The sequence below is a fragment of the Hemiscyllium ocellatum genome, unplaced genomic scaffold (assembly GCF_020745735.1).
Source record: "Hemiscyllium ocellatum isolate sHemOce1 unplaced genomic scaffold, sHemOce1.pat.X.cur. scaffold_262_pat_ctg1, whole genome shotgun sequence".
In the NCBI taxonomy this organism is placed as follows: domain Eukaryota; kingdom Metazoa; phylum Chordata; class Chondrichthyes; order Orectolobiformes; family Hemiscylliidae; genus Hemiscyllium; species Hemiscyllium ocellatum.
In genome coordinates this window covers 73,219-217,397 of record NW_026868150.1, presented here as the reverse complement: position 1 = coordinate 217,397, position 144,179 = coordinate 73,219, and the positions used below count along the sequence as shown (strand labels likewise).

Below are 144,179 nucleotides of genomic sequence, written 5' to 3'. Positions count from 1 at the left end.
AACAAGGAAGAACATTGATCTTAATGAGAGATATTCGGCCCAGCCATGAAATTGGAAGAGCCTCAAATCTCTGAAGATCTCGCCTGATATTGTCGAGCAAGTGAACCAAGTTAGTCCGGAATAACAGATCAAACTTGGGGGTAATAAAAATGCCTAGGTACCGGAAATCTGCCCGTGACGACTTAAAAGGGAACTTAGGGCCACCTTCAACTTCTGGCACATCCTTAAGGTTCCCCAAAGGCATATCCTCCGATTTTGCAAAGTTAGTCTTATATTCTGAAATAGCCCCAAATGAATTGATACATTGTATCGAATGAGGTACTGAGGTCATCGGGTTCGATAGAAACCGAAGGACATCATCCACATACAGTGTAATCTTGTGTGCCCTCGATCCCACTTCCGAAGCAGTTATGTGGACGTTCTGACGAATGGCCTCTGCCAGCGGCTCTATCACCACCGTAAACAACAACGGTGAGCGGGGGCAGCCGTGCCAACTACCCCGACCAATCCTAAAATTCCCAGACTTCTCCCCATTGGTGATGACCGCGGCCAGAGGGTGGCAATATAAAAACTCCACCCATCTCGCGAAGACTGCACCGAACCCAAACTGTTCTAAGACGTAAAACAATGCGTCCATTCCACCCAGTCGAATGCTTTCTCTCCACCTAGGGAAATCACCAACCTCTGAATTGATCGTTGCTGACAAACTTGGACCACATTCAGCAACCTTCTAATGTTATGAGAGGACCTACAGCCCTTTATAAAGCCTGTCTGGTCGTTTTTATTAATATGAGGCAACACCATTTCCAATCTCAGCGCCAGGATCATGGACAGAATCTACCAATCTGAATTTAATAGGGAGATGGGCCTGTATGAGGCACAATCCTCAGGAACCTTCCCCTTCTTAAGAATTAAGGAAATATTAGCTTCTCTCAAAAATGGTGATAGGCATTCATGCATATAGGAGTGATTGGACATCTCTAAACATCAGCCCTCACAGAATCCCTTAAACTCCTTATAAAATTCACCCGGAAGACCATCAAGGCCTGGCGCTTTCACACTCTGAAGTTGCCTTGCGGCCTTCTGCATTTCCCGAACTGTCAAGGGGCTATTAAGGAAAGCGGCCTGTTCCAAGGTTACCCCTGGGAGGACAAGGTTCTTAAAAAGGTCTCCATTTTAGCCATCCTGTCCTCGCAACCTTCAGACCGATACAATTCAAAGTAAAAGCACTAAAAAGCCCCATTAATCTTTTTAGCATCGGATGTGAGGACCTCAGTGCTGCCTCTGATTGTAGGAATGGATTGGGGAGCACGCTTTTTCCGAGTCAGATATGTTAAATACTTCCCTGGCTTTTCCCCATATTCGAACAGTCTTTGTTTGGGAAAAGCAAGTTCTTTCTTTCCGTTTTGTGACGGTATTGAATTCAAGGCAGCCCAAAGGGCGGTGATCTGCTGTAGGTTAGTGACCAAAGGCAGCGCAAAATGTGCTGCCTCCGCAGCTTTCAACTGCATCTCAAGTAGACGCTGCTGTTCCGCCTTCTGTCATTTCTGGCTAGCCAAATAGGAAATACCTAATCCCCTAGCAAAGGCCTTAGCAGTCTTCCGTAGCATGGACGGACTACTAGCCATGCCTGAGTGGATAGTCAAGAATTCCTGAAACTCCTTCAAAAAGCATTGCTCGAATTTGTAATCCTTAAGGAGAAAAGGGCCCAAATGCCGGTGCTGCAAACCTAGCCCTTCACCCTGGGTCTTTATCTCCAAATCTACTGCCGTGTGATGAGAGATAGCTATATTCCCAATTTTACAACCCATAATCGAATCCAGAAGAGCCGAGGGAGCCAGAAAGCGGTCAATCCTCATGTGACATTTATGTGGATTTGCGAAAAAGGTGAAGTCCCTGCTGGTAGGGTGAAGACATCGCCAAATATTCACCAGCCCCAACTTCTCGCATAAGTCAACCACCTGCTTGTCTTCCGAAGAAATAGTTGGGGGACCACAAAGCATCCTGTCCACTGTCGATCCAAAAGACAATTAAAATCCCCCATAATAATGCGTCGTGTTCCAAAAGCACTCAAATTAGAGAAAGCACGAATCAAAAATTTGAGGGGATGCACTGGAGGGCAGTAGACTTCTAAAATGTCATATTCCTTCCCATGTATCAGGGCTTTAAGTATCACAAACCATCCCTGCTCATCTTTCACTGGCTCTAATAATGTGAATGGAAGAGTTTTCTGGATAAGTACCGTCACTCCCCTACTTTTATTAGTAAAGGATGAAAAGAATATCTGGTCATAACATTCATATTGTAATTTAAGGTGTTCCCTAACATCAAGATGGTTTTCCTGCAACAAAGCGATATCAACCCTTTCACTTTTAAGGCTAGAAAGCACCTTTTTTACTCCTTTTAACAGGCAAATGTCTTCCCTTAATGTTCCAGGTGCACCATGTAATAAGACACTTAGCCATATCCCCTTTCAGACAATCTTGAACCCCTCAGAGGGAGAACCCTGCTTACAAAGAGCCGAGAATAAGTAAATAAAGACTCATAGAGTTGAAGAACTATATATACAAAAACTACTCTATCATAACTATGAACAACTATTCCTACCAAACAAACTAGAAAGAAAACCTACTATAAAACCTTGAATGGAAGACTCTTCCCCCTGCCCATAGGGGCACTCACCCTACCCACCCCCTCCTTCTCAGCTCCTTCAAACCCGACTGTGCCCCAGCGTTAGGCCAGAAATTAAAAAAAACAAGAAGATGATCCTTAAATCAACAGAAAAAAAGACAAAGTCAGGATGTCAGCACTCCACCCATCCCTGGCTTCATGTCACCCCTAGTTGTGATTAAAAGAGAAGCAGAACAAACAAAAAAGGGGAGAGACAACAAAGAACATCCACAAGATTTCCCATCAGAAAACCTAGTTATTAAAATAAAGTAACAACTTATTCCAAAGTCTTTTGCCCCCTTTCCAAAAAGGAAATTAATAGGGGGAAAGAAAGGAATAGAAAAAGGGGAGAAAAAACATGGGGAAAGATAGAAAAGAGAACAAACATTAACCGTATTTTTCAGGCCAATCGTCCATTTTAAAGTGTTCACAAAGTTTTTAGCCTTATCCACTGAATCAAATGTATAGACTGAGTCCTCGTGGCTGAAACGAAGCACGTGGGGTATCTCATGGAGTATTGGATGCACAGGTTCCTCAGCATCTTTTTACCTTCATCAAAGGATTTCCTCTTTCGAATAACAGCTGCAAAGAAATCCTGGAAAAACCATGATTTTTGGCCCTTTGTTCAGCAGCACCTTCGGATGTTATCCCACGGATCTGGAAACGTCTATGACTTATTGCTTGTTTTTATATGAATAGACGTACACTAGGACTGAGCGGGGGCACTGCACGGGCCCTGCCCTGTGCACTGTAACCCAATAAGCCCTTTCAGTCTGAAGCCTGCTGGACTCGACGTGAAGGCCCAAAAACTTTGACACCCAGCTTTCAATGAAACTGATTGGCTGCTCACCTTCCTCACCTTCAGGGTGCCTGGCAATTCGGAGATTTATCCTCCGACCACGATTTTCGACGTCATTGATATGGTCTTGCAAGGTCCAAACTTCTTGCTCCGGCACCTGGAACCGACTGATGAGGACTCCCTCTCAGCTTTCGAGGCCTTAGTTCGACTCTCTACCTCCTCCAGTCTCTCCCCGAGGCTCTGGATCTCCAGCTCATGCTTCTGCAGCATGGATGCGATCGGTTGGACCTGGGCAAGAATCTCCCCAAGGATTTATTCAATCGCAGCCCTAACTTTCAAGTTAACTCTCTCCATCGACGCAGCCAATTCATGTGAGTCTGTTAAGTTACCAAGGGGTTTAGGAGAGGTTGCTGCTGCTGTAGCAGCCTCTGGAATGCCTGTTTCTGCAGGGGAGGGTCCTCCCTGCTGCTGATTGCTTGCTCCTTTTCCCTTTGTTATCCTTCCGACTCCCAAATAGTACAACATATGTGTTCTGTAAGGTTTTAAACTAATAATTCCACCACATGGATTGGCCAGGGATGGCAAAAAATACCACTTTGCCTTGGCTGTTAGGCAGAGCTGTCCACAGCAGTTCAAGAGAATCACCCGCCATCTTGCCGAGTCCTATTAACTCCTCTTTAATGCCCCAATATTCACGCCCCTCGGCTCTCTGACAGGTCAAAAATCTTATCTAACTCCTGGTTAAATGTTTTCAGTGGTGCAGCTCCCCTAACTCTCTAGCACAGATAATTCCTGACATTGATGTCCCTCTGTGAGAGGTAATCACTCCCTATGCATACACCATCACTGATTGATTGAAACAAGAGACAAACACAGGGGCTCAGGGCAGAGTGAGTGGCCTTGATATCAAGGCAGTATTTGACTGAGGATGTCATCGGGACCACCTAATTATTTGAGCTTAATGGGGATCTGGTGTAACCTCCCCTCTGGTTGGGGTCTTTCAGAGCACAACGGGAGATGTTTGTGGTTGGTGGCCAGATACTGCACATTTCCAAAATTAGAAGAGGAGCTCATTCAGCACCTCAAGCTTGTTGCACACGGATATCTAGAATCCGTTCATCACATCGAAACTACTGAACAAGAAGAGGGACAGCCCATTCAATCCTTTTGCTTGTTCCACAGTAAGAGGAAGGGTCTGGTCAGCACATTAAGCTGTTAATCAGGAATAGTCAGTGCTCAGTCAAACACATGAACCTGTTCCATGGGACCACGTGGAGACCGTCCAACCCCTTGAAACACTTATCCAGGAATAGAAGGTTGTCATTGATGCTCCAATATGACAAACCAATGGAGCAGAGACTGCACTCAGAGACGGCTTCACGATGTACCTTGTGGCTCCTTTGCCTGTGGTGCACATGATACTTTATCGTGGTTTGCTGGCATTGAGGAAGGAAGCGAAACATTTTGTGTCTATTCTCAAGAAGGCATCTTTCATCTCCGAGAAGACATGTCCATGTTTTCCGTGGACATCAGAAGTTGGTGGGAATAGTTAACTGTTTTCGAATGAAGGTATTGTGGCTGCTGTCGGGATTATGGCTAGCGTGACGTTCAGTGCAGGATCACATATCAACTGTACTGTATTAACGTGGGGAGAGTTTATTCGAAGGCTGGATTAGCTGAGTAAAAAAAAACATGGAATTTATCGCCGTATCAGTGTCTGTTTAGTACATCGTGAGTGACTGTCCCTTCCCCTCCAGTTTCAATGCAAACACCTCTCATTCTCTCACAGCACTAGAGATTAATCTTCCCTCACTCCTCACGGTACTACCGTCCCAGGGATTAGTCTGGTGAAACTCCATTGCATTCTCTCTGTGGCAAGGTGATCATTCCTTATAAAGGAGAAAAAAAAATCATCCACAATATCCCAAAGACTGCCTCAACAACACTCTCAAGGTTGATCACAATAACTATTTTTTCCACACTTACACATCTCCGTTTCTTTCCTGTGTCATAAAAATGCATTCCTTCTAGATGCACCGCGAATGATGTGGAATTAAGAAATTCCTTCCATCTGTGTGTCAGCATCAATACAGCAGCACCAGAGATGCAGATGGAGATGAACATCATGCTCGAGGAGAGACGAAGAAAGAATGCACTTAATATGGGGAACGGTCATTTGCCTGAATGAGAATGAGCAGAAGGCATACAGGAAAGAGTCAGAGGAAGGGATCTACCTTTCCTTTTGTTCTTCCTTTACAAGATGTGTGCAAGACCTGGTCAGGCCAACATGTTTTGCCGATCTTGTACTGAGTGGCTGGTTCACATGTTCCACAGGACGGTAAATAGTAAAACACATTGCTGTGGGTTTGCAGTCACATAGAGGTCTGACCAGGGAAGGATGACCCATTGCCTTCGCGAAAGGACAGGAGGCAAGCAGATGGGATTTTCATAATTCATGATGATGGCTTCATTTCAATGTCACCAATTTCCTTCATGCGATGTATCAACAGATTATTATTCTGTGTCTCCTGCCATTACATAGAACATAGAACAGTACAACACAGAACAGGCCCTTCAGCCCATGATGTTGTGCCGATAATTATTCTGAATTAAACAGATATACACAGAAACGCACACACACCACCCTCCACCACCACCCTGTCTCCTGCCATTAAGCAGATGTACACACACACACACACACACACACACATACACACACCTCCTCACACACACACGCACACCTACACACTCACTCACACACACACACACATACATACACCCCACACACACCACACACACACACACACACACTCACATCCACACCACTCACACACACACTCACACACATTCTACACACCACTCACTCACACACACACATACACACACCCCACACACACACACACACACACACACTCACACACACACACATACACACGCACACACACACTCACTCACACACACTCTACACACACACACACACACAACACACACACACACACACACTCTTGGTATGAGTGGGGTAATTTCTGTACTAAAACTGAGGTTTAATGAATAAGGGCTAAATTATGAGACTAATGTTCGGCTAGGCCATAGAGAAGCATGAACTAGAAGTCACCTCTGTTATGCCAGGAACATGGTAACCTTGGGCAAGATACCATGGAATGGTTCAGTTAGACACAGAGGGCAGAATACAATGAAAGCTCTTTTTATGACATACAAAAAATCAATAAATGCTTTAACCAGCAAGAACATGGAGATAACAAAGGAATGTTCTAACTAGCAAAAATTGTTAAAATAATATAACATTTTAATTAAGAAATTGGCAGAGAAAAGCGTGAAATGTTTTAACCAATGGAATTGTCATTAATGATTTTTAATGTAAGAAAATCCATAGCGTGAGATGTTTTTAACCAATGGAATTATGACTAATGTTTTTGAATGTAAAAATAATGTATAAATATTGGTGCTGTAAAATCTTCCGGCGCGACTTCCGAAGTCCTTTTTGGAACTCGCCCAATCTTCGAAGATTGAATAAACATCTGTTGCTCCGTTTGTGTGTCTCGCAGCATTTTGATTTGCCACGGGAAAAGCGGTAGCCGGTGGGGATAAGGGCTGGTGCTGACAGCTTGGAGTTCGCCTCCTAGGACGGAACCTTGTGGACAGTCTCCCTTGAAATCAAGGGTTAAAGGACAGTCCGCGGTTGGCAGAGTGTGGAGGCAGAACTCGGTTGATCTGAACCATAGCCCTAGTGTAGAATAGTTAGCTGAGTGTCAGGGACTATTCTCCGGAGATTTAGAATACCTAGACAGAATTCACTTATAACAAGAAACATGTCAGGCAGCACCGACCAGCAAAGTAGAGTTAATGGGTGAAATGGCCATATTTCCATTTCCAATGCTGTATGGTCTTAAGATGCCAGGAATATTTTCCCAATCGTGCAATGGAGGCTCACATTGATATATATTTTACTGGACAGTCAATGAGACTGTGGGATAGGTTTGAGGGGCTGAATGGACTATGATTCCTCCCATTTGTTTTGCCCTTATTTCTGAAAAGCGGAGGTAACTTGCTGTGAGGTTAACACACTTTCAAATTAAAGGGTTTCCCACTAACATTTGAGATAACGTTGTTCCATTCTAATTCAGACTGTGTGATCCATAGCGCTATCATCCCCAGGGAACGGTGAAGATAGGTCATTGAAGATATTCAAGCCTGACCTTAAGTGATCTTTGATGGACAGAAGAGTCAATATTTAGTTGGAACAGACAGGAAGGTGGTGGTCAGCTACAGTCAGACCAGCCATGATGCTTCTAAATTGTGCAGCAGGCTGGAGGGGCCGAATGGCCTACTGCTGCTCCTATCCCACGTGTGGTCCTCCCAGTTCACATGTCAAAGTTGTTACAGAGAGAGACAGAGGAAGACCCCTTTCAGCCAGTCAGAATCGTTATAATGAGTCAGGAGGAGGCAACTCTGTCCCTCTATGGAGTTACACAGGAATAGAATATAATCATTCAACTCATTGACTAAATTACACCGCTCAGCAGAAAGCCATACAACCGTTCTGGGCAGTTACACAGGAACAGGGGAGCCCTGATTAGCTAACCTGAAATACAGATTTGAGATAATTACTTGTTTTCAGGTTGGAAAGCTGTAACCAGCAGAATTCTTCGAGGATCAGTGTGAGTTTATCAACAGTATACACTCTAGTTTAATGCCTTGAATGAAGAGGTTGAATATATTGGAGCTCAGTTTGCTCATACACCAGGATAAACATTCAATAAGATGTCAAGTGGAGGCAGAGCGTCTGCAATGGGATACTGATAGGGGAGGGCAGTCAGGAAACTTGCGACAAAATAAATATCAGTACGATGTGGGTGACTGGAATTTTGTGTTTTGGGAAAATGGCAAAACAGCTGCAAATAATTTAAATGGAGAGAAAATGCAGAACTTGGTGGTACAGAGGGATTTGTGTGTATTACCACATGAAGCACATCAAGCTACTGTGAAGATGCAGCAACTGATTTGGAATGGAAACGGAACGATGCTGTTTCATGCAAGGTTTGATCTTAGCGATGTTTTCCTGCATCAGTACAGGGCATTGCTGAGACCACGTCTGATGTATTGTTTGAAGTTATGATCCTCAAAACTGAAAAAAAGCAAAACGGTTTTCAAATTTTTCAAAGATGTTTCTCTTTACTCGGTCTAGTGATGTATGCATTATGTCATGAAGGATTAACAGTTTAGACCTGAGAATGAGAGATGTTCTTATTGACCATATACGATCATGTGGAGAGAGTATGGTGAATAGCTGATGGATATTTCCTCTTGTATTGGAGAAAAGAATTGGGTATGTAATTTGAGAATAAGCTAGGTTCTGAGGCAAGGTCGCTGGACCAGAAACGTTAACTCTCATTTCTCTTCATACATGCTGATAGACCTGCTGAGCTTTTACAGAAATTTCTGTATTGGTTAAGATAAGACATTCATCTTAATGCAGATATTGTGAATACATTAAACATTTTATTTTTATATTACGCGGGTACATATAAACACATCTTCAAATTAATAAGAGGGTAATTATTTGTTAATGAAATGATTCTGTGTGCGACAGCAGCAATGATGCACCTGCATGGATCAGGGAATGTGATGGAGCCATAATGTTCAGACAATGTTCAAGGAGAGCACACATAGTCCAGTCTGAGTTCTGATAACATTATTGATTCAACTTAGGATGGAAAAATGTAACCTACCTGAGAAGGGACAGTTTGTTCCTCCCTTTCTCTTTCCCTGTCCCTCATCACAGCGATATGTGTGAGCTAATACAAAAACCCCAATCGGTTTTCTCACTCATGGAGGATTCATGATTTGGATTCTTTGGAACTTCCCTACCTGCTTTAATCAAAGGGGGTTTAGCCATATCCAACTGTTTCAGGAAGAAATCCCATTATCAGCAGGTTGTGCGAGCAGAATAACTTCAGAAGTAATTATTCAGACTCGATAGTGAGGGGAACAGACAGGAAATTCCGTGACTGCAAATGGGAATACAGGATGATGTGTTGCCTCCCACGTTCCAGGGTCCAGGATGTCTCAGAGCGGCTGCAGAAGGTTCTCACCGGGGTGGGGGAACAGCCAGAAGTCATTGTGCATGTTGTACAAAATGACAGAGGTAGAAATAGTGAAGAGGTCCAGCAGAGTGATTGCAGAGAGCTAGGAAAAAGGATAAAAGCCAGGATGATGAAAGTGGTAATCTTCGGTTTACGTCCAGTGCTATGTGAAGGTAAGAACAGGTCGTTATGGCAGATGAATGCGTGGCTAAAGAATTTGGGCAGGGTAGGGATATATATCTTTAGATTATTAAGAAGTTTTGTCTTGCAGCAGTGACCTGTTCAAGGGGGACGGGTTATACCTGAACTGGAGGGATGGGGCAATATCCTTGCAGGGAGGATTGCTAGTGCTACAAGGGAGGGTTTAAACTAGATTGGCTGGGTTTGGGGGTGGTATGGGATCAACAACAGCAGGGTGACAGATGTGAGGCTGGAAGGAGATGCAGTAATTAGAAACAGTAAAGTGAAGAGACAGGTCAGGCTGGAACATGACAGAGAGCAAGGAATGCCTGTTGGATTAAATTGCATCTGTTACAATGTAAGACGGCTGCCTGATAAGGCTGATGAACTCAGGGCATGGATAAGTATGTGGGACTGGGATGTTATAGCCATTACAGAAACATGCCTAAGGGAGAGATAGGACTGACAGCATAATGCACCAAGGTACAGCTGCTTTAGGCGGGATAGTGCTGGTGGAAGGAGCGGCGGTTGAGTTGCATTTTTGATTAAGACGAGTATCACAGCAGTGTTCAGAGATAAAATACCTGGACGATCATCCAGTATGGCTTTGTGTGTGGAGCTAAGAAATATGAAGCGGGTGATGACATTATTAGGCTTATACTATAGACCCCCAAATATTCAATGGGAGTTAGAGGAATAAAAATATGTAGAGAGATTGGGACACTTGCAGGGGCAATAGAATTCTCATAGTAGGAGATTTTAATTTTATGAATATAGACTGGGACTGACATGGAACTTATGGCTTAGATGGGGTGAATGTTTTAATTGTGATGAGAAAACTTTCCTCATGAAGTATGGAGAAGATGCTGTTCAGGAATTGGCAAACTCAACCGACTCTTGAGAAATAGAGCGGGAGAGGTGATGGAGGTGACAGTGGAGGGGCACTTTGAGACCAGTGACCAGAGTTCTATTAATCTTTAAATAGTTATGGAGAAAGACACACCGGTACACAGTGCAAGTTCTAACTTGGGGCAAGGTCAATGTTGATGGAATTAGACAGGAACTTGCAGGGGTTGTTCGGAGCAATTTGATTGCAGGCGAAAGGGTCTCCATCAACTGGGAGGCCTTGAAAAGTGAGATGACTGGAGTTCAAGGTTAATATGTTCCTATGGGGGTTAAGGGCAAGGTTGGCATGAGGATGGAGACCTGGAAGACAAGAGATATTGAAGAGGTGTGGCTCAGGTCCAGGCAGATGAGATCAAAGGAATCCCTGGAGATATACAAGGGATACGGGAGTTTACTGAAGAAAGATCTCAGGAGGTCGAAAAGAGGGCACAAGATAGTCTTGGCTGAGAAGAGCAGGATGAATTCGAACAGGTTGTTTACATATATTTAAGACAAGAAAACAACCGCAGTGAGAATACGACCCCTCAAGGACCAAAGTGGATATGTATATGCGGAACCACAGGACATTCTCAAGGTTCTCAATGAATATTTCTCCTCTGTGTTTAACTTGGAGAAATACTTGAAGACTTGGTGTGGGAGCTTAGGGAAGTTAGTGGTGATATTTTGTTGACAGTCCATACCACAGTAGAGGAGGTGTTGGATGTTTTCGAATGTAGGAAGCTGAATAAAAATCTTGGTTCTGATCAGATGTAACAAAGAACAAAGCAGGAGGCTAGAGAAGACACTACAGGACCCTGGCTGCTATTTTGGCATCATCATTAGCTACAGGTGAGGTCCCGGAAGACTGGATGGTAGCGATTGCTGTGCCCTTATTCAAGAAGGGAAGGAAAGAAATACCTGGGAAATATAGACCAGTAAGCCTAACATAATTTGCTGATGACAGTGAGGGAAGTTTTCAGAAATTGCGGCAGGACCTTGATTAGCCGGGGAAGTGGGCTGAGAAATAGGGAAACATAGTTTAATATAGATAAGTGTGAGTTTTACATTTTGGAAAGTCAAATCAAGGCAGGAATTTCATTGTGAATGGTGTGACGTTAAATGGTGTAGTGGTTTAGAGGGACCTTGGAGTATAGGTGCACGGTTCTCTAAAAGTAAAGTCACAGGGAGACAGGGAAGTGAAGAAGTCTTTTGGCACACTGGCCTTCATCAGTCAGGGCATTGAGTATAGAAGTTGGGAAGTTATGTTGCAAGTTTCAGGACGAGGCCACACCTGCAGTGTTGTGTTCAGGTTTGGTCACTTTGCTGTTGGAAGGATTTTATTAAACTGGAAATATTGCAGACGAAATTTACAAGGATGTTCATATGACCCAACAGCCTGAGTTACAGAGAGAGCTTGGACAAGGAAGGACATTTTTCTTTAGAGTAAAGGAGATTGAAAGGGTGGGAGGGGTGGGGTGGGTTCTTAAAAAAAACTGTACCAGATCATGAGAGGCATATACTGAATGAACTCAGTCTTTCTTTTTCCCAGAGTTTTGGAATCGAGGACTGGAGTGCATCAGTTTACGTTTAGTGGGGAAAAAATAAAAGAGACCAAGAGAGGCAAACGTTACACAGAAGGTGGTATGTATATGAAATGAGCTGTCAGTGGAAATAGTCCAGGCATTTGCATTAACAACACTTAAAAGGCATTTGGAATAATGCATAGATAGGAAAGGTTCAGAAGCATATGGGCCAAATGCAGAGAAATAGGTTTTGCGTGGATGGACATTTATGTCAGCTAGGGCCAGTATGGATCAAAGGGCCTGTCTTCATGCTGTAGGACTCTCTGACTCTTCAAGTAGGATAACATTTGGGCCAAACTCTCAGTTTTCCCTTCATCATGAGTTCCAGTAATATTTGGACAAAGTTCTTTCAAGTTAACATTGCAGAGATTTTCATTTCCAGTTTGTTATCAAACGAGTGTGTATGTGTGTTTGTGCCTCAGTATTTTTAAAAGGGAAATACCAATGTACATATTTGCAATATTCACTCATCATTCTTCTTTCCATCATAGTTTGAGTAACTTTGTTTTAGTCGCAAACGTGTTGTTGGAGCAGATTAAAGAAATCTGATTGACTTGTTCCTTACACTGACCCTGTCACTCTCTGAGAACTATATCATTGGCCATATCACCAACATAATTATAATTGAATTGTTTTGTGACCAGTGGAGGAGTGGGACTAGAAAAGGGAACCATGACCGACTCAGTGACCCTAACGTCAGTGTAGTGTAGGTTGTTGGAGGGGAATCTGAGGGATAGGATTTACGTGCATTTAGAAAAACAAGGACTGGTTTGGAGTAGTCAACATGGCTTTATGCGATGGAGATCATGTCTCATTAATGTGACTGAGTATTTTGAGAACGTGACACAGAAGAGTGAAGAAGGCACTGTGGTATAATTTGTTTACAATGGCTTCAGCAAGGCGTTTAATATGGTTTCTCATCGCAAACATGTTAGGTCACATGGAATCCAGGAAAAGTTAACCAATTGGATACGAAAACGTGTCTTGAAGATAACGAATTGTTTTCCAGACTGAGGCCGGTGGAGGGTGCTGAAAGAATCAGTGCTGAGCTCACTGCTTTTCATCATGGATGTAAATGACTAGGATGTGAATACCAGAGGCATGATTAGTAAGTTTCCAGATAATATCAACAAAGTGGTGCAGCAGATTAAGATTAACTCAGAGTACAGTGGCACCTTTGACCCCATCAAAGTCCCAAGGACTGGCAGATGGAGTTTAATTTAGATATTTGTGAGGTTTTGCATTTTCAGTACGTTCAGTCATGTTGTGCACTGGAGAATGTTGCCGAATAAAGAGACCTACGGGTACAGGCTCACAGTTCCTTGAAAGTGGATAGACAGGGTGGTGAAGAACATGTTTGGCACGCTTGTCTTAATTGGTTCGAAAATTGAGTACAGGAGTTAATGTGACCTGTTAGCCCTGGACAGAACACTGGTGAGGCTACTTTAAGAATACTGAGCACAATTTGGTTGGCTCTCCTGATGGGAGAATGTTGAGAGGACGCAGAAAATGTTTACAAGGATTTTCCAGTACTGGAGGGTTTGAGCTTCATGGAGAGGATGAATAAGTTAAGGCCTCTTCCACTGAACTGGCGGAGGGTGAATGGAGATATGAAATTGATTTTTCAAATCCTGAGGGGCATGGATAATCTGAATGACCAATGTATTTTTCCCAGGGTAGCGAGTCCAGAACTATACGGCATAGGTTGAAGGTTTGGGGGAAAGACTTAGAGTGGACCTTAGCAGTTACATTTTCACGCAGAAGATGGTGCGTGTATAGAAAGTGCTGTCAGAGAAAATGTTGACAGCGGGTCCAATTACACATTTAAAATACATATGGATAGTACATAAATAGGGATGGTTCAGAGGGATATGGAGAAAATGATGGAAAATGGGACTAGATAAGTTTGGGATAACTGGTTGGCATGGGTAAGCTGGAATAAAGGATCTCTTTCCATGCCACATGACTCTCTGATTCTATCAGAGAGATGGGGAAAATTCTAAAAAGGATCTTTCAAGTGGAAATTCTCTTCCCCAGAAGTTTGACATTCCTCATTGTTTACATTTATACAAAGCTGAGTTAGTAGAGACTTAATAATGGGATACAGACAGGAAGGTGGAGCTGAGACCACAACCTGATCAGCCACAATCTTAGTGTCTGGTGGAGAAGCCTCAAAGTGTCTAATGACCCACTCCTGCTCCTCAGTCCCATATCTCTGCATTCCATTCAGCTCCTCAAAACTGCCAGACAGGAACAGTTGATGTCCATTTACTGCTACAACCTAGTACACAGGAAAACGTAAGACCATTCAGTCTGTGAAGACTGCCCCATACGGTTTGGGTGATTTGGAAAATACAATTGTAAAACTCAGGCTGGATATGAAAGACGCCCCTCATCTCTCTTTCCAGAGCTTCCCCTCTCTGCAACGTGTGCTCCATTTGTTGTTCATGTTGTAGACCCAGATTCACGGTGAATACAGCCCCCAGACCTCACCTAGAGATGGCTCACAGAATCCTCTGGTCTCCCTGACTGCAATATTCAATAACAGACCTTCCAGGAAAATAACACCCATTAACCTTCCAATAACAGAATGGGAGTACATCAGAAACAGGAGCACATCGTTCAAATCCCAACCCTGCCCTTCAGTAAGATCATGGCTGATCTGCTCTAGGTCACAAATCCTCTTTAATGTCCGATTCCTCATAGCCCTCACCTCTCTGACAGGTCAAAATAAATCTACCCCACTCGCTAAATACTTTCATAGAAGATAGAACATAGAACATTACAGCACAGTACAGGCTCCTCTGCCCTCGATGTTGCATCTACCTTTTATCCTACTCTCAGATCAGACTAGCCTATATGCACTACACTGTACTATCCTCCCATGTGCCCATGTAAGAGTCGTTTACATGTCCCTAATATACCTGACTAAATACCACTGCAGGCAGTGCATTTCACGCACCCACCCCTCTCTGTGTAAGGAACCGATCTCTGAGATCTCCTTGAAACTTAGCTCCAAATGATGCCCCCTCCTGACAGCCATTTCTGCCTTGGGAATAAAGTCTCTGGCTTGATATATCTATCAAGTCACCTCTCATCCTTCTTCATGCCAATGATAAAAACCCTATCTCTCTCAACCTTTCTCCATAAGACCTGCCCTCCAGTCCAGGCAGCATTCTGGTAAATTTCCTCTGCACCCTTTCTAAATTTTCCATATCCTTCCTCTAATTGGGTGACTAGAACTGGAGAAAATATGTCAAGTGTGGTCTAATCAGACTCTATAGAGCTGCAGCATAACTTCGTGGCTCTTAAATACAATTCCCCTGTTCATGAAAGCTAACACACTATTTGCCTTCTTAACAACCCAGTCAATTTAGGTCACAACTGTGAAGGACCTAATGATATGGAACCAAAGGTCACTCTATTCCTCCACACTGCCAAGTATCCTACCTATAACCCTGTATTCTGCATTCAAATTCACTTTTCCAATTTGTACTCCACACTTTTCAAATTTGAACTCCATCTGTAGAATCGTTAACTCTTTCAGAATGAAGGTATTGTGACTACTGACAGGATTGTGTACAAAGTGACATTCAATACAGTGTCACACAGTGACTGTGCATTCAAGTGTCTAGAGTTCATTCAGAGCCTGTACCTTTCTGTCAATCGAAATGTGGGCTCTGCAGAGGCCCATAAACTTTTGGGAATCAAACATCCAATGAATAGTGTGGAATTTTGACCCTATTCAGATGTTTGGGATGTAATGAGTGTCCGTCCATAACCATCAAGTTTCTTCTTCTTTTTCTCTCACAGCACAAAAAATTAAACACATAGATCATGCACTCTCTCCACATGGTACCATCATGCCAAGATTTAGTCTGGTGAAACTTCTTTGCACTCTCTCTGTGACAAAGAGATCATTATTTATAGAACAGACCAAGTCTGTACACAATGCACCAAATATTATCTCAACAAAACACTACCATTGGGAAAGATATACCAACTCTGGTGTTTCAATAATTTTTCATGAAGAGCTACATATCACTTATTTCCTGCAACGTTGGTGACTTATGACCAAGGTCATCCAGGTCCTTTTCAACAATAGCACATCCCAATCTCTCACCATTGAAAAACAAACATAAATGTGAATGAAGATATTTGTTTACTTCTGAATCATTTTTATACCTTGTGAACAGCTATTGCCAAAACACTGATCCACCTGATACCCAACAAACCTCCAGTCGAGAGAAAAATACTACTCCCTTCATTATCTCCAATAGCCAATTTTTAATCCATATGGTATATATTTCACACCTACATACCCAAGGAATTTAACATTCCCCACTCAACTGTATTCAACTGTGTCAAATGTCTGCTGAAAATTTAGATACTCCATTCCCATTGGTTCTCAATTGTTGATGTCACAGCGGACAATCTCCACAAATTCCAATAAGTTTATCAAAGATCATTTCCCTTTCCTGAATCTAGGCCGACTCTACAAAATCAGATCACTATTCTCCAAGTGTTAGTTGTCACATTCCTTATAAAAGGTTACAATATTTTTCTCAATCTGACATCAAACTATTTAGCTTTCTGTTTGGCCTGTCCATCCTGTTTCAAATATTTCAGTTTACAATAGCTGCTTTCCAGTCTGCAGGATCGTTTCCAGAATCTAACCAGCTTTGAAAAATATTCAGTAATTATTTCATTAGCTCTATCGCCACCTCCTCAATACTCTGGGATACAGCTCAGCAGATTCAGTAACTCATGAAACTTCGATTCAATTAGATTTTCAAAAAGCATACTCTTCATTAATTCTAATTTCCTGCAGTTTCTCATTTTCACTAATCCTCCGTTCCCTAATATTTCTGGAAGTTAGTTTCTGTACCTTCCCCTGTGGAGATGGAACCAATGAATTCCTCTCAGCAGGCAGATGGCTTCTGTCAGCTCATGAATACATCAGAGGACTGCATTTCAGAGATGGCGGATGTATTACTCACTCCTGGCTGGAAAGTTCCAGAATCAATCCAGTTCACTTCACGGTAAGAGTCAGTACAGTCCTGTCCCTGATGTGAGGCTACAGGTTATACTGAAGGAGAGGACACAGTTCAGTGACCACCTCATTTTTGAAACAAACTGGTTTGTCACTTTACACTTGGAATGGATCCAGCTTAGACAAATGTTCCTCGAAATCCCAGGGAGGAAGTGCAGCTCCCAGCCCCACCCTGTTTACACAGCTTCCCTTCTCTGTAGTCTCAGCTCCATTTGTTTTAGGTGGACACAGATACACTGAAAATGCAGTGTCTGGAGTGGGGTCAACAGGCCCTCGGGTCTCCCTGATTGAACGCAGCAACTGACAATACAAACGTGAGAACACCATCCACCGAAACTCCACTGACTTTCCAATGACAGCAGCAAGTCAGTTCCCGACACCCATGGTGCAACCATTCAGTGTTGAAAATGCCTCTGTCTCCTCAGTTTCTCTTCCTAGCTGAGAAAGTCGTTACATCTCTGCACAGTTCCACAGTAACAGTTCCACTTTCCAAAGAAGCAGTTGACAATATAATATTGTGTTTCTCTGTATCTCAGCACTAGTATTGCCGATGGAGTTGATCACCACACTCAGAGAGACACTGGGAACATTACTCAATTCAAGCAGTGACATCCCGAAATGGATGTGATATTCAGGAATATGGGGAAAAGGGAAATGTTCGAATAACCTCCTATCCTATTTTCCTTCCAGTCCATCATCAGCAATCCTTTTGTTTGCTTTTCCTTTCTCTTCCTCTCCATCTCTCTCTCTCTCTCTCTTTCTCTCTCCCTCTTGCTGGACATTCCTCCACTCATTCAACACAAACCTCCCATTCATCCTTCAAACCAACCCTGATATAAATAATGTTCTTAATTAGTTGCATTTAGTTTTGATATGTTCAATGAACTCTAAACGTTATCTGTTTTTCTCCAGTCCGACAGACTGCCATACCTGCTGTGAATCTCCAACACTTTTTCAGATGATGGAGAATGTTATTTCAGATCTCCAGCATCCACATTTCCTTGGTAATGTCACCTTTAATGTTGTTGTTTCCCGGGATGCCAGCATCACTGGCAACGGCAGCATTTGTTGGCCATCAGTAACTGCCCTTGACCACACGGACATTCGTGAAGGCAATATGGAGCCAACTACATTGTTGTGGGTCTGAAATCACACTTAGTCCGAACAGGGCAAAACTTTTCAGTATCTTTAACAAAGATCATCATTAAAATAAGGGAAAAAATCCTGATGGTTTATGGTTGCCATGAGGGAAATTAGGTTTCATTCCAACTTTTGTCATTCGAATTTAAATTTAGACATCGGCTGTGGGAGGGTTTCGAACAATGTTTTTAGAGTCACAACCTATGCCTCTGAATTACATGGTCAGTGAAACTACTACTCTGATACAGAGTCCCTGTTGTGAAGTAACTGTAGAAACAAGAAGTAGCTTGTGGTCAAAATACTTGTTGCTGCAAGAGTGGTCAGAAGAGAACTTGAGCCGTAAAATCGGTCATGAACAAAGTGGTAGATGATAGCTAATTCAGCAACGGCACTGATGCATAACTGGAGACTGGGGTGTGGGCAGATTTGATGACAGAGAGAATATAGAGACATAAAAAAGTTCAGGGCAAAAAGGAGATTCAAGTTTCTGAACAGTCTTGTTCTTTCTTAGATGTTTGTGAGTAAGCTGTTTGGAAATGCATGCACAGGAAGTGGAATTTCTGACTGAAAGTTCATATATTTGTTAAATATAATTAACTGGAATATCAGTAACCTTCACCATCGTTTATAGAATTGATAGAGATAGGCTTACCAGGAACACCAATAATAGCGAGGATGGGATAATACCCAGCTTGAATAATCATGAGTACGGCTTCTATCCGCAACTCTAACCATGCCCAATCCCGAGAAAGCCAGTAAAGACCATCGGATAAACTCTTGTCCATTGTTGGGACATTCCAGTCTAATGTTCTCAGATTCTGATCCATTGTTGGAACATTCTAATGTTCTCAGATTCTGACCTCTTCCTCTCTCTCTAGCTGCTGATCCCAATCGTGTTGAGGATTACACTGCCCCAAATACTATGGCATAACAAATTGAAAGAAGCCCCTAATTATGGAAGAGGGAAAGCCTCTAGTGACCCAGTTAGATCCAGGAAGACTGATATTAATCACAGTCACTGAATAAACAGCTCCAGTTAACTCCTTTCACGATAACCGTGATATAACACAATAATACTTGGTGTGAGTGGGATGTTGACATCGCTGACTATTGGGTTAATGGCACATCTCCAGTTGTAAAAATAGAGCTGAGAGAGAGAAATGATGCTTTCTCTTCACAAGCTTGATGATTCTACTGTGTTTTGGCAAGTTACAAATTGCTGGGGTCCCGAGACCGTCTGTGTATGATTGCCAGGCCAGCTGCATCCTTTCATTTGATTTATTTACGTTTAATTTGACATTTATCATACCATAATTTAACGGCTTAGGTGGAGTTAGGCATTTTTGAGAGGCTCCTACAGTGCCATAGACAGTGTAGATACGGTCCATTCCTTGTGGCCTTGCAAACAGTGTTTGAATAAGTTGTGCTTTGCTTAATTTGAATATTTTGACCAAGTGAATTGTGTCTGAAATGCAGCACCTCACATTTAGCTTTAAAATATTTTTAAAAACATGTTCAGTCCAAGGTCACCTTCTTCATGTACATAACAAGAGTTACAGATATTCACGTTTTACTTGGGAAATTAATTAATGGACAACTTGTCGCAGAAATATGGGGTTAAATAGCGGAATGGGCCGAGCTGGAGGAGTGATAGTTATATCAGGAATTATATCGGACTCTCAATCCACCTCACAGATCAAGCCCACACGTGTATAAGCCCAGATGAGGTATCTGTTCATCATTTAGCGTAAACCAGACCAGTGTTTGCTTAGTAATACGTCCAGGATTGAACAATGTTCAGAGCTCACCAGTCCACTTCGTATCCGTCCAAAAGTGCATTCATATATAAACCTGCAGAGCATGCAAGTGCATTGTTCTATAAACATGAACTGGGTATATTTCCAGTATGGGGAGTTGTGCAGTGAATAGCAATGAAGTTAACTGTTAATATAGATCAGTTACCTTCCCAGCCTGTACAGCTGTCTACACCAATCACTGCATTGCTGAGTAACACTGTGGGGAAACTTGCAGTCCATGCTGGAAATGACAGGATGTGCAGCTCCCATCCATTTCCAGTTCCATCTCTCCATTGTACCATCAGAAGGGGGTGCTGTGGGTGTGAAACTCACCGCCAGAAAGCGGCCATGAATCAACTGAAATGCCACCAAATGGGAGGAGCTTGGTAAAAGAAGGGGGAGATTGGGAGAGAATTTGAGAGAAGTATCTGATGGTAGGTTTAAAAACGGTGAAATTGAACATTTCTACAACGTCTTGCAATATGGGTCACTGTTTCCATGAACTATGGGTGAACAGGATATTAGTGTAAGTTAAGATGGTGGAGAGGTTTGGATGAGTATTTGCTCTGCAGCTTTAGAACTGGGAGCAGGGTCAGCACAGTCTTCGACTCATTGGGCTGAATTTAACAAAAAACTGTCTCAGTGCCATTTTCATTGAGTGTGACAGAGGGAGTGTCTGCACGAGGCTGAGCTAGTTTCCTGGTGCGATCTTATCGAACTCACCTCATTAACTGCCCAGCCCATCTCATGGTGTCCTTCTCATTCAATACCAGCCCGATTCTCCTACCCATCACGGATGGAAATACTCACCATCGCCCAGATGTCCCTGGATATTCCATAATCCCTAACACTGGTTCCAACTTTAAAAGGCCAAGGGGCACACAGTTGAGCTTTCTCAGTTTGGAGCTGCTCTGTACAGTTTCTCCCGAGCATGGCAGAAAAGGGGCAATTACACCACGGTTTGTCGACATGGGCACAGAGGGCCTGATGGATAGGCTAGTACAGAGGAGGACCATTCTTTTCCCAGAGGGGGCCACACCACCAGATCCACTGAGCGCGGTCTGAGCTCACCACCCTGCTCAGTGCAATATCTGCGATCTGAAGAAATGTTCATCAATACAGGACAAACAACAATAACCTTCCCCGCTCTGGCAGGAATAGGGTCACCGTATTCTCTCTGCTCCCTCACACTCACTGCATATCTAGTATAGCACCTTTCCCCAAATAAGGCTCTCACTACTGCATGCAGCACCTTCTCTCTCTCTCTTACCTACGCAATACCCCTACATGTTTAGATAATGTTCTGGAGAATGCTGTTTCTACTATTCTCTGGATGATGTCGTTTGTACAATGTTCCAGATAATTTTCAAAATAATTACCAACTTAAGCAAAATGTTCGTCCCCCCGTGTGTAACACATCGGAGGAAGGAGCAGACTTGTTGTTTTTTTAAATACTCAGGATGAAAGTGCATCATGAGGCCATTAAGCCTCTCAACTATGCTCCATTATTCAGATAAAGGTAGCACCTAAACATTTGAAAACACTCTCTCTTCTTGAAGACAGACACCGCTTTGGAGATTCTCCAGCTTTGCTGGAACAGTCCAGTAATCCAGAGAGTAATGGACTATTTCACAAAGTGCCACCAGTCACTCTGGAACCACTTCTATTAAAACCAGCTATGAATTGCTGATGGTCTGTTTACCCTTGGTTTTACCTGTTTGAGAAAATCCGACTACAATTTTGTTTATAATATTAAAATTCATTTTGACTTCCCCTGTAATGAACGAAGTAAAATACTGTTTTAAATTCTCTGCCTGTTCCCTGCAACCAATTCTGCAGTCACATCCTACAGGTGTCCCACCTATAATTTCCTGCCTTTCTCCCAAGGGTCACACACACACATCATGAACGTTTTATTGATCGATTTAGAAAAAGAAACTATTGAGGCTAGTTTTTAAAAAAGTATTTCTTGCCAGTTGGAATGTTTTCCTTTATATTTTGCTTTATACTAACTGCTTCTGGTTCCAAAACTAAACAATCAAAATGTGGTTGATGCTCGCGCTCACCAAGCTGAATTGTTTATTTTGTGATTGATTAGTTATCCTTCATAACCTAAAAGCATCATGGGTGGTTCATCCTCACATCCTCATATCATCTTCTTTTTGACCAGAGTCCATCATTGCTGAGCGTTATGAAGTATCTGCTTACATGTCTCCCCCACACATCCACTGACCTTCAACTGGGTCTATTTTCAAATTCTGTTTTTGACCAGATATAAGACATAAAACTGCAATTGAAATGCCTTGCTCTTTTCAATCATTTGGGGGGACCTCCGTGTGTGGCTGAACACAGGATCAGCTGAGAATGACGTCATTCTCACTGTTTCTCTGGCTCGAACATTTCTGTTCGATCATGCAACATTCAAGTGGGAAGCTTCATACATTATCACCTTTTCTCTCAAACGAGAAATCCTCTAACTCTGATGGACCGATCCTTCAGCTGTGACTGTCCCATCTCCCTCGCTTCTCCCCTTACTCCGTCCCCTCCTTCCTAGAATAAAGATTGACCTCCCTTTGTCCTCACTTCCTACTGCACTAGAATCCACATTCACAGAATCATCCTACGCCAGTTCCACCACCTCCGGCAGGACAGCACCATCAACACATCTTCCCCTCCCATCCACTTTCAATATTTCACAGGGACCATTCCCTCTGTGACACCCTCCATCATCCCGAACACTTCCCCACTCCTCCCATGGCACCTTCCCATGCAATTACAGAAGCTGCAACATTTGGCCATTCACCTCTTCCTTCTCACAGTCCAAGACCCCAATCACACCTTCCAGGTGAAGCAGCATTTCACTTGTACTTTTCCAAACAGTCTCTTATCATTCCTGCTTGAATGCAGTCTACTTTACACTGGGGGGAACCAAGGAAGAGATTGCTCTGAGGAATACTCCCACTCTGTTTGTAGGAATGACCCTGACCCTCTAACTGCCTCCCATTTCAATTACCTACCTTGCTCTCATGCTACCATTTCAGTCCTGGGCTGCTGCAGTGTTCCAATGCAGCACAACCCAAGCTCACTTTACAGAACCCTCACTTTACACTTTGGTATATTACAGCCTTTAGGGGTGAATATACAATTCCATAACTTCAGAGCCTGACCTTATTATGGCTGTTCTCCATTTTTCATACATTCTCCCTCCTAGCCTCCCTATGATCTTGTGTGGTTGTGTCTTCTTTATCTTGCACTCAATGGAGAGAAGCCGTTTCCCCCATTCACATCTTAATTTAAAGCCATTTCACCTCACCTTCTCGTTCATAACTTCTCAAAGCTCGTTAATATTTTGCAACACTCTCATTTCCCCGTCACCTACTCCCCAACTCCGTCAAAGGATTTAAAAGCTCAGTTTACAATCCATTTCAGTTCTGAAGAAGTGTCACACTGGACGTGAAACGCTAACTCTGTTTCTTTGTCTCTGCAGATGCTGCCACACCTGCTGACTTTCTCCAGAAATGAATGGGCACGGAACAAATTTTCAATTAAACGAATTAATCTGGAGACTGGAAATAAAAATACAAATATTGCTGGATAAATTAGGAGCATTCTGGAAGGGTCACTGCACCCAAAAGATTAACTCTGCTTTCGCTCCACAAGATGCTGCCAGACCTGCTTAGTTTTTTTCAGCAATTTCTGTTTTTGAACAAGTTCCACAGGCGTGTGTCAAAGCTGGTCAAACGCCTCGTCCAATACAGAGCACCTGACACAGGGAAGTCAACAATAACACAAGGTGCACACATACATTGGTTCTGAAAATACATAAGGGTGGCACCACTGAGACTACAAAGCTCTTAATCATGATCAGGGAGACAAACAGAGGGGAAGACATTCACTTCAAACTCAGATGATGGCATTACAAGAATGTGGGCAAAGTCTTAGAATTTTAAGGGATAGGATTTATGAACATCTGGATAGGAATAATGTGATCAAGGATAGTCAGCATGGTTTTGTGAAGGGCAGATCGTGCCTCACAAACCTTATTGAGTTCTTTGAGAAGGTGACTAAGGAAGTGGACAAGGGTAAAGCAGTAGATGTGGTGTATAGGGATTTTAGCAAGGCTTTCGATAAGGTACCCCATGGCAGGCTAAAGCAAAAACTACGGAGGTATGGCATTGAGAGTGCATTAGAGGTTTGGATTACGAATTGGTTGGCTGGAAGGAGACAGAGGGTAGTAGTTGATGGTGTAGGTTCATCTTGGAGTGCAGTTAATAGCGGTGTTCCACAAGGATCTGTTTTGGGACCATCGCTGTTTGTCATTTTTATAAAAGACATAGAGGAGGGGCTTGAAGGCTGGGTGAGCAAGTTTGCGGATGACACGAAAGTCGGTGGAGTTGTGGACAGCGAAGAAGGATGTGGCAGGTTACAGCGGGATATAGATAAGTTGCAGAGCTGGGCAGAAAGGTGGCAAATGGAGTTCAATGTAGCTAAGTGTGAAGTCATTCACTTTGGTAGTAGTAACAAGAAGATGGATTACTGGGCTAATGGTAGGCTACTTGGTAGTGTGGAGAGCAGAGGGATCTTGGTGTCCATGTACACAGATCTCTGAAAGTTGCCACCCAGGTAAATAGTGCTGTGAAGAAGGCATATGGTGTACTGGGCTTTATTGGTAGAGGAATTGAGTTCCAGAGACCTGAGGTCATGTTGCAGTTGTATAATACTCTGGTGCGGCCTCATCTGGAGTATTGTGTGCAGTTTTGGTCGCCATACTATAGGAAGGATGTGGAGGCATTGGAACGAGTGCAGAGGAGGTTTACCAGGATGTTGCCTGGCATGGTAGGAAGATCGTATGAGGAAAGGCTGAGGCACTTGGGGCTGTTCTCATTGGAGAAAAGAAGGTTTAGGGGAGAATTGATAGAGGTGTACAAGATGATTAGGGGTTTAGAGAGGGTTGACAGTGAGAATATTTTTCCGCGTATGGAGTCAGCTGTTACTAGGGGACACAGCTTTAAATTAAGGGGTGGTAAGTATAGGACAGATGTTAGATGTAGATTCTTTACTCAGCGGGTTGTGAGTTCATGGAATGCCTTGCCAGTAGCAGTGGTGAACTCTCCCTCTTTATGGTCATTTAAGCGGGCATTGGATAAGCATATGGAGGTTATTGGGCTAGTGTAGGTTAGGTAGGCTTCGGTCGGCGCAATATCGAGGTCCGAAGGGCCTGTAATGCTCTGTATTTTTCTATGTTCTATGTTCTATGTTCTATGGATACGCTTCCGATAAATATGTTAAAGGCTTGAGTAATGTAACAGATTGGAGGCGTGACACCAGGAGAACCCTGAGCAGAATGAGAATACGAAAATGGAAGTGAAACCACATCGGAAATCAGGTTAGGTCACTAAGTACAGGGCTGATGGGTGAATTGGTCTTGGTGTTAACAGGGGGATAGTCAGTAGAATTGAATTGTACATATTGGAGCTCAATCTGGGCATTCATGTGGTACTGTAGAATCACAGCAGCACCAGAACTGTATTCAATCACAATGAGTAACTTTTTCCCGAGAACAACGCTCAGTCTACCATGACCATCAAGCCAATCTATGGTTCAGTGAGGCGTGTGGGTGAACATGTAAGGGTCAGATCCATCGGTACCGAATTCTGATAACAACCCATTAAAGGTACCGCACTTGACTGGTTACATTCCAAACAGCAGAACTAACATCTGACACAGAGGGCAAAATTATCCCGAGACTAACTGATCATATCGAAACTCTGCAGTCCTGCCGCATCCAGACATAAATGTCGATGGACAATTAAACAACTCACTGGAGGAGAGGACTCCACAAATATCCCCATCCTACTCAACAGAAAAGCTCCTTACATCAGTGTAAAAGACAAAGATCTTCACTATCCTCAGCCAGAAGTGTTGAGTTGATGATCCACCTCACTCTCGCCATGATGCCCACAGAACCACAGATGCCAGTCTTCAACCAATTTGATGCGTTGTACGTGACATGAAGAACGAGCTGAATACGGTAGATACAACAAAGGCAATGGGCCCTGACACCATTCCTGCAGTAGGACTGAAATCTTGTGCTGCACAACAAGCCGTGTCCCTGGGGAGGCTGTTTCATTCCAGCTCCAACTCTGACATCTCCCTGGCAATGTGGAAAATTACTCAACTATGTCCAGTAGCCTGAGAGGAATAATTACAATCTGACCAATTACCATCCCATCAATCCCAACACAAAAGCCAAATTGTTGGGAGTTCTTTTTGACAGAGATGGTAACTAGCACAGAAATAACCCGCTCAGTGTGGTTTCCGGCTGGTCCCCATGTGGAGATGGTGCTGTTGTGGAAAAGTCACTGGATTACTAATCCAGATAAGGCTAATGCTCTGGCAGCTGTTGGAAGTTAAAAACAAATAATAAAATATCGAGATCTAAAATCTGGTGTCAGTAATAGTGACTTTGAAGCAAAAGTCGATTGTTAACATCAATTTCCTTCCCTAATGAACTTTCAGGAAGTGAATCTCCAGGGCTTTCCTGTCTGGCCTACAAGTAACTCCAGATGCACAGACATGTGATAAATTATTCAATGCTCTCTGAAATGGACAAGCAAGACACTCAATTATATCAAACTGATCCAACGTCTTGAAGGGTAAAACCGGACAGAACATCCGGCCCCAGCCTCAGTATCAGAACGGGAAATACAGTCCTGTTGATCCAGCAGAGGCTTCCTTCCTAACATCTGAGAGCTGGTGGCAACATTTACAGAGCTTTTCCACAAACTGCACAGAAACATCGGGAAATGAGTCGGTCATTCAACACACTGGGCCTCCTTCATTGCGCACCTTTCTTCATAAAATTAGCTCCTGCTCACTGTGACGTGATTCCATCTCAGGCACCCGCTTTAAAGTGGCATGTGTAGTCTACATTTAGAAGGAACTTTATTTCAAACGAGGGTGGGGGGTAGAATCTTTTACTGTACTAATTCATTACAATGTATGTTTTAAAGATTTGTGTAGACTGTGCTATCGTTTGTGTTAGGCTAACTATTGTTTTTGTTTTGATTTTTACTGATATTATTGGAGGGTCGCCGCTTCCCCTCTTTTTCGAATTGGTCCCCTTATTTATATTGCACCGTTTTCTATAATATGGTGTTCCACAGGAATGCAGTTGCCGCATAATCGGAGAACTACCTGTAAAATTGCTGATCGTCTATCTCCACACCTTACTCCTGCTCTCTTCCCACTCCTTTGTGCCTAGAAATCCTTATTTATATTCAGCCCCTCGGTTTCCACAGCGGAATTCCCAAGGTTCACCGGTTTCTGAGTTCAGACATTTATTCTATTCTCAATGCACTTTGGCCTGTCAGTACCTAATGATGTGGCCTTTGTTTTAGCCATCCCAGACAGGGGAATTATCATCCTTGCTTACAAACTGCCTCGCCCTGTCGGTGATGTACATAGTTCACACATTATCCTAAACCCTATGGAACACAGGCCCAGTCAACTCAACTCTGCTCCCACAACAAACCTGTCATCCCAGAGATCAGTCTGATCACTCTTCGCTGCACTCCCTCAGTGTCAGTTTTGCCGATTATGTGGTGAGGAGACTGAAACTGCAAACAATATTGCATAATATTCGAGATTGGGTCTCACCAAGGCCATGTACGGCTGTAGTAAGACACACCTACTCCTGGACTCAAATCCCTTTGAAATGTAGGTCAACACACCAGTTCAACAATGCTGTGTATTCCCCCAGACAGCTGAGCCTGCTCTAACCTTAGTGGGAACATTACAGCAGGCTGGTAATGTGTTGCTGCTGCTGTACAGGAAGTTAGTGAGGTCACATCTGGGTTAATGTGGTTAGCTTCCATCTCCTCATTGAGGAAACGACATTGGAATTAACCCAGATTCTGACCTCAAATGGTATCTGCAACACACGTGTTATTCATAGAATCGCTATCGTGTAGAAACAGGCCATTTGACCCATCGACTCCACACTGATACGCTGAAAACCACCCCACACAAACCCCAATCCCCCCAGCACAATCTCTGCGCACCAAAAATTTTCCATGACTAATCCACTTAACCTGCACAACTTGGGACTGCGGGAACAAACTGGAGTACCCGATGGTAACACTTGCAGGCACAGGGAGAATGTGCAAACTCCACACAGACAGTAACCAACTTCACTCGGGAATGAAAGGTTTTGAGTAAACGATTGGGAGTGAAGGCACATTGTTCATTTCTGTTATTAAGAAATTAACAGGAGACTTTCAAAGTAAAAACACAATCCATCACAGTCGATATGGTTTTATTAAGGGTAAATCATGTTTGCATGATTTGTCGAACATTTTTTTTAAATGCGACAAACAAGGTGAACAAAGGGAATCTGAATGATGTATTGCATCTGGACTTTCAGAAGATAATGCATTAAGTGCCTGACAAAAGATTAATATCAAATGCAAGCGCACATGGGGTTAGGACAATTTATGTGCTTGGAGAAAATATTGGCTAACCAATAGAAACCATGATGTGGAAGTGCTGGCTTTGGACTGGGTTGGACAATGTCAAACATCACACGGCACCAGGTTATAGTCCAACGGGTTTATTTAAAAACACAAGCTTCCAAAGCGCTGCTCCTTCATCAGGTGTTAGAGAGAGAAGACCTTAAAAACAGAATTTATGAGGAAAGACCAAAAGGTTGTACAACTCATGTGCATGAATTGAACACATCGAAGATGGCTCCTAAATCTTTAATCGGTTAGATTCGAGATGAAGGTTTTGATTGATTAATATGCAAATCCGATAATTTATTTCAAGTCACTGTCCGGAGACACCTTCAGGTATTATCGATGTAAAGGATGTGACCCCTCCGGTCAGGCAATGTATTTTATAGTGCGGTCTTGTTTGGAGTCTGTCTGTGTCTTCACCTGGAGTCAATCTGGGTTTATGTCTAAAGTAGTAGTTTATAAAATACCGCATTGACTGACTGTATACAAATTGTATATTTTTGACAAAGTATAATGTAACTGCAAATACAAATCGGCAAATGCAAATTCAGCCCAGATTTATGTGTGTGCGTGCGTGTGCATGTGTGTTTGTGTATACGCAGATATGTGTGTTTGAGAGCGAGGTGGAGTGTCTACGTGAGTGGGAGAGGGTCAGGGTGTGCCTGCGTGTGAGAGAGGGGAGTGTGCGTGTGTGCGTGTGAGAGGGGGGGAGTGTGTTTGTGTGCTGGGAGGAGAGGGAGAGAGTGCATGGGCGTATTTAAGCTGGAGAGCGAGAGGATGCATGTATCCTTGTTAAAACACAGACAGATTTGGCAGATCCACTTCCCCACACACACTCACACCATGGTTTCAGATCTTCCCCTCTCTGCAGCCTCTGCTCCATTTGTTGTTCATGTTACAGACCCAGATGCTGTCATTACACTCCCGTTGCACCATCCAGAGTTGGGTCACGAAATCCTCAGGTCTCCCTGAATGTCTGAGGCAGCTCACAGCATAACCTCCAGCAAACCATCTGCAGCACGTCCAATAACGTTTCAGTAACAAGAGTCAGTCAGAACCCCTCAGCTACAAGTTGGACACCTGGTCCTTTACAATAATACCCGAGGGGCTTCCTCATGTTACTGACCACACGATCATTTGAGAGGGACAAACAGGCTTTCAGTGGACAGGCACATACCAAGTGTCAAAGGCATATCTCAAAGCTGCTAGAACCCACTGCACAACATGGAACAACAGCCGCCCACATCCCATTTCATTGTTTCTGAGCTTCACAATACCAACACTCGATATATTTCGGAGCCACAAAACAACACCAGGGGAAATGTACAGAAATCAAACAATGGATTAACTGATAACATGTTGTGAAAATATGGATAAGGAGACAAGGAAATGGGAGTAATTGGAGAAGTGAGACAAGGGTGGGTCCAATCACAAGAATGGAAGCATTCATTATAGCCAGATTATTGTAAAATTATTGCCAGATCAGTTGAAATGTTGCGTTACATCAAATTCTGAATCTGCCTCACAGAACCATCCCAGACACCATTAACTAGGACAAGGTACCAGCCAGATTGGAGAGCTGTGCAGACCGTACAAGTGGACTACACAATAAACTCGAATATATGCCTGGCATGGGGAGGCTGGCAAATCTTTGCCAGTATATTGCTACTATACGTGCACTGCATAAAAGTCTTGCACGGGAAGTTTTGCAACCCATGCAGTGAGTGACAAATGTATGGTTCTGTATCTCCACAGCACCAGTATAAGGTGAGAGATTTTGTGTGTGTGTGTGTGTGTGTGTGTGTGTGTGTGTGTGCGCGTGTGCGTATGTGTGTGTGGGTGTGTGTGGGTGTGTGTGGGCGACAGTAGATATGACAATTGTTGTTTGAGAGAGAACAGACATGGAGGAAATCTGATTAAATGTGAACAACTGACAAGAGTTTGTGTAATTAACAGAGGGAGACTGAGAACAGTGTCATAGACAGAAGTGACAACGTGCTTGTGAATATTAAAGGAAAGGCATTGCCAGAACCAAAAACAATATAAATAAATCCGTACAGGAATGATGGGATTTTGGTCTGCGTTTAGATACAAGCCATGGAGTATCAGACTCAGATTTGCTTTGGCAGGTTTGAAGCTGGGAGAGTCAGCAACAGATTATTGGCTTCATTAAGACTGTATTTTATAGCTCAAAGTTAAAGTAGCAGATGGGATGAACCAGTGAATTATATTCTGCAGGTGTTGGTAGTTAAAATTAGAAATGGTCAGGATATGGTGTCTGTGATCAGCTCATGGCTAAAAGGATCACCATAGTTGTGGCTCTTCTGTTCCAGCCTCAGTTATTGACCAGGGGTGATATGGAGTCATAGGAAGGAAATGGAATTTGTATCCAGAACAGAAGATAGTGTCCTCCAACCTTTCAATATTGAAATAGCAAGGGCAGTGATACAATGAATCCTGGTTCATAGCTGAAACGGAGTAGTTCACCCCATAAGGTGCAGTGTCAGAACTAAAGAAGGAGAGAAAGAATGAAAGAAGTTCACTGTTGTTGTTCCTGGTGGTTTGGAGAGTGAATGTTTACAGGGTAGAGTAATTGAAAAAGAAGAGTAATGTAGTCGCACATTGTTAATACAAATAATAAATGGAAAGTGAAACTTACCAGGGACACCAACAATAGCCAGGATAGGATAATAAAAATATAGAATAATGTAAAGTGCATATTTGATCCGTGGTGATAATGGCCACCAATAATATGTAGAAAGAATTGAAACATAACCGGATAAACTCCTGTCCATTGTTGGAATATTCCAGTTTATTGTTTTCAGATTTTGATCCATTGTTGGAACATTCCAGTTTAATGTGCTCAGATTCTGATCTCTCCTCCCCTTCTCTCCGGAGCTGCTGATTCCTGTTAGTGCTGTCCGTGTTGCTCCCATTCATACCATGGGATGACATATTGAACAGAGCTCATTTACCATTAAAAGATGGACACCCTCCACTGGGATAATTATAATTCACGGAGACTGACATTAATCACAATCACCAAACAAACACATTCAGTTAACCAATTTCATACATCATGTTACATATCACAATGAAAGAGAGAATCTACTCAGTTTGAATGCAATGGATAAGGTTTGCTGAGAGATCGATTATAAGTCTTTCAATCTTTTTAATCTTTCTTCCCTGTATGTGAGAGAATTGCCGGAGCACTGCTGGATTGTATATGTTTTGCCCTGTTTCTTTAGGGGACAGGGATAAAATAACATAGCAGCTGCAAACCATGTCTGGTGAGGAGGTTTCTAGATACTTTTCTGTAATGCTGCTTCCATATTGAAATACCATGATATCAAGTCCTTGCATAACCTTGAGACATTCTTCAGAGCATTGAAGCTGCTGCTCAGAAACATGGAAAAACAGGAGTCAGTCACTCAACTGCTCGAGATTGGGACACAGGAGCAGAAGGCAGTCACTCAACTGTTCGAGACTGGGACACAGGAACAGGAGGCAATCACTCAACTTCTCAAGACTGGGACAGAGGGATAGGAGGCAGTCACTCAACTGCTCAAGACTGGGACACAGGAACAGGAGAGAGTCACTCAACTGCTCGAGTCTGGAACACAGGAACAGGAGGCAGTCATGCAAATGCTCGATACTGGGACACAGGAACAGAAGGCAGTCACTCAACTGCTCGAGACTGGGACACAGGAACAAAAGGCAGTCACTCAACTGCTCGAGACTGGGACACACAAACAGGAGGCAGTCATTCAACTGCTCGATACTGGGACACAGGAACAGGAGGCAGTCATTCTACTGCTCGATACTGGGACACAGGAACAGGAGGGAGTCATTCAACTGCTCGATACTGGAACACAGGAACAGGAGGCTGTCACTCAACTGCTCGAGGTGGGGACACAGAAACATGACTGAAAATGTGCTGCTGGAAAATTGCAGCAGGTCAGGCAGCATCCAAGGAGCAGGATAGTCAACGTTTCGGGCATGAGTCCTTCTCAGGAACAACACAGAAACAGGAGGCAGTCATTCAACTGCTCGATACTGGGACACAGTAACAGGAGACAGTCATTCAACTGCTCGAGACTGGGACACAGGAACAGGATGCAGTCACTCAGCTGCTCGAGACTGGGACACAGGAACAGGAGGCAGTCACTCAACTGCTCGAGACTGGGACACAGGAACAGGAGGAAGTCACTCAACAGCTCTCGACTGGGACATAGGAACAGGAGGCAGTCGTTTAACTGCCCGAGACTGGGACACAGGAACCGGAGGCAGTCACTCAACTGCTCGAGACTGGGACACAGGAACAGGAGGAAGTCACTCAACAGCTCTCGACTGGGACATAGGAACAGGAGGCAGTCGTTTAACTGCCCGAGACTGGGACACAGGAACAGGAGACAGTCACTCAACTGCTCGAGACTGGGACAGGGGGAAATCAGGGGGCGAGTGAGGCCCCAGGATCCTGTTACGCAGGAATACAAGGAGTTGACTCACGCCCCATCAGTATGTGTCACTGGGAGAGAAGGGGAATTGTCTTGTTACTGACAGAAATATCCGAATAAGTTACATGAGCGAGCCATGCAATCCTGCTCCAACATTCTCTTAGACCACGGCTGATCTGATTGTGATTTCCTCATTCCCCTCTCTGCAGCCTCTGCTCCATTCGTTGTTCATGTTGCAGACACAGGTGCCCTAACCGCAGCCTCTATGACCCATCCAGAGTGGGTCAGCAAAGCGTCTGGTCTTCCTGAATGCCCCAGGGCAGCAGCTTAAAGCACAGCCTCCAGGAAACCATCCACAACATTTCCACAATGTACCAAAACTAGAATTAAATCAAATGACACTTAAATACAATTAGGAAGCCTGGTCAGAGTCAGTAACAATTGAGGGGATTTCTCATGTTACTGAGCACACGAACAGCAGCGAGTGATTAATACAGGCCTTCAATGGATACGCACAGAGCAAGTTACGAAGATGTGCCTGAAAACTGCTGAAACCCCACTATCCAGCATGGAGCACAGGGCAGGATACTGGGAAGTCAAAGAAAATGGAAGTTATGTGTTTTGAACATTGTTTCTAAGCTTCTTAATGCTGGAAGCTGATGCTCTCGGGTGAGCAACATTCAAGACAAGAGGAAGATATGGGACAGTTATTCAAATTAAAACTGGACAATTAAAATTGGATGTCAGGGTTTAAATACCAATAGTTTAAATAGCACTTAATGGGAGGGATTTGGGAAATAGACAGAGGTAGAGAGACTCTGATACATTGTTATGCGAGGATGTGTTCACAGGTTTCAGGATGCTGAAGTGAAGACATTACGATAGCATCTCACCACATAAACTGGTATTTCCGGGAATGAATAATTAATGGGATATTGGAGTCAGGTCAGAGAGAATCATAGAGTCATGGAGATATGCAGCACGGAAACAGACCCTTGAGTCTAACTTGTCAATGCCGATCAGATATCCCAAATTAAACAAGTCCTATTTGCTCAACATTTGGCCCATATCAATGTAAACCCTTCCTCTTCATGCACCCATTCAAATGTAATTTAAATGTTGTAAGTGTAACAGCCTCCACCACCTCCACTGGCAGCTCATTCCACACATGCACCACCTCTGTTGGAAAAAAGTTGCTCCTTAGGTCATTTGTAAATCTTACCCCTCTCACTGGAAATCCATGCCCTCTAGTTTTGGGGAAAAGACCTTGGCGATTCATCCTATACATGCCTCTCACGCTCCAGGAAAAATCACCCCAACCTACTCACCCTCTCCCTATAGCTCAAATCCTGGTAACATCCTTGTAAATCTTTTCTGACTCCCGTCAAGATTCACAATATCTTTCCGATAGGAGGGAAATGAGAATTGAACGCAGTACTGCAAATGTGGCCAAACTAGGTGCTGTACAGCAGCAACGTGACCTCTCAATTCATACAGTCAAAGCACTGGCCAGTAAAGGCAAGCATACCAAATACCTTCTCCACTATCCTAACTACCTGCGATTCTACTTTCAATGAACTATGAACCTGGATTCCAAGTTCTCTTTGATCAGGAACATCCCTCAGGACCTTACCATTAAGTGCATATGTCCGTTCCTGATTTGCATTTCCAAAATGCATCACCTCACATTTACCTAGATTAAACACCATTTGCCACGCCTCAGTCCATCAGCCCGTCTGATCAAGGTCCCATTTTACTCTGAAGAAAACCTTCTTTGCTATCCACTAAACCATCAATTTTGGTGTTATCCGCAAACTTACCAACTATAGCTGCTAAGTTCGCATCCAAGTGATTTATATAAATCGTGAAATGTAGTAGATCCAGCACTGATCTTTGTAGAACACCTTGGTCACAGACCTCCGTTGGAAAAGCATCCTTTCACCACCACACTCTGTCTACTAACTTTGAGCCAATTTTGTATCCATATGGCTAGTTCTCCCTGTATTCCATGTGAACTAAACTTGTTAACCAGTCTGCCATGTGGAAAGTTGTCAAATGTCTGACCGAAGTCCATATTGACAAGGTGCACATCTCAGCCTCAATGAGTCTTCTTTGTCAATTCTTCAAAAAAAAACTCAGTTTAGTGAGAGACGATTCCCCATGCTTCAAGCCATGTTGCCTATCCTTATCAGTCCTTGCCATTCAAAATACATGCAAACCTTGTGCCTCATAATCCTCACCAACAATTTGCCCTCCACTGACAGTTTTTCCTTACCATCCTTCTTAAATGGTTTTAGTAATTGCACCAAGTTAGCAAATCTCATATTTTCCGGTACCTCACCTGTGAAAATTGACAATGCGAATATCTCAGCAAGGAGCCCAGCAATCACTTCCCTCGCTCCCAAAGAGCTCTAGGGTACACCTGATCAGGTCATGGGGATTTTCCCACCTTTACAGGCTTTACAAAGTCCAGCATCTCCTCCTCTGTAATGCAGACACTTTTCACGATCCCACTGTTATTTGCATATCCTTCTGCACAGTCAAAATGCTTGTTCAGTGTCGCCTCCATAGAACATAGAACATAGAACATAGAACATAGAAGGATACAGCGCAGTACAGGCCCTTCGGCCCTCGATGTTGCGCCGACCGAATCCTACCTAACCTATACTAGCCCAATAACTTCCAAATGCCTATCCAATGCCCGCTTAAATGACCATAAAGAAGGAGAGTTCACCACTGATACGGGCAGGGCATTCCATGAACTCACAACCCGCTGTGTGAAGAATCTACCCCTAACATCTGTCCTATACCTACCACCCCTTAATTTAAAGCTATGTCCCCTAGTAACACCTGACTCCATTAGCGGTAAAAGGTTCTTAGTATCTACCCTATCTAAACCCCTAATCATCTTATACACTTCTATCAGATCTCCCCTAAACCTTCTCTTCTCCAATGAGAACAGCCCCAAGTGCCTCAGCCTTTCCTCATAAGATTTTCCTACCATTCCAGGCAACATCCTGGTAAACCTCCTCTGCACTCGTTCTAAAGCTTCCACATCCTTCCTATAGTATGGCGACCAAAACTGCACACAATACTCCAGATGAGGCCTCACCAGAGTCTTATACAACTGCAACATGACCTCAGGACTCCGGAACTCAATTCCTCTGCCAATAAAGCCCAGTACACCATATGCCTTCCTCACAGCACTATTTACCTGGGTGGCAACTTTCAGAGATCTGTGTACATGGACACCGAGATCCCTCTGCTCATCCACACTACCAAGTAGCCTACCATTAGCCCAGTAATCCATCATCTTGTTATTCCTACCAAAGTGAACGACTTCGCACTTAGCTACATTGAATTCCATTTGCCACATTTCCGCCCAGCTCTGCAACTTTTCTATATCCCGCTGTAACCTACCACTTCCTTCCTCACTATCCACAACTCCACCGACTTTTGTGTCATCCGCAAACTTGCTTACCCAGCTTTCAAGTCCTTCCTCTAGATCATTTATAAAGATAACAAAAAGCAATGGTCCCAAAACAGATCCTTGTGGTACACCGCTAGTAACTGCGCTCCAAGATGAACATAATCCATCAACTACTACCCTCTGTCTCCTTCCAGCCAGCCAATTCCTAATCCAAACCTCTAATGTATCCTCAATGCCATACCTCCGAAGTTTTAGCATTAGCCTACCATGGGGAACCTTATCGAACGCCTTACTAAAATCCATATACACAACATCTACTGCTTTACCCTCATCCACTTCCTTAGTCACCTTCTCAAAGAACTCAATAAGGTTTGTGAGGCACGACCTGCCCTTCACAAAACCATGCTGGCTATCCCTGATCACGTTATTCCTACCCAGATGTTCATAAATCTTATCCCTTACCATTCTCTCTAAGACTTTGCCCACCACTGAAGTCAGACTCACTGGCCTATAGTTACTAGGGCTATCCCTACTCCCTTTCTTGAACAATGGGACCACATTCGCTATCCTCCAGTCCTCTGGTACTATTCCCGTTGACAATGACGACATAAAGATCCAGGCCAATGGCTCTGCTATCTCCTCCCTAGCTTCCCATAGGATCCTGGGGTAAATGCCATCAGGCCCAGGAGACTTATCTATATTCATCCTTTCCAATATTCCCAAAACCTCTTCCCTGCATATTTCCAGGGCATCCATTCTAATTATTTGTGATTCCATATTCACATCAGCAACAGTGTCCTGTTCCTGAGTGAATACTGATGAAAAGTACTGATTTAATGTCTCTCCAATCTCCTCCGCCTCCACACACAACTTCCCACTACTATCCTTGACTGGACCGATACCTACCCTAGTCATCCTTTTATTCTTGACATACCTATAGAAACCATCTCCTGTGGTTTCGCACATTGGCAGCTTTGCTAATCTTAAAGTGGCCCAAAACTCTTCGGAGTTATTCTTTTCTCCTTAATGTATGGGTAGAGTACATTTGGATTCTCCTTAACCCTATTTGCCAAAACTATCTCATGTCCCCATCATGGCCTCCTTATTTCCCGCTTAAGTATATTCCGACTGGCTTTAGACTCACTGGACATTGACTTTAAATATGGAATTAAGAGGCTAATGATGATGATAAATACATTTTTGTTTTTTGGAAAAACTCAACTGATGTGCTTGAAGTAAGTAAACTGTCATCCTCACCTGTCCTTGGTTACATGTGACTCCAGACCGACAATAATGTGTTTGACTCTTAACTGCCCTCTAGGCAATTAGTGATTGGCAATAAATGCAGGCCCAACCAGCGATACCCTCATCCCGTGAATGAATCCTGAAAAAAATCCTTGATTCCTACTCTCTCTACCTGACATATGTTTCCCTCTTATCTGTGACCAGACTCTCAATTTCTCCAGCCCTCCAGCATTCCTTACACTTACCAGCCTTACACTTCAACCTAACAGGGACATACTGTCTCTGGGCTCTTGACATCTCATTTTTGAAGGCTTCGCTCTTCTCTGTTGGCCCCTGATTTGTGAATATCTGTCCCAATCCAGTTTGGAAGTTCTTGCTGTTATCATCAAAATTGACCTTCCTCCAATTTTGAACATTATCTTTTAGACCCGGTTCATTCTTTTCCATTCTATTTTAAAACTATTCGAATTATGATTATTTGTCCAAACGTGCTTCCCAACTGATACCTCAGTCACCTTACCTGCCTTATTTCCCAAGCGTAGTTCATGTTTAGCTCATTCTCTGTGATAGAGAGTATTGGATAAGCAAATTCAGCTTTGTTATCTTGAGTGGGGTCAGCAGTGTATTCGACTCGTTGGATTGATTAGATTAGATTACTTACAGTGTGGAAACAGGCCCTTCGGCCCAACAAGTCCACACCGACCCACCGAAGCGCAACCCACCCATACCCCTACATTTACCCCTTACCTAACACTACGGGCAATTTAGCATGGCCAATTCACCTGACCCGCACATCTTTGGACTGTGGGAGGAAACCGGAGCACCCGGAGGAAACCCACGCAGACACGGGGAGAACGTGCAAACTCCACACAGTCAGTCGCCTGAGGTGGGAATTGAACCCAGGTCCCTGGCGCTGTGAGGCAGCAGTGCTAACCACTGTACCACCGTGCCGCCACTGTAAATCAAGATTTTCTGTGAACAGAAGTACAGCGGGAATAGAAACAGCATTTTAACCAGCTGCGTCGTTGCAGCTGATCAGTAGGAATGACAGTGGTGGGATCTGACAATAATTCATCTCCTAGCCATTTTCACTGAGTGTGACAGAGGGATCGACTGCACAAAGCCGAGCTAGTTTCCTGATGCTATCTTATCAAACTTTTCTCATTAACCCCTACCCCATGGTTTCCCTCTCATTCAATGCCAGCCAGATTCTCCCACCCATCATGTCTGGAGGTACTCACGATCGCCCAGATACCCCTGGATATTCCGTGACCCCTGGCACTTGTGCCACCTTTAAAAGGCCAATGGTCACACGGTTGAGCTTTCACAGTTTGGAGCTGCCCTGCACAGTTTACCCTGAGCATGGCAATTAAGGGGAAATTACATCACGGTTTGTCGACAGGGGCACGGAGATCTTGGGGGATGGGCTAGTACAGAGCGGGACCATTCTCTTCCCAGAGGGGGCCACACCACCAGACCCATCCAGCATGGCCTGAGCTCCCCACCCAGCTCAGTGCGGTATCTGCGGTCTGAAGAAATGTCCAGCAACACAGGACAAGCATCAATAACCTTCCTCGCTCTGTCAGGATAAGGGTCACCCTATTCTCTCTGCTCCCTCACACTCACTGTATATCTGTTGCAGCAGTGAACCAGAACAGGGCTCATGCTTCACCACTCTCACTGCTGCATGCAGCACCTTCCCCCGCCTCTCTCTCTCTTTCTCTCTCTCTCTCTCATCTCCTCTCCATTATTCCTCCCCCGACACTAATAACACTGCATAGATACAACACTACAGACTGACTCCCTCCAGACACCTCACCATTTCTCCCCCCACCTACACCAGCACTAACAACAGCGCCACCCACTCCTACCCTCCCTCCCTCCCCTTCTCCCATTCCAGGAGAAACAGCCTGGAATAGGACACAATGGGCCTCGCCAGGTGATGGAGTGTCCGATATCCATTCCCTCCCCCCTCCCTCCGCCATGTGAGGAGGACCATGGCATGAACCGGAGAGGACTGGGATGTCTCGTGTGGGGATTCTGAAACATCCACAACCCACCAACCGAGGAAGGAGCAATGTTCAGTGAAGGAAAATTCTCACTTTAACCCACTGGCAGCTCCGTTTCCCCCCGGCACAACTTAGAAGCCGTGGCCCTGATGCCATCTCCCTTTTGTGTTGAGCTGGTACAAATGGAATCCCCACGGTTTCTGTGGGCATGATGGTGGGCTCACATCACATCGTCACCACCACCTCCCAGGAAGCTAGCACGGAGACTCCTTCCTCCTGTAAACAGCTCAGATACTGACACTAATTTGTGAAATTTAACGCTACCCCAACTTGTCCTGATGTCTTTGATAATCTGTGCCCATATATCCAGCACCCTTTGCTTTTGCACCTCCTTTATAACAGTGCAGCCTGTTTAATGTTACCTTTCAATGTCCTTCCTACCAAAGAGCATCACCTCATACTGTTCTGCTTTGATCTGCATCTGCCACACACCTGAACTCGACACCAAAATATAACTTTCCTGTTGGAGTTCCACGCCGTCCTCAAAAAAACTTTACAATTCTTCCAGTTTTGATATCTGGAAAGACTAAAATTGTCCTACAATCATACTCCACAGAAATACTGACACACACCAGATAGAACGATTGAAATATTGACAAGGACACCGTGGAGAGAGAGAAATATTGACACTCTCCATGTCTGTGTTAGTGTCAATGAATAGTGAGTGCCTCTATGTGTGTGTATTCGTGTGTGTATCTGTGTGTGGCAAGTCTGGCAGTCTCTGTGGTGCTTAAAGTGATGTAATGTCCCCTGACACGAGTTCTGAGTAAGGGTCACTCGATCGAAAACGTCAATTTTCATTTCTGTCCAAAGATGCTTCCAGAGCTGCTGGGCTTTCTGTTGTTGTCAATCTCTGTTGCAATCCCAACCCCAACCCCCACCTCCCATCTCCCATCTCCCACGTCCCACCTCCCACACCACTGTAATCGTGGTGGTAAAGTGTGTAAACCATCAGGGATTCAGTTTGGGAGGGAGAGAGAGGGCAGTAGTTCACAGCACAATCCAATCTGAATTCTGATTGCACCAAACACACACACACACAAGCACACACACCTGGAAACGGTTTGTCACTGGGTAGTATTTCCAACACACAGTGTACTCATTAAAGCAGATTTCCATTGCAATCATATCCAAGCAAATCCGAGTGAGCCACATTGCAAGGCGATGAGATTAATTTTAATGCATTCCTGTAACTTGCAATTTTTAATGTCTTACTCTTACAAGTAACCTTATATGTGAGAAAGAATTGGAAAGACCTAAACCAGGCTAGCAGAGTGTGGGATTGGATCACTTTAAGAAAAGAGGGAAAGGGAGAGGAAGGGAGAGTGGTTTTGACCCCATTTCAGTGATTCACCCCAAAAACAAGAAGAGTTCCCATTGCACAGAGATGCCGAGACAGAGATCCACACACTAATGCAGGAACACATGTAACAAGCACAGAGAGATAGACATGCAGACAGTGGTACATAGCGATATATGTAGACACATGGGAATAGACAACCACAAACAGAAACATGCAGATACATACCTGAACATGCAAATACACATAGACTCATCGAGTTAAACAGGATATTTGCAAACAGACCTATTGGCCCATACAGTCCATGCTGGCAATAATTCCAAACTAAACCAGTCTCATCTGCCTGCGCTTGGTCCAGATTTGTCCAAACATTCGCTTATTCCTGTACTTAATCAAATGCATTTTAAATGAAGTAACGTTACCCACAATCCATCACTTCCTCAGGAAGTTCACTCCCTACATGAACCACATGCTGTGTAAAAAAAAATCTCATGGGTCCTGATCAGGTGGACCCAATAATTCTATAAGAAGCTAAGGAAGTGATTGCAGGGCCCCTTGCTGAGATGTTTTTTTTTATCATGAACACCTACAGGTGAAAAGCTGGAATTCATGAGTTTGACTAAAGTTGTGCTATTAAACAAAACGGAAAGGAAGAGCTAGGGATCTATAGGTTGGTGAGCCTGATATCAGTGGTCGGCTCGTTGTTGGAGGGAATCATGAGGTAGAGGATTTATATGCATTTGGAAAGATACATTAGGTATAGTCAAATGTGTGGACTGTAAATGCTGGAGATGAGAGTCGAGATTAGAGTGGTGCTGGAAAAGCACAGTAGGTCAGGCAGCATCTGGGGAGCAGGAAAATAGACATTTTGAGCAAAAATGCTTTATCAGGATAGGCAAATTGGGTTGTGCCTGGAAAATCATGTCTCACTAACTTGATTGTTTTTTGTTGAGAAGTAACGGAGAGGATTGATGAAGGCTGAACGCTGGATGTGATCTATATAGACTTCAGTTAGGCATTCGACAAGGTTCTGTATGGGAGACTGGTTAGCAAGATTCGGTCACATGGAATACAGGAGGAATTAACCAGTTGGATACAGAACAGGCTTAAAAGTTGAGGACAGCGGGTTGTGGTGGAGAGTTGTTTTTCAGACTGGATGCCTGTGACCAGTGGAGTGCCACAAGGATCGGTGCTTGTTCTGTTACTTTTCATCATGTATATACATGATTTGGATATGAACATAGGAGGTATATTTCGTAAGTTTGCAGATGACACCAAAATTGGAGGTATAATAGCCAACAAATAAGGTTACCTTAGATTACGGCAGGATCTTGATCAGATTGACCAATGGACCGAGGAGTGGCAGACAGAGCTTAACTTAGATAAATGTGAGATGCTGCATATGGGAAAGGCAAATGAGGTCAGGATTTAATTTACTTAATGGTAAAGTAATGGGGAGTGTTGCTGAACAGTGACCTCAGCGTACAAGTTTATAGTTCCTTGAAAGTGGATTTGCAGGTAGATATAATAGTGAAGAAAGTATTTGGTATGCTATTGGTCAGTGCATTTCGTATATGAGTTATGCGACTGGATTACATATGTACAGTACATTGGTTAGACCACTTTTCGAATACTGTATGCAATTCTGATTTCCCTGCTGTCGGAAGGATATTGTGAAACTTGAAAGGGTTCAGAAAGGGTTTAAAAGGATGTTGCCAGGATTGCAGGTTTTGAGCTACAGGGAGAGGCAGAATAGGCTGAGGCTGTTTTCCCTGGAGCATCTAAGGATGAGGGCTGACGTTAGAGGTTATTAAAATCATGGGTGCAGTGGTTAGAGTGAATAGCCAAGGCCTTTTCCCAAGGGTAATGCAGTCGAAAACTAATTGGCAAATATTTAAGGTGAGATGGGAATAACATAAAAGGGATCCAATGGGCAAAATCCTCATGCAAAGGGCCGTTGTGTGCAACGAGTACCAGAGGAAGGTGTGGAGGCTGGCACAGTTACAACATTTAAAAGGCATCTCGATGGGCAGATGATGGGAAGGTTTCAGATGGAAATGGGGAAAATGCTGGAAAATGGGAGGAGATTAATTTTGGCTATCTGGTCTGCATGGACGCGTTGGACCAAAGGGTCTATTTCCATGCTATACAGCTCTATGACGCTATGTCTTTTTAGAAACGTGCTCCTCTTATCTTAAAACAATCCCCTACTCGAGGGAAAAGACACCTACCATTCAACATTATCGATAACCCTCATGATATTATAAACGTCTATAAGGTTACCTCTCAGCCTCCTATGCTGAAGTCGATAATGTCCGAGTCTATCAAACCTGTCCGTATAACTCAAACACTCCATTCCCAGCAACATCCTGATAAATATCATCTGAACTCTCCCGATCTTGATAATATCCTTTATATAACAGGGCGACCAGAACTGTAAACAGTCCTCCAAGACATGCCTCGCGAATGTCCTATGCAACCTGAGCATACCGTCCCAACTCCTGTGCTCAAAGGACTGTCCAATGCTATTTGTCACGTATATAAATGGTTTGGATATGAACATAGGAGATATAGTTAGTAAATTTGCAGGTGACACCAAAATTGGAGGTGTAGTGGACAATGATGAAGGTTTTCTCAGAGAAAAATGGGATCTTGATCAGATGGGCCAATGGATTGAGGAGTGGCAGATGGAGATATATTTAGATGAATGAGAGGTGCTGCATTTTGGAAAAGCAAATCAGAGCAGGACACATACACTTCATGGTAAAGTCCCGGGGAATGTTGCTGAACAAAGAGACCTTGGAGTACAGGTTCATAGTTCCTTGAAAGTCGAGTCGCAGGTAGATAGGATATTGAAGGTGTTTGGCATGCTTTCCTTTATTGTACTGAGTACAAGACTTGGGAGGTCATGTTGTGGCTGTAAAGGACATTGGTTAGGCCACTTTTGGATTATTGTGTGCAATTCTGGTCTCATTCGTATAGGAGATGTTGTGAAACTTGGAAGGGTTCAGAAAATATTTACAAGGATGCTGCCAGGGCTGGAGGATTTGAGCTTTAGGGAGAGCCTAAATAGGCTGGGGCTGTTTTCTCTTAATCATTGGAGGCTGAGGGGTGAATTACAGCCGTTCATAAAATCATGAGAGGCATGCATATGGTCAATAGAGAATGGATTTTCCCTGAGTTGGGCGAGTCCAAAACTAGACGACATCGGTTTAGGGTGAGAGAGGAAAGATTTAAAAGGAATCTCAGGGGCAATTCTTTTTGCACTGAGGGTGATGCGCGTATGGAATGAGTTGCCAGAGGAAATAATGGAGGCTGGTCAAATTAAATTATCGTATTTTAAAGGCGTGCGGATGAGAATATGAATAGGAAGGCGTCAGAGGGATATGGGTAACGCGTTGGAAAATTTAACGAGATTAGGTTAAGATATCTGGTTGACATGGACGAGTTGGACCAGAGGGTCTGTTTCCACGCAGTCCCTCTCTATGACTCTATGTCTCTATTATGAAGGCCAGCAAGCGAAACACCTTCATAACCACCCTGTCTACACATGATGCAAACCTCAAAGAATTATGGCTGAAACCCTAGGTCGTTCTGTTCTACAACACTACCATTGGCTCAACTTTTCATTGTATATGAAAAGTACACTACCTTGCATTTATCAACATTAAACTCCATCTGCCATTCTTCAGCCCAGTGAGTGATAGTACTGGGGAAGAAAGGATGGAAAGTAATCAGCTGTCTTGTATCATTTAATGGTTTTAGGAAGTGAACAGTCACACATTAGAGGTGGGAAACAGTGATCGGTGTTTGAGGTCAGAAAGTATGCGCTCTCTTTGTCTCTGATGGTCAGTATTGATATCTATTCGAGATCCTTCATAGTGCAGTGTGTGCCTGCAGGATTTCATTCCCTCATATTGCCGACTACAGACAATAGCCATTTAATCAGGAAATAATAGTCAAGTATTTAAAGATGTTCATAGTTTATCTCGAAGGCAGAGCACATAAACTCGACATCCTACAATTGAGGCAAGTACCTTGCATTTTTTAAACAACCTTATTTGTCTAACTGTGTTATACATTAAAGTGAACCAGATTTTGATGAATCCATACGAACTGAAAGCTGTCACTTAAAATTAAAACTTTGGGTCTGGTTTAGGATTTGTGTAGTCGGTAGTGTCCCTACCTCTGATGCAGAGCCCTGGATTCTATTTCAATTCCTGAACTTGTCTGAACGTGTCCCTGGCTCGAGACCAGACAGTCTGGATTCAGGTGTAGAGGCGTGTCACAGCATGTCAGAACAGGCTGATGAACAAACACACAGGAGAATAATGTGGGAAGTTAAGGGACTGTTGTGGAGTGGTGGTAGGGTCCCTAACTCTGGCTGCAAAGCTTTAGCTTCAAATCCTACTAGAGGTGTTTTATAATATGTTTGAACACGTTGACTAAAATGAGTTTAGAATTGTGATTTGATCGAGATGGACGAGGTTTCAGTATTGATTTCAGAATTTAAGTCCCGGATGACTGAATGCACAGGCCCTGGGTTGGAGTCACATTTGGACCTTCTAGAAGTTTATAAATTCATGTAGGGCATGGATAGGGTGAGTAATCAAAATCTTTTCCCCACGTTTGGAAGTCCAAAATTAGAAGGCATAGATTTAATGTGAGAGGGGAAAGATTTTAAAGGGAGCTCAAGGGCAACTTTTTCACTCAGAAATTGGAGTGTGTGTATGATGTACTGCCGGAGGAAGTGGTGGAGGTTGGTATAATTACAACATTTAAACAGCACCCAGATGGGTATATTAATAGGAAGGATTTAGAAGGATATGGGCAAATTGCTTGTAAATAGATCTGATTCCCTACAGTGTAGAAACAGGCCCTTTTGCCCAACAAGTCCACACCAACCCTCTGAAGAGTTACCTACCCAGAACCATCTACCCACATTTACCCCTGACTAATGTTACTATCACTATGTGCAACTTAGCGTAGCCAATTCACCCAATCTGCATATCTTTTGACTGTGGGAGGAAACCAACGCAGACACTGGGAGAATGTGCAGACTCCACACAGTCAGTCACCTTGTAGAATGAGGCAGCAGTGCTAAGCACTGAGCCATTGCTCCGATCCAAATAGGGCACGATTAGTTTAGGAAATCAGGTTGCATGGACGGGTTGGTCAAAAGTGTTTGCTTCTGCGCTGTACAACTCTAAGATTCGTTAAGCCATTTCATCAAGGTCCCTGTGTCATCTTCACTGTCCACTATATAGCCAATCTTGGTTTCATCCACGATCTTTCTAACCACGCCTTCCATAATTCTCATCTGAATCATTTGTATAAATGACAAACAAAAATGGATTGAGCACAAGTCCCTGTGGAACACCACTGTGCAGTGTCACAAAGCTGGTCCCTTTTCTCAAAGATACTGTGACCTTGATTTTTTTTAAGAGGGGTCGTAAGTAGCTCCCACCTCCAAGCTGACTGGTTTGGTCCAGGGATTAAACGGTTTTGTGATTAAAGGTATAATGAAAGGGGAGTGGTCAGCTCTCTCGGTGAGCTGTTCAGTACCAGTTTGGAGTTCAGCTGTGTGGTCAGGCTCTCTCTCTCCCTCCTTCTGCCCTTCTAACTTCAACCAGTAAGCATATGTTCCATTTTTTACAGTTTTTAAGATGGGGGGGGGGAGGTGTTGCTTATTGGGACTGTTGTGTACATTCAGAACACCTAATTAAGTTTAGTTCTGTAGGGGTTCTTTATTCTGTTTTTTGTGTTTCATTGTGTAATTTTGTAAATTAGTTTTTTGTCTATTTTCAAAACCTGATAGTCAACATAGCTAGGTTACTCTGGGTAATTTTTACTGTGCACTTACTGAAACAAATTGCAAAGTTATGGTCTCCGCTGCCGACTTAAGAATGTTTTGACTGAGCTGACCTAGTCCATGGCAGCAGGCCTCCAGTCTGAGAAACAACCATCCTCAATAATGCTGTCTCCTGCTATTAGGCAAACACACACACACGTACATTACCCACACGCGCACACATACACAGACACACACATAGAGACACACACAGGTAGACAGACACACACTCAGACACATGCACAGAGACACACATACGCGCACAGACACACATACAAAGATGCACACACACACAAAGTCACACAGCCACATGCACACGCACAGACACACGCAGAGACAACACATGCCCACAGACACATACGGACACACAAAGAGAGACACACACGGGCATATATACACACACATAGACACATTAGCGACTTTAGGATATAACGAGATAAGTTATGCTTAAAGATGGGATCAAAGCTTGTTGTGAAAAGGCAGAAGAATGGGCTTGAAAAACATGACAGCCATAATCAATCGCTCAGTAGACTGGATGGGCTAAATTGCCTTTTTTCTGTTCTAATGTTTTACAGTGTATGGTACATGCATTTGTCTGTGTTTGTGCGTATATTGTATGTGCATGTTCTGTGTGTATGTATCCGTGCTTATGTGTCTGTGTTTTTGTGTGTTTGAGTGTGTCTGTGTGTACATGTCTATGTGCGTGTTTGAGTGTGTCTGTGTGTGCATGTCTATGCATGTATTTCAGTATGGCTGTGTCTGTGTGTGTGTGTGTATGTATATGTGTGTGTGTCTGTGTATGTTTGTGCTCCTCAGTATTTTTAGAAATGGAAATATTAATGTACATTTTTGTAATTTCTATTCTGTTTGACATTCACCTTTCCATCATAGTTTGCGGAACTTTGCTTTATCATGAATTTGTTATTTTAACAAATGAAGGAAATCAACCTGACCTCTTCCGAGGCTGAACCTGACCCAGTATGAGACCTAGATCATTGACCATATCCTTAGCCTGGTTGCACCGATAATTTGCTGTGACCAATGGAGGAGTGGCTGTAGAAAAGAAAACCGTTACACAACAACCCAAGGAACTCTGGAGCAGTGAGCCTGACATCAGTGGTTGGTGAGTTGTTGGAGGGGATTCTGAGGGATAGCCAACTGCATGCATTTTCAAAGGCAAGGATTGATTGGTGATAGTCACCATGGCTTTTTGCATGAAAAATCGTCTCGCACTAATTTGACTGAGTTCGTTAAAGAGGTGACAGAGCAGATTAATGAAGCCAGTGTTATAGGTGGTTTCCATACAGACTAGGACAAATTGTTCAACAAGATTCTGCATATTAGGCAAGTTAGTAAGGTTAGGTCACATGGGAACCAGCGCACCCAAGCCAATTGAATACAAAATTAGATTGAAGGGAGAAGACAGAGGTTGGTAGAGGATTGCTTTTCAGAGTGGAAGCCTGTTTTAAGGTACGACAGGAAATATTTTAGATCGAACTTAGACACAATGTTTTCATACAGAGGGAGGTGTTCATATGGAATTATCTGCCGAGGGAGTGGTGGAGTCTGGCATCTTGATGGGTATCTGAATAAGGAGGTTTAGAGGAATATGAGCAAAATGCTGTCAAATCAGACTCGATCATAATGGGAAGTCTGGTCAGCACTTAGACATTTGCATGCTATCTGACTATACGAGGGATGTGCATAAATTCTAAACAGGCATTTCAAGTGGAAGTTCTCTTCCCCAAATGTTTGAGATGTCTATTTGTTTACATTTATTGAATGTTGAGTTAGGTAAATATTGGACAGAGAAGTGCGTCATCGATAATGGCACACAGAGAGGAAAGTGGAGCTGAGACCACAACCTGATCAGCCACAATCTTATTCCCTGGTAGAGAATGCTCAAAGTTTCTAATGACCCACTCCTGCTCCTCAGTTCCATGATTCTGTGTTCCATTCAGCCCATCAAACCTGCTAGGCAGGAGCATTTAGAGGCTGCTTACTCCTATCACCTGGTGCACAGACACAGAGGAGACCATTCAGCCCCTCAAAACTGTCAAACACAGTTTGGGCTAGTTTGGAAAGTGTAATTAGAAAACCCAGGTTGGGGTGTGAAAGAGGCTCCTCATCACACCGCACTGAGAACATAGAACCTTAAAAAGCCTTAAAAAGTGTGAAGCAATTTATTTGGAAGATTGCATTTGCTTAAAGAATACAGGGCTAAAGGCAGAATTCTTGGCAGTATGGAGTGACAGAGGGAGCTTGGGGTCATTTTTCAAACGTAGAACATAGAAAAATACAGTGCAGAATAGGCTCTTTGGCCCTCGATGTCCGCCGATCCAAGCCCACCTTCCAAGCCCACGATCCAAGCTTCCCCTTTCTGCAATTTGTGCTTCATTTATTGGTCAAATTGTAGACCCAGTTTCACTGTGAGTACAGCCCATTCCTCACCCATAGATGGTCCAGAAAATCAGGCAATATTCAATAACAGAGTTTCAAGGAAAATAATAGCCTCTACTTTCAAATAGCAGAACGTGAGAACATCACAAACAGGAGTATGTCATTCATCCACACCATCCACACACACCGACAACCCCCACCACCCCACACCCGCAAACCTGTCTTGCCCCACAATAATATCATAAGGTCTAATATCCTCTTTCATGTCCAATTCTTCACAGCCATCAACTATCTGACTGGTTATAAAGCACTCCCTGCCCTCACACCGCGACCTGTTGATATGAGCAAAAAATGTGAACACAAGGGACCAGGGAAGAGTGTCTGGCCCTGACATCAAGGCAGCGTTTAACTGAGGTCGGTCTCAAGGAGCCTGAGCAGGATTGCACTTAATGGCAATGAGTTGTAAACGCCCCTGGTTAGAGTGATTTAAAGCATAAAGCACAATGATTGTGCTTTGTGTACATAAATCCATGCAGTCCTGGTCATGTCTGCAAAAGATCCTCAAGGACGCTTCCTCAGCACAAATAGCTTCAGCTGTTTCACAAATGGCTTGTCCACAGCATTAGATTACAAAGTGTGTGTGTGTGTGTGTGTGTGTGTGTGTGTGTGTGTGTGTGTGTGTGTGTGTGTGTGTGTGTGTGTGTGTGTGTGTGTGTGTGTGTGTGTGTGTGTGTGTGTTGGGGGTGGGGTGTGGGATGGTTACAGAAAATCATGCAATATTCAGAAAACAAGACGCCTTCAGCTCCTGAACCAGTCTGTCTCCATGTGCAGCAAGACCTGGACAACATTCAGGTTTGTTCTGTTGAAGTGTTGGTAGCATTCATGTAACAGGACTGCTGGACACATGGAACAGAATGCTGGCCTTGTTAATGAAACGCACCTCACCAGAACAACTGATAGGAATCTGAAGTATTAAAGTTAACCATTCGACCCAATCTGATTTCTAAAGCAGTTTCAAGCGAGACTCTCCCTTTGTCCTATGCTCCTGACCTCTTGACAACATCATGAACCTTTCCTGAGTGCTTTTCCAGTGCTGTTTAAAAGTCACATATGGAAAGCTGTGTACAATAATCTGAAAGGAAAAGTCGTCATGCTCATGAGAACCCTGTCATTTTTTTTTGGTATCTAAAGACAAAAGAAATGTAGAAGCTAGCATCAAGGGTAAGGAATCAAAACAGCTCCATCATGTGATAAGATCGTGGATGATCTGATTGTGCCTCAATCACACATTCCTCCTTTGCCCTGACAATGTTGGTGCATCACTCTTAGTCAAAAATCTGCCTGCCTCTGTTTTAAGAATATTTAATGTCTTATTCCCCAATGCTATCTGGGAAGATAATTGTACAAAGACACAACACTCTGAGAGGATGACACCAAATCGCCATCTTCTTAATAGAGTCATTTTCCAGTTTTATAGGCCGTCCACTCATGGTAATCTCTCACAGAAGCTGAAATATTGTTTTAGAATTCAACTTGAAAAGACTACTTGGAATATTCTGAGGTTAAACAAGATCACATGTTGTTCACCTAAAGCCAAGCTGATCCAGAGCCAGTCATTTCAAGATTTCCTCTTGCAATAAATGCTCCTCACAAGAGTCAACTGCGTGTATCTTCTCTGGACAGCATTTCATATATTTCATATCACTGAGGCCATCGCTCTCTCGATGTGTTTACACCGCTACATTGCAAATCTGTAGAAAATCGACCATACTTTTAAATGTATTCTGTTTCAGAACGTTTCAACATTTGCTTCAGCTCCCTAAAAATTTGATGTGCTCGTAAAGTTTTTATTTTGTAATCCAGGTGCCTGTTTCCTCCATGCCTAAAGCCAATCTCTCCACTGAAATAATACACTACGCTTCCATTCAACTCACCAATATCTTTTAGCACTGATGGATTTTTCCTACTATGTTCCATACACCAGTATTTGACTGTTCACTTGACTCACCTTAATCTCCTATAGACTCATATCTTCATATCTTCCTTCTCGAACAGTTTCATGTTTGGATTCTTCCGTAATACAGACAGAATATTTGGCCAAAGAAATTCACTGTGGCCATATTGCAATGTAATTGACAATGAAATATTATTACACCATGTCTAAACTATAAATTTGAGACAATGCTAAAGTGTTTTGCATTCGCATCACTCAGTTCCATTACTTAAAATAGAGTCAGATGGTGGGGAATGTGTGTGGGTAGAATTGAGGAACCGTAAAGTTGAAAAACCGTAGTTGGAGTTATATACAGGTCTACAAATCGTAATCAGAAGCTGGGGCACATGATAGACGAGGAGATAGAAACAATATGTAGGAAAGGCAAAGTTACAGTGACTTCAGGGATTTCAATAGGCAGATGGACTGGGAAAATCAGTTGTAATGGTTTGCAAGGAAAGGAATTTGTTGAATGTCTACGAGATGGCTTTTTGGAGCAGCTTATGGTGAAGGCAATGAGGGAACGGGCAATACTAGAGTTAGAGCTGTGCAGTAAAGTAGACTTGATAAGGAAGCTTAAGGTGAAGGAACCTTCGGAGGCAGTAATCATAATATGATTGAACATACTCTTCAATTTGAGAGGGAGAAAGTAGAATCGGACTTAATATTCCAGCTGAATAAAGACACCTTCAAAGACACAAGGGAGGAGCCGGGTAGAATTGACTGGGAGAGGAGCCAAGCAGGAAAGACAGGGGAACAATAATGGCAGGAGTTTCTTGGAGCAATTTAGGAGTCACAGCAGAGATTTATCCCGAGGTAAAAGATGCATTGTACAGCAAGGATGAGGCAACCATGGATGACTGGGACGGTCATGGCTAGGGTAAAAGAAAAATTGAAAGCAGATAACATACAAAAGGCAGCGGGAAACCAGAAGATTTGGAACCTTTCAAAGAAGAACAGATGGCAACAAAATAAGAAATAAGGACGGACAAGTTTAAATATGAGGTCAAGCTATCCAACGATATAAAGGTCAACTGTAAGAGTTTCTTTCGATATATAAAGGGCAAAAGAGAAGCAGAAGTGGGTATTTGGGCACTGGAAAATGACGCTGGAGAGAGAGTTGTGTGGAACAAATAATAGATGAGAAACTGAATAACTATTAAGAGAGTTGGCAAAGAAGTGGCAGATGGAGTACAACTTGGGAAAGTGCGAGGTGATGCACATTAGTAGGAACAAGACAGGCATGGACTACTTCATAAGTGGAGAGAAAAATCAGAAGTCTGAAGTGCAAAGAGAGTTGCGAGTTCCAGACCAGGATTGTCTTTAAATAAACTTGCAGGTTGAGTCAGCAATTAGGAAGGTGTTGTATCTGGCGCACAGTGTGTTTGAAATCTTATGTTCAACAAAAGAACTGAGTTAACTCTTTCAAACAATATTTGTTTATTGAACACATTTAATATTATAACAGTAAAATGTATTGTAATACAATGATAAACGCTACAAATGATCTTATGCTTGAACGTAACTTTGGATGATCGCAAACCACCCCACTAGAAGTTGACCGGGCTCGACTTGGTGATGTCTTCTTGTACTTCTGATGGTCTTGGAGGTGTGTTCTCTTTCCGTGGTTATTCTCGAGTTACTGCACTGTGTGGTGTTTTGTGGTGATTTTATCCTTCGAAGTCTGCACACCTTTTTGGGAAGGTAACGAGGATCTGTCAATGGAATGATCAGGTTCATTTACCCTGATCAATCAGACTCAACCATTGTTTGGCTCAAGGGCAATATTCCCTTGTCACATTCAGGTCCAACTTCAGGTGAGTATTACAGGGTCTGGAGCTGTCAGGCTTGTTTGCAAACCATCTGTGTGTAACTGCAGCCTGTCTAGATTCTGCAGCATGTGGATTACCATAGAGACTTTAGTCAAAGGTGGGATCCATTTCCCAGTATGCATTAATCATTGTTCATTTTTGTAACTCCATGGTTAATCTATTATTGCCCATCGTAAGATTATTCTTTCAGGTGGTCCGCCCGGTCAGAAAGGCAAATACAGTGATGGCATTTATTTTGAGAGGACTTGAATATTAAAGCAGGGTTGGATTTCTGAGGCTCGATAAGACTCTGGTCAGACCGCATTGGTGTACCATTTTGTACCCATAACTAAGGAAGGTTGTACCGTCCCTGGAGTGTTCAGAGGAGATTCACAAAAATGGTCCTAGGAATGAAAAGCTTAACATATGAGGTCTCTAGGTCTATACTCGCTGGAGTTTATAAGGATGAAGGGGGATCTAATTGAAGCATACAGAATACTGGTTGCCTGGTCAGAGTGGATGTTGGGAAGGTGCTTCAACTGTTAGGAGAGAAAGGACCCAAGGACATAGCCTGAGAGTCAAGAGAAGATCTTTTATAACGGAGATAAGGAGAAATGCCTTCTGTCTGAGAGTGGCGAATCTATGGTCGAATGGCAGTTTCCTTCCCTAAAGGACATTAGTGAACCAGGTGAGTTTTTCTTGGCAATCGATTCATAACCACCATCCGTCCCTTAATTCCAGATTTGAAGTCACACTCCGCCATTTGCTGTGGCAGGGTTTGAACCCAGAACACCAGAAAATTATCTGGCTTTATCATATAAGAATACAGTTATAACACCACGAGGCCACTGGCTTGCCCAATCCTCCACAGTGTGACTAACTTGTGCAGTATGATATGCCCCATGATTTGCTTTCATGTTATCTTTTACTTCCTTATCAAGATATGAATGACTTTTCCCCGTTATGCAATTCCTCTTCGGTCTTTAGTATCTCCTTAATTATTTGCCAAATTTGTTCAGCTGTCCCGTCTTTGACTGTTCTTTTCTCCCCCCAGTCCACACAGGTCAAATACTTCTTTAGGCCAGTATAATTATCATTGCCTAACCCTAACACTCTCATGTATGACTCAGTCTTCACTCTTTCAATCTGAATGTGAAACTCCAGCATGTTGTGGTTACTCTTTCCAAGGCAAAGCTCATCCACCAATCCTTCCCTGTTACATAATATCAAATCAAAATTAGCCTATTCTCTGGTTGGTTCCATGACATCCTGCTCGCAGAAATAGTCTCTCATACTGTCCATGAATCTTTATTCGAAGATATCTTTGTCGAAATAATTAACTGAGTCAATTTGCGTGTTCAAACCACCCATAGTTACTGTTGTGCCCTTGTTACAAACCCTCACTCTTTTCTCCCTCAGAAGTACTTTTGCGGGACAGTGGCTGAAAATTCCTCTTCCCAAGAGGTTTCTTCTCTTGCTTTTATTTGCACTGAGACGGATTTCAAATATTGTTTTGGCACAAAACACTTTGAAAAGGTCTGAGTTCCCACTCACACGAACAAGGGTTTATTTTCTTTTCACTAACCACATTTCACAGTAAATATCGACGATTTAAGAGGGCTAAAAGTGGTCATGAGATATCTTTAGCAAACAGGGTTGAGGGAAATACCATAAACTTTGTTTTCACCTATAAGGAGCAAGAGGGTAACAATATGAATGATTGGCCCACACAAAGAAAAAGGAAGAAAGTTATGCATAGAGTCAGAGAAAATGGGTGAGATTCTTAACGAGTTCTTTGCATCTATATTCACCAAGGAGAGGGACATGATGGATTTTCAGGTTAAGGATAGATCTTTGAGTACTCTGGGTCAAGTCGACATAAAGACGGAGGAGGTTTTGGATATTCTAAAAGGTATTAATGTAGACAAGCCCCTAGGTCTGGGTGGGGTCTACCACATGTTACTCAGGGAATTGAGAGAGGAAATAAGTGGGATTTTTAACATATATCTTTGCAGGATCCTTGAACATAGATCAGCGAGCTTGACATCAGTGGTAGGGAAGCTGCTGGAGAAGATACTGAGGGACTTGAGTAGGGTGGTTTGTTAGGGTCTGCACAGTAGGCTGATGAAGTAGGTGAAGTAGCATGGGTTTCAGGGTGTTCTATCTAGATGGATAGAGAAATGGCTGGGCAACATGAGACGGAAAGTAGTAGCTTAAGGGGATTTCTCAAAATGGGGACCTATGACCAGTGTTGTGCAACAGCAATCTGTGCTGGTACCACTGTTGCTTGTGATATATATCAATGATTTGGAAGAAAGTATCGGTCGCCTGATTAGCAAGGTTGCAGATGACACCAAGTTTGTTGGGAGTAGCAGATATTGTAGGGGTCTCTCAAAGAATACAGCAGAATATAGATAGATTGGGGAGATGGGCACAGAAATGGCAGACGGAGTTCAATCTGTGCAACTGCGAGGTCATGCATTTTGAAAGATCCAGTTCAAGCGTGAACTATACAGTAAACAGAAAAGTCCTGGGGAAAATTGGCTTACAGCAAGATCTGGGTGTTCGGGTCCATTGTTTCCTGAAGATGCCAACACACGTGAGTAAAGTTTTAAAGGCAGCATATGGCCAGCTTTCCTTCATTGGATCAGGTGTTGAGTACAAGCGTTGGCAGGTCATGTTACAGTTATATACGACATTGGTTTGGCCGCATTTGGAATACTGTATATAGTTCTGATCACCGCATTAACAAAAGGATGTGCATGCTTTGAACAGAGTGCAGAGTAGGTTCACCAGGAGATTGCCTAGGATGGAGGGTGCTGGTTATGGAAAGAGGTTGGGTAGATTAGGATTATTTTAATTATAAAGACAAAGGTTGAGGGGGACCTAAATTAGGTCTACAAAGTCAAGAGAGATAGAGACAGGGTGGATGCCAAGCTTTCCTGCCAGATTGTGAACTCATGACCCCTAGTGATTGAGTTCCAAAGTGAGAGGGGAAACATTTAGGGTCTGAGGGATATATGTGGGAAGTTCTTTACACATAGGGTGGTGGCAGCCTGGAATACGTTGCCAGTGGAGGTGGTAGGGGCAGGAACGATAGGATCTGCCAGATTCATGAATAGGCAGGGAGCAGAGGGATACAGGCCCTTAGAAAATAGGTGGCAGGTATGGAAAATAGGGGATCTGGATCAGCGCAGGCTTGGAGGTCCGAAGGGTCTGTTCCTGTGTTGGAATGTTCTTTGTTCTTTATCATTCATTCTAAAAATTACAAGTTTTCAAATAATTGTATGCTACAATTTTATAATATAAAACATTTTTTTTATTTGACAGTGCATGTCAAATTATTGTCATTGCTAAATTGGAGTCACAGAGTCATAGGGATGTACCGCATGAAAACAGACCCTTCCATCCAACTTGTCCATGCCGACCAGATATCCCAACTCAATCTAGTCCCACCTGCCAGCACTCGGCCCATATCCCTCTAAACACTTTCTATTCATATACCCATCCAGACGCCATCTAAATGTTGCAATTCTACCAACCTTCACCACTTCCTCTTGCAGTTCACTCCATAATCGTACCAACCTGTGTGTGAAAAAGTTGCCCCTTATGTCACTTTTATATTTTTCCATCCCAACCTAAACCTATGCCCTCTCGTTCTGGACTCCCCCACACCAGGGAAAATATCTTATCTATTTCCTCATTTATTCCCCTCATGATTTTATAAACCTCTGTTCGGTCACTCCCTCAGCAGCCGACATTCCAGGGAAAATATCCCTAACCTATTCACCCTCCACCTATAGCTCAAACACTCCAACCTTGGCAACATCCTTGTAAATCTTATCAGAACCCTTTCAAGTTTCACAACATCCTACCGATAGGAAGGAGACCAGAATTGCACACAATATTCCAAAAGTGGCCTAACCAACTTCCTGTACAGCCGCAACACGACCTTCGAACCACTGTACTCAATGCTATTATCAATTAAGGAAACCATACCAAATGCCTTCTTCACTGTCTTATCTATTTGTGACTCGACTTTCAAGGAACAAGGAACCTGCACTCCAAGTTCTCTTTGTTCAGCAACTCTCCCTTGGACCTCACAATTAAGAACATAGCTCCTGCTAAGATTTGCTTTCCCAAAATGAGGCATCTCGCGTTTAACTAAATTAAACTCTATCTAACACTCCTCAGCCCATTGGCCCACCTGATCAAAATCCCGTTGTAATCTGAAGTAACCTTCTTCGCTGTCCACTACACCTTCAATTTGGGTGTCATCAGCACATTTACTGACAATACCTCTTATAATCACATGCAAATCATTTATATGAATGACTAAAAGTAGTGGACCCACCATCGATCCTTGTGACAGTCCACTGGTCACATGCCACCAATCTAAAAAACAACTCTCCACCACCACCCTCTGTCTGCTACTTTTAGCCAGTTCTGTATCCAAATGACTAGTTCTCCCTGTACTCCATGAGATCTAACCTTGCTAACCAGTCTCCCATGGGGAACCTTATTGAATGCCTTACTGAAGTCCATATAGATCACATCCACTGCTCTGCCCTCATCAATCAACTTTGTTACTTCTGCAAAAAACTCAGTCAGGTTTGTGAGACATGATTTCACCTGCACAAAGCCATTTTGACTCTCACTGATCAGTCCTTGCCTTTCCAAATACATGTACATTCTGTCCCTCAGGATTCCCTCCAACAACTTGCCCACCACTGATGTCAGGCTCACTGGTCTATAGTTACTTGGCTGGTTCTTACCACCTTTCTTAAACAGTGGCACCACTTTCGCCAACCTCCAGTCTTCTGGCATAGCGCCTGTGACTGTCAATGTTACAAGTATCTCAGTAAGAGGCTCACCAGTCACTTCCCTAGCTTCCCACAGAGTTGTCGGGTAAATCTGATCGATCAGGTCCTGGGGATTTATCCACTTTTATGCATTTCAAGACATCTGCACTTCTCCCTCTGTAATAAGGACATTTTTCAAGATGTCACCATCTATTTCTCTGTATTTCGACATCTCCCACGTCTTTCTCCTGAGTAAACACTGATACAAAATATTCGTTTAGTATCACCCCCATCTCCTGCGGCTCCACACAAAGGCACATTACTGATCTTTGAGGGCTCTATTCTCTCTCTATTTAACCTTTTGTCCTTAATATATTTGTAAAATCCTTTTGCTTCACCGTAGATCTATTTGCCAAAGATATCTCATGTCGCCTTTTTGACTTCCTAATTTCCCTTTTTAGTATACTCCAACTTCCTTTATACTCTTCTAAGGATTCAAACGATCTATCCTACCTGTACCTGACATATGCTTCCTTCGTTTTCTTAACTAGACCCTCAATTTCTTTGTCATTCAGCACTCTATATAACTACCAGCCTTTCCTTTCACCCTAACAAGAATATACTGTCTCTGGACTCTCGTTATCTCATTTCTGTACGGTTTCCATTTTCCAGCCATCCCTTTCCCCGCGTACATCTGCCACCATCAGCTTTGAATGTTCTTGCCTAATAACGTCAAAATGGGCCTTTCTCCAATTTAGAGCTTCAACTTTAAGTTCTGGTCTATCCTTTTCCATTGTTATTTTAAAACTAAGAGAATTGTTGGCAAATAGCTGAAGCTCACACATTTCAGTGAGATTAAATCAATTGATTATATTTAAATGTGTAAGAATAATAAGAAGATTTGATTATTCAATCATTTTCACATATGCAATCAGTTTGCAAATGAAAGAGCAACAATGTATGTATTTGAATACTGAGATTCAATGTGTAATTGCAATCAGCAAAATAGTCAGACAACATGTTCTTTTTCGATACTAAGCAACATATGCATTTTTTAATCTTGAATCATAAACGTTGTTTGCTTTTAAAATTTAATTCTATCAATGTAGAAACAATGTAATTGTTTTCAGAGATGGTGCAGTTATTGTTCAGTTGAATAATTTTAGCTCATATCTGATTATTTCCCAATTCACAAACATGGCAAAAGGATTTCAAAAGGCCTGAATTCGGGTACAGTGCTACTGGACCTTACAGCTGCCTGTGGCACTAAGTGAGACACTGGCCTGCTCCTGAAGCTGACCAGAAAGTTTCCAAACTGGGTCAGGGAAGTCATTCAAACATTCCCTCACAGAGATCCATTGGGAATGCAATTTGGACAGGAGGAAACTAGCCAACAGGTTATCACTACTCTCAGTGCAGGTGCAAATGCTTTCCAAATTAGATACCAGTGACTGACCAGGAACCAGATGTTACAAATTCGTCCTCATTAACAGCCTGGCCCAGGGACCTGATGTATGGACATGGAGTGTCAGAATCACACCACACAGATTACTTATGGTGATTCATCTGGCTTGTCCCCCAGACTCCATAACATCTGCCCTCTGGATCAGATACTGGGTGAAAACGTTCACAATTGACAATCTTCTGCAGCATCTTCTGTGTCACAGTGAACCCTCTGAAACTATATCCAATAAATTAACCTTCATGTTTACCAGTATAAAATAAAATTGTACATGTCTGTGGATGGTCAGATACTAATTCATAGGCCACCCAGCAGAATGTCTCTGAAGAAACCAGGAGCAAATAGCAAGCCAAGAATCACTTTAACAACTGAACTTGGTGGATATTTTCTGGTCGAGGTAACCACACATATTGTGCTGACACTCAGGTGAATATAACAATGCACACCATAACTGGAAGTCTTGGTCTTAACGCCCCTCCACAGCTTTCTGACTTCACACACCTCACTCCCGGTACACCTCACTCCCTCAAACATTCACCAATTGATGAGAATCCACAAACTGAGTGAAAGTTGGCACATAAAACAGTACAGCATATTAGAGACCTTCATCCCTCCATGTTCTGCTGGCCTTTTTATCCTACTCTAAGATCAGACTATCCTCCATAACCTTCAATGTAATAACTTCCATGTGCCATTCCAAGAGTCTTCTTAACTATCCCTAATGTATCTGACTCTACAACCACTGCTGGCGGTGCGTTCCTGAATATTCTCTGAATAAAGAACCTACCTCTGACATCTCTTCTAAACCTTCCTCCAGTCAACTTAAAGTCAAGCCCCTTGGTGATAGCCATTTCTGCCATGGGAAAAGGCTCTGGCTATCCACTTTGTCTAAGTCTCTCAACATCATGTACACCTCTATCAAGTCACCGCTCATCTTTCTTCGCTTCAATTAAAAAAAAACCCTCACTCCTTCGACCTTTCTTCCAAAGACATATCCGCCTGTGAAGGGCTTATGCTGAAACATCGACGCTCCTCTACCTCAGATGCGGCCTGACCTGTTATGCTTTCCCAGCGCCACACATTGACGTACATAAATTAATTGGCCACAAGAATATGTCAGGGGCAAGGAATCCTGCAGAAATAACTCACTTCACTCACTCCAAAAGCCTGTCCCTCCATCGATAAGACACATGTTGAATATGGGTGTAATGAAATACTACCCCCCCCCCCCATTTCCCTGGGTGAGTTCAGCTTTACCCCTCCATCTACTGAAACTAAGTAGCAGCAATTCTTGCCATCTACACGCTGCTCTGCAGAAATTTCCCAAGGCTCCTTACAACGTACCTCTGAAGTCCGACCATCAAGAGGGACAAGGGAAGCAGATACATGGTACCCTCACCATGTTTGCATTTTGTTCCAAGGCACCCACCATCCCAATACTTATTGGGTAGTATATTGCTGTTCCTTCAGTGTCACTGTTTCAAGGTCCCTCCCGAATGGTATTGGAAGTCTAACTACAACACATGGACTGCAGTGGTTCAGTGCAGCACCTCCCCACCACCTTCTCAAGGACAACAAGGGACTGACAATAAACACTGACCCAATCATATTCTATGAATAAATAAAAATGAAAAATATTGTCCAAACATGCACAATGCTGGACACTATGCTTTAGGTTTTGTGACCTCAGGCTGGTTGGGTTCAGTCCATAACTTGCTTGTTGTGAACAGCTGAAAGGATAACCTGTCAGTCTCTCAGAGGCATGGCCTACATACCGAGCATCACACAGACATTGACATTTACACCCAACATTACTGAGCTCTGAGACAGACATAAGCAATTCAAAATGTATTCATATCTGACTGACATGTTTAAACGCGCAGTGACATTGTTACCACAAAAATGATTATGAATGAATATTACCAGGGAGAAAATGAGGACTAGAGATGCTGAAGATCAAAGTAAAAAAATGTGGTTCTGAAAAAGCACAGCCGTTCAGGCAGCATCTGAGGAGCAAGAGAGTCGACTATTGGTTAACAACATTAATACAAAGGAAAATAATTGCATATTTTCAAAGTTCTTGCACTTAATAATAATGTGGTCTTGGGTGTGGGAATGAGATTCATCATTCCAATGTTCCTTTTTGTGAGTTGGGCACTGTTTTCATTATATTGTTGTTATAACAGTGTACAGAATAAATGGGTGGATTTTGTGCATATTGGACAATCTAAAAGTTGGTATTATGAAAGGACGTCGGACCTTCAGTAAAGAGACTTTGCTGTTAATGGTTAGAACAATGCTGCAAACATTTACACAGAGATTTCCAACTCAGGTCATAAACAAGGACGTTGGGCTGGGATCATCCGGTGCATCGATGGAGCTGCACAATTCTGTTTGTATATTGACATTGTGGGGCTAACATACACTGGATATGGTTTATGCGGGACTCAATGTAAGATGCCATCACTTTTATAACACCTTCATTCAGGATCGAGTGCAAGGTGCAGAATTACAGAGATTAGGAGGCACACAGAAGAGATATACTTGCAAGACATGGCTATTTACAGGTCATTTTTACAAATGTTGAACTGCATCTGGACCAGCGCCATGTGCTAGTCCATTGACCAGTCTGCCCCACACACCACTCCCCGTTGTTCAGGTGTATCTCTAACCAGTCTATTTTGAGGGATTGTGTGAGTAACTGCTCAGCTCCAGTTTGGAAGCTCACTGGACAGATTTTGGCGATAGCCAGTGTTTTGGAGGTCGTGGTGAGGGCCAGTAACACAGTGTCTGAATTCAGGCTTTTTCTCAAAGTCATTGTCAACAGCTTTGCTGCCTGCAAGATGGTGTGTTCGCTGATCTGAACATGAATCAGCTGTTTACTTCAGTCACTGAATTGTGCAATAATTAGGTGTGCGCTCTGGTAAATCAATTATTGTTCACTTCAATTGTTTCCAACTGAAAAACTGATGTTTGGTTCAATTAAAATATGTAAGAAATAAAGTGACATTAACTCTTCACTATACAATATATAAATTGACCTTTTATATATTCTCACAGACTAATCAAATAACAATCAGATATTGTCTGGAAAGCAAGATAATGTGAACAACCGGACAATGTCCCAGGTAACATCACCATCCTCTCTGGTAGGTTCTGTCCCACTGAATTGACACAGCCAGGCAGAAGAGGGCAGCTCCTTGGCATATAGTCAGTATAGGGCCGCATGGTGGCTCTGTGGTTAGCACTGCTGCCTCACAGTATCAGGGATCTACGTTCGATTCAAGACTTGGGCAAGTGCCTATGTGGAGTTTACACATTACCCCCGTGTCGGCGGGGGGTTCCTCCCACAGTCCAAAGATGTGCAGCTCAGGTGAATTAGCCATTGATTGCTCTTTGGAGGGTTGGTGTGGACTGGTTGGCACGAAAGGTCTGTTCCCATACTGCAGGGAATCTAATATAATCATATCGCTCAGCATTGATGCTGGATCCTGCGGCAGCTAGACTGCTCTGCGGCAGGTTATGGGGAACCAATAAAAGGGAAACCTATAATTGACCACATCATCACCGATCTGCCTGCTGCAGATACACCCCTCCATTTCATATATCGGTAACAATGGTCTCTGCACAGTCCTTATGGGGAGCAAGGGCTAACTTCACATTTTCCAGACACTCCTCACCATGACATGCACTGAAAGGTACAGACTTTAAACGGAGTAAGCAACTAAGGACGATGCATCCATGAACTACAATGGCCCATCGGAAGCAGCAGAAACATGTTCTGCACAACTCATACAGTCCATTTCGTGGACCGACATAGCTCCCTCTGTACAGTAACTGGACATGGCCCGATATACCTCCCACTGTACAGTAACCATCACGGCCCGACATACCTCCCATTGTACAGTAACCATCACGGCCCGACATACCTCCCACTGTACAGTAACCATCACGGCCAGACATACCTCCCACTGTACAGTATCCATCACACCCCGACATACCTCCCACTGTACAGAAACCATCACGGCCTGACATACCTCCCACTGTACAGTAACCATCACGGCCAGACATACCTCCCACTGTAGAGTATCCATCACACCCCGACATACCTCCCACTTTACAGTAACCATCACGGCCCGACATACCTCCCACTGTACAGTAACCATCACGGCCAGACATACCTCCCACTGTACAGAATCCATCACACCCCGACATACCTCCTACTTTACAGTAACCATCACGGCCAGACATACCTCCCACTGTACAGTAACCATCACGGCCCGACATAACTCCCACTTTAAAGTAACCATCACGGCCCGACATACCTCCCACTGTACAGTAACCATCACGGCCCGACATACCTCCCACTGTACAGTATCCATCACACCCCGACATACCTCCCACTTTACAGTAACCATCACGGCCCGACATACCTCCCACTATACAGTAACCATCACGGCCCGACATACCTCCCACTGTACAGTAACCATCACGGCCAGACATACCTCCTACTTTACAGTAACCATCACGGCCCGACATACCTCCCACTCTACAGTAACCATCACGGCCCGACATACCTCCCACTGTACAGTAACCATCACGGCCAGACATACCTCCCACTTTACAGTAACCATCACGGCCCGACATACCTCCCACTCTACAGTAACCATCACGGCCCAACATACCTCCCACTGTACAGTAACCGTCACGGCCCGACATACCTCCCACTGTACAGTAACTGGGTCAGTGATGAGTGCAGAAGAACATGCTGGGAGCAGCAGCAGCCAGACCTAGAGAAGAGGGACAACCTGGAGAAACTCTTCCTGCCTTCAGCTGCAAAACGGGACGACTTGTATTCCGACAGCACAAGCAGCAAGTGATGGACAGAGCTCAGTGATCCCACTATCAATGGTTCAGATCTATCCCTGCAATCCTGCCACATGCAGTTATAAAAGATAGTGGACAATGAAAGAGACCACTGGAGGAGGAGGCTGCTGCTCTCCAACAATGAAATCACCCATTATTGGGGAGCCCAGCACAGCAGGAATAAAATAAAGCTGCTGCATTTGTAACAACTTTCACCAGATGGGCTGAGCAGATGATCCATTTCAGGCACCTTCAGTAGGCCCCAGCATCACTGACCCCAATCTTCAGACAATTCGATTCACTCCGCACAATGTCAAGAAATGTCTGGGACACTGTAAACTGTGATTTATTTCCAGAGATTGGCAAATCTCGAGTCAAGCTGTTCTATTCCAGCAATAATACTGACACCTACCAACAATGTGATAAACTGCCCGCCTGTATCCTGTGAACAAAAAGCAAGGCCCTTGCGTTGCAGCAAGTCACTGACCCATCGGTGTACGATGGGTCTACCATGGAAATGTGATAGAAAGTGTCAGCAATAATGGGATCAATCAGCAATAATCTGCTCAGTGTCATTCAGGTAGTGACCCGTCAGGCTCACTCAGATCCTGAACCCACTGCAAGCTCAATTTAAAAGAGTGGAACTCCAAAGGGGCAGTGAGAGTAATTACTCTTAACATCGAGTCACCATTTAACAGCGTGTGACAATAGGAGCCCGAGTAAAACTATACTCAATCAGAATCTGGGGCAAGTACTCTTCTGGTGGGAATTATTCCCAACAACAATAATGCCTGTTCCCAGTGTGAGTAACTGGAACTCCAGGAAAGTTCTGCAGCTATTCCTCAGGAAAGAGAGTGTCTGAGGCTAAACTATTTCCAGCTGCTGCAATGACCCTCTCTCCATCATAAGGTCACACAGAGGAATGGTCACTGATTATACCATTCCTGAAACAGGCCATGCTGAAATGCAACAAGACCTGGAAAACATCCGGATTTTGTCTGACAAGCAGCAAGTAATGCTCACGACACTCAAACATGAGACAAATATATCACTAACGAATCAAACCATCATTCTTTGATTTTCAATAGCATTCCCATCACTGAGTTCCCATCACTGAGGCCCCAACACAGTGTCTATCAGCATCCTGGGTGCCATCATTGACTAGGAGTTGCCCTGAACTAACCATATTAATAACACTGCCTTTAAGAGCAGGTCAGAGGTTTAGAATTCATCTACTAACTCCCCAAAACCTGAGATGTTTATTCTTGCAATTTAATCTAAGGTCAAATTTCAGCTAATTTAATAACTATCACTTCCACGGCTATCCATCCATTTCCCACTGATGCGCAGCAATACCAGCGTATACTGCTCCAGTACCTTCTCAACTCACTGCCATCTAGAAGATCTAAGGCAGCAGAGACTTTGGAAAACCAGCTATCTGCGACCTCACTCCTTCATATGATCAGATGTGATGAGGTTGGCTCATGAATTTACAATTCCGTACTCCTAAGATCACAAAAATCAGTCAAAATGCAGCGAGACTTGGACAGCAGCCAGGCTTCGGGGCTGACAAGTGACAAGTGACAAGTAACATCTGTGCCACATAAATGTCAAACAATGACCATCGTAATCATCTCATCAGCGCCATTCAACATTCAAAGGCAGTACCAATGATGAATCCATTGGCACTAACATTCTCAGGTTAATCCAAGACCATTTCAATGCTATGGTGAGAACATCAAATCAGAAGTTAGGAATCCTGCAGCAAGTAACTTTTCTCCTGGCTTGCCAAAGCCTGTCCAAAATCTCCAAGGTTCAAATCAGGAATATGATCAAATAATCTCCACTTGTTTGATGAGTGCAACTCCAGAAGCACTCAGTTTGACACGATTAAAGACTGAGCAGCCGAAATAAATGGTCCCCATCCACAACGACTCCCTCCCTCCACCGCGGATACTCAGCAGCAGGTATGAGTACATTGACATTTTCTCAGGTAGCACTGAGTCATTGCCATCTGGAAAGAAAAGGACAATATTTAGGGAATAGTGATCATAATTCATTTGGTTTTAACCTAAGTATTGCAAAGGACAAAGCGAGACTAAGAAGGCACTGTCTAACCTTGTTTCTTCAAGTAAACAGAAACAAGTAACAAGAAGATAAATCAGAATCAGAGCAGTGGCAGGTAGTCTGAGAGAAGATTAAAGTGGTTGTAAGAAAATGTGTTCTCAAATTGAAAAGGGTCAGGCAGCTAAATCCAGAGGCCCCTTGTAATCTAGGAATACAAAGACAGAACAGGAAACCTTACATCACACAATGGGAACGTAATACTACAGAATGCCAAGAGGAGTGCGGAATGTGGAGAAGGGAGATCCAAAACGAAATTAGAAAGCAACCAGTGTTTGTGAAATGATACTGTCAAAAAATATCAAGTCATCTTTAGCAAATTTCTTTTCAGACCAGAGAAGGAAAAGTAAAATAAGGAATATAAAAGGCAAGGAATATAAACTGTCGAATGTCTGTATATGGTTCTGAGTTTCAAATAAGGCTTAAAGGACCTCAACAATGGGGGCTATTATGATGGATCTGTGAGAGTTGTCTGAGAAGCCCATCTGACCCTTCTCGATGTTACTATATTCAGGGATGTGAGATCTGGTCATGGAGACAGGGTGGTAAGGATGGCAAGATTTGGGAAATTTTAATGACAAGAGAAATCGTCAGTTCAGTCAAAAAGAACAAGGAAGCACATCTAAGAGTTTGGGAACTGAAGACACTCAGAAGCCTCGAAAAACATGATAAAAGACAGGAAAAACGGAAAGAAAAAGAATTGGCTAGACGATAAAGCACGATGCAATGTCTTTATAAACAGGATTAAGGAAAACAAAGAGTGCGCCCGATCAAGGAAAAAGGAGGGAATTAATGCATGGAAGGGGGTTAAGTCTTTAATGAATACTTTGTATTGGTATTCACAAAGGAGGAGAACATGGTGGGTGGTGAATCAAGAGATGGATTAGATTAGATTACTTACAGTGTGGAAACAGGCCCTTCGGCCCAACAAGTCCACACCGACCCGCAACTCACCCATACCCCTACATTTACCCCTTATCTAACACTACGGGCAATTTAGCATGGCCAATTCACCTTACCTGCACATTTTTTAGACTGTAGGAGGAAACTGGAGCACCCGGAGGAAACCCACGCAGACACGGGGAGAATGTGCAAACTCCACACAGTCTCTCGCCTGAGTCAGGAATTGAACCCGGGTGTCTGGCGCTGTGAGGCAGCAGTGCTAACCACGGTGTCGCCCATATGCTGATATCCTGTGTCATTTTGATATTAAAAATGGAGGCTGTGTTGTGTGTTTTGAAAAATATTAAGGTCGACAAGTCTCCAGGAGATAAAGGGATTAGTCCCAGAATATTGAGGGGATCGAGGGAGTAAATTGCTGAGACTTCGTGCACACATTTTGTTTGCTCTTCAGTCACAGCACAGGTTCCAGAGAACTTGAAAAAAGCCAATGTTGCTCCTTGGTTGAAGAAGGGCAACATGGATAATTCCAGAAATTTCAGCTCGGAGAGCCTTACATCAGTGGTAAGGAAAATATTAGAGATTCTTACTGATATGACTGACTCACATTTGGAAAAATATGGAGTTATTCACGATGGGCAACATGGTTTTGTGTGGGTGGAAAATGTGTCTCACAAACGTGATTGAATATTTTGGGAACGTGGATTGATGAGGGCATGGAGCTGGATGTTGGCCATCTGGACCTCTGCAAGGCCTTTGATATGGTTCCTTACAGCAGGCTCATACAGAAGGGGATGTGAACTAGGATCAGCGATCAGTCAGTAACATAGACAGAGAACTGCTTGGTCATAGCAGTCAGTAGTGGTGGAAGGGTGTATTTTTTCGGTCTGGATATGCGTGAATAGATTGGGGGAGTTGCGGGTTGTCATGGTGATTGGCAGATGATGCAGCAGGATATCCGTGGGCTGGAGACTTGGATGCAGAAAAAGCAAATGTACTTTAAAATAAGCAATTGCGAGTTGATACGTTTGAGAAAGTCTGCTGCAGGAGAGAAATATACAAGAAATGAAAGACCTCTAAGTAGCTTCAACATTGAAGGGATTTGGGGATACAGGTCCATAGTTCCCTGAAAGTGGCAACACAAGGAAACATTGTTACATGTTGCATCTGGATAGAACTATATTTTGGCATCGTTTAGAATATTGTGTGCAGGACTGATTACCAGATCAGCAAAAGGATGTCGAAGTATTGGACAGGGTTTGAAAACCATTTACTAGGATGTTGTCTGGTTTGGAGGATACTAGACATAAGTGGAACCTGTTAAAGGTTTACAAAATTATGAGAGGTATGGATAGAATAGACAGTTGCAGTCTTTCTGTTCCCCAGAGTAGGAACATTAATTGCTAGGGGGCATAAGTTTTAGGTAATTGGGGAATATTTAAAGGAGATATGAGAAGCAAGTTTTTTTTTTGCTGTGCTCCAGACAGAATGTGAAAGTGCCTGGAATGCACTGATGGAGGAGGCTGTAGAAGAATATACAACAGCAATGATGGTATATTGACATGTACATGAGTTAGCAGGGAATATAATGATATACAACATTTTATAAGTTCTAAAGGCATCAAGTATCAGTGCAACTTAATGGGCTGACAGGCCTGTTCCTGTGCTGTACAGGTCAAGACAAGATTTCAACAAGATAGTGGCCAATTGCTGATTCAATACCTCCTGATGATCAGCAGGCACATTCATGCAGATCTCTCCTCATTAATTTTCAGGTTCATGTCCTCCCTCCCACCGTGGGGAAACTCAATATGGACAATTTGGCATGAATTTTAGAGCTGGTATCTGGTGACGCCATCATCACCCTTGCTCCTGAGGCCTTCTGTCTTGGACACCAGCGTCTCAGGGGACACTGCACAGACCAAAGCTGCATGTACTACATATCCTCCAATGCTGGCATCTGACATATGTCAGCCTCACCATGCCATCCCAGCAGATCTCGGACCAACTGACAGTATGCTTCTGTACTTCAATGCTGGAGCACAGGGTGCACTGACAGCTCTCATTGCAATGCTGCTGCAAGGACACTGTGCTCAGGGACACAACCAGGTCATGGACTGTCCCTCTGGGCTGCTCACTCAGTGTTTGTACAGATTCACTTTGAGCTGAATTGAATGTTCACATAATTATTGTCTTACCTCACCCTGCCTTTAGCAGTGTTACCCCTCAGCTAGAGCTACCAGGCTCACCTGCCTGCTGCATTGTCTTGGTGTTTAGTGCAAACACAAACCCAGGGAGCTTGGTATCATTGTCCACAGTCAGTCATGGTGCCCAGCACAGGGAGTCAGTGGGAGTCTCAGGTCCCAGTCCGGGAGCTTGGACACAGTCAGTCAGTCTCTCGTGGTTGTTAGGGTCAGGATCCTTCCCCTGTAAGGGGAGGGTGGTGGTGGTGAGGAGCTGAATGTTGGCAGACTTGGAGGAAGGTATCGGTTCCTTTATTAGCAACTTTGCAGATGACACTAAGGTTGGTGGAGTAGCAGACAGTGAAGGGGAATGTCAGATAATACAGCAGAATATAGGTAGATTGGAGAGGCGGGCAGAGAAATGGCAGATGGAGTTCAATCCGGGCAAATGCGAGGTGATGCATTTCGGAAGATCCAATTCAAAATACAGTAAATGGGAAGGTCCTGCGAAAAATTAACATCTGGGTATTCAGGTCCGTTGATCCTTGAATGTGGTAACGCAGGTCAATAAAGTGGTCAAGGCAGCATATGGCATGCTTTCCTTCATTGGACGTGGTATTGAGTACAAGAGTTGTCAGGTCATGTTACAGTTGTATAGGACTTTGGTATAGAATATTACGTATGGTTCTGGTGCCCGCATTACCGAAAGGATGTGCATGCTTTGGAGAGGGTGCAGAGGAGGTTCATCAGGATGTTGCCTGGTATAGAGGGCGTTAGCAATAAGGAGAGATTGAATAGTTCGGGATTATTTTCATTAGAAAGACGAAGGTTGACTGGAGACCTGATTGAGGTCTGCAAAATCATGGGATGCGTAGACAAGGTGGACAGCAAGAAGCATTTTTCACCCAGAGTGTGGAACTCAATTACATGGAGTAACGAGTTCACAATGAAAGGGTAAAAGTTTAGGGCAGATACGCTGGAAAGATCTTTATGCAGAGGGTGATGGGGGCCTGGAACACTTTGCCAACGGAGGTGCTACAGGCGGGAATTACAACGTCAGTTAAGATATATCCAGACAGATGCATGAATGGGCAGGGAGCAAAGGGATACAGATCGTCACCAAATAGGCGACAGGTTTAGACAGAGAATCTGGACCAGCGGAGATTTAGCAGGCTGAAGAGCTTGTTCCTGTGCTGTGATTTCCTTTGTTTCAATGGTCTGCAGGTTAGATTGATCTTATAGTAGGATAAAAGATTGACACAACACTGAGTGCTGAAGGACCTGTACGGTGTTGTACTGTTCTGTGTTCTAAATAGGGAGGGTTACAATGGCAGGAAGGGGTTTCAGGAGGCTGGAGAGGATGGGTTCTGAATGAATAGATACATTAGGGAGGTTTACTAGGATTGTCGGATGTAACACAGACAGCAATGATCTGATCTGGAGAAGACGACACAGACTGGGAGGGTTGTGGGGAATGGAGGTGGTTTCACATGGAACACATAGAACCACAGGGTGTTACAGAAATGTGGAGGGCTGTATGGTCTACACGTGTTCATGAAGATAGAGAGGTTAGGAGGGGTGGAGCAGTCTACAGCGAGAAGGGTGTTAGTAGGATGGAGCGGTTTACACAGACAGGGAGGTATTTCAGTGAATGAAGCAGATAACAGAGATAGAGTGGGCTGTATAGACTGGAGGACTAAACAGATATGGAGGGTAGCCGTGACTGAAGATGTTTATAGGTATAGGACGTTTTACATCTGCAGATTATTTCGATATGAAGGGTGTGGAGTCTGTCAGATTATCCAGAACGGCAGTGATTTCGGTTGGAGACAGTTTCACAGATAAGGGAGCATTAGTAACCATCTCCAGTTTGGTCAAAGGGGAAAGGGTTGTAGGGGCGGGTGAGTTTACACAGGTAGGGGTGTGAGAGCTGGAGAAGGTTATGGAGATGCGTAAATGGATGGAGATACAGGAGGGGCTTATACTGAAAGGGTGGGTGTTCGCGATGGGATGATGCAACACAGAGAGTGAGTCTTGCGAGAACTGGATCGGGAGAATCACAGGCTTTCAGTCGGTTATCGGGAGTGCTGCAGGGACCGGAGAGGATTGTCGAGTCTCCACTGTGTTATCGTGTCTTTAGGACTGGAAGAGGTTACGTAGATACGGAAACATTGAAGACAATGTGTGCCGCCTTCTTTTTCTTGAAACGAGCCTCAATATCCCCCATCAGCCAGGGATCCCTAAACCTGCAAGCTTTTCCCTTCACTCTGACAGGTACACATTGGATTCTTGAGATCGCACTTTTAAAAGCCTCCCATTTGCCAGTCATTCCAATTCCTTCAAACAGACTCACCCAGTGGATGGGAGCATGATGTGGAGGAGCTGGTGTTGGACTGGGATGTACAACATTAAAAATCACACAACACCAGCTTACAGTCCATCGGGTTTATTTGGAGGGACTGGGTTTCATAGCGCTGCTTAATCAGGTGGTTGTCGAGCACAATAATCAGGCCCAGAATTTATAGCAACAGGATTGCAGTGTCATGAAATGTAATGCCAAACAAATTTAGTTTAAGTTTTCATCTTTCAGAATGATCACCTGGACTTCGAAAGCTGGTGTTTGAATTAAATCTGTTGGGCTATAACCTGGTGTTGTGTGATTTTTAATTAATCCAATCGACCTCTGCTCGATCCTGCCAAATAGCTCCAAAATTGGCCCTTCTCCAGATAATGACCTTAATCTGTGGACCTGCCTGATCTTTTTCCATAACTGTGTTAAAAAAGAGGACAGTTGTGGTCATTGGACCCAAAGTGCTCTCCGACTGACACTTCAGTCACTTGCCCGACCTCGTTTCCTGAGGGGACGTCCCGTTTTCAGCTGCCTGCGTAGAGTGGGGCCCTCTCCATATTGATCTAGGAAACTTTCTTGGACACATTTGACAAATTCCACCCCATACAGGACTTTTACACTCTGGGTAGTCCAGTCAATACAGGGGAAGTTAAAATCTCCAACCAATACTATTCTATTATTTCTATAGGTACCTGCAATCTCTCTTCACATCTGCTCCTCTCGTACCCACTGGCTATTTGGGGGTCCAGAACATCATCCCAGCAGACCATCCCCTTTTAGTTTCTAACTTCTAGCCATATGACCTTGTTTGATCATCCCAAAAGAGTATCGCCTCTAAGCACGGTTGTTATGTCCTACCTTATCAATAAGGCAGCTGCGCCTCCTCACTCACTTGTCCTTCTGTCACGCCTGTAGCTTGTGTGTCCTGGAACACTGAGCTGCCAGTCCTGCCCTTCGCTCAGCCATGTTACTGCTATGGCTGTAATATCCCAGTCCCCAGAGCTAATCCATGCTCTGAGCTCGTCTGCCTTACCAGTCAGGTCTCGTGTGTTAAAATAAATGTCATTTAAACCAGAAGTCTTTTCCCTCCCTATACTGTGCCCCGGATATCCTGCATAGGAAACTTGCTCTCGATGGCTGATGTATTTTCCCCAGACTGGTTGATGGTACCTCTCTTACTCAGAGTCCAAACCGCTGCCAAACTAATTCAAACCCTCCAGGGTAAGAAAAGCAAATCTCCACCCAGGGATAGAGGTGCCCTTCTGGATCAAGTCAAACCCGTCCACCCTTGTTCAGGGTACCTCTACCCCAGAAGAGATCCCAATGATCCAAGAACTGAAAACTCTACCCCTCCACCAGCTCCTCAGCCACACCTCTACCTGCCTATACTTCTATTTCAATAGTCACTGGCACGTGGCACTGGGAGTAATCCGGTGATCACAACCCTTGAGATACTACTTTTTAACTCCTTTCTTCACTCCCTGTACATATTTCACAGGATCCCATCCTCTTGGCTAACTGTGTCATGTGGACCGATGTGCACGATGACCTCTGGGTATTTACCCTGTCACTTCAGAATGTTCAGTCACCACACAGAGAAACCCTTGACCCTGATACCCGGGAGGCAGCACACCATGCTGGGGTCTCTTCTGCAGCCACACAGCCTCCTGTCTGTCCTCCTCATAACTGAGTCTGCTATCAGTTTCACTATCATTAGAGTGGATCTGGCAAACCGAGACTGGGAGGACAATCTGCAGTTGGTTCTATATTTGGAAAATGAGAGTATGTTGAAGTGATACAGTGAGAATTCATGGCCAGTGTGGTCCTGCCAAGGGAATAGTAAAAGCAGCAAGTGCAGCGAATACTGGTTAAGCGATATTGTGAGTTTGATAAAGAAAATACAGTGCAATAAACTCAGGTGAAGCCATTCCAACGTATAGAGTGTACAAGGGGGCTCCTTAAAAATGAAGGGCAAACAACGGCCATTAAACATCCTTGGTAGATAGTGTTAAGGAAAAGCCACAAGGTATTTTAGCAGGATATTCAGAATAAGAGAGTTACTGGGGAAAGTGTGGGGCCTGTTAGAAACCAAAGGGACAATCGGTACATTGAGCCAGGGGAAGTAGGTGAGGTCTTCAATGAGTACTTCCCATCTGTATTCACACAGGAGCAGGGCATTGTAGCCGGATATTTCAGTTGGGATGGGGAATTTCTCAAACATCAATAAGGAGGAGGCATTAAATGCTTTCACAGGCTTAAAGTTGGATAAATCCCCAGTATCCAATGAAATGTATCCCACGCTGCTATGGGAGGTAAGGGAGGAGATTTCTGTGGCCCAGTGGATACATTTAATACTTTACTGGCCAGAGGTGAAGTGCTGAATGACTGGAGGATCGCTAATGTGGTTCCTTTGTTCAAGAAGGGCAGCAGGGACAGGCCAGGTAATTACAGAGCTGATAGTCTGACAGCAGGGGGAGAGAAATTTTTGGAAACAAGTCTGAGGAACAGAATGAATCAGAATTTGAAAAGGCAGAGATCGATTTGGGATACTCGTAATAGATTTGGTAGTGTAAGATCCTTTCTCAAATTCAGCTGAGATTTTTGTTTGAAATTACGATTGAGGATTTTGATGAGGGCTGTGCAGATGAAGTGGGTTACATGGAGTTCATTACATCGTTTGACGAGGTCCCATATAGAAGGCTGGTCCAACAGACCAATGGGATCCAAGGCAATTTGGCAAACAGGATCCACAACTGGTGAAGGGCTGTTTTATGATTGAAATTCTTTCACCAACCGGTGTGCCACAGGGATCTGTGCGGGAGCCATTGCTGTTTATTATATACATTAATAACTCTGATGTGAAAGCAGAAGGTATCATTAGTAAGTTTGCAAATGACATGAAAGGTGAGGTGTTGTCCATAGTGAGGTGGATGGTGCCAGGCTACAGTCTGAAGGTATAGGCTGGGACAGAATTTCAAGGCATGAACTTAAGTAGAAACATCAGGAAAGAGCAGAGCAGACATTGAGGAAAAACTGATTGATGAAAGTGCATTTATTTCAAAATAAAAGACTTAACAATTAAGGCAAATGAAGTCGGTGCATGGATGAGAACATGGGATTGGGATACCATAGATATGGCAGAAACACAGCTGACAGTGGGACAGGACTGGGAGCTCAATGTTCCAGGGTACAGATTCCATAGGGAGGATAGAACAGGAGGTGAGAGAGGAGGGGGTGGAGTTTTTGATCAGTGAAACATCACTGCAACACTTAGAAAGGATATTCCTGTGGAACGCCCATTGAAGCGATAATAGTGCAATTGAGAAATGGGAATGGGCCATCAGTTTGATATGACTGTACTACAGCCCCCCTACAGTCAGCGAGATTTTGAGAAGCAAATATGTCGGGAGATCGCAGATATCTGTAAGAATGATAGGGTTGGAATGGTCAGGGATTGTAACTTTCCAAACCCAGTCTGGGACTGCCAGAGTGCTCAGAGCTTGAATGGGTGGAATTTGGTAGGCACGCTCAAGAAAAATGTCTCAGTCAGAATGTAAATGGTTGGACTGCAGGAAGGGGTCAAACCTGACCTCCCCTTGGGGAACAAGGTAGGGAAAGGGACTGAGGCATTAGTGGGGCAACACTTTGGCAAAGTGAGCACAATTGTATCAGTTTGAAAGTAGCAATGGAAAAGCACAAGCCTGGTCCACAGGACCAGGATTCCTGAAGAAGGGCTCATGCACGAAATGTCGATTCTCCTGCTCCTTGGATGCTGCCTGACCTGCTGCGCTTTTCCAGCAACGCATTTTCAGCTCTGATCTCCAGCATCTGCAATCCTCACTTTCTGCACAAGTTAAAGATCAAAATTCATCTTGCCGCAATCCAGAAGGTATTATTGAAGAGCTTTTGGCAATTGATTGTGGAGGCTATTTGCAGGTAAAGGGACGTCAGGCAGGTGGGAAGCTTTCAAAAGAGCGATAAAATGAGAGTTCAGGGACACCATATTTCTGTTAGTGTGAAGGACAATGCTGACACAAGTGAGATACACTGGATGACTGGGGGGCATTGAGGCTCTGGTCAACAAAAAGGGGCACATGTCACATATAGCCAGCTGGATTAAGGGAATCCATTGAAGAACATAGCGGGTGGAGTAATTCACTTAAGAGGGAAATCAGGAGGGCACAAAGGGGACCACAAAAAGCATTGGCAGATCAGGCTGACGAAAATCCAAAGAGATTCTTCAAGTATATTCTTCAGGACATTAACTTGGGGAATATAGCTTCTTGATTACGAATGGGGCCATCCAAGTGTGGAAACACAGGAGATGGGTGAGACCTGAACAAAAATTTCATGTTTGAACTTAAGTTGGGGAAGTCAAGGAATAAGGAACAGTGACGTCTTCAAAAGAGTCCACTTAACAGATCAGGAGGTACTAAAGGTTCTAAAATGCATATAAGATGGACAAATCCTTGGGAACTAATCAATTATATCCCAGGATATTGCGGGAAGCTCAGGAAGAGATTGTGGGGTCCCATAAAGAGATATTTCTATCACTGATAGCCATGGGTGATGGGCTGGAAGCCTTGAGGGTGGCTAAGGTTGTGCCATTATTTAGGAAAGGCTGCAAGGGAAAGTCAGGGACATCAACACCAATTAGTTTGATGTCAGCGATGCAGATGTTGTTGGAAGCGATTCTGCAGGACAGGAGTTACATGCATTTGCAACGACAAGGATTGATTAGGGATAATCAGCACAGCTTTGGAACGCTGCATAGAATTCTGATCATCCTGATCTGGGAAGCATTTCCTGAAACTGCAAATGGAGCAAAGACTGACGAAGATGTCACTGATACTGGACAGAAACGGAGAGGCTGGATAAGCTGGAATGCATCCTGGGGGAATGAGATGAATGTGGCAGATAGGTTTAAATAGAATGCGAAGAATTTCCTGCAGCACACAAGTCCAAAAAAGCAACTGGAGAGACACTAGGGCTCCTCAAAGATCAGTGAAGCCATCCAAGTGTCGAACCACAAGAGGTAGGAGAGGGACTAAATGAGCATTTCATGTCAGAACATACTGTGGACAAAGACTAGGAAACAAAGGGAAAGAAACAGTGATGGCTTGTAAAGAGTCTCCATGACAGAAGAGGTGGTGCTGGAGGTTTTAGAACACAAAGGTAGAGAAAGCCCTAGGTCCTGAACAAGTGTATACCAGAACATTGTGGCAAAGTAGTAGCAGGGACGCGAGCAGAAATATTTATATCATTGTCCTTCACATTTCCACTGGACGTAGGTGGCTGAGGGGTGACCGTATAAAGGTTTATAAAACCATGAGGGGTACAGGTAACCAACATCTTTACCCCAGGGTAGTGGAGTCCATAACTAGATGGGATTGAACTGCAGAAGGATAAGGTGTTAGCAATTCTGCCAAGTGCAAAAAAAGGTCCCCTGGGCCAGATGGGATTTATTTTTGGCTTCTCTGGGAGGCTAGTAAGGAGATTGCTGAGCCGTTGGCTTTGATCTTTATGTCGTCATTGCCTTCAGGAATAGTGTCAGAAGGCAGAAGGACAGCAAATGTTGTCCCCTTGACCAAGAAGGGGAATAGAGACAACCCGGGGTAATTATAGAAGTGTGAGCCTTACTTCGATTCTGGGTAAAGTGTTGGAAAGGCTTGTAAAGGCCAGCATTTATAATCATCAGGAGATGAACACGTTGATGAGGGAGATAGTCGGCACGGTTTTGGGAAGGGTAGGTCATGCCTCACAAACCTTGTTGACTACTTTGAGGTGACCAAACAGGAGGATGTGGGTAAAGCAGAACTTGGTAGTGCAGATGAGCAGAGAGATCACTTTGTCCATGTACATGGATCATTGACAGTTGCCACCCAGTTTGTTAAGAAGGCATTCAGCATGTGAGCTTTTATTGGGATAGGGAATGAGTTTCAGAACCATGAGATAATGCTGCAGCTGTACAAAACTCTGGTGCGGCCGCATTTGGAGTGTTGCCTATGGTTCAAGTCACCGCTTTAGAAGGATGTTAAAAATTTGGAATGTGTTCCGAGGAGTTTTACTACGATGTTACCTGGTACAGAGGGAAGGTGTCATGAGGAAGGCTGAGGGACTTGAACCTGTTTGTGTTTGAGAGAAGAGTTTAAGGTCAATTAGTTGAGACATAAAAGACAATCAGAGGGTGACATGGTTTGGACAGTGAGAGCCTTTTCCCTCAGGTGGCGACTCCTAGCACGAGGGCAAATAGTTTTAAATTGAAGTAGTAATTAATATTAACATTAATTAATAGATATAGGACAGATGCCAGAGGTAGGTTCTTTACTCAGAATTGTCAGGCATGGAATGCATGGCCTGAACCAGTGGTAAAAGTGAGGTCTACAGATGCTGGAGATCAGAGCTGAAAATGTGTTGCTGGAAAAGCGCTGCAGGTCAGGCAGCATCCAAGGAACAGGAAATTCGACGTTTCGGGCATAAGCCGTTCATCAGCAACACACTATTCCAGCTCTGAAACAGTGGTAGACTCGCCAACTTTATGGGCATTTAAACAGTCATTGTATAGGCATATGGATGAGAATTGAATAGGGAAGGTTAGATGTGCTTCAGATTGTTTCCACAGGTTGGCGCAACATTGAGGGCCGAAGGGCCTATACTGCACTGTCATGTTCTATGTTCTGTGTTCTGGAGGGCATAAGTAGGAGATGGGAGAGGAAAAAAACTTGAAAGGATTAGGAGGAGAAGATTTTCCACACAGAGTATGGTGCAGTATGGAATAAGTTTCGAGTGGAAGTGGTAGAAAAAAGTACAATAACAACATGTAAAAGACATTTGTCCAGGTACATGGAGAGGAGAAGGTTTGAAAGGATTTGTGTTAAGTACAGGGTAACGGGACTCGTTCAGGGATTCTGGTCAGCATGGACTAGTTGAATCAAAGGAACCGTTTCCGTGCTGCATGTTATTGGAGGAGGAGACTACTGGGATAAGGCACGTAATAGACACTGAAGCAAGTTATATTAATAGTGATGGTAGTCTGGAATGCACCATAATTCAAGTATGTGGAGGGAGGAGAGGGAAGGGAGGCGGTTACCGGGACTGTATCTGTTGTAGGAGTTACAAATTATTGAAGACACTAGTCACCAAGACATGCCATAGATAGAGTGTTGCAGAGTAGTGAGTCTTAGCACAACAGAACTTACTATAGGGGTGTTGATTGAGCCTGGGGTGTGTCTGTACTGTGCTCCCTCTCCAACACTGTATCTGTGCCATGTTTTGTTAGCCGATGTTTGGAGCTCTGTCTTTGCTCTCTGCTCTGTTCACTGTGAGTGATCTTACCTCACTGCAGGATTTATTTAAGACTCCAAATCTCCCCTTCCCTTTGTCTCCCTGGCTGATCAACCATCTTCAATGTGGCGATGGACGAGACAGCCAGCAGCTGGGAAGTCTATTGAGTCAGGACCTTCCTGACTACCTATAGGAGTCAGAGGAATAGACAGTTTGGGAAATTAGAGTGATCTCGTGAGGGATACACATAGGGAATGGCACTAAGTCCAACAGAGATCTGAAAAACCCTGACTCCATCCCTTGCCTGTGCTGTCCTGTCTCTCCGGAGTGAAGACTTCAATTGTCTCAGGATCTGGAGTAGTTGCAAGAGTGAGAGACGCTGACAGAGGCAGCAATTAGACCCACACAGTGAGGGATACCACATGGAGAGAGACTGAGTGATATCACCAGAGGGCAGGAAACAATCATGTAGGAAGAACAGGTTTAGGTTCCTGATGCCCTGGTATCAGTGCTCAGGAATGAGCAACCTTTGTGCAGGTGAAGTGATGGCTTCGTGGTATTACTGCGAGAGCATGTATCCAAAAACTCACCCAATGTTCAGTGGAGGCAGGTTTAAATCACACCATCAGAAATGGTGGAATTTGCAATCATCATTTTTTGTATTATTGCAATTAACAATCTATGGATAAGTACGAAATCATTGCTGATGTCCAAAACAATGTTTGATCATCAAAAATACACTTGGGGACATCTGCCATCCTCACGTGATCTGTACGACATCCCCACAGCAAAGTGTTTGCCTCTGAAATGGCTGAGCAAGTTACTCAGCTCAAGGGCAGCTAGGGCTGGGCAGGAAAGGCTGGTCAGTCAGAGACACCCACATCCCATACCTGAGTTTAAAAATAAACCATTCGGATGGTCCTGCTCTAAGTGTGCTGGGACCAGTGTCCTGAGCAATCACGTTGGTAGGTTTAGGGACAGGGCTTTAAACTGACAGAGAGAATCAGGGACAGGGTTCAGATGAAAGGAGCTTTCCAAATTCAAATAGAAAAGGTGAAGCTTTGGGACAGCATGGAATGTGGCTGAAGACAAGCAGAAATTAACAGGATGGGACCAAGTTTAACTAAAACTGTACGTCAGCAAATCACTTTGTGACAGCAAATTGTAGGAAACAGTAAATTATGGGTTTTTTGTGTGGAATGGACAAAGTCTCTGCCATAAGGTAGATGGATTTGTGACACAGAGATAAAAGAGAGTTAGACACCAGGGTGACATGGTTACAGGGTGAAAAAAGGTGCACACAAATATTCAATAGTTCACAACCTTGCGCAAACTCAGTCAAAGTGGACAACGCTAACAATAAAAGGTAACAAAGGCATGACAGAGAAAGCATTTGGCATCAGATCATGAAATCGAGTCAGTTTGAATGTAAATTCTGACTACTACTTGCCAAGGACACAAGCAGCAGAACAGTTTTAGACAACTGAACAGCATTTCATTGCTCATCACTGCATTAAAGAGGAACTCGTTGGAATTTTTATTAAAGGCAGAATGACAATTCACTGAAAATTCAAAATTCGTATAATCTTGACAATCACACTGACGACAGTGATATTGGAAGGGAAGTTCGGTGAATTTTTTTCTGTGTTTCTTTAAATAATACATTGTGCAACTGGCTCTGTCAGATCGACCGTTGTGTGATGAAAGATAGTGAATGAGTAATGTCAACTGGAGAGATCCTCTGGGAAATTGTGATAAAGTGCGTTTTAAAGAAATATAAAATTTTAAAGTGAATCACAGAAAGGACAAGCTACAACTAAAAACAAAAATTGCCAATTACATGAGTTTGAGAGGAGAACTGACCAAGCTGAACAGACTGAAACATGTGTGTGCGTAAATGAACAGTGGTAAACATTTGAAGGAACAGTGTAAATCACTCAAAAAAAGGATATTCCATTGAAATAGACAAAACCTCAACAAGAAACTCACACCTGTCCCTCACTCAGGACAAAATGGGTCATATTAGATTATGAGGCTGAGAAGTACTTAAAATCCTGAAGTGCGAGTGTGCTTTAGGAGTAAGTTTTAAACGGGTTGCAAAGGTTCTGCGAGCAGGAGGGCAGTTGGCAGAGGAATCCCTGTGAGGGTATAATGTCACAATAGGAACAGCGAGAGGTGAAGGTGCTGGAGGTGGTGAGAGTGTTACAGAGAGTGGTCAGGGCCTGAAGTGTGTTTCAAACTAAGTATGAGTGTTGCAGCTGGAGGGGTTTGCAGAGGTAGGGAGGGACATATGTATTTTTATTTAATCATTTATGGGATGTGGGTGTCACTGCCTGGACTTACATTCTTTGACCCCACTCTTAATTCCCCAGAGAACAGCTCAGTCAGCCCTCTTGTTGTGGGTCTGGAGTCACATGTTGGCCAGAACAGGTGAGAATATTTGTTGTCCTTCCCTAAAGCAGGGAAGTGAACCTGGTGAGTTCTTCCAACTGATCAGCAATGCATTTATGGTGGCCTGGCCAATGTCTTGTACAGATACAACATGACATCCCAACTCCTACTCTCCATGCTCTGCCCAGTGAAGGTAACCATCCCAAACGCCTGCTTCACCAGCCTGCCTGCCTGTGATGCAACTTTCAAAGAACTGTCTACCTGCATCCCCGTGTCTCTGACTGACAACACTACCCAGGGCCCGAACATCAGCTGTACAATTCCCACCCTGGTTTGTTTCACCAAAATGGAACACTTCACATTTATCTAATTCAACTCCATCTGCTATTCTTCAGCCCATTATCCCAGCAGTACTATTCATCCTGTTGTATCACAGATAACCTTCATCACTGTCCAGTTTACCACCAATTTCAGTATCACCCAAACCTTACTTACCAGGAAACCATTTACCCAAATGACAAACAACACGGGACCTCCCATCACCCTCTGTCTCCAACCATCAAGCCAATTTTGTATCCGGTTGACTAGCTTCTCCTGAATGCCATATCCCTTTACAATGATTTGAGCTTATTACCCATTTACTATATAGAATGTAGAACACAGAACAGTACAGCACAAGACACTTCGGCCATGATGCCATGCCAACATTTTATCCGACTATAAGACCAAACTAACTTCCATAAGCTTAATTTTGCTATCATCCACGTGCTTATCCAAGAGTCTATTAAATGTCCCGAAAGTATCTAATTTTACCACCACCACTGTCAGTGCATTCCAACCACCTACCATTCTCTATCCTTTTATCCATCCTCCATTCACCTTAAAATTACACCCCCTTGTAATATCCATTTATGCCAAAGGAGAAAAAGTCTCTGACTATTCACTCACTCTGTGCCTCACATCATCTTGCTCACCTCTACCACCTTGGCCCACCCCTTTCTTCACGCCAAAGAGAAAAGCCTTTAGCTCCCTCAGCCTTTCTTCATAAGAAATGCCCACCATTCCAGGCAGCATCCTGGTAAATCTCCTGTGTACGCTCTCGAAAATTTGCACATCCTTCCTGTAAAGACGGGACCAGAACTGAACAGAATATTCCAAGTGTGGTCTCACCAGAATGCTATAAAGATGCAGTAAAACCTCACTGTTCTTCAAATAAATCCCCTTGCTAAGGAAAGCCAACACAACGTATGCATTTTTAACAACCCTATCAACGTGCGTGGCAACTTTGAGGAATCGATGAACATGGACCCCTTAATCTCTCTGATCCTCCATACGGCCAAGCATTCTGCCTTTCACCCTGCATTCTGTACTCAAATTCCACCTTCCAGAATGAAACTCCACCAGATTGGAAAGCTTACTAACCCACTCTCCAACATCCACATCCAAGTCTTTCATAAAAATCACAGAGAGCAGAACAGAGTCCCAAAGCCGACTGTTACAGAACACCACTGGTCACTGAGCTCCAGGCTCAATACTGTCCATCTGCTGCCACCCTCTGTCTTCTCTGGGCCATCCAATCATGTATCCAGACAGACAGACCTCCCTGTATCCCATGCCTCCTTATTTTCTGTATGAGCTTCAACATATTCTGTCATATCTTCAAAGAATTCAATAAGGTTTGTGAGGCATGACCTGCCCCTCACAAACCCGTGCTGACTGTCTAAAATTTAACTATGGTTTTCCAAATAGTCATAAATCCTGTCTGTCAGAGTCCTCTCCAATAATCTGCACACCACAGACATTAGACCAAATCTGTAATTCCCAGGATTCTCCCTCCGTAACATGGCCCGGACTCTACAAATCTTCCCTTCTCTGCCACGTTCCCCAAAATGGCACTGGATGGTGGGGGTTATAGAGACAGGGAGGGATATCAGGACAGGAGGATTTTGCAGACACTCGGAGGCTTGCAGTGCCAAAAGGAGGATTCAGTAATTAGGAGGGTACATGATAATGAACGCATTTGAGGAGGGAGGGAGGGAGGATTGTTGCGAAATGAAAGGTTTCACAGTTTAGGTGTTTTGCAACAGGTTTCTGAGTTGAGGAAGGTTTAAACACTGTTTGATTTTACACAAAAATGATTTTGAATGCAATGGCAGGAAGAGGATTCAGGAAGCTGGAGAGTATGGGGTCGGACCGAGGTTACACAAATGGGAAGATTTTTCAGGAGTGGAGGTGTTCACAGAGACAGCAATAGTCTGATCTGGAGCAGAGGAGCCAGATTGGGAGGGATATGGGGACTGCAGGTGGTTTGACAGGGAGGGAGGACCATAGGCCCACAGGAGGTTACAGAAATGTGGAGAGCTGTAGGACCTGCAGGAGTTCATGGAGATGGGGAGGTTGGGACGGATGGAGCAGTTTACAGGGATAAGGATAGTGGTAGGACAGTGCTGGTTTATACTGACAGGGACTATTTAGGGAATGGATCAGATTACAGAGATGATGTAGGTTGTAAAGACCTCATGTCATGTGTACTGATGTGCACAATTACCACTGGTTAATTGCCCTCCCTCTGGGGAAAAGGGCAAAATCCGACCTCCCCTTGGGAAACAAGGTAGGGAAAGGGACTGAAGTGTTAGTTGGGGAGCACTTTGACAAAGTGACCACAACTATATTAGTTTGAAAACAGTTATGGAAAAGGACAGGCCTGGTCCATAAGTGAAACATCAACATTGGCCTGCCCAAATCCAGAAGGTATTGGTCAAGAGCTTTTAACAGTTGATTGTGGAGATTATTTGCAGGTAAATGGACCTCAGGCAGGTGGGAAGCTTTCAAAAGAAAGATAAAATGAGAGTTCAGGGTGAGGATATTTCTGTTAGTATGAAGGACAAGGCTGATTACAAGTAGAAAATTCTGGATGACTGGGATTATTAAGGTTCTGGTCAAGAAAAAAGGCGGTCCATGTCATATATGGCCAGCTGGATTCCTCAAAGAACATTGTGGGTACAGTAATACACTGAAGTGGGAGAGCAGGAGGGCAAAAAGGAGACCTGAGAAAACTTTGGCTGGTAATGCTGAGGAAAATTCAAAGGGATTCTACATGAATATTAACGACAGAAGATAAACTAGGCACAGAATGTGTCCCCTTGAAGATCAATGGGATAATCCATTTGTGGAACCACAAGAAATGAGTGAGATCCTTGACGAAAATTTCACATCAGAACTTAAAAACTGGGGAAGTCAGGGAAATAAAGTCTTCAAAAGACTCTGTATATCAGAACAAGAGTTGTTGGAGATTTTAAAATGCGTAAAAAATAGACAAATCCCTGGAGCTAATCATGTATATCTGAGGACATTGGGGGTAAATCAGGAAGAAGTGCCCCTTAAAGAGGTATTCTTATCAGTGACAGCCACGGGGAATGAGCTGGAAGCCTGCACAAGTAGTGTCTCACAAATTTGGCTGAGTTTGTTGAAGAGCTGAAAATGTGTTGCTGGAAAAGCGCATCCGGTCAGGCAGCATCCAAGGAACAGGAGATTCGAGCTTCTGCCCGAAACGTCGAATCTTCTGTTCCTTGGATGCTGCCTGACCTGCTGCGCTTTTCCAGCAACACATTTTCAGTTCTGATCTCCAGCATCTGCAGACCTCACTTTCTCCTCGATGAGTTTGTTGAAGAGGTGACTAAGAATATACATGGTGACAGAACAGGAGTCGTTGTCTATACTGACCACAGCAAAGCCTTGGACAGGGTTTAGCGTGGAACACTGGTTAGTAAGGTTAGATCACAGGGAGAGCTATCCAACTGGATACAAAATTGGCTTGACAGTAGGAGACAGAGGGTGTTGGGAGAGGCTTGTTGTGCAGACAACGGACCTATCGCTAGCGGTGTGCAATAAGGAACATTACTAGATTCACTGTTATGCATCATTTACAGAAATTATTTCGGTAAGAGCATAGGTGTTATTGTTAAAAAGTTTGTTGATGAAAGTCCGGATAGAACACGGGTTATAGTGCGCAGGGAATACAGTTATCGAGGGGGATAGAGGGCCACATTTGTTCAGGTCATCCAGGATCGATGTGCAAGCTTTGGAAATGATTTAGAGGACATTTACTAGGAAGTTAGCTGGTATGAAGGGAAGGTCTTATGAGGAAAGGCTGAGAGACTTTAAGCTGTTTTGTTCAAGAGAATGTGTTTGAGGTCAATTAATTGAGATATATAAGATAATCAGCAGGAGAGATGGGTTGGACAGTGAGAGTTTTTCCTCTTGGATGGCGATGCCTAGCACGAGGAGAGATAGCTTTAAATTGAGGTAGATATTAATATGAATAAATAGATATGGGAGAGATGCCAGAGGTAGGTTCTTTACTCAGAATAGTCGGGCTCAACTCTAAAGGCATTTAAACGGTCTTTGAGTAGGCATATGGACAAGAATTGGAATGGTGTTGGTTTGATTGGCTTCAGATTGGGTCTACAGGTTGGTACAAAATCGAAGAGAGAAGGGGCTGTATTGCGCTGTCATGTTCTGTGTTCTAATGGGCATAAATATGAGATGGAAGAGGAAATACTTAAAAGAGATTTTAGGAGAAAACTTTCTACACAGAGGATGGTGCAGTTATGGAATGAGCTTCCAGGGGAAATGATAGAAAACAGTACAATTACATCATGTAAAAGTTGGGCAGGTACATGGGGGGGGAGAAGATTTGAAGGGATACGGGTCAAATACAGGGAAACGCAACTCGTTCATGGACTCCGGTCAGCATGGACTAGTTGGGCTGAAGGAACAGTTTCCGTGCTGCATGCCACTGTCTCCATTTATTGGAGGAGGAGACTACCGAGATAAGGAATGTTGTAAACACTGAAGCACGTTACAGCGATAGGGATGGTAGTCCGAAATGCAGTACATTTCAAATATGTGGAGGAACTATTGGGCTAGGAGGAGGTTACAGAGAAAGGAACTGTTATAGAAGTTACAAATTATTGAAGACATAGAGATGTGGAAAATCTGGAGACCAAGAAGAGAGACAGAGAGACAGAAAGAAAGCGAGAGCAAGAGCAAGAGTGAGATACAAAGTGATATCACCAGAGTCCTGGAAGATATCAGGAACACATCATTGTGTTGGAAGAACAGGTTTTTCTTCATGATGCACTGGTATAACCGGTCAGGAATGAGCAACCTGTGAGCAGGTGAAGTGATGGCCTTGTGGTATTATTGCTAGAGCATGCATCCCAAACTTCAGCTAATGTTCAAGGGATGCAGGCTGGAATCCCACCATCAGAAATGGTGGAATTTGAAATCAATAATTTTAAAAATAGTAATTAACAATCCACAAATAAATGTTAGACCAAAAAACCCAAACACTTGTCCTTTCGTGACGGACATCTGCCCATCCTCACGTGGTCTGCATGACATACTCACAGCAAAGTGTTTGCCTCTCAATGACCCTCTGAAATGACCGAGCAAGTTACTCAGTTTAAGGGCAGCTCGGGCTGGGCAAGAAAGGCTGATCAACCAGAGATACCTACATCCCATACCTGATTTAAAAAAAAATAATCTGTTTGGATGGTCCCACTGGAACCGTGCTGGGATCAGTGTCCTGGCCAATCATGTTGGTAGGTTTATGGACAGAGCTTTCAACTGACAGAGAGGATGCAGGGAAAGGGTTCAGGTGAAAGGAGCTTCCCAAATCCAAAGAGAAAAGGTGTAGCATCGGAACAGCATGGAATGTGTCTGAAGACAAGCAGTAAAGAACAGGATGGGACAGAGTTTAACTAAAATTGTACATCAGTGATAGATTCATGACGGAAAATTGTGGGAAAGAGTAAGTTATGTTTTATTTTGAATAGACAACGTTGCTGCAATAAGATCGATGTAGTTAAGACTCAGATAAAAGAGATATAGACAGCAGGGAGACATGGATACAGGGTGAACAAAAATATTCAATTGTTTCACAATCTTGTGCAAACTCAGGCAAAATGGGTAACACTAACAATAATGGATAACAAAGGCGAAAGCATTTCACCACAGATCATGAAGTAGAGTCAATCTGAATGTAAATACTGGCTACTACGTGCCAAGGACACAAGCAACAGAGCAGTTTTAGCCAACGAACAGTATTCCATTGCTCATCACTGCATTAAACAGGAATTCATTGAAATTGTTAACAAAGGCTTGGGGATAATTCAGTGAATCTTCAATTTTCGTATAATCTTGTCAATCACACTGACAACAGTGATATTGGAAGTGGGGTTGGGAGATTTTTTTCAATGTTTCTTTGATAACAGATTGTGCAACTGGCTAGGGATGTAACTATGTCAGACCGACCATTGTGTGATGGAACTTAGTGACTGTGTAATGTCACCTGGTGAGATCCTCTGGGAAATTGTGATAAAGTTCTGTTTAAAGGAATTTAAACTTTTAAAGTGAATCACAGAAAGGACAAATTAAAACTAAAAACAAAAATAGCCACTTACATGAGGTTGAGAGGAGAACTGACCAAGACAAACAAGCTAAACAAACTGAATAATGGAAAACATTTGACGGACAGTGAAACATACACAACAGAAGGACATTCCATTGAAACAGATAAAACCTCAGCAAGAAATTCCCACCCATCCCTCATTCAGGACAAAATGGATCATATTAGACTATGAGGCTAAGACGATCACCAAAAACGACTTAACATCCTGAAGTAAGAGAATATTTGCGGAGTAAGTGTTAAAGGGATTGTAAAGGGTCTGCTAGCAGGAGGAGGGCAGTTTGAATGGGAATCATGATCAGGGTTTAATGATACGACAGGAAGAGGGAGAAGTGATGGTGCTGGAGGTGGTGAGAGTGTTACAGAGAGTGGTTCGGGTCTGAACGGTGTTACAAAGCCATTACAGATTGCTGAAGATGGAGGGGTTTGCAGAGATAGGGAGGGACACGTGTATTTTAATTTATTCATTAATGGGATGTGGGTGTCACTGATTGGACCAGCACCCTTTGTCCCAATGCGAATTGCCCAGAGATAGCACAGGATCAACCAGATTGCTGTGGGTCTGGAGTCACATGTTAGCCAGACCAGGTTAGAATGTCAGATATTCTTCACTAAAGGAGGTAAGTGAACCTGATGAGTTCTTCCTACATATCAGCAATGCTTTTACGGTGACCTCACCAGTGTCTTGTACAGATGTAACATGGTAAAAACAAGGGCAGCAGATGCTGGAAACCAGAGTCTAGATAATCGTGGTACTGGAAAAGCACAGCAGGTCAGGCAGCATCTTGACATCCCAGCCCTTACTCTCAATGCTCTGCCATGGGTCTCTGACTGACAACACTATCCAAGACCCGAACATTAACTTTACAAGTCCCACTCTGGGTTATTTTACCAAAATGGAACATTTTGCATTTATCTAATTAAACTCCATCTGCTGTTCTTCAGCCCACTATCCCAGCAGTACTGTTCATCTTGTTGAACCACAGACAGCCTTCTTCACTGTCCATTTTACCACCAATTGCAGTATCACCCAAAACACTTACTTACCAGGAAACCAATATTCCCATCCAAACTATGTATCCAAATGACAAACAATATTGGACCCACTACACCGCTGGTCACATGCCTCCAGTCAGAAAAACGACACGTCTCCCATCACCCTCTGTCGCCTACCATCAAGCCAATTTGTATCCAGTTGACTAGCTCCTCCTGAATGCCATATCCTTTTACACTGATCTGAGCTTATTAGGAGAAAGTGAGGACTGCAGATGCTGGAGATCAAAGCTGAAAATGTGTTGCTGGAAAAGCGCAGCATCCAAGGAGCAGGAGAGTCGATGTTTCGGGCATGAGCCGTTCTTCAGGAATTTAGTACCCAGCTTATTACCCAGTTTGCCATACGGAACATAGAACACAGAACAGTACAGCACAAGACCCTTCGGCCATGATGCCATGCCAACCTTTTACTCGACTGTAAGATCAAACTAACCTACATACCCTTCATTTTACTATCATCCATGTGCCTAACCAAGATTCTATCAAATGCACCATTGCACCCATCGACCACTCTCTGTGTAAAGAACCTCGATCTGAAATCTCCCCATACACATCCTCCAATCACCTTAAAATTATGCCCTCTTGTACCATGCATGCCATGGGATAAAGTGGTTTCTCACTATTCACTCTACCTTTGCCTCACACTCTCTTATTCACCTATACCAATTCGCCCCTCAACCCTTCTTTACTCCAATGAGAACAGCCTAAGCTCACTCAACCTTTCTTCATAAAGCATGCTCTCCAGTCCAGGCAACATCCTGGTAAATCTCCTCTTCACCTTCTCTGAAGCTTCCACATCCTTCCTGTAATGAGGGGATCATACTGAACATAATATTCTCAGTAGCGTCTAAAGAGGGCTCTCTAGAACCGCAGCATAACCTCATGGCTTTAAAACTCAATCCCCCAGCTAATGAAAGCCAATAAAACATATTCCTTCTTAACAACGTTATCAGCTTAGGTGGCAAATTTGACAGATCTGGTCATGAAATCCAAGATCGATCTGTTCCTCCACACTATCCAATATTCTGTATTTTTCCCCGTATTCTGCAAAATGAATCACTTTACAATTTTCCAGATTTGACTTCATCTGCCACTTCTCAGCCCAGCTCTACATCCTGTCAATGTCCCATTGCAACCTCCAACAGACTTCCACACTATTCACCACTCCACCAACCTTCGTCTCATTGGCAACGTTTCTATCCCACTCTTCCACTCAGACATCCAAGTCATTCGTAAAGTCACAAAGAGCAGAGGTGCTGTAACCTCTCCCTGCAGAAAGCCACTGGTCACCGAGCTCCAGGATGAATGCTTTACATCTGTCATCACCGTCTGTCTTCTATGGGCCAGGAATTCTGTATTCAGACAGACAGGTTTCCCTGCATCCCACGCTCTGTACTTTTTCAATGAGCCATAAATGCATTTTGTCACATTCTCAAAGGGTTCAATAAGATTTGTGAGGCATGATCTGTCCCTTACAAAGCCATGCTGACTCTCTGTAATCAAACTATGGTTTGCCAAGAAATCATGAATCCCGTCTCTTAGCGTCCTCTCCAATAATCTGCACATCACAGACTGAAGACTGGCAGTTCTGCAGTTCCCAGGATTATCTCTATTCCCTTTCTTGAAAAACGTACGGCTGATTCACCTAACCTGCTCATCTTCAATTGCTGCGTGGAAACCGAAGCACCTGTCGGGAACCCATGCAGACATGGAGAGAATGTGCAACCTCCACACAGTCAGTCGCCTGGGGCTGGAATGGAATTCGCGTCCCTGGTGCTGTGAGGTGGCAGAGCAACCCACTGAGCGGCCGTACTGGCCCATGTAACTCGCTAAAGCCCTGTTTCTGCTCCTCTTCATCTTGCCGAGATGTTCGACATCCCTTGGAACCTTGTCAAATGCTTTGCTGAAGTCCATATAGACAACTTTGACTGCTCTGACTTCATCTATCGCTTGGCCAACTCCTCAAAGAGTCAATCCAGTTTGTGAAACATGGTTTCCCACTCATAAATCTGACTATCTCTAATCAGCCTTGCCTTTCCAAATACATGCAGCTCCTTTCCCTCAGAATCTCCACCAACAACTTACCCAGCACTGGGCTCACGGGGTTGTAATTTCCTGCTGTTTCCCTGCAACCCTGAAGTGATGGAACAGCATTAGCTGCCCTGCAGTCTTCTGGTAACTCATTGTGTCTGTTGATAATATAAATATCTCTGTTAGGGACACTGCAATCTCTTCCCTAGCTTCCCAAAATATTCTAGGATCGACCTAATGAGATACTGAGGATTGATCTACCTTTAATTATTTTAAGATTCTTGCACTTTGTCTTCTCTGTTGAGGATTAGTGAGTGGCATGGTGGCACAATGGTTAGCAGTACTGCCTCACAACCCCAAAGACCGGGGTTCAATTCACTGCCTCAGGCGACTGACTGAGTGGAGTTTGTGTGGTGTCTGCGTGGGTTTCCTCCCACCATCCAAAGATGTGCGGGTCAGGTGAACTGGCCATGCTAAATTGCCCGTAGTGTTAGGTTAGGGGTATGGGTGGGTTGTGCGCTGGCGGGTTGGTGTGCACTTGTTGGGCCGAAGGGCCTGTTTCCACACTGTAAGTAATCTAATCTAATCTCCTTACAATTCTTTCCAAGACATCGCTATTTATTTCCCGAGCTTCCATGTCTTTCTACACAGTAAATTCTGACAACACTACTTTGTCTAATTTCTCAACCACCTTCTGATAGTTAAGGTGTCCTTTTCTCTACCAAGTTACTCGATAGCACTTATTGAAACTTGTGTAAATGTTTCTGAAAATTCAAATAAACCGTTTCCCTGGTACAGCCACTCCTACACCCGTATCTATTCTTCCATTTATACTGACAACAATAAAAATACAATCCAACAGGCTCAAATCCAGGTTCACTTTTTATTAAATACGTTTCTATTGACATATCCTTTCTAACACATTCCAGATCCCGACTGACTGTCAGGCTAACACGGTTTGGTTTCAGACTGATAGCGGAAAGGGTTATGGAGGTTCTTGTTTCTCAATCTGAAAAAGGTGGCTTACAGGGTCAACAGTTCATAGAGGCTTTGGAATCGGGAGGTTCGTGGTCACTGAAGGACATTATGCAGTTAGGGAGTAATGTGCAGACTGTATGAGATTATGGACATAGAGAGTGCAGTGGTGACTGAAGGACATGATGGAGATAAGGAGTGCTGTGGGGCCTGAAAGAGGCCAAAGAGATCTGGAGGGATGTTGGGCCTGAAGTAGGTTTCACAGATCAGGAGGATCATGGGGACTGAAGGAGGTTACTCTGAATGGGAGGGTCGTCGAATCTGGATGAGATCATGGAGATAGGGAGGGCCGTGGTGTGTATTGGAGGTTATGGAGTTAGGGAGGTTTGCCATGAATGATTCAGGGCACATAGATAGGAAGAGTCGTGGGGACTGAAGGAATTTATGGACATAGGGAGAGCTGTGGGGACTGAAGGACGTTATATAGATCGAACGTTTATAAAGAAGAGCAGGTATCAACCATTTGACTACAGAGTCGGTCCCAACATTTAATATGAACAGGACTGATCATCTAACCCAGTACAGTATTCCTGCCTTCACACTTACTCTGATATTATAGTGACTACTGGCATTTAGTGATACAGCGGGCTGTAGTAACTTGGACGGGTGGTTGGGGGGGATGTCTTACAGAGATAGGGAGGGTTGTGGAAGCTGGAACAGGTGACATATACAGGGAGGGTTTTAGGAATGGGAGGACTTTACAGGGATTTGGAGGAATGCACGGATGGGACGTGGTAACAATCACAGGGAGGATTTTGGGAGCTCGATCTGTAACGGGTGCAGCTGAGAACAGAAGTGAGCCAAACAGTCAGGACAAGCAGGGACAAGGTAGGATTAATAAATTAAACTGCATTTATTTTAATGCAAGGGGCCTAACAGGGAAGGCAGATGAACTCAGGGCATGGTTAGGAACATGGGATTTGGATCTCATAGCAATTGCCGAAACATGGCTCAGGGGTGGGCAGGACTGGCAGCGTAATGTTCCAGGATACAAATGCTACAGGAAGGATAGAAAGGGAGGCAAGAGAGGAGTGGGAGTGACATTTTTGATAGGGGATAGCATTACAGCTGTGCAGAGGGAGGATATTCCCAGAAATGCATCCAGGAAAGTTATTTGGGTGGAACTGAGAAATAAGAAATGGATGATCACCTTATTAGGATTGTATTACAGACGCCCCAATAGTCAAAGGGAATTTGCCAAACAAACTTGTAAGGAGAACTCAGCTATCTGTAAGAATAATACGGTAGGTATGGTAGGGGATTTTAACTTTCCAAACATTGACTGGGGCTGCCATAGTGTTAAAGGTTTAGATGGAGAGAAATTTCTTAAGTGTGTACAATACAATTTTCTGATTCAGTATGTGGATATACCTACTAGAGAAGGTGCAAAACTTGACCGACTCTTAGGAAATAAGGCAGAGCAGGTGAGTGAGGTGTTAGTGGGGGAGCACTTTGGGGCCAGCGACCATAATTCTATTTGTTTTAAAACAGTGATGGAAAAGGATAGACCAGATCTACAAGTCGATGTTCTAAGTTGGATAAAGGCCAATTTTGACGATATTAGGCAAGAACTTTTGAAAATTGATTGGAGGCAGATGTTCACGGGTAAAGGGACGGCTGGAAAATGCGAAGCCTTCAGAAATGAGATAAAAGAGTCCATAGAAGAATGTTCCTGTCAGAGTGAAAGGGAAGGCTGGTAAGTATAGGGAAATCTGGATGACTAAAGAAATTGAGTGTTTGGTTCGGAAAAAAGAAGGAAGCATATGTCAGGTATAGACAGGATAGATCGAGTGAATCCTGAGAAGAGTATAAAGGAAGCGTGAGTACACTTAAGGGGAATTCAGGAGGGCAAAAGGCGGACATGAGATAGGTCTGACAAGTAGAATTAAGGAGAATGCAAAGGGTTTTTACAAATATATTAAGGAAAAAAGAGTAACTAGGGAGAGAATAGGGCCCCACAAAGATCAGCAAGGCGGCATTTGTGTGGAGCCGCAGAAAACGGGGGAGACACTAAATGAATATTTTGCATCAGTATTTACTGTCGAAAAGCATAGGGAAGATATAGACTGCAGGGAAATAAATGGTGACATCTTGCAAAACGTCCAGATTACAAGGGAGGAAGTGCTGGATGTCTTGAAACGGTTAAAGGCGAATAAATCCCCAATAAATGATCAGTTGTACCAGAGAACTCTGTGGGAAGCTATAGAGGTGATTGCTGGGCCTCTTGCTGAGATATTTGTATCATCAATAGTCACAGATGAGGTGCTAGAAAACTGGAGGTTGGCAAAAGTGGCGCCACTGTTTAAGAAGGGTGGTAAAGACAAGCCAGGGAACTATAGACCGGTGAGCCTAAACTCAGTGGTGGGCACGTTGTTGGAGGGAATCCTGAGGGACAAAATGCACGTGTATTTGGAAAGGCAAGGACTGATTAGGAATAGTCGACTTGGCTTTGTGCGTGGGAAATCATGTCTCATAAACTTGATTGAGTTTTTTGAAGAAGTAACAAAGAAGATTGAGGAGGGCAGAGTGATAGATGTGATCTACATGGACTTTAGTGAGGCATTCGACAAGGTTCCCCATGGGAGCCTGATAAGCAAGATGGAATAAAGGGAGAACTAGCCATTTGGATACAGAGCTGGCTCAAAGGTAAAAGACAGAGAGTGGTGGTGGAGGGATGTTTATCAGACTAGAGGCCTGTGGCCAGTGCAGAGACACAAGCATCACTGCTGGGCTCTCTACTGTTTGTCATTTACATAAATGATTTGGAGGCGAGCTTAAGAGATATAGTTAGTAAGTTTACAGATGACACCAAAATTGGAGGTGTAGTGAATAGCGAAGAGGGGTACAAGAGGATCTGGACCAGATGGGCCATTGGACTAAGGGGAAGATGGAGTTTAATTCAAATAAATGCGAGGTGCTGCATTTTGTGAAAGCAAATCTTAGCAGGACTTATACTCGTAATGCTAAGGTCCTAGGGGGTGTTGCTGACCAAGAGACTTTGGAGTGCAAGTTCATAGCTCCTTGAAAGTGGAGTCGCAGGTAGATAGGATCATGAAGGTGGCATTTGGTATGCTTTCCTTTATTGGTCAGAGTATTGAGTACAGGAGTTGGGAGGTCATGTTGCGGATGTACTGGGCATTGGTTAGGCCACTGTTGGAATATTTTGTGCCCTTCCGGTCTCCATCCTATCAGAAAGATTTTGTGAAACTTGAAAGGGTTCACAACAGATTTACAAGGATGTTGTCAGAGTTGGAGGATTTGAGCTATAGGGAGAAGCTGAACAGGCTGGAACAGTTTTCTCTGGTACTTCGGAGGCTGAGGGGTGACCTGACAGAGGTTTACCAAATTATGATGGGCATGGATAGGATAAATAGACAAATGTCTTTTCCGTGGGGTCAGAGAGTCCAGAACCAGAGGGCATAGATTTAATTTGAGAGGGGAAAGGTAGAAAACAGACCTAAGGGGCAACTTTTTCACGTAGAGGATGGTACGTGTACGGAAACAGCTGCCAGAGGTGGAGAATGGTACAATTGGAACATTTAAGAGGCATTTGGACGGGAATATGAATGGGAAGGGTTTGGACGAATATGGGCTGGCTGCTGGCAGGTGGGATTAGATTGGATTGGAATATTTGGTCGGCATGGACGGGTTGTATCTAAGGGTCTATTTCCGTGCTGTACATCTCTATGACTCTGTCACTCATGGCGGTTATAGATATAAACTGTGTGGTTGCGTCAGGAGAAAATTAAAGGCATAAAGGCTTGTAGTTACCGATGGAAATTACATCATTCGGGACCAACAGAGTTTACAGAGACTGAGTGCGTTTTAGAGACAGGAAGAGTTCATAGTCATCATTAGAAATGCAGAAACTAATTTATGAGAGAAGCAGGGTCACTCTGCTTTGTGCACAGAGACAAGGAGGAGTCTAACAGCTGGAGGAGGTTACTAAGGTAGAGAGCTTTTTTGTTGTCATGACGGGAAGGTTACAGAGGTCATGAACGTAGTAGGAGTTCAAAAATTTCAGAAAGACAGTGAGGTCTTTTTCTGGTCTGGAAAGGACGACACTGACCTGGATGGCTTCAGGAACTGAAGAGTTGTTTTTCGTCCGTTAAGGAGAGATGTGACAGAACCCAGGATTAAAGGCAACGGCTGAAACCTGAAGGTTTGTACTGGTAGGAGGAGCTGACAGGGATAAACAGGGTTGCAGGGGCTGATAGAGATAGGGGAAGGTGGTATCTATGAAACAGACAGTGGAGAAACTGACCGACATAGGGAGGGTTCTGTGGAACAGATGAATTTACAGACAAGGTGGTGATTATGAAGCCTGAGACTTTTGTCATATTCCTTGCCCAGCATTGTTCCGACATCGTCCCCGCAGGTTCTGAATTAAAGCCCATGAACTCCTCCCTGTGCTGCTTACTGCGTGAGTGATCTTACCGGCTGTAGGATTTACTGAAGGCTCCAGATCTCACTCTCCAACTGTCTCTGGCTGACCAATCATCTTGAATGTGCTGATGGATGAGACAGGAATTGGGAATTCTGCTGAGTCAGTGGCATCAAAAATACCTGCAGGAGACAGAGAAATAGACAGAATGGGAAATTATTCCAATGCAATGAAGGCAACACATAGAGAATGGCACTGAGTCCAACAGAGATCTGGAAAATCCCAATCTCCATCAATGGCCTGTGCAGTTGCTTCCCTCTGGATTGGAGAATGTTGTTGGCCCAGGATCTGGAGTACCTGCAAGAGCGAGAGACACTGACAGAGGCAGTAATTAAACCCACACAGTGAGGGATATCACATGGAGAGAAACTGAATGATATCAGCAAAGTGCAGGAATGTATCAGGATCACACAATAGTATCATCAGAAGTGGTTCTGACCAGTGAGCATTGCTACCAGTACTCAGGGAAGACTGAGCTATTTTATTGGAATAGGCTCCTCTGGTACCAAGATTATGCAGTGTGCTAAAAGCGGATACAGATGAGGAGGGGAACTGGTCTGTGGTAAATGGAAATTCGGAAGTCCAAAGAGAAAGGTTGAAATATTGGAATACCATGGAGATTTAGATGAAGACCAAAACAGAGAAACAGTAAGGGAGTGAGTTTAATTAAAATACGACATTGTCAAACAGATTTGTGACAGGAAATTATTGGTAATCATAAAGTAAGTGCCATTTCCGCCCCTCACAATTTCACATACGCCACAAGTGACAACACTTCCGCCCCTCACATCATCGCTGATGTCACACACTCAGTGACTTCAGCGGCCCCCACTGCCGTGTTTGCCACCACGTCCACCCCCATCATCGACAACCACCTGCATTATGCTGACACCCCCCAGGTCCCACTGTCAGCATCCCCGTCCCTAGAAACCTGAGGGGAACACCACCCTGCTCAAGACTCCACGCCCATTCCCCCTAACACCACACCCACTCCAGTTACAGGCTCGGTCTCTTCCCCAAGCTCCACACCACGCCAGATCCCAGGTCCAAGTCCTGGCGAGATTTCACTATTCTCTTTGACCTCACCCAGAGGGAGGATGAATGACCAGTCCTCAGGAAAGGCCTCAAATGCATCCCCCTCTGTCTACGCATTAATGAATGTAATACACGCCGTGACGTCGAACACTTCTTCTGACGCCTACGAGCTTACTTTCACAATGTAGACACTCGCCAACCTCCGAGGATCCCATTGCCCACCTCCAATGCACTCCATCCACCAGAACACCCCGTGCTGTCCTATTACCTGCCTTCGATCTCTTCATTTCCAACTACTGCTGAGACATGAACCACCGCAAATAGGATATACATGGATTCTTTCTGCTCCCAACCGAGGCAGTTGCTTTGGTGTCAGCAACAGCGCAGAACACACTTGCACGTTTTGTTCAATATCACATAATTCTAAATCAATCTTCATTTAGTGGGCCAGTGCAGAACGAGAGGGTACAAATCTGGTGTGGGAGGGTGAGAATTCGAAAGGCAGTGAGGAGCAACGGCTTCACGCAGAGGGAGGTGCGAGTCTGCAATAATTTGCCACACGAGCTGGTGATGGCTGGTATAATTCCAATACTTTTAAGGAATTTGGACGTGTATTTGAATAGGAAAGCTTTAGAGAGACATGGGTCAAGTGCATGCAATCGCGGCTTGATCAGTTGAGGATATCTGTTCGGAATGGACGAGTTCGATCAAAAACTGTGTTTCCAGTGCTGTCCATATCTATTGGTTCTATGATATTGCAGATGAAATGATAAAAGAGATGAATAAAATAATGAAGTAAAATTATCGAAGTTGTTAAATTCAAACAACTTCAGATAATTTTATTTTCAATTATTTTAATTACCTTTATAATTTGTGTTTTTTTCATTGTTCTGTACTTCTTATTTCTTGATTGTCTCTCTTTCTGGCGCTTCCCACTCTGTCAATACATTTTTCCTCTCCTCTTCCCGCTTTGCTACGCTTCTCCCTTGTTTTCCATTTAGCCTGCTTCACACATCCCCCACATATTTTGTCACATAGCACTGGCTTCAGCCTTGGTTATTCGCGGCTCCTAATCTCCCTTTAATCTCTCCGTGCTCTGTCATTATCACCTTTGCATCTGGAGCCCTGACTCACCTTCTCTCATCATGGTGTAAATAGCTCCCTAATTCTCCCCTTTTTTAAATCTTTAACAAAGGGTCAGTTATACTCGAAACGTCAGCTCTTTTCTCTACTTGCAGATGGTGCCAGATCTGCGTAGATTTTCTAGCATTTTCTCTTTTGGTTTCAGATTCCAGCATCTGCAGTAATTCGCTTATATTAATGGCTCTATGATATTGCTCGGAAGATGATAACTTCAGTGTCGATGCATAAGAGGTGAATAAGCGAATGAATTCCCTCTGGAAGTCACGTGAAAAGTAGTAACAGAGATCCAGGAAAATAAGATGAACGAATCTTTGATTTGAATTGAAGCCTGAACTCGGGTTCTCCTCCGAGACTGTGCCAGGCCGACTTAATACTGCATATATTTAATGTTTTGCATTTCTTTGTGAAAACAATTGAGACTTATTGATTTGCTGCAGACAACATCCAAGAGTCATCATGGGTACCGCGATCGAGTTGTGCGTCTGTCCCTGTCAAATGCTTTATTGCGCTGGCGAGGCTTTCTGCTTGGGGATTTTGTGGTTCACTTTGTTTGGAAATACAGCAACGCAGCTGAGATCCGGCATGCGACCAACGAGTTGCTGTTCCAAGGCAGCGACGGTCGGCTTTCGAATGAATACACATCTGAATCGATCATGTGACAAGTACTTGCAGGCGATGAAAGTAAAAGCCGCGACGAACCTTGGCATAGGGTAGCTAACATGGCCAGTGTGGGGATTGAAGCAACGACCTTGGCGTTATGAGCACCACACTCTAACCAGCTGAGCTAAACGACCAACGAGGCTGCCCCGCCCCAAAGCAAATGCCTAAATGGCCCGTGCTCACAATCACGGCGGCTATTCATTTTCTGATTTGCAATCGATCGCACGCTCGTCTGAGGTATTTCCTTTCGTTGCAAAACTTTTCAACAAAAAAAGGCATTGACTTTTCCGAACGCGCACACTCGAGCTAACCATTTGCTCTGATATCCAAAATTAAGCACAATGTTCGGACGCATGCAATTTCAATCGCAATGCCACCAGCTAAGCTGCAGTTTGTCATGATGACAAATATCGTCTGAAGAAACGAACCTTCAACGATCGCTCACTCTGCTTCTGGTAACTCACAGACCTTTGGAGTCAGGGTTATGTGCAGCTGATAAACTGCTGCGAACTTTATGCCAAAGACATTTGAATTGTAACCCAACTGTGGGATTCTTTCTGCTCCCGAAGGACGCAGTTGCTTTAGAGTCAGCAACAGCGCAGAACTCAATTGCACGTTTTCCTCAATGATTCATGTTGCTTATGCAATCTTCGTTTGACAGCATATTTCGCAAGTTATCACGACTTCCTGCAGCGTTTGTCAGCGACAGATCAGCTGCTAAGATGACTGCTTCAGACAGCATGCTACATCCTACATTTGAAAATGGAAAAGGTGCAAACGTTTACAGGCTGAACGCTCTCTCACTATTTTGCCTGGAGCGTCAGAGGCTGGGAGCTGATCTTATGGAGGTTTTTCAATCATGAGGAGCATGAATCGGGTAAGTAGATAAGTTCCTTTCGCTCAGGTGGGACAGTGCAGAACGAGAGGGTATACATCTGTTGTGGGCGGGTGAGAATTCGAAAGGCAATGAGGAGCAACGTCTTCACGCAGAGGATGGTGCGTGTCTGCAATAAGTTGCCAGACGAGCTGGTGATGACTGGCACAATTCCAATACTTTTAAGGAATTTGGACGTGTATTTGTATAGGAAGACTTTAGACAGACATGGGTCAAGTGCATGCAATGGCATCTGGATCAGTTGAGGATATCTGTTCGGAATGGACGAGTTCGATCAAAAACTGTGTTTTCAGTGCTGTACATATCTATTGGCTCTATGATATTGCAGGTAAAATGATAAAAAAGATAAACAAAATAATGAAGTAAAATTGTCGAAGTTGTTAAATTCAAACAACTTCAGATAATTTTATTTTCAATTATTTTAATTACCTTTTTCATTCGTATTTTTTCACGGTTCTGTGCCTGTTATTTCTTGATTGTCTCTCTTTCTGTCGCTTCCCACTGTTTCAATACATTTTTCCTCTCCTCTTCCCGCTTTGCTACGCTTCTTGCATGCAATTTCAATCGCAATGCCACCAGCTCAGCTGCAGCTTGTCATGGTGACAAATATCGTCTGAAGAAACGTACCTTCAACGATCGCTCACTCTGCTTCTGGAAACTCACAGACCTTTGGAGTCAGGGTTATGTACTGCTGATAAACTGCTGCGAACTTTATGCCAAATGCATTTGAATTGTAATCAACAGTGGGAGTTGCTTTAGAGTCAGCAACAGCGCAGAACTCAATTGCACGTTTTCCTCAATGACTCATGTCGCTTATGCAATCTTCGTTTGACAGCATATTTAGCAAGTTATCATGCCTTCCTGCAGCGTTTGTCAGCGACAGATCAGCTGCTAAGATGACTGCTTCAGACAGCATGCTACATCCTACATTTGAAAATGGAAAAGGTGCAAACGTTTACAGGCTGAACGCTCTCTCACTACTTTGCCTGGCGCGTCAGAGGCTGGGAGTTGATCTTATGGAGGTTTTTCAATCATATGGGGCATGAATCGGGTCAGTAGATAAGTTCCTTTCGCTCAGGTGGGGCAGTGCAGTACGAGAGGGTATACATCTGTTGTGGGTGACTGAGAATTCGAAAGGCAGTGAGGAGCAAGGGCGTCACGCAAAGGGTGGTGAGTGTCTGCAATAAATTGCCAGACGAGCTGGTGCTGACTGGTACAATTCCAATACTTTTAAGGAATTTGGACGTGAATTTGAATAGGAAGGCTTCAGAGAGACATTGGTCAAGTGCATGCAATCGCGGCTGGATAATTTGAGGACATCTGTTCGGAATGGACGAGTTCGATCAAAAACTGTGTTTTCAGTGCTGTCCATATCTATTGCCTCTATGATATTGCAGGCAAAATGATAAAAAAGATGAATAAAATAATGAAGTAAAATTGTCGAAGTTGTTAAATTCAAACAACTTCGGATAATTTTATTTTCAATTATTTTAATTACCTTTCTCATTTGTCTTTTTTCACTGTTCTGTACATCTTATTTCTTGATTGTCTCTCTTTCTGGCGCTTCCCACTTTTTCAATACATTTTTCCTCTCCTCTTCCCGCTTTGCTACGCTTCTCCCCTGTTTTCCATTTAGTCTGCTTCACACATCCCCCACATATTTTGTCACATAGCAGTGGCTTCAGCCTTGGTCATTCGCGGCTCCTAATCTCCCTTTAATCTCTCCGTGCACTGTCATTATCACCTTTGCATCTGGAGCCCTGACTCACCTTCTCTCAGCATGGTGTAAATAGCTCCCTAATTCTCCCCATTTTTTTGTTATCTTTAACAAACGGTCAGTTATACTCGAAACGTCAGCTCTTTTCTCTCCTTGCAGATGGTGCCAGACCTGCTTAGATTTTCCAGCATTTTCTCTTTTGGTTTCAGATTAAAGCATCTGCAGTTATTTGTTTCTATTAATGGCTCTATGATATTGTTGGGGACATGATAACTCCAGTGTCGATACATAAGAGGTGAACAAACGAATGAATTCCCTCTGGAAGTCGCGTGAAAAGTAGTAACAGAGATCCAGGAAAATAAGATGAACGAATCTTTGATTTGAATTGAAGCCTGAACTCTGATTCTCCTCCGAGACTGTGCCAGGTCGACTTAATACTGCATATATTTCATGTTTTGCATTTCTTTGTGAAGACAGTTGAGACTGATTGATTTGCTGCAGACAACATCCACCAGTCATCATGGGTACGGCGATCGTGTCATGCGTCTCTCCCTGTCAAATGTTTTAGTGCGCCGGTGAGGCTTTCTGCTTGGTGATTTTGTGATTTCATGGGACACATTGTTTGGAAATACAGCAACGCAGCTGAGATCCGGCATGGGACCAACAGAGTTGATATTATATGACAGCGATACCAGTGCATCATGAAGCAAAACCTGTTCTGCCAACAGAATGATGTGTTCCTGATATCTTCCAGGACTCTGGTAATATCACTTAGTATCTCACTCTTGCTCTTGCTCTCACTTTCTCTCTCTCTCTCTCTCCAGATTTTCCAGATCTCTATGTCTTCAATAATTTATAACTTCTATAACAGTTCCTATCTCTGTAACCTCCTCCCAGACCAATAGTCCCTCCGCATATTTGAAATGTACTGCATTATGGACTACCATCCCTATTGCTGTAACTTGCTTCAGTGTTTACAACATCCTTATTTCGGTAGTCTGCTCCTCCAATAACTGGAGACAGAGACTTGCAGCATGGAAACTTTTCCTTCAACCCAAGTAGTCCATGCTGACCAGAGTCAATGAACGAGTTGCCTTTCCCTGTATTTGACCCGTATTCTTCAAACCTTCTCTTCCCCATGTACCTGCCCAACTTTTCCATGTTGTAATTGTACTTTTCTCTAACATTTCCGCTGGAAGCTCATTCCATAACTGCACCATCCACTGTGTAGTAAATTTTCTCCTAAAATCTCTTTTAAATATTTCCTCTCCCATCTCATATTTATGCCCGCTGGAAAACAGAACATGACAGCGCAATACAGCCCCTTCTGCCTTCGATTTTGCGCCAACCTGTAGACCCAATCTGAAGCCAATCGAACCAACACCATTCCAATTCTTGTCCATACCCCTACCGCAAGACCGTTTAAGTGCCTTTAAAGTTGGCCGTGACTATTCTGAGTAAAGAACCTACCACTGGCATCTATCCCAAGTATTAAAATTAATATCTGCCACGTGCTAGACATTGCCATTCAATAGAAAAGGCTCTCACTATACAACCCATCTCACCTGCTGATTATCTTATATACCTCAATTAATTGACCTCAAACACATTCTCTTGAACAAAAGCAGCTTAAGTCCCTCAGCCTTTCCTCATAAGACCTTCGGTCCATACCAGGTAACTCCCTAGTAAATCTCCTCTGAATCATTTCCAAAGTTTACACATCCATCCTGTAATGCAGTGACGTGAACAAATGTGGCCACACACAGAGTTTTGTACAGCTGCAGCATGATCTCATGGTTGCGAAACACAATCCCTCTACCAATACGAGCTCACACACTGAATGGCTTCTTAAACCTGGGTGGCAACTTTCAATGATCTATGTACATGGACATAGAGATCTCTCTGTTCGTCTGCACTAACTACCATCTTTCCATTATCCCAATACTCTTGTGTTCCAGAGTGAGTCGCCTCACACCTTTCCACATTAAACTCCACTTGCGAACTTTCAGTCCAGCTGTGCAGCTTATCTATATCTTTCTGTAACCTACAACATCCTTCGTCACTATCCACATCTCTACCAACCTTAGTGTCTTCTGCAAATTTACTAACCCATCCTTCAATGCCTTCATTCAAGTCATTTATATAAATTACAGCAACAGTGGACCCAAAACTCATCCTGGTAGTTCCCACTAGCAACTGTACTCCAGGATCAATCTTTATCATCAACCACTACCCTCTGTCTTCTTTCAGTGAGCCAATTTCTGATCCAAACTGCTTAATCACCCACAATCCCATGCCTCCGTATTATTGGCAATAGCCTACCATGGGGAACCTTAACAAACGCCTTACTGAAATAATTATGCACCACATCAACTGCTTTACCGTCATCCATCTCTGTCTTCGTTCTCCTTCTTAAAGACCTCAATAAGGTTTGTGAGGCACGACCTACCCTTCACAAAATCGTGTTGACTATCCCTCATCAACTTATTAATCTCAGATGAATATAAATCCTATCCCTTACAAGCCTTTCCAACACTTTACCCAGAATCAAATTAATGCTCACACATCTATAACTACCAGGATTGTCTACACTCACCTGCTTGGGGTGGCACGTTGGTGCAATGGTTAGCACTGCTGTTTCACAGCGCCGGAGACCTGGTTTTAATTCCTGCTTCAGCCAACTGTCTGTGTGGGTTTCCTCCCACAGTCCAAAATGTGCAGGTTAGCTAAATTGCCCATAGTGTTCGGTGAAGGGATAAATGTAAGGAGGTGGGTTGCTCATCAGAGGGTCGGTGTGGACTTGTTGGGCCGAAGGGCCTGTTTCTACACTGTAATTAATCTATTCTAAGGGGACAACATTTGCTCTCCTCCAGCCTTCTGGCACTACTCTTCTAAACAATGACGACATAAACTTAAAAGCCAAAGGCATGGCAATCTCCTTCCTGGATTCCCAGAGAATCCAAGGATAAATCACATCCAGCCCTGCGGACTTATCTATTTTTAGACTTTGCAGAATTGCTAACACCTCCGCCTTCTGCACTTCGATCCAATCTAGTTATGGACTCCACTACCCTGGGGTAAAGACGTTGGCTAATCACCATACCTGTCTCCCTCGTGATTTAAATCATCGTCCTACGATTTCTATCATCGAAGGACAATGATACAAATATTTCTGCTCAGGTCTCTGCCACTACTTCGCCACAATGTTCTGGGATACACTTGTTCAGGACCTAGTGCTTTCTCTACCTTTGTGTTCTAAGACCTCCAGCACCACCTCTTCTGTAAATAGAACTCTTTTCAAGCCATCAGTATTTCTTCAACTGACTTGTCCGCACTTTCTGACATGAAATGTTCATTTCGGGTCTCACCCATCTTCTGTTATTCCACTCATGGATGGCCTTATTGATCTTTGTGGGGCCCTAGTCTCTCTCTCTAGTTGCTTTTTGTACTTGTGTTCTGTAGAATTTCCTTGAATTCTCCTTAACCTAAAATGCCAAATCTATCTTATCTCCCTATGTTGCTATCCAACTTATCTAGCCTCTCAGTTTCTGTCAAACACTCCAGTATCAGTAACATCTTCGTCAATCTTTGCTCCATTTACAGTTTCAGGAAATGCTTCCTAAAGCAGGAGGATCAGAATTCTATGCAGTACTCCAACTGGGCACCCAGCAATGTCTTATATAGCCTTATCATAATGTACCAACTCATGTCGTAATGCTGTGACCCACGAGAGTAAGTCTGCGAAATGCCCTTTCCCCATCCTGTCCCCGTGTGATGCCACATCCAAGGAACAATATAACTGTACTCCTTGGTCTCTCTCTCTGTTCGACAACACTGCCCAGGCCCGACCATTAATTGTGTTCGCCCTCCCTAGTTTGTTTTAACAAAATCCATCACCTGAATTCAACTCCATCTTTCATTCCTTGGCCCACTGGCTCAGTTGTTCGAGATCCCCCTCGATAAATGTATTTCCTGCTATAACCCGTGTTATATTCGGACTTTTATCAACAAACTTACTAGCAGTGACTCCTATGCTCTTACAGAAAGGATTTCTGTAAATGATGCATAACAGTGGATCTAGTACTGTTCCTTATGCCACATTGCTCGTGATAGGTCCATAGTCTGCAGAATAACCCTCTCCCACCACTCTCTGTCTCCCAGTGTCAAACCAATTTTGTATCCAGTTGGATAGCTCTCCCTGCTCCCATGTGATCTAACCTTACTAACCAGTGTTCCACGCTAAACCCTGTCCAAGGCCTTGCTGTGGTCAGTATAGTCAAAGTCTCCTGTTCTGTCATCATCTATCTTCTTAGTCAACTCTTCAACCAACTCAGTCAAGTTTGTGAGACACTACTTGTGCAGGCTTCCAGCTCATCGCCCGTAGCTGTCACTGACATGAGTATCTCTTTAAGGGGCACTTCTTACTGACTTTACCCCAATGTCCTCGGATATACATGATTAGTTCCAGGGATTTGTCTATTTTTTATGCATTTTAAAATCTCCAGCAACTCTTGTTCTGATATGCGGAGTCTTTTGATGACTTTATTTCCCTGACTTTCCCAGTCTTTAAGTTCTGATATGAAATTTTCGTTAAGGATCTCACACATCTCCTGTGGTTCCACACATGGATTATCCCATTGATCTTTCAGGGGACACATTCTGTGCCTAGTTAATCTTCTGTCGTTAGTATTCATATAGAATCCCTTTGGATTTTCCTCAGCATTTCGTCAGTTTTCTCAGGTCTCCTGTTTGCCTTACTGCTCTCCCTCTTCAGTGTATTACTGCACCCACAATATCCTCTGAGGAATCCAACTGGGCATATATGACATGGACCGCCTTATTCTTGATCAGAATTTCAATATCCCAGTCATCCAGAATTTTCTACTTGTAATCAGCATTGTCCTTCACACTAACAGAAACATCCTCACCCTGAACTCTCATTTTATCTTTCTTTTGAAAGATTCCCACCTGCCTGAGGTCCATTTACCTGCAAATAGTCTCCACAATCAACTGTTAAAAGCTCTTGACCAATACCGTCTGGATTGGCGCAGGCCAATTTTGATGTTTCACTTCTGGACCAGGCCTGTCCTTTTCCATAACTGTTTTCAAACTAATATAGTTGTGCACACTTTGTCAAAGTGCTTCCCAACTAACACCTCAGTCCCTTTTCCTACCTTATTCCCCAAGGGGAGGTCAGATTTTGCCCTTTTCTCCAGGGGAGGGCAAACATCCAGTGGTAATTGTGCACATCAGTACACATGACATAGATACAGTTAGGTGGGTTCTGGTCAAGTGAGTATTGGGGGTTTGGTAAGAAGTTAAAAAGCAGAACGACAAGGGCAGTGAGCTCCAAATTACACACAGTGCCGCTCGCAGTGAAAATGGAAATAAAAAGACTAGCCGGATGGATGAGTGCCTGAGGAGCTGGCAGAGGGGAAGGGTTTTTACGTCTTGGATCATTGGGATCTCTTCTGCAGTAGAGGTGACCTGGACAAGGGGGGCTGGTTACACTTGAACCAGAGGGGTACTAGCAACCTGGGAGGGGGATTTGCTAGTGTTAGCTGGGAGGGCTTAATCTGGTTTGCCAGGCGATTGGGATTCTGCAAAAGAGAGAGACCATCGGCCAGTCAAAGGAAAATGCACCAGCCGCCGAGAGCAAGTTTCCTATTCAGAATATCCAGGGGCACAGTCAAGGGAGGGAAAAGACATCTGGTTTAAAGGGCATTTATTTCGTGAGGCCTGACAGATAAGGTAGGTGAGCTCAGAGCATGGATTGGCTCTGGGGACTGGGATGTTATAGCCGTAACAGAAACATGGCTGAGAGAAGGGCAGAACTGGCAGCTCAGTGTTGTGACAGAAAGACAAGTAAATGAGGAGGGGAGTGCGCTTTTGATAAGGGAGAGCATAACAACAGTGGTCAGAGAGGATATTCCTAAAGAGTCATCAAATGAGGCCATATGGTTAGGAGTTAGAAAGAAGAAGGGGGCGGTCACTTTGATGGGACTGTATTACAGACTCGCAAATAGCCAGCGGGTATGAGAAGAGTGGATGTGTAGAGAGATTGTATAGCTGTAAGAATAAGAGAGTAGTATTGATTGGAGATTTTAATTTCCCCTGGATTGACTTGTGTACTCAGAGAATAAAAGGCTCATAGAGGTTACAATTTGTCAAATGGGTCCAAGAAAGTTTCCTTGACCAATATGTAGACGGTCCTACTCTACTCAGGTGGGCACAACATTGAATCTCCCCTGAGAAAACGAGATGAGGAAGTGACTGATGTGTCAGTCAGAGAGCACTTTAGGTCCAGTGACCGCAACTGTCTTAGTTTTAACATAACTATAAAAATGATAGGAGAGGTCCACAGGTTAGGGAGCTGTGCTGGAACACAGCCAGTTTTGGGACCATGAAGCAGGACCTAGCAGAGTTTGGGTGGGTGAGTCTGTTTGAAGGAAAAGAAACGACTGGAAAATGGGAAGCTTTTAAAAGTGTGATACGGAAAATCCAGGGTTAGTATGTACCTGTTAGGGTGAAGGGAAAATGGCAGGTTTAGGGATCCCTGGCTGATGAAAGATATTTAGGCTCTGGGCTGGCAAATGAAGATGGTATACATTGGGTTTAAGGGTTCCGTATCTACCGAACCTCTTCCAGCACTAAAGACAAAATGAATCTATGGAGACCATATAATCTTCTCAGGCCTCGGCCACACTCCGATCTGTCGAACCCACTCCAGTCCCTGTGACTGTTCCAATCCAGTTCCTCAAGGACCTGCGATCTGTGTAACATGCTCTCATCATTGTCACCCACCCTGTCAATGTAAGCTCTTCCAATATTTCCACCCATCTACTCATCTGCATAAACTTCTCCAGCTCTTACACCCCTATCTGTGTTAATGACAACCTCCCCTACAACACTTGCCCACTTAGGCCAAACTGGAGGAGATTACTTAGCTCCTTCATCTGTGTAACTGTCTCCAATCAAAATTGCTGTTCTCATCTCCGGGAAAACCTGTCCGATTCCACATCCTCCATGTCTAAATAACACCAGAACCTAAGAATTTCGATATCTCTAAACCTGTTCAGACCCAACTACCCTCCATATGTATTTTTTCTTCCAGTCGATACAACCTACATTATCTCTGTAATCTGCTCCATTCCCTAAATAGTCCCTGTCAGTATAAACCAGCACTGTTCTATCACTATCCTTATCCCTGTAAACTGCTCCATCCCTCCCAACCTGCCCATCTTCATGAACTCCTGCAGGCCCTACAGCTCTTTGCATTTCTGTAACCTCTTGAGGCTCTATGGTCCCCTCTCCCTTTCAAACTACCTGCAGTCCCCAAATCCCTACCAATATGCGTCCTCTGCTGCAGATCTGCCTATTGCTGTCTCTGTTAACACCTCCACCTCTGCCAACTCTTCCGATTTGTATAACTTCATTCAGACCCCATACTCTCCATCTTCCTGAATCCTCTTCCTGCCATTGCAATCAAAGTCATGTTTCCGTAAAATCCACTTGTGCTTAAACCCTCCCTAACTCAGTAACCTCTTGCAGTCCTAACAAAACACCTAAACTGTGAAACATTTCATTTTGCAACAATCCTCCCTCCTTCCCTCCTCAAATGCGTTCATAATCATGTAACCTCCCAATTACTGAATCCTCCTTTTGGCACTGCAACCCTTCCGAATGTCTGCAAATCCTCCTGTCCTGATATCCCTCCCTATCTCTGTAACCCCCACCACCCGCCAGTGCCCATTTGGGGAAGCTAGCAGAGGAGAGAAGAATTGTAGAGTCCGGGCCACGTTACGGTGGTAGAATCTTGGGAATTACAGATTTGGTCTAATGTCTGTGGTGTGCAGATTATTGGAGAGGAGTCTGACAGACAGAATTTATGACTACTTGGAAAACCATAGTTAAATTTTAGACAGTCAGCACGGGTTTGACAGGGGCAGGTCATGCCTCACAAACCTTATTGAATTCTTTGAAGATATGACAGAATATGTTGAAGCTCATACAGAAAATAAGGAGGCATGGGATACAGGGAAATCTGTCTGGATACAGGATTGGATGGCCCAGAGAAGACAGAGTATGGCAGCAGATAGACAGTATTGAGCCTGGAGCTCAGTGACCAGTGGTGTTCTGTAACAGTCGGCTTTGGGACTCTGCTCTGCTCTCTGTGAATTTTATAAATGACTTGGATGTGGATGTTGGAGAGTGGGTTAGTAAGTTTACCAATCTGGTGGAGTTTCATTCTGGAAGGTGGAATTTGAGTACAGAATGCAGGGTGAAAGGCAGAATGCTTGGCCGTATGGAGGATCAGAGAGATTAAGGGGTCCGTGTTCATAGATTCCTCAAAGTTGCCACGCACGTTGATAGGGTTGTTGTGTTTGTTTTCCTTAGCAAGGGGATTTATTTGAAGAACAGTAAGGTTTTACTGCATCTTTATAGCATCCTGGTGAGACCACACTTGGAATATTGTGTTCAGTTCTGGTCCCCTCTATACAGGAAGGATGTGCAAGTTTTAGAGAGCTTACACAGGAGATTTACCAGGATGCTGCCTGGAATGGAGAGCATTTCTTATGAAGAAAGGCTGAGGGAGCTAAGGCTTTTCTCATTGGCGTGAAGAAAGGGGTGGGCCAAGGTGGTAGAGGTGAACAAGATGATGTGAGGCACAGAGTGAGTGAATAGTCAGAGACTTTTTCTCCTATGGCATAAATGGATATTACAAGGGGGTGTAATTTTAAGGTGAATGGAGGATGGATAAAAGAATAGAGAATGGTAGGTGGTTGGAATGCACTGACTATGGTGGTAGTAAAGTTAGATACTTTCGGGACATTTAATAGACTCTTGGATAAGCACGTGGATGATAGTAAAATTAAGCTTATGGAAGTTAGTTTGGTCTTATAGTCGGATAAAATGTTGGCATGGCATCATGACCAAAGGGTCTTGTGCTGTACTGTTCTGTGTTCTAAGTTCCGTATGGTAAATGGGTAATAAGCTCAGATCAGTGTAAAAGGATATGGCATTCAGGAGAAGCTAGTCAACTGGGTACAAAATTGGTCTTGATGGTAGGAGACAGAGGGTGATAGGAGACATGTTGTTTTTCTGACTGGAGGCATGTGACCAGCGGTGTAGTGGGTCTCCTGTTGTTTGTCATTTGGGTAAATGGTTTCCTGGTAAGTAAGGTTTTTGGGTGATACTAAAATTGGTGGTAAACTGGACAGTGATGAAGGTTATCTGTGATACAACAGGATGAATAGTACTGCTGGGAGAGTGGGCTGAAGAATAGCAGATGGAGTTGAATTAGATAAATGTGAAGTGTTCCATTGTGGTGAAACAAACCAGGGTGGGATTTGTACAGTTAATGTTCGGGCCCTGGGTAGTGTTGTCAGTCAGTGACCCAGGGATGCAGGTACACAATTCTTTGGAAGTTGCATCACAGGCAGGCAGGCTGGTGAAGCAGGCGTTTGGGATGGTTACCTTCATTGGGCAGAGCATGGAGAGTAGGAGTTGGGATGTCATGTTGTATCTGTACAAGACATTGGCGAGTCTACCATAAATGCATTGCTGATCAGTAGGAAGAACTCATCAGGTTCACTTCCCTGCTTTAGGGAAGGACAACAAATATTCTCAAATGGTCTGGCCAACATGTGACTCCAGACCCACAACAAGAGGGCTGACTGAGCTATCCTCTGGGTAATTAAGAGTGAGGTCATGGAATGTAAGTCCAGGCAGTGACACCCACATCCCATAAATGATTAAATAAATATTCATATGTCCCTCCCTACCTCTGCAAACCCCTCCAGCTGCAACACTCGTACTTAGTTTGAAACACACTTCAGGCCCTGACCACTCTCTGTAACACTCTCACTACCACCAGCACCTTCACCTCTCCCTGTTCCTATTGTGACATTATACCCTCACAGGGATTCCTCTTCCAATTGCCCTCCTCCTGCTAACAGACCCTTTGCAACCCCTTTATACACTTACTCCTAAAGCACACTCGCACTTCAGGATTTTAAGTACTTTTTGGTGATCTTCTCAGCCTCATAATCTAAGTTGATCCATTTTGTCCTGAGTGAGGGACAGGTGTGAGTTTCTTGTTAAGGTTTTGTCTGTTTCAATGGAATATCCTTTTGTTCAGTGATTTACACTGTTCCTTCAAAAGTTTACCACTGTTCATTTACGCACACACGTGTTTCAGTCTGTTAGGCTGTTTACCTTGGTCAGTTCTTCTCTCAAACTCATGCAATTGGCAATTTTTGTTTTTAGTTGTAGCTTGTCCTTTCTGTGATTCACTTTAAAACTTTATATTTCTTTAAACTGCACTTTATCACAATTTCCCAGAGGATCTCTCCAGGTGACATTACTCATTCACTAAGTTTCATCACGCAACGGTTGATCTGACATAGTTGCATCCCGAGCCAGTTGCACAATGTGTTATTTAAAGAAACACTGAAAAAAATTCTCCGAACTTCCCTTCCAATATCACTGTTGTCAGTGTGATTGTCAAGATTATGCGAATTTTGAATTTTCACTGAATTTTTCGTAATGCCTTTATTAAAAATTCCAGTGAGTTCCTGTGTAATGCAGTGATGATCAATGAAATGCTGTTCAGTGGCCTAAAACTGTTCTGCTGCTTGTGTCCTTGGCAAGTAGTAGCCAGAATTTACATTCAGACTGACTCTACTTCATGATCTGCGGCCAAATACTTTCTCTGTAATGCCTTTGTTATCAATTATTGTTAGCGTTGTCCACTTTGCATGAGTTTCCACAAAGTTGTGAACCATTTGAATTTTTATGTCCACCTTTTTTCACCCTGTAACCACGTCACCCTGGTGTCTAACTCTCTTTTATCTCTGTCACAAATTCATCTACCTTATGGCAGAGACTTTGTCCATTCCAAAAAAAAAACATAATTTAACTGTTTACTATAATTTCCTGTCACAAATTGATTCGCTGACGTACAGTTTTAGTTAAACTTGGTCCCATCCTGTTCCTTTCTGCTTGTCTTCAGCCACATCCCCATGCTGTTCCAAAGCTTCACCTTTTCTATTTGGATTTGGAAAGCTCCTTTCACCTGAACCATGTCCCTGCATCCTCTCTGTCGGTTGAAAGCCCTGTCCCTAAACCTACCGACGTGATTGGCCAGGACACTGGTCCCAGCATACCTCCAGTGGGACAATCCGAATGGTTTATTTTTAAACTCAGATATGGGATGTTGGTGTCTCTGTCTGACCAGCCTTTCCTGCCCAGCCCTCGCTGCCCTTGAATTGAGTAATTTGCTCGGCCATTTCAGAGGCAAACACTTTGCTGTGGGGATGTCGTACAAACCATGTGAGCATGGCAGTTGCCCCCTAGTGTATTTTTTGATGAACAAACATTGTTTTGGACATCAGCAATGATTTCAGACTTATTCATAGATTGTTAATTGCAATTTTTAAAAAAATGATGATTGCAAATTCCACCATTTCTGATGGTGGGATTTAAACCTGCCTCCACAGAACATTGGGTGAGCATTTGGATACACGCTCTCGCAGTAATGCCACGAGGCCATCGCTTCACCTGCTCAAAGGTTGCTCATTCCTGAGCACTGACACCAGGGCATCAGGAACCTAAACCTGTTCTTCCTACATGATTGTTTCGTTATGAAATTTTCCTGCCCTCTGGTGCTATCACTCAGACTCTCTTCATGTGGTATCCCTCACTGTGAGGGTCGAATTGCTGCCTCTGTCAGCGTCTCTCACTCTTGCAGCTTCTCCGGATCCTGAACCAATTTAAGTCTTTACTCCAGAGAGACGCAGCAGCATATGCAAGAGATGGAGACAGGGTTTTTCAGATCTCTGTTGGACTTAGTGCCATTCTCCATGTGTATCCCCCACGGGATCAGTCTAATTTCCCAAATTGTTGATTCCTCTGACTCCTGTAGGTATTAGGAACGGCCTGACTCAATAGACTTCCCAGCTGCTGAATGTCTCGTCCATCGCCACATTGAAGATGGTTGATCAGCCAGGGAGACAAAGAGAAGGGAGATTTGGAGTGTTCAATAAATCCTGCAGTGAGGTAAGATCACTACAGTGAACAGAGCAGACAGCAAAAACAGAGCTCCCAACATCAGATAACAAAACATGACATAGATACAGTGCTGGAGGGGGTGCACAGTACAGACACACCCCAGGCTCAATCAACACCCCGAGAGTAAGTTCTGTTGTGCTAAGACTCACTACTCTGCAACAATCTATCTATGGAATGTCATGGTGACTTAGTGTCTTCAATAATTTGTAACTCCTATAACAGTTCCTGTCCCGGAAACATCCTCCCTTCCCTATACTCCCTCCACATATTGGATTCCTCCCTTCCCTATACTCCCTCCACATATTTGGATTGTACTGCATTCCTGACTACCAGCCCTATGGCTGTAACTTGCTTCAGTGTCTATAACGTGCCTTATCTCAGTAGTCCTCTACAATAACAGGAGACAGGGTCATCCAGCACGGAATAGGTTCCTTCGATCGAACTAGTCCATGCTGAACAGAGTCTATGAACGAGTCGCGTTTCCCTGCACTTGAGCCATATCCCCTCAAACCTTCTCCTCTCCATGTACCTGCACAAATGTCTTTTCCATGTTGTTATTGTACTTTTCTCTATCACTTCCCCTCGAATCCCAATTTCTACCTGCACTGTACTCTGTGTGGAAAATCTTCTCCTCCAAATTCTTTGAATTTTTTTTTCTCTCCCAACTCCTCCTTATATCCTCCAGACACAGAACATAAGAACATGACAGTACAGTACAAACCCATCGGCCCTCAATGTGTGCTAACCTGTGGACCCAATCTGAAGCCCATCTAACCTTCCCTATTCCATTCTCCCATGGCTATCAGTGATAGAAATATCTCTTTATGGGACCCCACAATTTCTTCCTGAGCTTCCCGCAATATCCTGGGATATACATGATTAGTTCCCAAGGATTTGTCCATCTTATACGCATTATAGAACCTTCAGTACCGCCTGTTATGTTAAGTGGAGTCTTTTGAAGACGTTATTGTTCCTTATTCCCTGACTTGCCCAGTATTTCACCAAGTTAAGTTCAAACATGAAATTTTTGTTCAGGATCTCACCAATCTTCTGTGTTTCCACACTTGGATGGCCCCATTCGTCGTCAAGGAGCCATATTCTTCCCCTAGTTAATCTCCTGAAGAATATACTTGAAGAATCACTTTGGATTTTCCTCAGCCTGATCTGCCAATGCTTTCTGTGGTCCCCTTTGTGCCCTCCTGATTTTCCTCTTAAGTGAATACTCCACCTGCAATGTTCTTCAATAGATTCCCTGAATCCAGCTGGCTATGTGACACGTGCCCCCTTTTTGTTGACCAGAATCACAATACCCCCAGTCATCAGTGTATCCCACTTGTGTCAGCATTGTCCTTCACACTAACAGAAAGATGATATCCCTCAAATATCATTTTATCGCTCTTTTGAAAGCTTCCCACCTGCCTGACGTCCCTTTACCTGCAAATAACCTCCACAATCAATTTTCAAAAGCTCTTCACTAATACCTTCTGGATTGCGGCAAGACACATTTTGATCTTTAACTTGTGGACCAGGCTTGTGCTTTTCCATCACTATATTCAAACTAATACAATTCTGTTCACTTTGCCAAAGTGTTTCCCCACTAATGCCTCAGTCCCTTTCCCGACCTTGTTCCCCAAGGGGAGGGCAGGTTTTACCCCTTCCTGCAGTCCAACCATTTACATTCTGACTGAGACATTTTTCTTGTACATGCCGAACAAATCCCACCCATTCAAGCTCTGAGCACTCTGGCAGTCCCAGACTAGGTTTGGAAAGTTAAAATCCCTGACCATTCCAACCCTATCATTCTTACAGATATCTGAGATCTCCCAACATATTTGCTGCTCAAACTCCCGCTGACTGTTGTTGGCCTGTAGTACAGTCATATCAAACTGATCACCCATTCCCATATCTCAATTGCACCATTATAGCTTCAATGGGTGTTCCCCAGGAATATCCTCTCCAAGTGCTGCAGTGATATTTCACTGATCAAAAACTCCACCCCCTCCTCTCTCACCTCCTGTTCTATCCACCCTGTGGAATCTGTACCCTGGATCATTGAGCTCCCAGTCCTGTCCCACTCTCAGGTGGGTTTCTGCCATATCTATGGTATTCCAGTCCCATGTTCTCATCCATGCGCCGACTTCATTTGCCTTAATTATTAGGCCTTTTATTTTGAAATAAATGCACTTTAATCAATCAGTTTTCCCTCAATGCCTGCTGTGCTCTTTCCTGATGTTTCTACTTAAGTTCCTGTCTTGAAATTCTGTCCCAGCCTCTACATTCAGACTGCAGCCTGGCACCATCCACCTCACTATGGACAACACCCTCAGCTTTCATGTCATCTGCAAACTTACTAATGATACCTTCTGCTTTCACATCAGAGTGATGAATGTATATAATAAACAGCAATGGCTCCCATACAGATCCCTGTGGTACACCCGTTAGTGAAAGAATTTCAATTGTAAAAACAGCCCTCCACCAGTTGTGGATCCTGTTTGCCAAATTGCCTTGGATCCCATTGGTCTGTTTGACCAGCCTTCTATATGGGATCTTATGAAACGATGTAATGAACTCCATGTAACTCACATCATCTGCACAGCCATCATCAAAATCCTCAATCGTAATTTCAAATATAAATCTCAGCTGAATTTGGGAAAGGATCTTACTCTACCAAATGAATGATGAGTATCCCAAATCGATCTCTGCCTTTCCAAATTTTGATTCATTCTGTTCCTCAGAATTGTTCCCAATAATTTCTCTCCCCCTGCTGTCAGACTGTCTGCTCTGTAATTACCTGGCCTATCCCTGCTGCCCTTCTTGAACAAAGGAACCACATTAGCTATCCTCCAGTCATTCGACACTTTATCAGTGGCCAGCAAAGTATTAAATATATCCACCAGGGCCCGAGCAATCTCCTCCCTTACCTCCCATAGCAGCGTGGGATACATCCAATTGGGCACTGGGGATTTCTCCACATTTTGCCTGTGAAAACATAAAATACCTCTTCCTTATTGATCGTAATATGTTTGAGAAAATCACCATACCAACTGCAATCCCCAGATATAATGCCTTGCTCCTGTGCGAATACAGATGGGAAGTATTCATTGAAGACCTTACCTACTTCCTCTGGCTTCATGTCCCGATTGTCCCTTTGCATTTCTTTGTGAAAACAATGGAGACTGATTGATTTGCTGCAGACAACATCCACCAGTCATCATGGGCATTGCGATCGAGTCGTGTGTCTATGCTTGTCAAATGTTTTATTGCGCTGGTGAGGCCACGGAAAACCTTGACACAGCACAGCTGACGAGACGAGCGCGGCACATGGTTAGTGTGGGGATTGATCCCACGACCTGGGCGTTATTATTTCTTGATTGTCTCTCTTTCTGTCGCTTCCCACTCTGTCAATACATTTTCCTCTCCTCTTGCCGCTTTGCTACGCTTCTCCCCTGTTTTCCATTTTGTCTCTGTTTCACACATCCCCCACATATTTTGTCACGTAACACTGGCTTCAGCCTTGGTCATTCGCGGCTCCTAATCTCCCTTTAATCTCTCCGTGCACTGTCATTAACACCTTTGCATCTGGAGCCCTGACACCTTCTCTCAGCCTGGTGTTAATAGCTCTGTAAATCTCCCCTTTTTGTCAAAATCTTTACCAAAGGGTCAGTTAGACTCGAAACGTCAACTCTTTTCTCCCTTGCAGATGGTGCCAGACCTGCTGAGATTTTCCAGCATTTTCTCTTTTGGTTTCGAATTCCAGCATCTGCAGTAATTTGCTTTTATTAATGACTCTGTGATATTGCTGGGGATATGATGACTCCAGTGTCGATGCATGAGAGGCGAGCAAGCGAATGAACTCCCTCTGGAAGTCGCGGGAAATGCAGTAACAGAGATCCAGGAAAATGAGTTGAACGAATCTTTGAAGTGAATTGAAGCCTGAACTCTGGGTCTCCTCCGAGACTGTGCCAGGTCGACTTAATACTTTATATATTTCATGTTTTGCATTTCTTTGTGAAAACAATTGAGACTGATTGATTTGCTGCAGACAACATCCACCAGTCATCATGGGTACGGCGATCGAGTTGTGCGTCTATCCCTGTCAAATGTTTTATTGCGCCGGTGAGGCTTTCTGCTTGGTGATTTTGTGGTTTCGTGGTGCACTTTGTTTGGAAATACAGCAACGCAGCTGAGATCCGGCATAGGACCAACGAGTTGATGTTCCATGAAAGCGATGGTCGGCTTTCGAATGAATACACATCTGAATCGATCATGTGACAAGTTCTTGCAGACGGTGAAAGCAAAAGCCATGACAAACCTTGACACAGCACAGCTGACGAGACGAGCGCTGCACATGGTCAGTGTGGGGATTGAACCCACGACTTTGGCGTTATTAGCACCACGCTCTAACCAGCTGAGCTAACCGACCGACGGAACCCGCCGGTCAAAACAAAGGCTTATATTGCCTGCGCTCACAACCACGGCGGCTATTCGGCCGTTTCTTTTGCCTCCACAGGAATTGCAAAGCCTGCGCCCACACATCCCACCAACTAGGGTCCACAGCCACAAAGCTGCCTTCCACATCATCAGACTATTACCGCCATTTCCTACATGTCAGTTACTGTATCCATTGCTCCAGATGCGTTCTCATCTGCGTTTCGAAGACCACATGCTGACTCGAAGAGCGCTTCAGGACTCCTGCACAAAACACCTCATGGCCAAAAACTTCAACTACCTTCCCACTGCACCGAGGACATGCCAGTCCTGGGCCTCCTACACTGCCACTCCCTTACCCCCTGACTTTTGAGAAAATACACCTAATTTTCAGCCTCGGGAACCACCAGACCCATGACATCAATATAGATTTCACCAGTTTCCCCATATCCCCTCCCCACCTAATCCCAGTTTCAAACTTCCATCTCAGCACCGCGCTCATGGCTTGTCCTACCTGTCCATCCTGCTTCCCTCTGACTTATCACCAGTTCCTCCACTTCCATCTACCTTTTGTACTCTCAGCTGCGTTTCCCCCAGCCACACGCCCCTGCCATTTAATCTCTCCACCCGCGAGTCTCAAACCCTCAACACTAATGAAGGGCTTTTGCTGAAACTTCGATTTTCCTGCTTGTTGGAAGATGCCTGAACTGCTGTCCTTTTTGAGGAATACGCTCCTGAGTAATCTCCAACATCTGCAATTCTCCCTTTTAACTACGTCATTTAAGGCGTATTTTGAGTGTCAGCTTCATTTTATTTGTGTATTTCACGCTCTGTCCACCCATAAATCTCAGGCACGACATCTGATCTTGTTCTTGATTGCAGATGCTGCTTTTCACATACTGTTTTAATTATGACATTTTTAATATGTAACTGTTATCTCGATTCTGTACCTTCATTCACAGAGTTATAACTGATCAACTGTGCATTAGCAAGAATTAGCTGCAGTTTCCCATATATCAAAAAAAATCTCCAAATTACTATTGATTCCGACAAGAATTCACTGTGCAAGAAAGAGAAAAGAACACCTTTAGTAATTTAAGATCAGTTGATGTTAAAAATCCCCATCTTCAACTACTGCGGTCAGATCGACTCGACCCGTCCTCCTTCTGAGGAGTGCCGTGAGTTTATGAAATACTCAGACACAGATGCATGGGTTTCAAGGAACACATTAAACGTTGGTGTAAAATTTGCCACCCTTTTTATTCAGTTGTGTTCGAAATGTGAGCAGTTCTTAATCATTCCAATCTAAGTGTGTAGACAGTTCCTGATTATCCTCGCTGCATTCCTGCCATTCCCGGTGAGAATTAAACGGTCTTCTGATTGGTTAAAGATAGTTCCTTACGGGAGAATGTGCCACTTTATCGATGATGTCAAAATGCAGCGCCATTGTCTGGGACACATAAATCGTTTCATGTCCGGCTTTTCCTCAAAAAGTAACATGTATTTAGGACCCATTCCAGTGCAGGTTCACTGTGAAATCACACGTTCTTTATTTCATATATAACACATCATATCAGCACATTTACTGAAAGCTAAACATCGTGGTATGTCCGAAAGTCCAGGTGCATTTATTAAAATGAATGTCTGTCACAATAGCTGTCTCCGTCGTCCTGCCCTGATTAGTCGTGACGAGATTTTCAAATGTAGCTTCCTAAAACATAATTTATTGGCAAACAATCGAAATATCTCCGAGGAGGCACATCGACGTGTTCAAACCTTTCTCGACTTTAATTGTAATCTGAGTGAATACTACATTCAAAGGTTCTCCTAAAGTACACAAGAAACAAGTTCTTTCATTGTGATTGTCACTTTGAACAACTATTTCGTAACTTTATTTGTAAAACTGGAAGCTCCTTGGTAGATTTTAACTTGCATGGTTATTGGGATAGACCAACACCTGACACTTGCTCTAAAGACAGCCAATATGACCCAAGATTCCTCTGCTCCTCCACTCTGCCAGGAATCCTTTAACCCTGTGTTCTGCATTGAAAGTCGCACTTCCAAAGTGAACGACTCCACACTTTTTCGGGTTTATCTCCATCTGCCACATATCAGACCAGTTCTGCAAACTCGCAATGTTTCATTGCAATCCATAACAGCCGAATACACTATCGACAACTCCACCAACCTCCATGTCATCGGCAAACTTACTACCTCACCTTTCTTCTTCCTCATCCAACGCATTCATAAACATCGCAAAGAGCAGAGCTCCCCTCACCGATCCCTAAGGAATTTCACTGGAAACCGACCTCCAGGATGCCCTATCCAATAATCTTCAGTGAGCACTTGATGGTCACTGTTTGTGAGTAAATGTTTTTATCTAATTTATTAAGCCTGCCAAAGTACTCGTTGACAGATGAAAATTAACTCAGTATGTCCTGCATTATTTTACCGCTTTGGAAAGTTAAGGAAATACTTCTATCCCTAAATTATCCTCCTACATTAAAAAAGGTAATCAAGGTGAAGGAAGAAACGGACATCAATCAGTACATGGTATAGATTTCGTGAAGGATTGAAGCATTTCATATCTGGAGCTTCTGTCTCTTTCTGTATTCTCCACTCGCCAATACGTTTACTTATCATTGAATAAAATTAACAGCTATAGTCAGTGTTCTAAAACATTTATCATCTGCATGGCTGCCAAAATGTCACAGCAGATCGGATGATTGTTTGAGTCATTTCCAACACAAAGAATGAATGAATGGCTTCTCACCGGTGTGAACACACAGGTGCCTCAGCAGCGTGGCCGCCTGAGAGTATCCTTTCCCACACATACAGCATTTTTCCTACAGAGTGGTGCAAGTGTGGAATGAGCTGCCAGAGGGAGGGGTAGAGGCTGGTATAAGCACAAAGTTTATAATGCATCAGGATTGGTAAATAAGTAGGAAGGGGTGAGAGAGACATGGGCCAAATGCTGACAGATGAGATGAAAGTTATTCATGGTATATTGTCAGTGTGGACAAGTTGGACTGAAGGATCTGATTCTGTGCATTCAATTTCTATGAATCTTTCTCCCCCTCTGTCTCTCTCTCGGTCATGTCTTGTTGCGATCTTATCCCAGTTCAGACAGGAAGGTGGGATTAGGGCTGGGGTCAGTGGAATTTGGATTCCTCCAACTTCTTACCATTTTTACACAATCATATCCCTAGGGGTGGGTAAACTGAAGTCTACTCCAGTACTGGCAGACTTCTAGTTTGTCCCATGCAGTGAAGTTATGTGTGACAAAAACATGTAGTGTGTGTAAGATGGAGAGTAGGAGGATGTATGTGAAAAACATGCAGAGGCTGTGCGAGACCATACAGAGAAGATGTATGTGATCAGACAGGCAGCGCATGTGTGACAAAAACAGGCAGGATGTCCTCAAATATCAGAGAGGTTTTAGATTATTTATTTATGTTCCGACTTGCCATTGATTGTTTTGGTAAACAGTTTGGATATTCAGTTGCCATTTTATTTGTTTCTGGAAATATTAGCACGAAATAAATTAAATATAATCCCTCAGCACTGACCCTCCGACAGCACCCACTCTGCCAACACTGAACGGGCGACGATGGCACTTACTCAGCACTGAACCTGTAATACTACCCTCTCGCTCAGTACTGACACTCCATCAGTGCCTGCTCACTCAACACTAACCCTCTGACTGTGCCCACTCCCTCAGAATTGATCCTATTACAGTGACTGATCCTTCAGCACAAACCATCTGAGAGTTTCTGCATCCTTAGTCCTGATGCTCTGACAGCGTCAGCTCCCTCAGCACTAACCTCCAAAAGCGCCTGCCCTTTCAGCACTAACCTTTTGCACTGGAAAGAGAAAGCACCTTTCCGGCAGTTCCGGCCCTCTGACAATGCAAACTTTCTTGGCTCCCTCATTAGAGCCTGGTCCTGGTGGACTACTTTACTCACTTGCACATTGTTCAGAAGTTTCGAAGCAACCAAAGATATCATCTGTGAATTGCTGCGCCAAATGATAATAGCAGTCTCCTGCGAGTGAGGGTAACAGAGGGAGGTGAGCAGTTAACGTATTTGTCACTCTCAACTTTGATGAATTCCTGCCTGATCCTCAACACAGGTCCATAACCTGCGGCCAGACTGCCTCTTATTAACAGTCACAGGCTACATTGGATTTGTTACTGGGTTTGGATTGGCCTAGTGTTAGATGTGAAGGTAGGTGAGCAATTTGGTGATCGTGAACACAGTTCGGTATGTATACTTAAGCAAAAAAAAGCGATAGTTTTGTACTCCAGGGAGAGAGTAAATCTGAGGGAAAGGCAATTAGAATGAAATTTGGCAAGATTTAGTATGCACTAGATGTGAAATGAAACGGTTGTAATGAACACAATTGAAATGTGGAGCTTATTCAAGGAACTGATATTGTATGTACTTGATGAGTATGCACCTGTCAGTTATGAAGGAAGTTGTCGAGCGAAGCAGCCGTGGCTTACTAAGGAACTTGCAGCTCATGTCAAGAGAAAGTAGAAGGCGTATTTTAGCATTTGACGTGAAGGCTCAGTTAGGGCGATTGACAAGATGGTTAGGAACGACCTGTACAGAGAGTTCATAAGAGGCAGGACAGGGCATCAGAAGTTGCTTGCGGATAGAATCTTAGAAAACCCTAAGGCTTTCTACGTGTGTATGAGGAATCAAAGAACGACGAGAGTAAGATTAGGACTAGTCAAAGAGAGTAGTGATGTATTGTGTGTGGAGTCAGAGGAGGTAGGAAGCCGGCAAACGAATATTTTTCGTTAGTTTTCATATTGGTTAAAGAAAATATTGTCGAGGAGAACCTGAGATACAGGTTACTAGCCTGGGTGGAAATGAGATTTGCAAGGAGGACTTCATAACAATTCTGGGAAGGTTTGAAAATAAGTAAACCCCTGAGTCGGCTGGGATCTATCCAACGATTTCCTGGGAGGCCAGTGGGGAGATTGCAGAGTCTTTGCCTTTGATCTTTATTTCTATATTTTCTACAGGAATCGCACTCGAAGATTGGAGGATAGCAAAAGTTGTTCCCTTGTTGAAGAAGGGGAATACAGATGACCCAGAGCCCAGTGAGCCTTACCTTTCTTGTAGGAAAAAAAATAAGGAACTGAGTATGAGAGATAGGATGTATAATCCATCAGCCAACAATAATTTGATTTCAGAGGGTCAACATGGTTTCGTGAGCAGTTCGAGATGGTGACCAAGCATTTGGATGACGGTAGCCATTTGATGTGGTGCACATGACGTCTGTAAAGCCTTTGATAAGCTTCCACATGTTAGGCTGTTGGAGAAAATGCAGAGGCATGGGATTGACGATGAATTCGCAGTTTGGATTAGAACCTGGCTTTGTGTGAGAAGGCAGCAAGTGGTGGCTAATGAAAAATATTCATTCTGGAATCCGGTTACGAGTGATTTGGCACAAAGATCTGTTTTGGGATCACTGTTGTTTGCCATTTTCGTAAATGACTAAGACCAGGCATAAGTGGATGGGTTAGTAAGCTTGCAGATAACGATAAAGTTGGTGGAGTAGTGGACAGCGCAGAAAAAATGTTGCAGGTTGCAGGAACGCTTGGACAAACTGCAGAATTTGTCTTAGAGGTGGCAAATGAAGTTCAGTGAAGCTAAATGTGAGGTGACTCACTCTTGGGAAAAATAACAGGAAGGCAGAATACCGAGTTAATGGAAAGATTCTTGGTAATGTGGATGTGCAGAGTGACCTTGGAGTCCATGTGCATAGTTTCCAGCCAGGATGATTTTCCTTTGGATTACGGATAGTGTCGAAACAGGCCTTGAGGCCCAACAAGGATACACCGAGCCGCCGAAGCGCGACCCATTTTCCTACACTTTCCCCTTTACCTCAACTTCACATATTTTTGGATTGTGAGAGCAAAACCGAGCATCTGGCGGAAACCCACGGAGAGAATGTGCAAACTCCACATCGAGAGTCGCTAGAAGCGAGAATTGAACGTGGGTCTGCAGTACTGTAATGCAGCAGGATGTACCACTGTGCTACTGCGAAAGAGTGCATTGCTGTCGATTTCATTGGTACAGGAATGAGTTCCTGAGCTACAATTTCATGCTGCAACTATACAAAACACTTGTGTGGCTCCACGTAGAATATTTTGAACTGCCTGGTCGCCCCATTCCAGGAAAGATGTGGAAGCATTTGAAAAGTTGCAGATGAGATTTAACAAGATATTGCATGTTCTGGAGGAAAAGTCTTACCAGGAAAATCTGAGAGACTTGGGTGTGTCCTCATTGGAAATAAGAAGTTTGAGAGCGGATTTGATAGAGTTACAAGCTTTTGCAAGGTTTTTTTAAACTCAGGTTGAGGTTCAGGGTGCAGGTCTGCTCCCTGAGCTGCAGGTTTGAATGAAACATGCAGCTCAGCGATCAAACCTCCTCCCGAGAATTATAAGAGGATTAGATAGGGTAGACTGTGGAAGTCCTTTACTAAGGAAGATGATGTCAGCTTGTACGAGTGGTCATAACTACAAATTGAGGATTTATAGGTTGCAGCCGGATGTCAGAGGCAGGCTCTTTGTTCAGAGAGTAGTAAGGGTGTGGAATGCCCGGGCTGTCAATGTCGTTAACTCAGCTAAATTATGGAGATTTAAACAATCCTTGGATAAACACATGGATGATGATGGGATAATATAGGGGGATGAGCTTAGTTCACAGGTCGGTGCAACATCGAAAGCCAAAGGGCCTGGGCAGCGCTGTATTGTTCTATTGATCTATGTTCTAAAGCTAAATCTCCTCATCGGGGGCCTCCAACCCATGGCATCAATTAGGATTTCACCAGTTTCCACATTTCTCCTCCCCCACCATCCCTCACTTCAAAACCTCCAGCTCAGCACCGTCCTTATGATCTGTCCCATCTGTGCCATTTCCTTCCCAACCATGTGCATCACCCTCCTCTCCAAACTATCAACTTTACAACCTTCTCCGTGCACCAGGTGCTTGCCCACCCACCCAACCTGTCATGATCCATTTCCATATTACGCTGTCCTCATCGCAAAATGTCCTCCCACCCACTGTGTATCGTCAGTAAAACTGGGCACATTTCACTCTGCCAATTCCACCATGTCATTAAGGCAGATATAAATCATTGCAGTCCTATGACTGATCATTCCACCATTTTACTAATTACATTTTTACAACTTGAAAAATTCGCAAGAATCCAGATTATGTGTCTTCCATGAAATAAACAACGGACAATCCTGGCCTTGTTTTAACACAACACCGTGAACCTCTACCTTGTGTAATGGCTTTTGATATGGTCTCTTATGGAATGACTACTAACATTTGATCAACTCTGCCTGTAATATGATCAAAGAACTCTGGCAAAGTTGTCAAGTGTTTTTCCTTTCAAGAAATAATGTTGACTCAGTTTGACTCCAATCATCTTTTCTCAACGTCCTGCAATTTCTTTCTTCACAATTGTCTCTCGCAGTTTCCAAATGTCAGATACGATATTGGAACAGATGGAAGCCATTCGTCCAATCAGGTCAGCTCCACCTTTTAATGAAGTCATGTCTGATTTGTTTAATTGTTAACTGCACTTTTCCGCCTTATCCCCATTCTTTTTGATTCCCAAAGTGACTAATTGGGAGGCCGTCTCAGGCTTGATTATACTCAGCCTTGACAGCCCTTCATTGGAAAGAATTCTGCAGATTTGCTACTCTCTGAAAGACGGAATGTCGTCCTCATCTCTGTCTGAAATGATTGACGGTTCCCCTAAGATTAGGCTCTATATACTCTTCGAAAATTTCGTTTTCCATTAAATATATTTAGTCCCAGTCCTCTGGAAACTGACCCTGATTGTTGGCAACATTTCCTACAGAACATCAAACCACCCATCCGCACTGCGCCCACCCCCATCATTATAAACAGACCATAAAAGACTCCAGTTAACCTTCTTTGTTCCAAAGAGAAGAATCCCAACCTCAGTAATTTCTCGACAAAAGGGGTTTGCTCTTCGCTGGGCATAATGCAAGGCGGAGAATGGTGAAGATATTTTGGGAAAATATCACCAGTTGTTTAGTTAAAGAAAACAAAGATAAATAACAAGAAACGCATGTCTCCAGTTTTGGAAAACTTTATAATCTCTTTGGGAAGCGAAATCAGAGGTGAACGAAGGGTGGATTGCTCCACTTAACATAGCCAGCCTTTACGAGGCCGCGACATTGACTCTGTTGTTCTCTGGACATGAACTGATCTGAGACATTGAAAGGATTTTCCCTCCTGCACATCAGGAATTCAAACCTCGCCACAGCTACAAGACCACGAGAAGACTCGGGTACAAACACGTTAAGAAAAAAGCCTCGAAGTGAGCAGGAATCCTTTTGGAGAAAAGTTGGTTGCTGTGACGTGGATGTGTTTGCAGCTGGTACAGGATTGTTGCCATTTCACTACAGTGAATGTCCCAGGATTTACTGTTTTTGGATCGTGCAATGAGTAAGTTTACCCGTCTCTGTTACGTAATTGGTCAACACGTTCATCCATTAACCGAGCAGTTGGTGGTTTGGGACGTTCCAGGGTCGGATCTCTCACTGCTCATACTTCATCCGTTTTCTTTCCTGCACAGCTCCGGGATTTTAATGTGATCAGGAAAATGTTCCCCAAACAGGAATCTTATCCAGAATCGCAAAGGAATTTCTTTATCGTTTTAATGGCTAATGCAAAGGACTGTGGATGTTGGGAATGTGAAAAAAAAATAGAAAATTCTGGGGAATGTCAACAGGTTTGTCAGTATAACTGGGAGAAAACGGAGTTCTGAGAACGTTCTGAAGAAGTTTTGAAACGTTGAATCGCCTTTTCCCAGCCCAGCTCCTGCTCGACCTGCTGAGTATTTTTCTGCATTTTCCGCCGTCGTTTAAGCTGAATATAGATCCCACCTATCGGGGTGGAACACCCAGACCCACTTTGTCGCGACATTTCATCGATTTGAAAGCTGTGGGTTTTGAATTCAAATAAACCAAACCATGATTCACTACTGCTAAGCTCCCCAGGGACAGAGACCTGGAAATGAGAACGCTGTGCATGCATTTGTAGTTGTGGCCGAGTGGTTAAGGCAATGGACTTGAAATCCATTGGGGCATTCCCACGCAGGTTCAAATCCTGTCAACTACGGCGAAGTTGGGTGGCCTTTCGCTTTTGGAGATTCAGATCACGGCGGGGAGAATCACTTCATCCTGTTCATGAATGGTGCAAATCTCCAGTTCACTCAATGAACTGCACAGATGCACACTTGTTTTGCCAAATTTGTTTAGACTCGTTATGACACAGCATAAACCCTCCAGCTTACGATAAAACCAGTAACACAGAAATGATTTATGCTGTACAGGAATCTGCAACAATTCGATTGGCCAAGAACTACACGAAGTAAAAATTCAGCACTTCATTTCTAAAGTAAGAGAGAGATTAATTAACAAACCAATGTATTTCTATTACCCATTTTGATGTTCCATTCGATAATGCTATTCAGATAAAACTCCCAGTTAAGGTTTACAAAACAGCACTTCTTTATAAAAACCAGGCAGCTGTGGGTTCTTGTCTTCGGATCTTCCTGTCTCTTCTTTGTCCCTGTTGGGAGATTCTGTGTCAAAGATCACGGATCGAAAAGTTATGTTCCACATATATATTTTTTTACAAGAAGATTGTTACATGCAAGGTCTTGGCAGTCCTCCTCTCAACACTTCAATGTCCCCCATCTCATACCCCAGAGCATTTGATTGGGTCCCTGTTTATTATTAAAGACTTTCAAGAGACGCAATTAAAATTTGAATTGAAATTTATATATTTTCCTGATAAAAATTTAAACTGAGTGGCGAAACTCGAACTATTTATGTCTCCAGGCAATGAACGAATTGAATTGTTCAACCCAGGATTACGTCGTCGTCTTATTGAGAACACTTTTTTTGTGTCTGGTTGTTCTGCTGCTTTTAAATCTCTTAAATGTGCACTAATATGTTTAAAACACATCGACTCTACAGGAAACAATGAACCATCATAATGAAGATATGTTTACATTTTTATTTTTAAATACTTTACCCTAACATATCGATAAATTTCATGCAATTTCGGCTTAGTTTTTCCCTATATAAACATATAAAACATGAAATAAAGACAATCTCATCTGAACACCATCAGTTGAATCTGCGATAACGTATCTGTGATTTCATTCTACTGACCCACAACATGCATGATTTTTAAAGTGAACGTCTCTTCCATAAGAAGCCAATGAAATAGTCTCATATTATTACATATATACAACGTTTTAGCGGATTGTGGTCTGTGTACATAACCTCTCCGATCCGTCATTCGTGGCACATACATTATATTTGTAACGCCAGTACCAAGCTCAATAGTTTTTTTTTCGATTGTGGAACATTTCTTCTGATAGATGTTGATTTTCTATGAAAAGTTATCAACTGGCAGTTCTTCCCCATGCTCATTTTTCCCGTTGGAGTACACCTCCAACTCTAACGACCATCAATGGCTACTTTAAAAGTTTTTTTAGATGTTTGGAGCAGGTAATACTGGTTTGGTGGTTAATATCGGCTTCAAATGGTCAATTGCCACGTGACATGTTGCTGTACACCGAAAAGTAGTGTTTTTCTTCAGCAAATCGGTTAACGATGCCACTATTCTAGTACAGTTTGGAACAGACTTCTGATAGAGTCCGCCGAGTCTGAAGAATTAAAGAAACTCATTCTTCGAGGTTGATCATGGCAATTCCTCAGAAGCCTTCGTCCTCACGTTCCGGAGGGTGCTCAACCTGCCATGACCGATGTTACATCCCAAGAACATCACCTCTGCTTCCGTGAATTCTGTTTTTGATATGTTTGCCATCAGTTTCGCTTCTCGTGGTCGTTCAAAGAGCTCTGCCAACAGACCCTTGTGATCATTCCTTGAATTGCTAAGGATCACTACATCGTCCAAATAGATTACACAATTTGTCAACCCGGCCACAACTTTGTACAAGTGTGTTTTGGTGTGCCGGGCTTGTTCTTCATTCAAAAGTGCATCACTTTAAACTGATATAGCTTATATGGAGTTACAAGCGCAGAGATTTGTTCACCAACTTTGACAACGGTACCTTCCAGTACCCACGCATTATGCCCGACTTGGTGATGTAACTGGCTTGTCCGACTTTCTGGATGCAGTCCTCCAATCTAGAAGTTGGATATGAGTTCGATTTTGTAACGGCATTGGCCGTTCCATAATCCACACGAAATTCAACACAAATCATCTGGTTTGGTAACTAAGACAATCAGCGAACTCCACGCGCTCTGGCTTGATTCAATGATGTTCTCGTCGAGCATGGTGTTCAACTGCATCTAGTCCTGTCAGCCTTTGAGACGATTAAGTCGAGAGGGATACTGCTTTATCGAGCAGAATTCCCCACATCTACTTCGTGTTCAATTGCTTTCGTCCTCTCCATGTGATTCTTGCATGTAGCATGGCTCTGTCGGAACAAAAAATCTTTCAACACTTTTCTATGCTCCTGAGACAGACAGCTTTCTAATCCATTCCACTCCTCAAGGACTTCATCATTTTAGAATCTGTTTTGAGGTACATCAAAATTCAAAGCAACTGAATTCGATTCCTCACTCTGCTGGGCAGTAACGAACAACTCTTCCTCCAGTTCCTCCTTTGTTGTGTATTACGTTTTCAACATGTTCACATGACATACCCAATACAGTTTTATTTTCTATCTGACATCTTTGCTAAATAGTTCAACTGACTCAACTTTTTCACAGGGACCAGTAAACCTAACTTTAAAGGGATCACCTATGATTGGTAACAGTACTGACAAGTTTTCCCTGTGGGAAAACTTCTGAGTCCCAGATTTTTATCTGCCACCTGCGTAATTCTATGCTGTGCCATCTTTGGGTGCTCTTTTGCTGAATCACTGACTAAATTTAGTATCTCCCTCAATTCCGTTACATGATTTAATTGTGTGATCTTCGACTTTGACCCTGTCATTTGTTTCTTTAATTAATTCCAAAGGGCAATCACTTCATGTGCGAATATGAACTTAAAAGGAATTGACTGAGTGGATTTGTTTGGAACATTCTTAATGGCAAACAATACGAATGGGATATCTTTGTCCCAATCATTCGGGTAATCTTGACAGTATGCTCACTTCATGGTTTTCAAGGTCTTAAGCCATCTTTCTAAAGTTCCCAACGATTCAGGAAGATATGCACTAGATTTAAAGTGTTGTATCTCAGCTATCAAAAACCTCCTTAAGCAGTTGTACAGTAAAATTTGACCCTTAGTCTGACTAGTTAGGTCATAGCATGTGAAGAAAGCTACTAACTCCTCTACCAGAATTGTGGCCTTGATACTCCGGGAAGGAATTGCCATTGGAAATATGGATAGCACATCCATTGTAGTCAACAAGCACTGGTTCTGACATTTAGTTCTCGGAAGGGGATGCACGCAATCAATTCTAATCCACCTGAAAGATTCTCCAACTGTGGTAATTGGCAACAAAGGCGTGTTTTTATTGCCGCCTGAGACTTACCTGCCATTTGACATGTATGACATTGTCAGAAAAAGCAACCACATCCCGTGTGCGTTCCAGGCCATGAAAAATGTTTAGTATTTAGCTTGCGTGTTTCGTCACCCTCGGGGACCCCCTATAGGTAGTTCATGTGCTACCCATAACACTTCCTCTCTATGTTGTAGCTGCAACACAGTCTTGTGTACTTCGGCCCACTGCACGAATCACATCAAGTAGTGTATCAGCTGACCTAAACTCAACTCCTTCATCTTTCTTTTTACTTGTCACTTGGTGCTGTGCCTATTGAGAGTGGGATCTGTTCAACACACAGTCTGGGAAAATAGAAAGATATTTCTGTTTTAACTCCTCAGTTTCTTCGTCTTCCTTGGGCTTCTCCACAATAAAGGGAGTCACTTCCAATTTGGATCTTGCCAAATCATTTCCAAGCACAAGCTGAATTCGTGGAACTGACACTCTGTCTATCACACCCAGCGTAAATTTCCCCGGCTTAAATTGGGGCTCCAACGTGATCTTACATAAGGGAACGCTAAATTTCTGCTCATTCATACCACAAATTACAACACTCATGGGAAATAGATATGAAAGGGTATATATTCGCCCATCTCTTACCACCAGCAACTGGTTAGATCGTTTCACTCTCGTGCCACCAGTTTAGCTTCTTTAAACACTTCTGTTTTCCACAACGGCTTTAATTAACGACAAGTACTGTCCGTATTCAAATACTTTCCGTATTCAACTTTGCCAGAATGGAAACAGCTGAGTCCTTTCACCTCCTTTCGACTCTCTTGGACTTCTTTTTTTCCTGCTCTAATATCTTCCAAGTGCAGGAAGGTTCTTGGTTTAGTAATGCAGAATCTCCCCTTCTGCCAATTTGGATCCTTCACAGGACGAATATCTGTTCAAAAGCTTGTCTTATGCACCAGCATGTACTCATCTACTAATTCTGTTGTCCTTCTGACTTTCCGAAACCTTTTTTTCATCCACATGAATTCTTGCAATCTCTAAAAGTGTATTTTTGAACTCCTCCAGCAGAATTATCTCTCTAATAGCCTGAAATATCCTCTCTTTATCCAAATAAGAATCCATCCATCAAAGTATTGTGTTTATTTCTTTTTAACTCAACATAAGTCTGACCTGTGTTTCAGAAACGCTCTCGATACACATCTGGTACCGGTTCAGAAGCACTCAAAGGAGCCTGTTTTACTCATTCATAATCTTTTCACACCTCACATAATATCATACCAAATCCCTTACTCGCTCTGACTTCGAGTTTAGTCTGAACTCGTATTACCCATCAATCCTCGGACCATTCCATCTGCCTAGCCATGTTTTTGATTGAAATGAAGAAGGCTTCAACATCATCCTCATCAAAATGCTGCGGAGTGGTGACACATTTACATATATCACTAATTTCTCTTTTAATTTCCATCCTGCTAACTTGACTTTGCTGACAAAGTCGCAACTTCTCAAGTTCAAATTTTCTCTCTCCTTCTCTCTCTTCTCTGTTCCTTTCTTATCTCCCTTTGCTCATCCAAGGAACTTCTCTCTCTTTTTCCTCCCTCTATATCTCCCGTCTCTCTGTCTCTCTCTCCTTCTCTTCTCTAACTTTTTCTCATTCTTCTCCCCCCTTTCTTTCTCTCTCCCTCTCGCTTTCCTCTCTCTCGCTTTGTTTATCTTCTCACTCCATTTTCCTCGAGACTAATTTAGGTAACATCATCAGTGGCGACCTCGCAGTGAAGCGAAGCTGTTGTCTCCTGCTTTCTATTTATAGGTTTGTCCTGGATGGGGTTGCTGGGATTTCTAGTGATGTCATTTCCTGTTCGTTTTCCGAGTGGTTGACAGATGGTATCCAGATCTACATGTTTGTTTATGGCGTTGTGTTTGGAGTACCAAGCCTCTAGGAATTCTCTGGCATATCTTTGCTTAGCCTGTCCCAGGATAGATGTGTTGTTCCAGTCGAAATGTTTTCTTTTCATCCGTGTGTAGGGCTACGATGGAGAGAGGGTCGTGTCTTTTTGTGAATAGCTGGTGTTCGTGTATCCTGGTGGCTAACCTTGTTCCTGTTTGTCCTACGTTGTCTTCGTGGCAGTCCTTGCATGGAATTTTGTAGATGACGTTGGTTTTGACCATGAGTTGTAGTGGGTCTTTTAAGTTTGCTAGTTTTTATTTGAGAGTGTTGGTGGGTTTGTTTGCTCCTAGGATTCCGAGGGGTCTTAGTAGTCTGGCTGTCATTTCTGAAACTTCTTTGATATATCGTAAGGTTGTTCGTGTTTTTGGCTGTGTTTGGTCTGCTTGTCGTTGTTCGTTCTCGAGGAATCTGCAGACTGTACTTTTTGAGTGACCGTTCTTCATGAATACGTTGTATAGGTGGTTCACCTCTGTTTTCTGACGTTCGTCTGTGCTGCAGTGTATGGTGCCTCGTTGGAATAGTGTTCTGACAACCTTCGTTTGTGTGTGTTGGGGTGGTTGCTGGTGTAGTTAAGTATTTGGTCACTGTTTGTCGGTTTTCTGTATACGCAGGTTTGTAGTTCTCCGTTGTCCTTTCTTTCGACTGTGACGTCGGTTGCTGTCGGTTTCTTCAGCCTGGCACTCCATCCACAACGCCATAAACAAATACATATATCTAGATACCATCTATCAACCTCTCAGAAAACGAAAAGGAAATGACATCACCACAAACCTCACGAACCCCATCCAGGACAAATATATAAATAGAAAGCAAGGAGACAACAGCTTCGCTTCACTTAGAGGTCCCACTGATGATGTTACCTAGCCAGGTAATGAAACGTCTGGATCTCAAACCTACAGCTCAGCGAGCAAACCTACACCCGAAACCTCAATCTGAGCTACAAACCTTACAACAGCAGTGTAACTGATGAAAGGGACGACAGGCTCTGTTGTTTTCTGTGGTTCTCTACTGTTTCTGATTCAGTGCTCCCAGCGCTCTGGCTCAAGTTCGATTTCCAGTCGAGGAATGGGAATTTTCCTGTGCTCGTTTGTCGTAGTGGCAGCATTCCTAAATTAGGAAATGATGGATGTGGCTGAGAAGTGGTCATGTTTTGTCAAAAAACACGGTTCAGGTTAACATAAGACAAAGAGCTGCGGATGCTGGAAATGTGACACAAAAACATGGAATGCTGGAGAAACTCAGCGCCTGGCAGTATCCATGGAGCAAAGTAGAGTTAGTGTTTCAGATCGACAGAAGCAGGTTCGTTCGGTATTTCAACATTGTAATGCAGGCACATTTTCAGTATTATGTGTGGGATCATCATATTTATCAAAACTTCTCATTCGTTGCCAACCATCACTTTTACAAATTTAGAAGGTTTGTTTTGGCGGTAATGCTGCTTCCGTTTCCATGAGCTGGTGACAAGCTGTGCTTTAATGGTTACCTTTTTCTTTTCCTTTCTGTCACTTAGCAGCCATGTCAAGTGGACAATTGACCCTTTCAGTGTCTTCCACAATGTGAGTTTCCATTTGTCTTTCTATGTCTGTTCATTGTCCCCTTCTTTCACAGTCTCTGTCCAAATCCCTCATTTCCCATTTCTGGTCTTTGGAAACTCTGACTGCAGAAGACAGTGTGAAAGTGCAGCTGATGAGGCAATTTCTCCTCCCGCTGACTGGAGTGTGGAGAACTGGGCTCACATTCTCTAGATAATATATCTGTCACTTAGGCCTGAGGCCTTCGACATGTTTCCTTTTAAGTTCCAAATACAATTTATAATATTTTGCTTTTCGTGTAAAATTAATGAACAGTTACAGCAGAGAATGATCAGCGTGTGATAACCGCAGTGATTCCTCCCTCACCTCGTTCTTCCCAACAAACTGAGAATGAAGGACGGAGAATAAACGAGGAGGTGAAACAAAAACGCTTCTAGAACCGAGGTAAGAAACTCCAAATCGAATTAGCAGAACAAAACAACGAGGTGTCAAAGAGGTCCGTACTCGATGTGATTGTTCAGTGTTCGAGATGGGAAAGCTATCCAGCCTGAGGCACCTTTATGACTCTTGTTGCTGACTGAATCAGAAAGCAGATGTTTCACCAGACCTCCACGTGTCTCACTTTGCTGTCCCCACCACCTCCCCCGACCAGGTTTACATTTTCCTGCTCTTCTATGAGGTAAATGATACAACGTCATTTCGTGTCTATCACTTTCTCAGTTCCAGTTCCAACATGGCTTCGATTTCAGAGCACATGTGAAGGTTAGACTGTAAACCCATTCATTCCTGTTGCGAAATGATTGAGTCGCTAACATGCGAACTGCAGCAAAGCATGATTCAGGATTTCTGATGTTGGTTCATTCGCATTGAAAAACTGCAGACAAAATCAAAATGAGACCTTTCAGAGACTATCTTGGGATTAATTTGACAGAGAGGCAACATCAACAATCCGTGGTGCACTGTGACACCAGAAGATAAGTGTTACCTTGTTTCCAAACCGTGTTGCCTTCGCACTGAAAGTAAACGCGGTACCTTTGTCACAGAAAGGGTGAGGGCACGGAAACTGCACTCCTTACCAGGATGATAATTGCTGCTGTACACGTTGGCGCACGTTCAAGACAAGCTATGAGAGCAGCTTAACAAAGTTTCAGACATCAATTAATTGTAATTGCTTTCCATTTCACTTCTACAACAGGTATGGATTGTTTGCATCCAATTAGAAGGACTATGGTAGCAGATATCCGGAGAAACTACCACGGCAAATCCCACGCTGTTTTTTTCAGTTTTGGCGGGTCTAAATCCGAGCAATCCATCATTAGCAGCAGCATGACGATTCGTCGTGCTCATGAGTTGAAAGGTTCAAGAAACTAAGTCATTCCCTTCTTCTCCGGGGTATCTTCGGATGATCAGTGAATCATATCTCATTGATAGAGACATGTTTCTAAAAGTGTCAGGTTCTAAGCAGACACCTGCAATGGGTCGGGAACAAGTGAAGAAGCGAAGTGGGAAAGTCAAATAAAAGTGCATGGCAATGATGACTGGAACGCATGAGGCAGGAAGTAATCGTGGAGCTGGTGGTGTTAGGCTCACTGTTGATGCCAATGGGTCTGCCTACACTGCCCACTGTAGATTCTGGCTCACACTTACTCCAGGTCAATTCACCACAATAACCCTCTTCCTCTTGGTTTGAGGATCCCTCTGGTTGTGTGAACGCGGTCAATGTGCCAAGAAAGGATGGACACATTCTCCTTATTCTATCCGTTTAAACAGATGAACAGTACAGTTTGAAACCAATGTAAGTGCACATTGACTTTCCCTGTACATTTTCAGTGGAGAATGTTAAACTGTGAAATGTCTGTGCAAAAGCGGGCATTGATTGCAATTCTCACCAAACAACATTTTACACAAAAAAGAAAAACATTTCCAAACCTTTTGTGATGAAGTGCTTAGAGAAATACAAGTGTGGATGGGTAAACACACACCTAGTGTAGGCACTGTGACTCGGTTCGTTAAAGTGCTTCTCTACTAAACAAGAGAACTTGGATTCAAATGCCAGTTGTGAATATCCACTCTTTCAAAGGCTCATTGTTTCATCTTCTTCAGATGTCATATTGCTGATCCCGCAGCTTTCTGACTTTGAGCTCAGCCTGTTGTGATTTGATGCTCCTAGAGTTATTCCCTCCTTTTTTCTCCACCAATGAATGTTGTTTCTTCCAGTTAATACAAACTGGAATTTCTTTCCCTTGTCCCACATTTTTTTTTTCTTCTGTTGCTCTCGTTCCTTCACTCCTAGTTTTAGTGGGAAGACCGAGTTGAGGCAGCAGACACTGCAGATTTGTCGGGAAATGTTGTGGCCATAGCACAGACACCAAGAGCTGATCAGCTTCATTTTCTGCAGACAGCGATCATTCATCTTTCACCAACATTAAATACATCATTGTCATCCTATATTTCGGATGAAACTGCTTTTATTTCCGTAGGAAAAGATGTTGCATTTAGAATTCGAAAGACTCATAACATGTTGAGTAAATAATGTCTCCTTACCGCAGCCCTAAGTAAATGATACATTATCAGGAGAATTTGGGCCCAGCTATACACAATCCAGTCATTGGCGGGAGGACATAGTCTCTCAGCAACTTCACAATACACTGCATCCGAATGTGAGACATTTCAAAGACCAGAAATGGGAAATGAGGAATATGAACAGATTGAGCGTCAGAAAATGTGAAACAGCGTGTTGCATGCATCACACAAAGAGACAAATACAGACTCCATTGATTTATACAAAGGGGGGACCAATTCTCCATTCGACATGGCTGCTGAGTGAGACAAAGTAAAAGAAAAAAGTAACAATATAAGCACAAACCTTCAGCAGCTGAAAGGCTATGGAAACAGCTTTACAGTCGATGAAACCATTTCAAATATGTCGAAATGACGGGTGTCAGCGAATGAGAAATTTTGATAAAAATGTTGACAAAAATGGTCATTTCCCCGGCATCATGATATGGCAATCTGTTTCTGTCGATCTGAAACATTAACTCTGTTTCTCTCCACACATGCTGCAAGGCGCATAGTCTATCAGTCAATCCCTGATTTTGTTTTAGATTTCCATCAACCGTAGTAATTTATTTTGTGTTAGCATGAATCACGTTTGGCACAAAAGTGAATCAATTCTCAGCTCCACACTTCGTTTCCTGTTTCACAAACACTGTCATCACAATGGGCGGGAAGTGCCGAACTCCCATCTCCAGATTGGGAACTGAACGTGCGCCGTGGCAGTGAGTGAGCAGATCCATAACGATTACTTCACCAACGAGGGCGACAGAAAACACTGTCTCCTTTCTCAATGACACTGCTTTTGCATTTTCCTTTCGGATCAGTCTCGCTGCAGATCGGTTTCCCCCGTCTTATATTTTTTACAGCTTTGAAAAATGATCACTTGGCCCATCACGCTTTGTGGCTCAGAGACATCATTCTATTATAGTCCTACTTTTCGTTTTTGACACATAATCTTGTTTATTCTGATGTTTCCAGGGCAAACGCCAATGAAATTCTCCCTGTGATCGTAAGTGATAGAATAATGGGACTGAAGTTTGACATGGTCATACCATGTTGTAGGAGAAAGTGAGATGCTGGAGATCAGAGCTGAAAATGTGTTGCTGGAAAGTCGCAGCAGCTCCTTGGATGCTACCTGACCTGCTGCGATTTTCCAGCAACACATTTTCATATTATGTTGTAACCCCCTTGAGAAACTCATCCTCATTTTCAGCCACAGTGGAAGATATACGGACACATCTCCCCAGAGGGACAGAGGTCGTAGGATTATACACGTTCCATGTGTTTCATGTTTAAAGTTTCTTCGACAAAACACAGCTTTAGGTTGAACGCAAGTCCATTTTCCAGTTAATATAAAACGTTGCAGTGAGCTGTGATATAAAATCGACAGTGAGCTGTAATAATCCCACAGGTTGTTCATGTGTAATGTTCAATTTCCCAAAATCTACCGACCTGTGGCACCTGAGAATCAGAAAGAACAGCGACAAGCAAATAACCCTCATTTAAATCAAATGACACACGGCAAACTCGAAACACTTTCACGTCGGGTCTCGTTTTGCTTCTCTGCCTGTCTCATCTCCATCTCCTTCTGACCATCCAATTCCGAAGTCACTGAGCTGTTTGATATAAACACAGGAAGATCGTAAATCCAATGATTACCTGAAAGCAGGGCCATGGAATATTAAACACCGAGGATAGAGAAGGTATGTGCTTGCACACGGCAGGATAAAGAGATACCAGGATCTTATCTTCCCGATTCTCATAGGATGCACTTTGGCAGTTATACCCAATCCCAATGTTCCAATCGATACCAGATCTGGAACACAGATCGGGTAGAATCAGTTCCACCCCTTGCCAGCTCAGGTACATTTTGCAAAAGTTGTCCAGTAACTGCAGTTGGTCCCAGGTCGATAGAACAGAAAATGTCTTTTGGCGCTTGCACTGTTCACATCTCTTTTCCAATTTGGTGGTCCATCAGTTCAAACGTATTTGCCCATGTATATGTGCAACTGAACGGTTTGATGAGTGTGCTGGAGATTTGCACCAATCCTTACCTGGATCAAGTGTATCCTCACGCCCTGATTTGATCCCAAACAATAGGATGTGTAGGAAACTTCGGTTTTCTCTGCCCTCAGCCGTAGTCGGAAGGATTCCAGCCTCCGTGGGGAATTCCCAATGGATTTCAAGTCGAACACTTTAACTATTCGCCCACGGCAGCAGAACCACGCCAGCGGTATACCTTTCCAGTTCTCTCTTTCTCCGTGGAGCTGAGGCAGAGTTAATCATTGCTGGGTTCATTTGAATTCAAAGATCAAAGCTTCCGAAAGGGCTAAATTTCGGTATATGGTGGGACTGGATCCTCCATGCCAATAGATGGAATGGGCACAGAGGTCAAAACAAAAGCAGAAATTGCAGGAAAAATAACTCAACAGGTCTTGCAGCATCTGTGGAGACAGATTCAGATACAATGTTTCAAAGTTTCTTCAGATCATTATTAGAGGTTTGCTTTCCACCACATGTAATGCAAAACCTGGTGGATTTCCCCAGAAGTTTCTGTTTTTCTTTCAGTGTCCCGAAATCCGCAGTCTATAACATAAGTCATTAAAAGAATACAGAAACACGTTTGTGGTTCCGGATAAGATTACTGTTTTAGGGAACAATTTGCTGACCCAATTTAAAACCCAGAACTGTGCAGGAAAGAAGGCGGATGAAGTGAGAACAGTCATAGATCCGCGCCTGAAGATCTCAAACAACCGACCTTTCATTTAATAGCCGCAAGTGTTGACCAATTTCGGCAGAGAGACGGTTGAATCCAGAGCTTGCATGGCCCTCTAAAACTGGCTTTTACTGATTTCAAGTTTGGCCTGCCACTCCCTGAATGTCAATTTTCCTCTGAGTATTGCTTGCCCAAAATAAAGTCTGATATATTCATTGTGGAGACAAGGTCACAGTCTGATCGCACCCTCTGCAGACACATTCATGTCACCGGTAACCTGCTCTTCTATAACCAGGACTGTATCCATTTGAACCATTCACTGGTCTTTTCACTGCGGAGAGCGGCGCGAGCCGGGCGAAAATGAGGTTGAAGCGCAGAGCCGGTCGGGAAGGTAGGTGAGTAGTTTTTAAAGCACTTACCTGAAGACAAACGGTCTTTTCACTGCGGAGAGCGGCGCCAGCCGGGCGGAAGTGAGGTCGAAGCGCAGAGCCGGTCGGGAAGGTAGGTGAGTAGTATTTGAGTGGGAGTTAGGCTGGAAGCTAAAAGCTAGGACAGACAGAGTCGTCATCTCTGGGTTGTTGCCGGTGCCACGTGACAGTGAGGCAAGGAATAGGGAGAGAGTGCAGTTGAACACGTGGCTGCAAGGATGGTGTAGGAGGGAGGGCTTCAGGTATTTGGACAATTGGACTGCATTCTGGGGAAGGTGGGACCTGTACAAACAGGACGGGTTGCACCTGAACCAGAAGGGCACCAATATCCTGGGGGGTAGGTTTGCTAGCACTCTTCGGGGGGGGGTTTAAACTAATTTGGCAGGGGGATGGGATCCGGACTTGTAGTCCAGCAAGTAAGCTAGCTGTGTTTCAGGATGTCCAAGAATGTAGGAAGGCTGTGGAGAAGGTAGCACTGACAGGGAATACTTGCAGGCATAGAGTTGGGCTCAAGTGCGTATACTTCAACGCAAGAAGTATCAGAAATAAGGTGGGGGAACTTAAGGCATGGATCAGTACCTGGGACTATGATGTTGTGGCCATCACGGAAACGTGGATAGAAGAGGGACAGGAATGGTTGTTGGAGGTTCCTGGTTACAGATGTTTCAGTAAGATTAGGGAGGGTGGCAAAAAAGGAGGGGGGTGGCATTGCTAATTAGAAATGGTATAACGGCTGCAGAAAGGAAGTTTGAGGGGGATCTGCCGTTGGAGGTAGTATGGGCTGAAGTCAGAAATAGGAAAGGTGCAGTCACCTTGTTGGGTGTTTACTATAGGCCCCCCAATAGCAGCAGAGATGTGGAGGAACAGATTGGGAAACAGATTTTGGAAAGGTGCAGAAGCCACAGGGTCGTAGTCATGGGCGACTTCAACTTCCCAAATATTGATTAGAAGCTCTTTAGATCAAGTAGATTGGATGGGGCGGTGTTTGTGCAGTCTGTCCAGGAAGCATTTCTAACACAGTATGTAGATTGTCCAACCAGAGGGGAGGCCATATTGGATTTGGTACTAGGTAATGAACCGGGACAAGTGATGGGCTTGTTAGTGGGTGAACATTTTGGTGATGGTGACCACAATTCTGTGACTTTCACCTTGGTTATGGAGAGAGATAGGTGCGCAAAGCAGGGTAGATTTTACAATTGGGGGAAGAGAAATTACGATGTTGTAAGACAGGATTTGAGGAGCATAAATTGGGAGCATAGGCTGTCAGGGAAGGATGTGCTGGAAATGCGGAACTTTTTCAAGGAGCAGATACGACGCGTCCTTGATATGTATGTACCTATCAGGCAAGAAAGAAAAGGTCGTGTGAGGGAGCCTTGTTTGACGAGGGAGGTTGAGTGTCTAGTAAAGAGGAAGAAGGAGGCTTACATAAGGTAGAGGAAACAGGGTTCAGACAGAGCAGTGGAGGGATACAGGATAGCCAGAAGGGACCTGAAGAAAGGGATCAGGAGAGCTAAGAGAGGGCATGAAAAATCCTTGGCGGATAGGATCAAGGAAAACCCCAAGGCATTTTATGCGTATGTGAGAAACCTGGGACTTCGATGTTGTGGCCATTACAGAGACGTGGGTAGAACAGGGACAAGAATGGCTGTTGCACGTTCCAGGGTTCAAATGTTTTAGTAGGATCAGACATGGGGGTAAAAAAGGGGGAGGCGTGGCATTACTTGTCAAAGACAGTATCACAGCAGTGGAATGGACGATGGAAGAGGACTTGCCATCTGAGGTAGTTTGGGCTGAGGTTAGAAATAGGAAAGGTGAGGTCACCCTGTTAGGTGTTTTCTACAGGCCTCCTAATAGTCCTAGAGAAGTAGAGGATAATATTGCGAGGATGATTCAGGAAAAGAGTGAAGGTAGCAGGGTGGTTGTTATGGGGGACTTTAACTTCCCAGATATTGACTGGGAGAGCTATAGCTCGAGAGACTGGGAGAGCTATAGCTCGAGTTCATTAGATGGGTCGGTGTTTGTACAATGTGTGCAGGAGGGTTTCCTGACACAATATGTCGACAGGCCAACAAGAGGGGAGGCTATATTGGATTTGGTTCTAGGTAATGAACCAGGCCAGGTGTTAGACTTGGAGGTAGGTGAGCACTTCGGGGACAGTGACCACAACTCGGTGACTTTTACTTTAGTGATGGAGAGGGATAATCGTGCGCCGCAGGGCAAGAGCTATAGCTGGGGGCAGGGAAATTATGATGCAGTGAGGCATGACTTAGGATGTGTGGATTGGAAAAACAGGCTTCAAGAGAAGAACACTAATGAGATGTGGGGATTGTTCAAGGAGCAGCTACTGCGTGTCCTCGATAGGTATGTACCAGTCAGGCATGGTGTAAAGGGCCTTGTGAGGCAGCCGTGGTTTAGTAAGGAATTGGAGTCCCTTGTGAAAGGGAAGAAGGCGGCATATGTAAAGATGAGGCGTGAAGGTTCAGTAGGGGCGATTGAGAGTTATAAGGTAGCCAGGAAGGAGCTAAAGAGGGAGCTAAGAGAAGCGAGAAGGGGACATGAAAAGTCTTTAGCTGGTAGGATTAGGGAGAACCCAAAGGCTTTCTATAGGTATGTCAAGAATAAAAGGATGACTAGGGTAGGTATCGGTCCAGTCAAGGATAGTAGTGGGAAGTTGTGTGTGGAGGCGGAGGAGATTGGAGAGACATTAAATCAGTACTTTTCATCAGTATTCACTCAGGAACAGGACACTGTTGCTGATGTGAATATGGAATCACAAATAATTAGAATGGATGCCCTGGAAATATGCAGGTAAGAGGTTTTGGGAATATTGGAAAGGATGAATATAGATAAGTCTCCTGGGCCTGATGGCATTTACCCCAGGATCCTATGGGAAGCTAGGGAGGAGATAGCAGAGCCATTGGCCTGGATTTTTATGTCGTCATTGTCTACGGGAATAGTACCAGAGGACTGGAGGATAGCGAATGTGGTCCCATTGTTCAAGAAAGGGAGTAGGGATAGCCCTAGTAACTATAGGCCAGTGAGTCTGACTTCAGTGGTGGGCAAAGTCTTAGAGAGAATGGTAAGGGATAAGATTTATGAACATCTGGGTAGGAATAACGTGATCAGGGATAGCCAGCATGGTTTTGTGAAGGGCAGGTCGTGCCTCACAAACCTTATTGAGTTCTTTGAGAAGGTGACTAAGGAAGTGGATGAGGGTAAAGCAGTAGATGTTGTGTATATGGATTTTAGTAAGGCGTTCGATAAGGTTCCCCATGGTAGGCTAATGCTAAAACTTCGGAGGTATGGCATTGAGGATACATTAGAGGTTTGGATTAGGAATTGGCTGGCTGGAAGGAGACAGAGGGTAGTAGTTGATGGATTATGTTCATCTTGGAGCGCAGTTACTAGCGGTGTACCACAAGGATCTGTTTTGGGACCATTGCTTTTTGTTATCTTTATAAATGATCTAGAGGAAGGACTTGAAAGCTGGGTAAGCAAGTTTGCGGATGACACAAAAGTCGGTGGAGTTGTGGATAGTGAGGAAGGAAGTGGTAGGTTACAGCGGGATATAGATAAGTTGCAGAGCTGGGCGGAAATGTGGCAAATGGAATTCAATGTAGCTAAGTGCGAAGTCGTTCACTTTGGTAGGAATAACAAGATGATGGATTACTGGGCTAATGGTAGGCTACTTGGTAGTGTGGATGAGCAGAGGGATCTTGGTGTCTATGTACACAGATCTCTGAAAGTTGCCACCCAGGTAAATAGTGCTGTGAGGAAGGCATATGGTGTACTGGGCTTTATTGGCAGAGGAATTGAGTTCCGGAGTCCTG

The 144,179-nt window shown here is 43.6% G+C and overlaps 1 long non-coding RNA gene and 2 other non-coding genes across 3 annotated transcripts; 1 reads left to right on the top strand and 2 right to left on the bottom strand.

Annotated features, from left to right (window-relative positions):
- Positions 1-52,892: 52,892 nt before the first annotated feature.
- LOC132812225 (uncharacterized) lies at positions 52,893-91,346 on the bottom strand. Its single transcript, XR_009643530.1, has 2 exons — positions 91,255-91,346; positions 52,893-53,163 (listed from the first exon to the last, which is right to left on the bottom strand). It is a non-coding gene; the product is annotated as an uncharacterized LOC132812225 (long non-coding RNA).
- A 27,204-nt stretch (positions 91,347-118,550) lies between these two features.
- Positions 118,551-118,624, bottom strand: trnai-aau (transfer RNA isoleucine (anticodon AAU)). Its single transcript has one exon. It is a non-coding gene; the product is annotated as a tRNA-Ile (tRNA).
- Positions 118,625-127,723: 9,099 nt separating this feature from the next.
- trnas-uga (transfer RNA serine (anticodon UGA)) lies at positions 127,724-127,805 on the top strand. The gene has a single exon. It is a non-coding gene; the product is annotated as a tRNA-Ser (tRNA).
- The last annotated feature ends 16,374 nt before the right edge of the window (positions 127,806-144,179 follow it).